This window comes from Paramormyrops kingsleyae, chromosome 23 (genome assembly GCF_048594095.1).
Source record: "Paramormyrops kingsleyae isolate MSU_618 chromosome 23, PKINGS_0.4, whole genome shotgun sequence".
NCBI classification, from domain to species: Eukaryota; Metazoa; Chordata; class Actinopteri; order Osteoglossiformes; family Mormyridae; genus Paramormyrops; species Paramormyrops kingsleyae.
This window is the reverse complement of record NC_132819.1, coordinates 13,633,724-13,777,902: the sequence shown is the minus strand read 5'-3', so window position 1 is coordinate 13,777,902 and position 144,179 is coordinate 13,633,724. Positions and strand designations below refer to the sequence as shown.

General features: G+C 39.7%; 1 protein-coding gene and 1 long non-coding RNA gene across 5 annotated transcripts in view; one reads left to right on the top strand and one right to left on the bottom strand.

Annotated features, from left to right (window-relative positions):
• LOC111843833 (uncharacterized) overlaps window positions 1–1,539 on the top strand; it is a 12,880-nt gene extending 11,341 nt beyond the window's left edge. Inside the window, exons 4-5 of the long non-coding RNA XR_002838257.1 lie at window positions 33–161; window positions 1,234–1,539. This is a non-coding gene — a long non-coding RNA (uncharacterized lncRNA). The remainder of the gene's footprint in view (window positions 1–32; window positions 162–1,233) is intronic.
• A 42,859-nt stretch (window positions 1,540–44,398) lies between these two features.
• Window positions 44,399–116,651, bottom strand: khdrbs3 (KH domain containing, RNA binding, signal transduction associated 3). 4 transcript variants are annotated; one of them, XR_002838260.2, is made up of 11 exons: window positions 116,239–116,626; window positions 85,327–85,445; window positions 75,685–75,801; window positions 72,173–72,319; window positions 71,441–71,580; window positions 68,765–68,951; window positions 62,732–62,814; window positions 53,390–53,448; window positions 49,020–49,366; window positions 46,686–46,728; window positions 44,399–45,455 (listed from the first exon to the last, which is right to left on the bottom strand). XR_002838260.2 is itself a non-coding variant. In XM_023811769.1 (10 exons), the coding sequence occupies exons 2-10, from the start codon at window positions 116,327–116,329 to the stop codon at window positions 49,275–49,277; spliced, it is 1,035 nt and encodes a 344-aa protein (XP_023667537.1). In that variant the 5' UTR covers window positions 116,330–116,340; window positions 116,611–116,651; the 3' UTR covers window positions 46,750–49,274. The 4 variants fall into 4 exon arrangements, 3 of the variants coding, with proteins under 3 accessions (XP_023667537.1, XP_023667538.1, XP_072561872.1); XM_023811769.1 differs by lacking the exons at window positions 44,399–45,455; window positions 46,686–46,728 and having other exon boundaries at window positions 46,750–49,366; window positions 116,239–116,340; window positions 116,611–116,651; XM_023811770.1 differs by lacking the exons at window positions 44,399–45,455; window positions 46,686–46,728 and having other exon boundaries at window positions 46,750–49,366; window positions 116,239–116,335; window positions 116,611–116,630.
• Window positions 116,652–144,179: the final 27,528 nt, after the last annotated feature.

Sequence of the window (144,179 nt, the reverse complement as noted above, 5' to 3'; positions counted from 1 at the left end):
CTTTTCACTAATGGCTGTTATCCTGTTCCCAGTGTGCCCTAGGAAATTTGCCAGACATTAAGGAGATTCTCGTATACGTTTCACAGATTGCTTCACATGTAAGAAGCACCTGGCTAGACATATCCTTAAACAGTGACCTTTTCCTCACCTCTCTACAGTAGGTAAGTTCAAAATGAACCAAGCATCACTTGGGGTGTTGCCTCAGCATCAATAAAACATTAAATCAGCCATATAGGAATCTGACAGTGCAGTGAAATATTTATCACGGTTTGATGTGGCATTATCAAGAAAGCAAAGTCACTGTAATGGTTTTGACTGCGTGGCCGAGAAGAATATAATGAATAGATTTTACCCCATTTTCTCTTTTTTTTGTTTCTCTTTGAGTGCTTTCTTATGTTTCATCTTCCATGTGGGGAGGGGGGTTTGAAGTTGCATGTATTTCTCCAGAACAGAAATGACCTAGACTCCAATGAATAGTTTAAGTTTTCAAACTTAGAGCTTTGAATAGTTTGCCTGAATGTGCAGCTTACTATTAATATGCAAAATGGGCTGTCGGCCAGCATTTATATTCCTTATTTTGGTGACCGGAGAAAGTTAAGGACTTTTGATGATTATTGCTGCTGTTCCGTCATACAATGCTTGATCCTTAAAGCAGTGAAAGTTGAAAGGTTTTGTATGAATGAGAATAGGAGTGAGCATTCAATTAAGATCTAAATGTAAGAAATGAGACTGCATTAAACTGTCCACCACTAGGGGGATTCAGTCTTTTTCTTCTTCAGTCAGGAATTGGAAAGGAGGGAAAGTAATCATTTAATTATGCCTTTGGATGGAATCTGGATGGCAGACATTTCCTACAAATGTTACTCGTTCTGTCTGGATATCAGGCAACAGAGGAATTGTCAAAACTGTACCAAACAGAAATCGTGTTGTTTGTGGAATAGCAAGAAAAACAAGATTTTCTGAGCATGTTTGCTGTATGACTCATGCTGATTCAATTACGATTAAAAGAAAAACATAAGTATCAAATGTAAAGGTCAGATCTTAATTTGCCCCCGAAGTCACAGCTGCCAAGCGAGTAAGTCACCTCGCCATTCAATGTTTCTCACCTCTGAGGTAAATGAGGGCTCTCTCAGCATGAATTTGAACATTATTCTCTTGTGTCAAACCGTCCTTTATGCTGTCAAAGGCTGCGCGAAGATTTGAAAATAAACTTCATTTTCTGGCTTTCCTGAGGTGCTTGGGGGCAGAAATGCATGACGAAAGCAGGCGGGGAAGGTGAAGCAACATCAGTCTTTGTACCAGCACGTAAATACCAAGAAAATGTTACAAAGCTAACATAGCTAGCTATTGTGACTATAATGAGAAGCAGTATTGTGTATAAATTTAAGCACCAAGAAACAAATAAAGAATAAAATTACACTCTTCCCTGCCTTCTGCCCTTTGTTTGCTAGAAGAGGCTACAGGGACCTGTACCACATAAGAAGCATTGAAGATGGGTGGATAGTTAGCAATTTGATTTCCAACCCATGACCATCTTGCGTGGTACTTTAAAATGACTGTGCACCAGTTTGCATCCATCCATCCATTTTCTGTGCCCGCGTATCCTATCCAGGGTTTCAGAGGTCTGCAGGGTATCCCGGAAGCTGCGGGCGCAAGGCAGGGAATAACCCAGGATGGGGTGCCAACCCATCACAAGGCACAAGGTATGAGACATGCATTAGGATTGTGGATTGTTTACATTATTGTTCATACTATACTATAGCATTTAAAAGACTAGGCAAAGGTTATCCTTTATATAAACTGTAACACTACACATAAGTGAATATGGCTGCAGTTCGTTCACGACCGAATAGGAGTTTCTCTGGGATGGCGTTTCTTATGATGACTTAAATCCCATTGGACCTCAGGATAATTCACAAAAAGACTGAAAGGTGTTTAAGTGTCTCCTGTGCTCATCCATATTCACCTCAGAAAGCACTTAGCTGCATAGCAACCCCCCCTCCCCCCGTCCCAATACAAATAACTTATTAGTTTTGAAGTTCCCTCTAACATTTACATAATTCATATCATTATCTGCTGGCTGGCTTGAATGGTACTGGCAGTTATTAGAGTAGGGTTTGAAATTGGTTTAGGGGGCCAAATGGTTGCGTTTTAATCACTGGAGATGTGCGACGATAGGACCTCTGGGAGGAGGCACTGAAGCAGCCAAAGGGACTTAATGACCAAATCAGGTTAGGTAAATCACCACCTGTGCCTCACTGAGCACAATCATTTTAGTCTAGATCAGGGATTGAATAACCATGTGATTTTTTTTTTCTTTTTTCAGTCTCTGGCTTTTAGAGTGAACACAAATGGGACAATTTTTAATCATTCCGATAATAAACTAAGCTCGCTTTCTCTGCCGTGAACAATCTGATGTACTGAAATGCTGCCAAATATCAATATTCCTTAAAGATTTTAAATCAATATGATTGTGATTTTACAAGGAAATATTCTATTGAATTCTGTTACCTGTGTGGCTGAGTTCAAAGAGCAATATCACTCCAGACAGGCTAAGCAGGTTGTATTGTAGCATTGAAATCTTGACTAATTTCTTCAGTAGTTATAGATTGTTGTATACCAGACCAAACATCATCATGCAAAAATTTTCAGTTCGGAGTTCTTCTTTGCTCCAGTATTCGTGGTTTTTAGGATTTAGTTTCCATTGTTCATTGTGTTCTCTTTTAATTTTTAATTTTTTTTTTTACTGAAAGGAATTCAAAGTAAATCAGTATTTTTATGCTTGAACCAAATGCTGCAATGATCATCATTTCTGAATTTTTCGCTTCGCCAAAAATAAAGGAGTTTTGTCATGTCAAGCTATGTAATCATTTTTTTCTTTGGGCCTTTCTTCAAAGAGGTTCTCATGCTAACTTGAGAGAAGGTGTGTGCAGTTGAATACCTTATTTAAACCTGTCACATCACTCAATAGAAATGATACTGAGTTCTTTAGTGTTCTGCCAGCGAAAAACACCACCGACGATTAATTGCCGCAGACAGCTGTCAGAATGCTAATGGGAAGTATGCTAAAGTTTTGATGCTATGGTTATATTTACACTATCACATCTCACAAAGGGATTATTGGTTTGCTACTTCAGAATGTGCCTCGGGGGCAAACAGGAATGCATTAAGATTCTCTGTCCCTGCAAGCTACACCACATTAATTACAGACCGCAAGACCGCTATTACATTTTTTTCAAAATATATTTACAAGTAAACAGGTGTTTAAGAAATCAAAATAATGATAGAGTGACAGGCTTGAGTTGTTTATTCATAGTGCTGAGATTTGCCATTGGGTAATAAATAGTATGATGTTTAACATGTAAAAAATAATAGTTATTTTCACTTGGATGCCTACGTATATTTTAGAAATTGCTGCACTGGTTGTCTCAATACTCATAGAGAAAGTGCACTATATGGTTATTAAAATAAACCATTAATAAATCCTCATGTCAGGACTAGTAATACCTAGTTTCCAAGAATCCATCCATTGCAGAAATTCTTTCATACAATTCCGCAAGGATAAATACACTATACAGACAAAAGTATTGGGGCAGACCTCTTAATCAATGAATTCAGGTGTTTCATTCAGACTCATTACCACAGGTACACTATATGGCCAAAAGTATTGGGACGCTTACCTTTACACACACATGAACTTTAACGACATCCCATTCTTAATATATAGGCTTTAATATGGAATTGCTTTATAGCTGTGACAGCTTCAACTATTCTGGGACGGCTTCCACAAGGTGTATGAGTGTGTATATGGGAATTTTTGACCATTCTTCCAGGAGAGCATTTGCGAGGTCAGGTACTGATATTGGACTAGAAGGCCTGGCTCACACTTTCCGCTCTAATTCATCCCAAAGGTGTTCTGTCGGGTTGAGGTCAGGGCTCTATGCAGGCCAGTCAAGTTCCTCCACACCAGACTTGTTCATCCATGTCCTTATGGACCTTGCTTTGTGCACTGGTGCACAGTCATGTTGGAGCAGGAAGGGGCCATCGCCAAACTGTTCCCACAAAGTTGGGAGCATGAAATTGTCTAAAATGGCTTTGAATGTTGGAACATTAAGAGTTCCTTTCACTGGAACTAAGGGGCCAAGACCAACCGCTGAAAAACAACCTCACACCATAATCCCCCTTCCAAACTTTACACTTGGCAGAATGCAGACAGGCAAGTACGGTTCTCCTGGCAACCACCAAACCCAGAATCATCCATCGGATTGCCAGATAGAAGCGTGATTCTTCACTTCAGAGTACACGTTTCTACTGCTCTAGAGTCCAGTGGCGTCGTGCTTTACACCACTGCATCCGACGCTCTGCATTGCACTTGGTGTTATAAGGCTTGGATGCAGCTGCTCGGCCATAGAAGCCCATTCCATGATGTTCTCTACAAACTGTTCTTGAGCTAATCTGAAGGCCACGTGAAGTTTGGAGCTCTGTAGCTATTGACTCTGCAGACAGTTGGCGACGTCTGCACACTGTGTGCCTCAGCATGCGTTGTCTCCACTCTGTGATTTTACATGACCTACCACTTTGTGGCTGAGTGGCTGTTGTTCCAAATTGCTTCCACTTTGTTATAATACCACAAAAAAATTCACAAACTGACTTATTGCAAAGGTGGCATCCTATGGCAGTACCATTCACTGAGCTTTTCAGAATGATCCATTCTTTCGCATATGTTTGCATACCTGACTGCAAGACTAGGTGCTTAATTTTATATGCTGTACACTATATTGTAAAAATATTGGGACACCCCTACAAATCATTGAATTCAGGTGTTCCAATCACTTCCATAGCCACAGGTGTATAAAATAAATCACCTTAGCATGCAGACTGCTTCTACAAACATTTGCGAAAAAATGGGTCTCTCTCAGGAGGACTGAATTTAAGCGTGGCACCGTGATAAGATGCCACCTGTGCAATAAGTCCATTTGTGAAATGTGCTCGCTAATAAATATTCCATGGTCAACTGTAAGTGGTATTATTGCAAAGTGGAAGTGTTTAGGAACAACAGAAACTCACCCATTAAGTGGCAGACCATGTAAAGTAACAGAACAGAGTTGCCAAGAGCTGAAGCACATAATGCATTATACTGTAGTTGCAAACGTTTTGTTGACTGAATACCTGCAGAATTCCAAACTTCTTCTGGCATTAACCCCAGCACAAAAACTGTGTAAGGAGCTTCATGAAATGGGCTTCCATGGCCGAGCAGCTGGAAACAAGCCTCATCATCATCACCAAATGCAGTGCCAAGCGTCGGATGGAGTGGTGTAAAGCACAGTGCCACTGGACTCTGGGGCAGTGGAAACTATTCTGTGTAGTGATGAATCACGCTTCTCTGTCTGCTGGATGAGTCTGGGTTTGGCAGATGAGAGGAGAACATTACCTGCCTGACAGCATTGTGCCAACTGTAAAGTTTGGTGGTGAACAGTAAATGGTATGGGGTTGTTTTACAGGGGTTGGGCTGGGCCTCTTAGTTCCAGTGAAGGAACTAAGAGCTCTAACTCTTAATGCTTCAGCATAGCATGCCATTTTGGACAATTCTGTGCTTCCAACTTTGTGGGAACACTTTGGGGAAGGCCCTTTTCTGTTATGTCATGACTGTGCCCCAGTGCACAAAGCAATGTCCATAAAGACATGGTAGAGTCAGTTCGGTGTGGAAGAACTTGACTGGCCCACACAGAGCCCTGACCTCAAACCAATCAAACACCTTTTGGGATGAACTAGAATGGAGATTGTCAGCCAGGCCTTCACGTGCAACATCAGTGCCTGATCTCACAAATCCTCTTCTGGATGAATGGGCAGAAATTCCCACAGACACACTCCAAAGTCTTGTGGAAAGTCTTCCCAGAAGAGTGGCAGCTGTTATAGCTGCTAAGGGGGGACCAACTCCATATTGATGCCTGTGGATTTAGAATGGGATGTCACAAAAGTTTCTGTAGGTGTAATGGCCAGGTGTCCCAATACTTCTGTCTATATGGTGTATATGTGTGTGTATCTTTATGATAACTACTTCTACTGTCCATTTTGAACATGCAATGGGTAGAATTCCCCAGTACTTATGCTCTTAATGAATAATAAAATGACAATAATTACTGTTGAGTCCATGATACTCTAAATAATATAGTATAGGGGGCAAACAATTTCTGAAGATTAATGTGTCAAATAAATATTTTGTTGATTATTAGTTACAATACTCAAACACTCCCTTGATACATCTTTCCCCTTTTATAGTTACCCTTCTTATCCTTCGACATGGCCTATGGCCTTTTCCCAATTTGTTTTCTTCTAAAGGGAAAGAAAGTCAGCATGTATATGTTGCATTGTGGTGACCAAATGTCTGCTCACAATGAGATATAAACCTGTCATTTTGACCTTGTACCATATTAAGAAAAAACTCAATTTTATTAAAATCTGTGAGTGCTATAAAAATAAAATAAAATGCCAACAGGCTTGTATTTTGTTTGGTTACATATGGTTAAGGTTAAGACTGGGTATGGGTTAAGGGTGTATAGAGCTATATCTATAGAATTGAATGTAGGGTCACCTCAAAGATGAATACAAATATACGGGTGTGTGTTTGAATAAATAATTATTTACCTTTCTCGAGAACAATATCAGAAAAAATATATAGCTGGTAACTTATATGGAGACTGAAAGGAAGAACGCTGACAGTAATAGACATTCAGCTGAAGTGTCCCTATATATCACAATCCAGAGGCCCTTCAAAAATAAATATCATTCCTTAGCATTGTCCAAAAATGTGTCAGGCTGCATTTTTCTTGGTAACACCAAGTTAAGGTTCACAGCAGAAGATTAAAGCAAGAACAAACCACAGGGAAAGCTGGAAGAAATGAAACAGGCTGTCTTGACAGATGAAACATATAATCATATCTCATTATATATTTTGTGTGTGTGTGTGTGTGTGTGTATAATAAATATATATATATATATATATATATATATATATATATATTACTGTGTTGTATCGGAAAATATCACTTCATTGAAACAAATAAGTAGTAATGACACATATTATTTTCTAGTCCTGTACCCTTTAGATATAAATGGCTCTTAGCATTATTGTACGGTTTTAAATCACCCCCCGTCCCCCACGACCCTGTCCAGGATAAGCAGTTGGAAGACGGATGGACAACCTTCCAGGACACAAAGGCCAAAACATGAACAGGACCCCGCCTCATCTCAGCCAGGCCGTGATGAGCCATTACCTGTCAGATCTGACCATGAGCATGTTGTTTTGTCATTTCCAAGGAGACTCACATTACTGGAATGTTATCAGCAGCCCCTGGATGAGCACATGCCACATTGAAAGCGGATATCTCTCACCTATAATTCGCTGTATCAGGACGGGTCCAGGCAAACAGTGATTGTGATATTTAAGAGATATTAAATCCCCACCCTCTGCCATTACTCAGCTTTGAAATGATTGTATGGATGGATATGTTATATTTTAGTGATCCTGGGTACTTGGTATCATCATCCTCACAGCTGTGGTTGCATAGCTACAGAGCGCTTTGACGGATCGATAAAGCAGACACTGGCTATTCTTTTCCTGTCTGACAGATCTGTCAGATACGAATTTGCCAATCAGGTGCTACCAGATACTTGACCTGACAGCGTTCGCCCACCGATGGTGTATCCTACATTTCCACCACGGGAGACTAAACAAGCTCTTAACAATGGCTACGGGGGATGCTGACACCTACAGTGTGGGGGACTTGTGCATCCAGTTAGCTTGCACCTGATAAAGCAGCCACCGCTAAACTCTGCAAGAAACGACACACGTCCTTTCGATAACTTCGAACCTCGAAGAAGGAATTAAAGGAGGGTAACTCCTTAAAGGAGGGTAACTCCTTAAAGGAGGGTAACTCCTTAAAGGAGGGTAACTCCTGCACTACATCATTTCTCCTTTAGAGCCGCAAGAAGCAGCTGAAACATCTAAGTGTCTGAAATCCACATCTTTGCAGGCAAATATTTCTTTCTTCCAATAATGCCGTCCCTACTAGTCCTGTTTGTAACTGAACAATCAGTTAAAAAGGTTTATGAAAATACTAAAGGAAATAAGAAAAACTGTGAAGATGCTTTGGATCACTGGCATGCCAGCCCAGATCATCTCACAGGTGGCTGTCTCTGCGCTTAGTGGGTAAGGTACCTACCCAATGGAGCACTTGGGGAACCACGTGCTCTTCGCTTATTGCTTACATCCAACAGCCAGTATAAGTCCATGTCAGCAGCCACAGGTTTACACCAAGCGAATGTGCCTATAACACGTAGCATCCCCTGTTTCGTAAATTGAAAAAACAAACAAAGAAGAATTATAGTAGAGCCTAGTGGACTATGAACCACGATGGTTACAAGCTGAATCACTACTGAGAACTGGAATATCCAATAATACATTTGGCATATACTGTATGTCACTTTTAATATGTGTGTGTGTGTGTGTGTGTGTCCCACAATGTTATAAAAACCTGTTATTTTGACATTGTGGGGACCATTTTTCAGGTCTCCACTAAGATCTATGAATGCAATCAATAAAGTAAAAATACGAAAAGTCTTGTATTTTGTTTGGTTACTTATGGTTAACATTAGGGCTGGGTGGGGGTTAATTAAGGTCGTCATGTTGGGATTAGAGTATTCCCCATAGAAATGAATGGAGAGTCCCCACAAAGACATGATTACAAAACACTGTGTGTGTGTGTGTGTGTGTGTGTGTGTGTGTGTGCATGCCACAAGCAAATATATGTTAAATAATTATCATATAATTTAGTCCTAGGCTTGGCCGAAATATTTAACTAGCGTAACCTATTTCCTATTGTATTTGCAGACACTTCGTAAGGTTTTCAAAGTGACTTGGAAAAAAAAAAAGAGTGCTGGCACAGTTTCCACAGGCACCGTCTAATGGGTATTATTTTTGGTATTCAGCCATTTGAGTGTAATCCCAGAATAAATCCGCTTACCATCACATTTGTGTTGTTCATAAATAAACATGAGATGTATTTTAATGGACAATCGCCAGCCAGGATTACCTAAATATTAGAAGAGCAAAACACTTACTGAGTATATAAATGAAAAAAAGGTCACAATCAATGAAAGAGAGTGATTTCAAGCAGTCGAGACTGCAGTCAGTTTGTATTACGGATGTCTTTCTTTCTTCAGTTTTTGTGTGTGTGTGTCGTTTGTGGAATTTCAATAAACAGATCCCTGCTGGTAAAAGGTTGTCCCCTTTGGCCAAAAGAAAATGGCTATTGAGTGGTTTCTAGGTGAGTGCTTCCATCAAAAATCCCCATCCATGGAGAAAAAGAAAAAACAATGAATAATAATATTTTTAAATTGAATGGGCTTCACACATATGTTATATATAGGACCTTCTGATGATTCTGACCTAAATAGAGAATCACAGGTCAAAGAACAATGTCGAGATTTCCACCTCTGGTGAAAAAAAAATGTATATGTGTACACTGATGAGGCAGAACATTATGACCGCTCCCACATGATGCTACTAACATTGACAATCTCGTATAAACAGCACATCTCCGGTCTGAGATGTATTACACAGTAACTCAACATTCGGTACTCATAGTTGACATGTTGAATGCAGAAGAAATGGGCAGGGATAAAGACACAAGTGGTCAAATCGCTATGGCCAGACGACTGGGTCAGAGCATCTCTAAAACCGCAGGGCTTGCGGGCTGCTCTCGGTCAGCTGTGAACAGGACGACAACAAATTGGCCCTTGTCAAAATCACTAGATCTTTACCCCCAATCATTTCTTCTGCATTCAACTATGAGCCAACCAAATGTTGACTTACTGTGCGATACATCCCAGACGTTGACATGCACCATTTTAGCGATATAGTCAACATCATTCTCTTCACATGGGGTGGTTACAATGTTTCAGCTCATTGGTGTATATTTACATGCGTGTAAATTATTTCTTGTAACAAACATCCGTATATTTGTTTGCTTTGTTGCTGTTGCATTCGTTATTATACATTATATTGTACTGAATTTGAAGTCTAGAAAAACAAACAAGGTGTTCTAAATAGGCTTCTATAGTTATTTTTGTTTGAGCCAAATTGCATCTTGCTCATTTACGTGCAAATGAAAGGAAAAAGGAAACAATGGATATGGAAATATGTCTGATGGGTAACGGAGTCTGATGTGGGAGACAAGGAAGGAAGGAGAGCTGAGGATCTATCTCCAAATAACTTGTAACCTGAGTGTTGCCAGTTCAGTTGCACCATTGTGCCTTTGAGTAATATGCTATACCGCGACTGAGTTTTTTTTTTTAAAATACCCCAGATATCCCACTGATTAGCCTTTTTCAATAAAGTCTTCCTGCATTGAGTTATGTGAGTGCAATAAACATTACAGTGAAAAGAACTCTAAGATCAATCAAGGTTCAAGATTCAAGATTCTTTATTTGGCTTTTGTACAGAATGACAGCACAAAACACTCACAGCATCAAGTATACATATCCAATTACTGTGTATCATATACCTACTAAAATTAAGAATGAATTTGGAACTATAGCAGGTCTCTTTCAAAAATAACCTTAGCTCCTCTCGAAAACAGCCCTGCGGTATAAACTCATTACAATTAAGCAGGAGGATTTTAAAGGCCTAGAGGACCACAGTTTGTGAATAGATCTGTTCTCTCTGTGGTTTCTTTGACAGAAGAGTTATTTTTTTCTGAATCAACCCATCTGTTCACGTAATGCAACAAGTGAAACAATGGGATTTGGTGAATGGAACCTACAACACAGAGATAATGTGAAATAGGAAGAGACACTTTGACCAGAGGTTAGGCTTAATTGGAACAGCCCTCATTTTGCAAGACATTAAGCACAGCTGGACACCATGAAAAGGAAACAACAGTAAATCTTACTTCATTAAAAATGATTGCATTGCACCCTCCAGGCTTGAATCCAATCATGACACCAACTGTAAATTAAAAAAAAAATATATCTCACTGCTCTTTCAGATGTTGCGTGTTTTGCAGTGGGCTTTCCTCTTCCTCTGTAACTAGTCAACATTTAAGATATGACTTTAGGACCGACATTTGCTATGATTTCATGTATCTTTCATGAATTTTCTTACTGATAGAGAAACAGCTAGGGATGATCAGTTGCATCGATAAGATCAAAGGCGATTAATCGCAAGCCTCTGGCCAATGAGCACTTCAGGCAATGAAAACCAACTGTCCTTGAACAAGTGATTGGCCTTGTTAGGATGCAAACAGAGTGACCTTTAAGGCCATGGAGAGAAACCCTGCGAGAGTGAGAGGTGCAGAAGCATGTTTTTGTCCTTTTTGTTTTAGCACTTTTTTTAAAAGGACCTTATCCTTTTTTCATAAATAGTCCATTGTTCAATTAAATCCATTCCTATTACCCTGACCTTGTGACATGTAAGTCACACAACATCTAGCGATGTGACAGAGCTCAAGTGAGAGGGGGCTGAGTGCCTTCTGATGATGACGATGATTCCAAAGAACAGACAAGGAGGCCAGCTTACTATCAGTGATGAAAAGGTGTTGAAGGAATGCCTGAAGTGCTGCTGGCCCCCCAGGAATATGTGATGCAGGATCCATTTGGATCTGTGCTGTTTTTCACCCCTTGGGGGGCTTCCCAGAGGGATACCAAAGCCAAGATGTCCTCAACCCCTATGACCTAAGCGGCTTCCATTTAAGCTTGGTCAAATATGTACTCCCGAGCAATTCCTGAACCTGGCCATCCCAGATTAGGCCTGTCGACCACAGGGTTCCACCACCCAGATTCCACCCCCAGATAATCTCAGCCCCCTGACTCTCCAAGTGTGGCCTGGATTCAGGTTAATCCCATGTCCTTTTGATGAGCAGAAGGCACTACCATCCATTTTGAAAAATTCTTTCGCCTTATGAGTCTTATATAAGTATTCTAAATTTTGCAACCTATCGGATATAGTTTACTGCAGCTAGTGCTCAAATGGCTTCTAGCCGAATCATTTAATTGATGAGTTGAAGAGACAGTTATTTCAGTAAGCCCAATACTGTAAGGAATCATATATATAGCACTATATATATACTTCATTGTCCAAGCACATTAAACAATTTCGCATATTTGATATCTAGCTAGAGTTAACGTAAATCACCACGGGTAATTTCTATAAAGCACTGCAGGCTTATAAAATATGACATATTCATCAGTATGTCTGACTATAGGCTTTTAAATACCCCCTTTGTTATTTATAGGCATATGACTGAATATTTTAATATGAAGCAGGTTTTGGTAGTTGGCTCAAAGTCACTTTAGTGGAAAAAGTTCTGGTGAACAATATATGAGGTATCAAAGGGTGTGCACAATGAAGATAGTGAGCTCTTCATTGCAGGGGAACACAACATGCTACTACCTTTATTTAACTGTCCCTTAAGAACGCAATTCCTTCCATAGAACACTGTGGAGCTCTTCATTGATCTCCGATGTTATGCCCAAAAACTTCAAAGCAAGTAACACAACTGCCCTACGATTCTCACTACTGGGAAGCATTATGTAACCTCTCAGAAGCCTCAGCAGCCGCATTACGCATTCTCTGCCCTCACTACAGGGTCCTTGAACTTACATGCAGAGAACGGGCAAGATTTCGATATAAGGCCACCTGGCAATAAACAGGCACAAAAGAATTCAATCACAGAACGCAGAAATCTCTGTATAAGAATTAGGTCTTTTCAGTGTTTGCTAGCTAGTCAAATTTGCTTCCATTAGAGTGTTTCTTTACCTCAGATACTATCAGTGTGCTACAGCGTTGGTCGGCAGGCTCTTGCCTCATCATGAGTATCAAGAGGTTTAGCACTATACAGAGGTGGGAATTTCAGGTACAGAAAATGAAAATCCAAACCAAAATTTTGTTTCAACCAGCCAGTTGAGTACTCTCTGATTGAAATTCTTTATACTGAATTGGTTGGTTGAAAAAATGAAATCTTGGTCTGGATTTTTACTTTCTGGACCTGAAATGTCCACCTCTGGTGCTATAAAACATACAGCTGTGCCCCTGACTCATCTTTAGTGTTTATTTACTGCACGGTTGGGCTGCAACGCTATACTGGGAAGCAGTTATGAAAGATAGGCGAGTGGGTGTATGGTTCCAAAACTATGCAGTGTTCCTTTATATCAAAAATGAGGAAAAAAACATACTGTATTATACCCATAAGGCAACCTCAAGTACTGCAATTAAGTTCAAGAATTATGGCACAGAGACGCATGCCCTTGAGACACAGTGGTTACTAATTCAATTGGAATAACAGTACACCGTCTAATTTAACATACATCATACTCATCCTCCAAATGTGGAAATAGTAATCAGATGATTGATTAAAGTTTGTGTCGGTTCTGACAGCAACCAACAGATACAGTTGGCTGCTCCGGCGAAGTGACGGCTGAATGATACAGGAGAGTTTCAAAATGCACCATAACACATACTGTGTTTTCAAATTGCATTGAGCATTTGGGAACACAAAAGCCTTTACAGGAAAAATAAAATGATGTTTTTAAATCGAAATATGCAAAAAGAAATAAAAAAATCAGATCACATTCCAATTGCAAATTTTTGTTACCTTTCAGAGGAAAAGGCAGAAACTGGCTCAAATGTTTAAGAAGTTGAATTCCATTGTGTATTTAAGTTATGATGATCTTAACAAGTAAGTGTTTGGGGGAACATCAGAACAGGTTTATGGTCTACAAACATCTTTAATGACCCAAGTTCTAGTTTCGTAGATGGTTTTTATGGATCAAGAAATTGACACCCTAATTGGCTAAAGCTGAGATGCTGAGAATGGGAGTCAGTATGCATGTACAGGCTCTATAGTTAACTGAGGGCCCCAGAATCCCTACATTTAGGCCATTTTCTCACTGAAACATGGCTGCTGTGACATTGTTTTGTTTGACAGTATACTGTATAATACAAACTGAATGCTCTGATTTCATTATTGGTACTCACCCAATGCCATAGTATAATTTCAATAATAGAATGCATCAAAAATGGTAATAATGTGAAATTATGCTATACACACACATACACACATATACTTACGAAGAAAGTGTTTCAGATTTTCTAAATCCCAATCTAAAAGGCCTTGTTACTGTTTAATTTATATTCAATTTAAATTTGCATCTACATTGCTTCTGATGATTGCAGCACCAATTTGAATTAACTAGATATTGAGAGACCAACAAAAAAAGTCCCTAGATATTTTTTTTTTTAAATGAGGAATGGAAAGTCGCAGCTGATTTTTTAGGGGCCAATTAAACCGTTCCCAGCTGGTTTCAGCCGAGGTCGCTCGCCAGCTACCCTTGTACTGTGAACGGTAGTGCTCAAAATTGCTGTATTGTGAGGACACACTATGGTTGAAGGTTTAGGACCAGTCTGACCACACGTGATGGTATCTGACAGACCCTTTCACGAGATATGACAACATCTGAATCAAATTACCATCTGAAAAATAAAATAATTCTTCACAAAGATCCTTTTTCAGTTTAATTAATCCATGGCTAATAGAGGGGAAGGCCTGTTTGCTAAATGGTTCGTTAAGTCTCTTGTTGGTCATCAGTAAGAAATCACAAACAGTAAAAAAGCACATACAGTAAGCTCTCCCTTCACACTAGATCATCTCACACATACTATCATAAAAGTGAATCTTCCCTTAATGGAGAAGATCTGAACTGACCGAGCAGAGCATATAAATTCAGTTTTTGGTGTTGGAAAAATTAGACGAGTATTGAATGAGTGGATTGCAGAGCAAGGCAAAACAAAGAAGATCCTTTTAATGCACAGGTCTTAGGGTCAAACTAGTTTACTCCCCAAGCGGCCAATATTGACTAAGGACCACACTGGAAGATGCCATGCTGAATTATTCCTGGAATATTTCATGTAATAGCACTGGACCAGATATACCTATACCAGATAAATGATTTGGAAAAATTGCGTGTCATGTATTATTCTTAGAAAAAAAAATCAATAACCAATCTACAAAGAAAAAGGTTCACTTTCAGCATGGTGAGAGGTTATCAAAAAAAAAAAAAAAACATAGCACACACAATGAAGGGTGCTTTCGAGGGTGCAGTGTGATGGTCTGAAATTCAGATCCATAAAATGATTGTAAACCCTGCTTATTTCAACAACAAAACATATATGCAAGTATAAATGGTCATAATTGACTTTATCTGAGCAACAAAACACTTTACTATAGTTCTTACATTTATCGCATTATTGTGCAACATTTAAAAACTGTTTTTGATTAATAAAAGGAAATACCTCATAACTATAGTCATTTCATAATTAACATCATTCGGGTTATTAGTGGTGGCAGGGTTGATGCCATAATATGTTATGCAAAAGTACAAAAAAGACCAGGTTATAATAACTCTTTTATCTGTATATGTTGCTATGACTACTTGGTTTACATAATTGGTGAAACAGATCAATTACGATAAAATAGTGTGATTTATTACTATGCAATAATAGGCATAATATCCACTCAGTTTTGCCCTTTAGCATAATTTTGATATAATAATGATTAATTTGCAATGTAATACAAGTATTAATATACATGTTAAATAACAATTACAATTAAAAGTGGAGGTGTAAAAAAGCCACTTTTCTATTTAATGCCATGGAATATATAATGATGAGCGAGAAACAGAGATAGAGAGAGAGAGCAATGGTTTTCGGGAAAGGTAGAACCATAGCATTAAATCATTGTTTATTGCATTGAAAAAAAAAAAAAAAATTGAAAAAAGTTAACTCTTGATATAACCCTTTGAATCTCGACTACAGGTTGAGTCTCAAGTACAGTTAACACCATAACTATCAATTAATTTTAATTATAAATGATACCTAAAGTATTAACATAACTGAAAGAGTCATGACTACAGGTAACACCAGCTATCAACTCAAAAACCACAAAAAGAATCACTCAAAGATGCTAAAAAACATCTGCTCATTAGTCCAGTTCCTGCTAGGGGTCTGACTATGAATCGGCCAACCTGACTGACACAGTGTAACACCTAACCTCTGAGTTTCACCTATAAACAGCCCTGGACTTAAAATATTGTAAACCTTGTCAAGGAGGGTTGTGGGGGGGGAGGGGGGTCACAATAAATTTTGCCAGCCCACATATCCGTCAGTCCACTGGGGAAATGCCTGATATGCTAGATGGCCAATAAATGATATCAAAGATCAATACAGCTGACTGTGTCTTGTCTACAAGTAACAAACACGAAAGCAATCAACAGAAACCTAGGAGTATAACAGTTTTACACCAAAGATATTCATAAAACAATGCAGGTAAACATTGTATTTCTTTGAGGCTCAGCTACAAATAATGTCTCTTATCAATAGCACCTGGTAGCTATCAACTACAGATACAACTGCAGATCTTCCAAGTATATATCCGAGACTCTTCACTATAAATACACCAAAATTATCAATGTACAGTATTTTCCAATCCATCAGACACTGCTACTAAAGTAAAGATAAGAGCATTTTGGAAGCATTTTCTTCTGTCTGTAAACCAAGTTAACTACAACTAAGTGCTTTGAGATCAATTTTCCTTTTTTTTTAACAAGGAAAATTTCAAATGGAGGTTAAAGAAAAGCAATGAAAATGTCAGGGATTTTTTTTAGAGGTTCTCAGTCTCTCTGTCCTACATTTTAAACTCAGAATGTTAAGAGAAAATGTCATAAATTTAAAATGTCACACTGGAAATTAGAAGTGGAAAACCTTTGGGTGCATGTCCCTCACTTTATTAGAATCAAAAACTCCTTTATTTAATTTCCACTTGAGTCCAGGAAAACTGTGGTCCTCCGACTCTCCCATTGCCTGCTAAGCATGTTGGGATTGGCTCTGCCAGTGACCTTGGTCTAAAAGATCAAGATGACTTTGGTTCACCTACCATCAAAGGTCACATCAGCCATCTCGACAAAGCAGAAGCACTAGCGAAAACTAAACATGAAAGTACAGCTGAAAAATTATAGCTACCCCAGGCAATACCTGCTGTCTGGGGATGTGTAACGGGAAAGTAATGAGTTTTTTTTTTTTGTATTGGTAAAGTATTGTATCAACAATCTTTTAAAAAAATGGAGTGAAAATGAAAAGGGATGTGTGTTTCGGAGAAATATCAGCAAAAAAACACTGCTCACGATGAAAATGTCAGATTTAAATTGGTCTTTTATCCTTCTTAAAGCATCTACAAGCAGTGGAAGTAAGATCTGGTGGCATTTCCTGCACTTACTTCGTACAAGGATATTTTATCCGTGAATCTTTTTTAGTTACCTATGCACACATTCTCATTTTGCTGCAATTTGTGATACAATCTGGACTGTTACTGGTGAAATTTTCAACCCTTAGACGAGGTCCTTTCAAGTTAAAAAAACTGAAAATTGTCTCCTTTGGTGTGGAGTAAGACTGCAGTTCACAGACAGGTGGTAATTATCACTATCATAATGGCATTTCAACATGAGAAAAGTATGATGTTAAAGGGCACCACAGCACACCATTTCTGATTAAAATGTGCATTGCCAAGTTGACTGGAAACTTCCTCATTCCTTCATGTGAAACGGCTGAGAATCCGAAAAGTCACAATGGGGAGAATGTCAGTCTAAGAAGAATGTGTTGGGGATGTGCATAGAGAGAGGCGTGTCGATGATGCCTTTGTAGCCAACAAAGCACAACCAGTAAAGAATAACAAAGTCATGCTGTATCCTTCAAGTTCTTCCAAGTTCACCTTTGTGTTCTGTCCTAGTGGGAGATCATCAATATCCTGGCATACCAACTAACTTTATCAGCAGCACCAGCGCTAAACCTCCCATTGTGGAGAAATGTCGGTAATGTCCCTGTTGTATAAAACAGAAAGTGAAGCTTCAAAGGTGTGACTTTCATTTATTCTTTCCTAGTATCATCATCGTACATAGCATTCTGGGTAATTTGTATGTGTACGCATGTGTTTGTTTATTTTTGGCCCCTGTCTAATCAAATTGAGCAAGTTCATTGTCTGCAGATAGTGCACTATAACTGCATTTTGAAAGTAGCTAGCAGCTTGGACCTTCAGCTCTTCCTTTGTATATCCCCAGCTCTTCGCTCTTCGTGACGGAGCTCCATCACTGCCGGCAATACAGATTACTGCCCTGAATGGGGACTTCGCATCGCATATGCATGGTTCCCTGCCCTAATCTCATTTGATCGCTCTCTCTTGCACGTGTCATTGCACGCTGATGCCATACCCGCTGGGCCTCAAAGATGGCAATTCAGTTAAGAACCAAATAATCTACCTTTTAAGCATTTGGTGACAACTGGAAATCAATCATTCCTGGGAAACGGTTTGTGTCCCCAGCTCCTTTTCATGCACATGATTAAAAGATCGAGACCGACCATTGATGTAGGGAATTCCACTAATCCCACAGTGAAAGGTGTGGTAATAGATTACTATGATAAGTTGCTGTTATGGACATTTCTGTTTCCCGATGACGCATCATAATTTCCAGGATTGATATATCGAAAACCTCTGTAATCCTTGATTTGGATTTGATTATTTTTTTTTTGCCCCGGAACTTAAATGCACACCACACACAAACTATTGTTTACAGCTGTCGTGCCGTCTGAAAGGTTTCGGCTCGCTCCCGCGATTCCACGTGAAGGGTAACTGCCCACTCTCTAGCGCTAAATGACAGCCTTTCAGCTGAACTTGGATCATGACGTTGCCGCGCTGCCGCCGGCGTCCAGGCCCATTTAGATCTGCTCCTGATAATGGGAAGTTTCTTTCAAGGAAGGATGCAGCAATGTGGCATGAAGAGAGGCGTTTCCAGACCATTTCCTCCTCTGATTACCCCACCACATATAGCTTCCTAATAGCTTGTTGTGTCTCATAAATCTCTTTTACAACTCCTGCACCACAGACATCGGTGTATATGTGTTACATATTAAACTTAAGGTGCTTTCCGGGCCATGTGGGGAGCTGGATGAACGTGACAGCATTTCAAATTTCTATTAACCAACGACAACGTCTCCTGCGCAATTTATACCATAAATGTGTCAGTCTGGTGTACTGTATAATACACTCTCTATTACAGACACGCCGTGCTAACAATGCAGGTGAGTATTTATTGAATTTAAGAGCAGATTCAGTGAACTACTAACCTAATTTTATTACTGAAAGGAAAAAAAAATAAATGATGTTAGTTTGGAGTTAATTAAATCATTCTTTCATCGGATCGGACAGAGAGCCTGATTAATCGTTCTCTTAATAGCAGGTACTGATGATCCCTTCTGGCCAAAAGCGTGGAACCCTGTGGCTCATGCCGCGGAGCAGAAACACTGTGCCAACAGCATCCAGGAAAGGAGGCAAGCGTACAAGAGTCTGGGATTTTAGAAAAACTGATGCACTGTGGGACATAGAACAAAACTCTGAATTTCACTTTAGGTTTAAGGTGTGTAGACTCTCACTAGGTAAAAGCTTAACAAACAAAAGAGTTGTGTAGGAGACCAATGTAATTATGAATTTGGCTTAGCATCAGGATTCAGTGGGTAGGTGTGTTACCTCAGACTTCCAGGGTTGTGCGTTTAAATCCAGCCTGTGCTGCATGTCAGGAATTTGCATGTTCTTCCCATGTCTCCTGGGCATCCCTAAATAGGAGTGTATGTGCCCTGTGATGGGCTGGTATCCAGCAGGATGTACACTAGCCTCGTACAGTACGTCATGCTGCCTGGGATTGGCTCCAGGGCCATGATACATGGCTGGATGGATGGATGAAGGCCTGATGAGATATACATGCCATCCAAGCTGCTGAGTTTCTTCTTTCTGAATACTGAAGAGAAATTCAGGCTTTTAATATGTCCACACACACACACACACACACATATATATATATACACACACCCAAACAACAGTAACACCTAAAAGAATAAAACCCGATAAATGATATATAGAGGCTGAAAGAAAGAGCACTGGAAGGAATAGACATATTCAATTGAAGTGTCCCTATATATCACAATCCAGAGGCCCTTCAAAAATAAATATCATTCCTTAGCATTGTCCAAAAATGTGTCAGGCTGCATTTTTCTTGGTAACACCAAGTTAAGGTTCACAGCAGAAGATTAAAGCAAGAACAAACCACAGGGAAAGCTGGAAGACCAAATGAAATGGGCCGTCTTGACAGATGAAATGTAAGCTTAATATGACTGCAATTGTTTTGCCCCGTTACTAAAATAAATTTTTAAAAAATCAAGGAGGAAATATTTTCTGTAGTGTAACATATTAACACATATATTTATTTATATGAACTATTGATTTGTACACCTGCTTCATCTTATTATTAAATGTGTGGTCTGGGAAAATAAAACGTATTCACCAATAATATCAAAGCAAAATAAACATATGTATTATTTTCTGTTTGTGTGTGTGTGTCTGTGTGTCTGCATGTGCGCGCCTCTTCATTATTGAACAGTCTTAGATAACTGTTTCTGAATTTCATGATTCTAATTCTGCATTCCGCATTTTCAGCCCCTTTTCAACATAACTATACATTTTACAGAAGAAAGTACAGTAGATGTTTCAGACAGCTAAAGAGGTACAGGTATCAAAAAAACATTTTAATCCAAGTGATAAGGCCAACTAGGATTTCCATTATGGAAATTTTACTATGCATAACATTTTTGTTTCATTAAAATGGCTTCCTCTTTTTTTTGGTTGGTTGTTGGCCACTTAGTCTCAAACCTGCTGGAAGCATTACAGCCAAAAGACATTGATGGTGGAACATCAATGGAAAAGGCAGAGGGAATTTTAAACGTCACTTAACAGCAGTTTAACATCAAGAGCAATCCAGATATAATTCAGGCTTTCTCTCTCATATAGCTGATGTCTTTTTTTTTATTATTTTTACATTTTTGTTCTTCATTTTTATGCCACATCATTTGTTCTCGGTTAATTTGATTATTTTGGCAACAGTCCAAACACTTTCCCTAACCAGAAAGCCTTTTATTTGTGTATTAGCTACTTATGGGAAATATTATTTTTAATATAAGTCGTAAGCAACCGGCCGTTCCATGAATGTTATTTATGAAGGTGAATGTCTGCTACTCTGCCACTATGTCTGCTTGTTCAAAGGAAATTATGCTTTCAATAATGACAGAAAAAAACTCATTGTTCTATAAATAGTCCCTACTGTAGTGTGGCCGGTAACACTCACTGAGCCTGCTTGTTCTTTCTGCAAGTAAAGTAAAGCAAATTCATGAACAAATAAGTCTTTCTCAAATTTGCCGCAATGCATCAATGCATGTAAATGTGTAAGTGACCAAAATGAAGACAGCCCTTTGAAGTACTGATGTTATGAGGTAGTCCTGTGCTTTCCAACATTCTCCTTCAGAATCTCTAGCCTAAAGTGGGCAAACAGACCAGGATATGGATTGATGGAGGCTGTTAATTCAGCAATGGATAACTATCTGTGCGCACTAAGAGAATTATATCTTCTGGCAGAAGGATATTTGTTACAGCAAATTAACAACATTTTTCACGTAGTATGGCGCTTGTAATACATTGGGAAATAGCATCTCTTTTATAAAAGTGGTAAGTCATGTCGGGCTTGGATGCCTCGTGAGTGTTTTGTAACTCCCCTGCATGTCTAACAGCCTTTTCCTGCTGTCACTGCATTCTCCAATAACACCTTTTCCTCTCTTGCCCTGTTATTTTCCTAACGAGGATGGAGCTAAGCGGCACGACTTCCGAGAACGATTTCACGATGAAATGCATTAAGACGAACATTCAACCGGCGCATTGAAAAATGGGTGAAACTGCATTTTAGAAAACAAATTTGCCATAATTACACATCAAGATTACATTTGTAATATCTGAAGCAGTTTTTTGTGTATTAGAATGTGCGTGACCACATGACAAAGAATTTCACATTACATTTTAATAGATAAATAAATGAGTAACACTGCCATGAGCCTAGTTCCAGATATTAAATCAAATTCTATTTATTTCTTTATGTTTCTTTTAAAAATGTGCAAGACATTTATTACCAAGTAATTCACTCAGGCCATAAAAATATCCTGAAATCTCCCATAAATGGTTCCTGTAGTTCCCAGTATACCCCAAGCGTTATTATTTCATTAGCTTCACATTCTTGAAATACTTCTTGTACATATAGTTCAGGGAGTTTCCAGGTTCTGTCATATATCTGTGTATATGAAATGTCCCTGAAATATCTGTGCATGTGAAATGTCCCTCACACACTCTAGCAGCAAAGAGCTTCTAGCAGTGTTAAATATTCCCATTTGTTATAAATTGGAGTCAAAGCAAAGCAATAATAAGACCTAATAGGTAAACCTTCAGAGGACTGTCACTTTATTCAGTTATTAAAATTTGAGGACCTTTACTGTATTGTGGCATCTGCTGTATCAGGTTATAGCAGGTGCTCTTTGACAGCACTGAGACGCACAACATACAGGACCCTGCATAAAAACTTTGATGTCTGAAGTTCCTACATACATAAAAATATAAATTTTCCAAAGCAACTGAATAATAATAAAAATGAATGTCTTCATAAAATAAAAATTTAAATCTCTGCAAACAGAACCATCTGTCTGAAATTCCCTGGGGAATATTGCATAGTTTATAATTGAGACTTGAACTTTCTTTGCATTAATGCTGTTAACTTTTATTCCTTTAATTTTTAAATCTAGGTAGGGTGAAAAATAATTCTTAATACCGCGAACATTTTCTTCCTCACTATGTTGCTGGTTCACATTTCAGTTAAAAATACAACGTGCTGAAACATATAGTTTAAGCAAAATGGTAGCATTTCCATTCTTGACTTACGATATAAGCATCTAACTGGCTATCATTTTCAAACATCCACTGTGCCCTTCGGAAAGAGGATCCTGCACATAACAGAATTAGGGGAAATCTGAGACGATGTCTCCTTTTTAGTCCTTCAGGATGTATCTAATTGCGCGGCGTATCGAGACCTACCATGCTTATGGAATGACTGCACATTTCTCATAGCTAAATAGAGCACAAACTGTTACGAGTTTGTATCTCAAGCTGTTCTGGAGTTTCAGTCATTCCTATTAAGCTTTTTATCCTCAGCACACAAAAAATAGGAAATTTGAAACATCACATTTTTGTCATTTCTTAACTGAAGTTTCTTTGTAATAACATAATTGCAATTAATGTGAACTGTTTTCATTCTTAAACATCTGCACAGATTTGTGTTGAAGAACATAGTTAATGCTTCTCTACTACTGTGCATGAGCATAAATTGAAACGAATCCTTTCTAGAAAATAAATATTGAACTGTTGATGAAAATTTAATTGGTGAAAACTCAGAATGCTGTGTGATGGTTAATTAAATGCTACAGAATCCTCCAATAGGTCCACAGGGTTTCAATATCTCAGCTTCCATTTCAGGCCTCTATAAATAAACATGACTCTCTATAACTGCTGTTTACGTCGTTATCACATGAAGAATTGCATTTTCTAAGCTGAAATCGACAATTTGATATGATTTTTGAATTAAGTGTTTTTTTTGGGTTACTGATTCATTTTTTAAGGTATCCAAACCATGGTCAATGATTTGTCAAACCAAGATTTTTGTCACTTCACAATTACATTAAATTCAGCTGTATTTCTTGTATTGTTAATTTGGAATGAAGATAAAAAAAACAAGGTATTGCACCTGTGAGTCTGTTTTAAATGGATATATGCATTAAGGAGTGGTGCATGCACTGTATTGTCTGTATGCACTGCAAGTTCTTTTGTTTGCACTGTAAAGATTGTATGTACCGTATTATCTGTATGCGCTGTAGGTGTCTCTTATGGTTGCATTGGCCAGTTGTTCTTCATTGCAGTTGCACTGTGTCTTGTCAATTGTAGTTGTCTCTGTGCTTACAGTTTGCACTGAACCACAACCAATTCTGGTATGTTCATATACTGGCGATATAGTGTTCTGAGTTTTGATAAGAGGAGGAGGGGTTAGGTTGGTGCTCTTTGGAGCTACTTATGATGCTTTTGGGCGATGCTGCTTTCCTTTTGATTACAGTCTTTTTATTTATTGGGAGGAGGCCCCAGGAGACCCAGGACACGCTGGAGGGACTACTGTATGTCTCTCGGCTGGCCTGGGAACGCCTCGGGATTCCCCCAGAGGAGCTGGAAGAAGTGGCCGGGGAGAGGGAAGTCTGGGTTTCCCTGCTGAGACTGCTGCCCCGCGACCCGACCTCGGATAAGCGGAAGCTAATGGATGGATGGATGGATGTTTGTCCATTTTATTTCTTTATTTGTTTGTTTGTCTGTCTAAGCTCTTGTTGTGATACATTTTTCTTTATTGTGTTCTATGCTTTACATTGAGCCATTATTGAATGATGGTGTGGTATCCAAGTTAAAAATCTTTTTAAAATGGCTTTTGTCATGTAGCAAGCTTAGAATTATAGTGCATGACATTTATATTTATTCTTAACAAGTACATTTAAAAAAAAAAGGCAGATAGGTAATGAAAATGGTAACACACTCATTGTAATGGAATTTACAATATACCTGCAATATATTTACAATATACCAATTTCACTTAATATACCTTAAGTGAAAATAAGAATTTTGCATTATTACACACACATAGCATGTGATTTATTGTGTTAAATGTGGTTTATTTTATGTAAACTAGCATTGTAGAAATGCTTGTCTTTAATCGTACGGCATCCAGTTCAGAGGAAAGAAAATTCACATAATCCCTGCGGCTCCTGGGGCACTAATAGCCTGATGTGGGTCTCTCCTCCACTTCACTTCTGCCTGATCAAAAACATTTTACTTTTAAACTGTAGGTCAATGGATGACCCATCGTGGGACTCTGCTATTAAGTAGGACAATGGCTGAACTCAAGTAGGGTGATTATCAGCTATCTGGCTGAAGCAACAAAGATCCTTGCTGCACTTGTCAGCTATACAGTTTAGTTTATTGCCATATGTTGGGGTTGAGGCCTCAAGATAGGTCAACAGGCAGACATGTTCACAGCTAATGCAGAGAGATATGAATTGTGGGCTCTTGCTCCTCTTTTTCACTTCCTTGCTTTCATATCCTCTGTCATGGACTGAGTGGTGACGGAGTACCGCGGATGCTGTGGAAGCCATCATACACCATCATTGAAAGAACACTGATTGTTTTTCTGCTATTCTGCAGCTTACTGTATATCACTTTAGTATATGGTTAATAGTTTCATTGTAGATAATTAATCAATACAACTAACTCTCTCTGCTTGTACTAGGTTGGGGATGTTGGGAAAGGCCTACTGGCATCTCCAAGAGTCTGTAATAATACGAACTACACCTGTTTATATGGAAATATGACAATGCATCCTTTCAGCTGTTTTACATTTAATGAAGTTTTAACCAAATGATATTGTGTTTTAGTTTTGTGCTTAATGGTTGTAATAATTATTTTTGTAGGAAGGTTATTACTATATTATTATTATTATTAGTAGTAGTAGTAGTAGTAGTAGTAGTATGGAATATTATTTAGCACTTCATAACACATAGAGAATGTAATCATTAGGACACTATTAAGAACCATGTAGAGAGTGACTTTGTAACCTTTAGAAAATGCAGGCCAATTACTGCTGTGCACAATGTGATGAAAAACAAGTATGAATTAGCACATTGTGTTGGCGTAGAAGTTTCTGTATCTGTTAGCTATCTTATGTTAGCCTTTGGTGTATGAATATGTACTTTATTAGTGCTGCAGCTTATCATGTTGAAGGACAAATGTATTATTAACCCTCTAGCCAGACAATGTGCAACAAGTTAAAGTTGCCAAGGTTCGCTAATGAAGGAAGGGATTCGCCTGGGTTCATCAAAAGTTCACGGCTGGGTATTTAAAAAACCGAGTAGAGATGGTCTTGCCACAATTATGTTCAGCCAAGGGACCAAACAGTAAAAGGAATGATTGACAAACTTATTACCTAGGGGTGTGGATCAAGGGAGAAAACAACGATGGTGAATGGTTGAGGGAATGATGATGCTTAAGGGACGAGATATTGTCACACGATAAGAAAATGTATAAAAATTAGTGTTAAACAGTATTGGACACACTCCTGTAGGGTGTCCAGCCTTGGTTGTTGCAAGAGAGACTGAATCTGAACATCTACACAAGCGACTCCTGACTCCTGATTGGCGGGGAAAGAAAAGAAACCACAACAGTAGTATTATGGTTTGCTTTTGGAAGGTGATTGGTGTGAGCTGAGGGGCGGCGCTACAGTTCCCGGATGGCTGTAGTAGGCTGCTGGTTATAGTAGCCCTTAGTTTATGGGGGGGGGGGGGGGGGGGGGAGGGGCACAATGACACAGGGAGAACATGCAAACTCCACAAACATGGAACCATGGCAGAGACTCGAATGCTGGTCCCAGAGGTGTGAGGCGACAGTGATAAGCACTGCACCATCCCATTTACCAAATCCTCTTTCTATATGTCTTGCATTCCTAACTATAGTATAGCTACATTAACTCAGCTACTATGTTATTAAATTCTATTCTGTTAGCATCATTTCTCATGTTGTTGCTTCATACTGTACCTGTCCTTTGTAATTGCAACTCTTGCTTTTGTTTTATTAAATTGAGTCAACTTAAATAACTTTAGCATTACCCCTGTTTCCATGTATCTTCCTAATGAATATTATTGTACTATGCAAAAAATAGACAAGCTGAACATGCTGCACCTCTAGGCATTGATATATTTACGTAGTAGTCAGCTAGTTATATTTTAATCATATGTGTGCAAATGATTTCACATTGGCCTGAATTAAATTTCACCTTCTAATGGAATTACAAGGTAAAGAAAAATGACCTGAAAATACAGGAAAAACTGTTCTGGAACCATCATACTCAAACACTGAGGGTAAGGGCTGGTGTCTTGAGTCGTTGTCAGTTGTGTATTTATCTATTTACCAAGATCCTGTTGAAGGGCAGGACAGCCCTGTACAACGCTACTTATCAGTGTCATAGAACATTCAGGAAACTTTACTTAAAGCGCTCATTTATAATGCACTATAGATATCTTCATAATGCATTCATAATGTGCGTCAGGTGTCCAACCCTATCCTGTGTCCCTGGACCTGCCCTGTGTCCTGGCCCCTTGTGCCCGTCCTCTCATCCGATCTTTTGAGTCCCCTGCCTGGTTTGCTTGGTGTGCCCAAAGTGTACGCATTTGGGGGGGGGGGGGGTGTACTGTTACGTCCAGCCCCCCCTGCATGTCTGCTCCCTGCCTTTCCCTTGGGCATGGCTGCTAATCAGCCGCACCAGAAGCTTGTTAGTCTTACCTCTTGGTTCCTGCCCTCTTGTCCAGCCACAATGGCCTTGCATTTACTCCTCTGTTAGTCATGTATATCAGTGTCTCTGTCCTGTGCTCCCTGTTCAGTCATTGTCCTCTGTCTGCGTGTGCTTCCCTTTCCCTCAATAAACTCCCCCGCCAGGGGTTCACTTGCTGACAGCCTGCATTCGGGTCCCCCTTCTCCGGCCGCAACATGACAGAATGACTGAAACCTCAAAGACGACCCCGCGGCTCTCCTCCAGTCCACCCAGAGGAAATGTCTACCTTTGTTCCTCAGCTGATCCTGGAAAAAATCCACCTTTGCGACTGACAGAGTTACTGGGCCGACGCTAGAGTGGAATCTGTGGCCACTCCCTTGCCGGCTCCCACGAACTGCTCCAGAACGGGACAAAATGGAAGACGCTTCTCACTCCGTCCAAGAATCGCCTGATGTTACTCCCCAGTTGGACCGTACTCCCTCTCCTGCCTCTGGCTTTGCCCTTCTCTCCTGTCTGGTTGTGGTTCTTTCCTGGTTTTCACCCTGTCCTGTCGTCCTGTCCTAGTCCATTCCCACTGTGGTCCGCACTGTTGTCTCTGTCCCTATCCTGGTGTCCTTCCATGTATCAGTCCTGCCCCTGTCCTTTTGTCTGTCCAACCAGTTGTCCCTGTAGTCCCTCACCCTACTTCTGTCCATCCCCTGGTTTAAGTAACATCTTGTCTTTCCCGATGATGTCACCTGTTGGGTGTCCTCTATGTTGTCTTCTGTCATCTCTTTGGTGTAGTCTGCCCATTACTCTTCCTGCTTCTGTTTTGTTTCCCCAGGTCTTCATTCCTAAGAGTCTGCCTAACAATTTACTTAAAGCACTCATCTATAATGCACTATAGATATCTTTACAATGCATTATACGGCTTGCTTGGTGCACCCGGAGTGTGCACATTTGGGAGGAGGTTCTGTCACGTCCAGCCCCCCCCTGCATGTCTGCTCCCTGCCTTTCCCTTGGGCATGGCTGCTAATCAGCCGCACCTGAAGCTTGTTAGTATCACCTCGTGTTCCTGCCCTCTTGTAACCAGCCACAATGGCCTTGCATTTACTCCTCTGTTAGTCATGTAGATTAGCGTCTCTTAATCCTGTGCTCCCTGTTCAGTCATTGTTCTCTGTCTGCTTTGCTGCCTGTTTCCCTAAATAAACTCCCCCGCGAGGGGTTCACTTTACTGACAGCCTGCATTCGGGTCGCCCTTCTCCTACTACGGTGTGATATAATAAAGCATCTTCTATTGACAGTTATAAGGCATTATAATGTTGATTATAATACTTCATAAGTTACAATGAAGCTGTAATTTATAATGCACTATAGAAAACCTTCATAATGCATTTTAATGGGGGGCAGCAGGTGGTTCAGTGGGCTAACCCTCTGTGCTTGTGATCAGAAGGTCACTGCTTCAAGCCCAGACTCGGCACATCTGCAGGTCCTTGAGGAAGACGCTTAACCCCCTCCCAGCTCCCTGGGCACTGCTGTGGGTAACTGCCCTTTACAGTCTTCTTGCTCTCACCTACATAGAGCACGTAGGGGGAAGCATAAAGAGAATTTCCTCACAGGATCAATAATTATTATTATAATAACATATTACAGGATCTTCCATTGACAGTCATAAGACATTATGGTGCTGATTATAATACTCCATAAGCTCCAATGAAGCTCTAATCTATAATGCACTATAGATACCTTCATAATAAACTATAGTGGTTGGTATAAAAATTAAGGATGCTTTGTACTGCATTATGAAGGTATGTATAGTGCTTTATAAATGAGCACTACATAAAGCATGCATAATGCATAATAAACATAACTATAATGTGTTATGCCTTTTTATGAGTATTTTTAGTCATGTTTAAAATGCTTTATGAATGTATTAATCAATTCTTATAGAAATGTCATTCACAGAAAGTGTTACTGAACATACTATTTATATCTGGTGATGAACATATGTTCATTGCACTATGGATCCAGCTAATAGCTATTGTCAAGTGTTGCATTAGTGCCCTGTTAAATACCCTTATAACTCATTCCATTGATATAGTTCTGCTGTATGGCACAATGACCTCAGTACAACACTGTCCACTGCTGCTTGCCGTTCGACCCCATACTTCCTATCCCTGCACCTCTTCTGTGATGTCATCAGTCCTCATTTCCCATCTTGCTTAACACATGTGGACATCTTCCCAAATTTTTACGGATGTCAACCGCGCATCAACAAAAGACATTGAGTGTGAAGCTACTGAAACGTCCCCTTTAGCAGACAGGCTGCCTGAGAACGCTACTCTTGGCTGGAACTACTTCTAAAGAACACACAGCATGTGATTTACACTATTACTTATATGTAATGACAGTTATTATGGTGCATAAAATGCAGTGATTGCTGATTCCGTACAGAGGCCAACAGCTAGCTATCAGAGAAAGTACAATGTAAAGATCGCTGCCAAACTGTCACACAACCCTACCAATTACTTACTTTATTGAGAAACACATTAGGTGCCTCAAAGATGTGCCTGAAAGAATATAGGAAAATAAATTATAAGTGGGTAGGAAAATAAATTAAGTTATACTTAATATGTGTATTCACATTCTCATTTAATTAAATTTTATAGGTTGTCATAAAACAAAGACAAAGGTGAGGTTTACTAATATAGCTCACAACCATTTGGCGAAAAGGAACAATAAGAGAAGGAATTCATACAGGGGCCATCGCTTGAGCTGAAATCTGATTGGCCCCGGAGTGCCCCCTACCTAACTACATTATAGTCCCCTCTTTATGAATTATGGTTCCTCCTATGCCCCCCACGTTGAAAAATCCTAGATTTTCCCATAGATAAGGGGAGGGCCACTGTCTTAATTGTCACACCTGCAGCTGTTTCCCGACACCACTGGTTGTCCCACTGTCACCTTGCAGTTGCACAGCTGTGCTACAGAAGAGACAAGGCCCCTCAGGCCCCAGCTATGGCAGACCCAAACTGCACATGTGACTTACTCTGGGGACGGCGGCGTGACACTAATACAGCCGTACAGCTGCTATGGGGGAGGGCAGCAGGGGTGCAACCTTTGAGGTGATGCCAATAAGTGTTTTCAAGCTGAATGCCTCTTTCGTCCTGTCAACGTTTCCTGGCAGAGGAGCAGAGACTCCCAGCATGCTTAGAGGCGATCATGCAGGGCCACATATTAATCACTGGCTCCTCAACCTCTCTTTGCCTGTCAGTTCCCTCATTTTTTCCTTGTTTGAAGAAAAAACACGAAACTCGTGTTTGTGGTAATTGATGCATTGTAGCCCAGAAAAAAATAGGTACAACCCATGATTAATATTAAACAAAAAAAATATATTTGTGTAGCAGTTATATAAGGACAATATGACGTCCTTAAAGGGAATGCATGATCTCAAAATTTATATGAAGATAAATCGCATTTAACAATGGATGGATGGATGGATGGATGGACTGACAGAAGGATGGATGGGTGGATGGAATCCTGCCATACATATTGATAAATCTACTTCTATTTTTAATTGCCCATGAATTCAGATATTGATAATTCATCCCCTTTTCTTTGATGTGTTGGAATAGTGGAAAGTCAGTGCTGAATAATGATCTCTGATTTAAGATTGGAATTGGAGGTGAGTGTTTATACTCTGAAAAAAATCAAAATTAAATGAATTTGCGGGAGTGCTTTTTGAGTGGTGTTGAAATGAACCACACACAGCAACATCTTTGTAATTTATGTCACACACAATTACTTACGTATTTCAGTACAAATTATTAAATTTGCCACAGTCTTCCAAAACCAAGATCTTCCCATGGCCCACAGGACTGAAATCTGTCTGTCTGTCTGTCTGTCTGTCTGTCTGTCTGTCTACCTGTCTGTCTGTCTATCTACAGTATCTATCTATCTACCTACCAATCTATCATCTGGCTCAATATTACAAAGTTTGTATTTATGTCTGTATTATGGTTTCATGTTTACTTCTGAGTTGTCAGTCAAGCTGGTTCATGTATTTCAATTATTAAATACACAAAAAGTACATTAAGAGAATGATATGCTAATTTGGTCATTCTAATTGGATGTCATTGTTCTTGAAAGTTTAGGATACAATTGTGTATTACACAGCTCAGACAGGTTACATCTCCCAAGCGATTTTTTAACGAGGATCTCAATTTCTGTTTGACTGACAGGCAGGATGGTGCGTTAATGCTTCCCTGAGGGATCACAGCACACGGCTTCACGACAATTGAACTGAATAAAGGTCAGTATAGCTGTGCTGACCTAGTGTGTCTCACACTTGCAGACTCTTATCATGCTCTTAAACAATAAAACAATTAAACAGCATTATGTTATGGGTTTGTTTCCATTCCCATTTGAATGAAACAGAACTGGGACATTCACGTACCCCAAACTCTGCACCGTTTCAGACAATTTGTGACAGTATTTCTGTAGCCTGTAGCTGATAACTCTGACTGGCCGGCCCAGTGTTAGAGGAATGGAAATGGATGCGTGGTTACATGCATCACTGATGTTATGATCGGCAAAATGGGGCAAGGTGTCTGACTTTGATATGCTTTTAAGAAATAGCACCAAGAACAGGACTGTAGCACTTGGATAAAATGGTGCCTTAAATTATATTCAGGACCTTTGGAGATCCCTCGTGTACAGAACAAGGGAGCAGGCAATTACCTGAGCTGAACATTGTTATATCACTACACTGGGACCAAGGTGTTCTGCTCAATCCATTTTTCATGCAGCTAGCATTAGGGGCTATTTTACACCTATGATTTGAACATTGCATAGTGGCAGTGCATTAAGATAATCATAAATAAACAATAGAGTGAAAACCGGAATTTTAATTTAATTAGAGTTGCTAACATTTGACCTGGTGAGTAGAAATGCCAGTATGTGGCCAACTAATGAGGAACAAGTATCTGTGAATTTTACCATTTTTACGGACTCCTTGTGTATTTAAATTCGAAACGACAGTTCTGACTGACCTCAGCAGCAATGCGTCATGAAAGCAGGAAGTGTCCCGCAGTTGGACGTGGGCAGTTCCGCGCTGCCCAGATACGCAGAGATGCTGTTCCAGAGGGTGAGAGGTTTCATAGGCTGAGCCAGACGCCTGGGTGCCTTTCCTTCTCACCTCTGCAGCGGAGTACGCGGTCAGCCGGGCACCTGCAGGGCTGTAGGCGGTACCGAGAGAGTAGAGCTCTCAGCTAAAGCCCCAGAAAATGGAGGGGAATTAAGCCGGTATTTGGCAGCAGAGTTATTGATGGAGGTGTTGTGTACTTGGGCAGGGCCATTGAGATGTGGAGTAGCTGGACATTACAGAAAAGAAAGGCAAATGGGGTTATCTGGACCCTCCGAAAAATGGGAAAGTTTTTTATAGATTTTATGGTTTATTTAAGTTGACTAGACAAGCGCACGCCCATGGGAGTATCACGAGTCAGCATCTTTGACCTGAAAAAGATTAAGATTTGCAGGTGTTTCTAGTGAAATTCCATCATTTATGACTCTTTATGGAAGCCCGTCTAGCTAAGCTTCTGCCTCGCGAACGATTGATCCGTCCCCGGAACACAGATTTAGTGGCTCAAAAGTACAAAATCCGCCTTTTTCACCCACATACGGATGAAAGGCCACCCATAAAATACTATTTTACTAGGAAGGTAAAACTTCAAATGTCAAATACCAAATGTCAAATTTGAGAGTGAAAATCTAGAAAAAAAGCTTTTTTTTTTGTAAACTTAAACTTTAATAAGCTAAGGACAGCAACACTATGTTAAATATTGCATAGCTACGTAATTATAATGACTAATCTTTTTTGTTCTGCTGCTTCACTTTATATACTGAACCAGAAGCAGTGGGTTATATAAACTACACAAAGTACATTCAGTGGCCATTTTATTAGGTACACCTGCTTGTTGCTACAACTGAATACACCCAGCACATATAAACAGAGAGGGACAATGGGTTCCATTAATGTTTCACTATGCATTAGAAAGTCTATGATATTTAATCTAAGCAATTTTAAATGTGGTGTGATCGTTGGTGCCAGACCTGGCCGTTCTATCATCCTAGAAACAGCCGCCCACGTGGGATTTTTAACAAGAGCATCTATTCGGGTGCTGTTCTGTGGCTGAAAATGCTACTAACACTTTCATTTAAGGTCTGTAACTATTAATAAACTATATATGATAATATATTTATAGACAGAAAGATTTGTAAACAAAATATTCAGAAATGTGAGGTTGTGATCAAGTTTACATACACTTTTCACAAACACATTTGACAAATCTTGGGCTTCCAATGATTTCTAGAACTGTTCTTTTTCCTGTGGCAGAATGATGAGACAACACACAACTTTAATTTAATGTGGGTTTTCTGAAACCAGCACACAGTCAAAATGATAAATTATAAATTATACATACAGGGTATAAAATATACATACAGCACACATTATATTTGGTTAAATGTCTCTTAGCATGTTTCACCTCCATCAAACGCTTTTGGTATCCATTAACAAACTTTTGGCAGAATTCTGGTTAGATATTTGATCACCCTTATTGGCAGAATTGACAAAATTGACCAAATTCGTTGGGTGCCTGGCATGGACCTGACCCGACATATTTTCAGTGGCTTTGAGGTTAGGACTTTGGGAAAAACATTCCAAGCATTTAATTATTGCCTGATATAGCCATTGCAAAACCAGCTTTGTCATATGTTAAGGGTCATTGTCCTTTTGGAACACCCAGTTGTGTCCACGTTTCAACCCTCTAGCTAATGATTTGAGGTTATGTTGAAGAATTATGATGTGATCCTCCTTCTTCATTATCCCATCGACTTTGTGCAAAACACCCGTTCCACTGTCAGCAAAACAGCCAAATAACTCATTTTTTTCTCTCATCTAACCATAAGATTTTCCTCCAGAAGGCTGTATCTTTGTGCATGTGATCAGTCACAAACTTTACTTGATCTGGAGCAGGGCCTTCTCTCTTGGATGGCAGTTTCTCAACTCATGGTGATATACAATTCTTTGACTGTGGAGAATGACACTGGTGTTTCAGCAGCTGCCCTGGTGGGTCTTGGGTTGCATCTGACCATCCGAACTACTTTCCTATCAGCTGAGGGTGACAGTTTGGACCATCCTGATCTTGACAAAGTGACTACAACTCCAAATGACCTACGATCAACTGTCTGAACTGATGTTCTTGGGATCTGAAGTTGTTTAGAAATTATTTCAAGAGACATTCCTGACTTGTTTAAGACTACAATCCTCTTTTTCAGGTCAGCACTGAGCTACTTGGACTCCCCATTCTAACATGTGTTGGTCAGTCCAATAAGTGATATCAAATGAGCCCTTTTTATGTTGGCATAGAAAACTACCAGCTGTAGTTAATCATGATCACTCACAGGCAGTTAGGAGTCCTTGGAACCAAGTGAAAAGACTGTCGGCATCACAAAAATGAATTATCTAAGTAGATTTATCTACACTATATGGACAAAAGTATTGTGATACCTGTCTATTACACCTACAGGAACGTCTAAGACATCTATAGGTATTAATATGGAGTTGGTCCCCCCTTTGCAGCCATAACAGCTGTCGCTTTTCTGGACTGGCTTTCCACAAGATTGTAGAGTCTATCTTTGGGAATTTTTGCCCATTCATTCAGAAGTGAAGCATTTGTTAAGTCAGACAGTGATGTTGGACGTGAAGACCTGGCTCGCAATCTCCATTCTAGGTCATCCAAAAGGTGTTTGATGGGGTTGAGGTCAAAGCTCTGTGTTTGCCAGTCAAGTTGGCCAGTCAAGTTCTTCCACACCAAACTCACCCAACCATGTCTTTATGGACCTTGCTTTGTGCACTGGGGCACAGTCATGACGTAACAGAAAAGGGCCTTCCCCAAAGTATTCCCACAAAGTTGCCATGCTATGCTGAAGCATTAAGAGTTCCCTTCACTGGAACTAAGGTGCCTTGCCCAGATCAAAAACAACCCCATACCATTATCCCTCCTCCACCAAACTTTACAGTTGGCACAATGCAGTCAGGCAGGTAACGTTCTCCTGGCATCCGCCAAACCCAGACTCATCCATCAGACTGCCAGACAGAGAAGCATGATTCCAGAGTACAGTGGTGGTGTGCTTTGCACCATTCCGTCTGACACTTGGCATTGTGCTTGATGATGTGAGGCTTGCATACAGCTGCTCAGCCATGGAAGCCCATTCCATGAAGCTCCCAGCACACAGTTTTTGTGCTGTAGTTAATGCCAGAGGAAGTCTGGAACTTATTGAGTTAACCAATCATTGGCGACTCATGTCAATTAGCGACTCATTATGTGCCACAGCACTCAGCAACCCCGCTCTGTTACTTTACATGGTCTGCTACTTCATGGCTGAGTTTCTGTTGTTCCTAAACACTTCCACTTTGCAATAATACCACTTACAGTTGATCGTGGAATATCCAGCAGAGAAAAAAAAATCACAAACTGACTTATTGCAAAGGTGGCATTCTATGACATTACTACACTTGAATTCACTGAGCTCTTCAGAACGACCCATTCTTTTACCAATGTTTGTAAACATGACTGCATGGCAAGGTCCTGCATTTTATACACCTGTGGAAATGAGTTTGAATGAAACACCTGAATTGAATGATTAAGATGTGCGTCCCAATATTTTTGTCCATGTACTGTATACTGCTGATTTTGTATGTATGATTTTGACTGAGTTGGTATCAGAAAACCCACAATAAATTAAAACTTGTGCATCAAATTAGTGATTTTTATTATGAAATTGTGTGTTGTATAATCATTCTGCCACAAAAAAGAACAGAAACTTTAGACCATACTGTAGCTGCAATACAATCATATTTTGCTCCTGGGATTCACAAAGCAGCTTGTAAATCACATGCAAATAATAAACAATGGGTTACTAAGCACTCAGTACTCAGCAATGAATAATGAGTATATAATGAGAAATAATAGCGTTTACTGGTTCTTTAGTAAATGCTTAGTGATAAAGGTGTAAGACATCTTTGTAATAAATTTCTAAATGTAATTGTAAGTGAATATTTTAACTTATTATCAACTGATTAGTAACAGTCTGTTAATTGCTATTGACCATTGAGGATCAGGTGTAACTCATTTCTAAGTATGCTTAATAATTTGTTACTGGGTGTTCCAAAAGGACAATGACCCTTAACATATGGCAACGCTGGTTTTGCAATGGCTATATCAGGCAATAATGAAATGCTTGGAATGTTTTTCCCAAAGTCCTAACCTCAAAGCCACTGAAAATATGTCGGGTCAGGTCCATGCCAGGCACCCAACGAATTTGGTCAATTTAGTCAATTCTGCCAATAAGGGTGGTCAAATATCCAACCAGAATTCTGCCAAAAGTTTGTTAATGGATACCAAAAGCGTTTGATGGAGGTGAAACATGCTAAGAGACATGTACAGAAGGTCATGTGTGAACTGATTTGCCCTTGAAGTGTCTGTGGAGACCAAAAGGGGGCCCTGTTAGGTATTATATAGGGGTGCCTAATAAAGTGGCCACTGTATATTACATTATTTCATTTGGCAGTTAAAGTGTGATATATCTACTAAGCTACTCATCTCGCAAAGTTAAACATAACACACCTGCTGGGAATAACTGTTTGTTATCTGAGCCAGGTGCAAGGGGTATAGCCCAAATTAAGTACAAGAGAATGACGGATTCAGGCTATTAACTGTATGTGCTGTTTGGAATTGATGAAATCAGGAGAACTAGGAAAGTTTCACACAGAACCTCAATACATTGCTCTGCATTCTTTTGCACATTTTTATTTCAACTGGGAAATATTTATAGTCATTTTCAGCTCACTGTTATAATAAAACACCTATGGTATATTATGTAATTTGCATTAGTTTCAACCACAGGAGTTTTTGTGCCCTAAATTCATGAAAGTCTGTTTTTCTCCTTATGCTATGTCACCAATTTGTTACAGAGTCACTGTCGAGATTGCTGTATTTGTATGGCCCTGTCTACTGCAGCTATATATTCTAAAATAGCTAGCAGGAAATTGCCTGTTTTGCTTTTTCCAAGTATATTTTTAGGAACTCATTTTTTTCAACGTAAAGACCATTTCACACCCAGGCCATTTTTTTTTGCACAAAAAATACGAATAACATCTTTATGATACAAAGAAATGTATTTTTATGAAGGCTTTCATATACCAAGTCCAACAAATTTGCATTGTTGTGATCCGTCAATTTTTTACTGACTGCTCAATTTCTTAAGTTTTTAGATGTGTTAAAAACTGAACAACCAATAGCATATCAGTGTTTACATACGTGACCATATGCTTTTTTTGAACAGGAAGAACACTTTTCATTTGGTTTTAAAAAAATAGTACTAGTGCATATAACCATTGCAATTGTGCATTTTGTGATAGAAGCAAATAATTTGTTACACTTATCAAAGACATTAGATATTGAGCCATCATGGCATCCGTTTTTCAAAATGACTCCCAGTGACAAATGTTTGACAGCAGTGTACCAAGGAGACGATGTATGGGGTCAGATGCTGGTGTCCACACAAGAACTACCTTCACCATGTAGATGGTAGTTCTGGTACATAGTTGATACATAGTTCTTAGAAATTTTCCATTTGCATAATACTGTACATGCAAGTTGTCGAAAATTCATGATGGTCACAATTTTTTAAGATGGTGACCATTACTGGTATGAAAATTGTAATTGCAAAAAAAATTGACTAGTTTGATATGGATGATCTCAGTGTCAAATCATTGCTTCTTATGATGCCAAATTTGAATTTTGAACTTTAGAATTGCTCAGAAGCTTCCTTCTATCTGATTATTCAGTACTCAACATAAATGATGATATCTGCCCCATACTAGATTCTGTCTGGGAAACCTGACTCAACACTCCCCTTCACGGTTCATAGTATTCCTCAGAGGTCTTTCATCAGCCCCATCTACCCAGTGAAGGTAGTTCTGGTGAATATCCCGAGCATATTGTATAATTATGACTTATAATGCAAAAGATGGAGATACAACTTGGTTCATTGCCTGGTCTTTATTCCACTTCTCTTTGATTCCAACTCCTGCACATTATTGTCATAGCTTCAAGAATTATGGGGACTGTAGTACCACCTTGCACAGTACACCTCCCCTTTTACTGTAGTTAAACAATGCCATAAAATATAAAGATTTTTTTTTTTGTTCTTTCGCGTGATTCTGGATGTGCTGAATTAACAATAAATAAAACACGTGCAGCATGTGAACTTCATTTCATATATAAACCGAAAATATACTAAGGTTCGATTCAGTTGCATAACAGAGAAAACCATCAATTAAACATTGCATAAATGGCAAGAGTAAAGGCTATGTATGTCACTTTCTACTAAACTAATAATTCCTTTCTTGTAGTACTTTTTCTTCATTAGTACTGTGATCTCAGGCCATGAATGCCTCCATTCTTTGGTCCTTCCTTCTGAACTCTTATTTTCAAGAATCATCAAAAATTATCATTGGAAGAAAAGGCAACCCAAAGCATTGTGAAGTCCACACTCAGTATATAAGTCACCTGCTGGGGCCACTGTCGAAAGACATTGTTTGAAAGGCCGACTAAATAATGAAATTGTGACAGAAATCTTAAGTGAAGGTCAAAGACATAAGACAGAGTTTGTCTTTTGGGGTGTGAAATTCAGCCACACTTCCCTGAGTCCCTCATAGTGCCCCATCCCTGAATATCTGAATCCCTTCTTCTTGTTGTACTTTTCGATTATCAAAAATATTTGAAAAGGTTGCCGAAATGTCTGCTCATTTTCCTCTGTTGGAAACCACAAGCCAGAAATAACACTGCCAAGTGCTTTAAGATACAAGTCATTTAGAGCATTTCAGTATTATGTAGTTAGTCCTGCCATTTTTAAGGTTAATTAAATACCTAGCTCACTTCACTATGGCTCTACAGTACCCTCGCCTATGCTATTCATTTGATAGATATGACAGCCAGAATTAAAGTTAGCAATGTCATTGTTTTTAATTGCTCTTTAAGGCTTTGAGAAAATGAATAATTTCAGTGTAAGAGAAATCATTAGAAACGTAGAATGGAACTATGTGTACTGGGATTTTGCAGTATAAGAAACTGGTACTTTATAAAAAGAAGCGAGTGAGCCATTTGGAATTACTGGGATCTCTGCATGAATATAGCAGTTGATTAGATCAAATCAGGGGTTAGGAAGTATTTGGTCCATTCCTCTGTAAAAAATCTTTCAGTTTTATTTTTTGGTATTTCTTGTTTGAACAGTCTGCTTCAGATCATATCAGCATTTTGATAGGACTGGATTTACTTCTGTGTTTGGATCATTGTAATATGGTATGACCCAACTTCTTTCGAGTATTTTTATTACAGAAAGATGCCTTGACATTCTGCTGTAGAATTTCCTGATACGAATTGGAATTCATTGGTCCCAGAATGATTGCAAGCTGTCCAGGCCCTGAGGCAGCAAAGCAGCCTATCTCCATCATATCGTCTCCACCACTCCCCCCACAACACTGTATAATTACTAAAAAGTCTTGACTCGTGTACAGGACACTGTTTCAGTCGTGCTATAGAACATCCAAGTCGTCATTAGCCATCCCAAGATGCACAGCAGTTTTTTTTTAGTCTATGATAACCTTCCTTAAAAACTACTTTTGTTCAGACATTATCAAACGCAGGAGATGACTTCAGATCCGTAGCTGTCAGCCAAAGGTTCTGTGGTGCTGGTGTGCCCTCGCATATTAGCTGGACTCTGACCCCTAGGCAGAGCAGCAACAGTCCAATCTGCTTGACTGTGGACAGATGGAAGTCCATGTCTTTATAAATCCTTTTGTAACCCTTTCTAGTCTTATTAGACTCAAAAGCTCTTCTTTTGAGGTCCTCTGTAATCTTCTTTGATCTGCCCGTATTACACTTGAACAAAATTCTGTTGTGAAGAGCATGTAACAAGACCTGTGTGTTTTTATATGGCAGGACAGAGGAAACCCACAGCTAAATTGATTGGAACACCTGTGTCTAATTGCCCTCTTCTCGAGTTGTATTTACCCTAGAGATTTACAAAGGTTTTCATCAGTGATCTTGATGGGAGTTTAAACTATTTCTTCAATAAATATAGCAGCACTTGTTAAATCTGATCTTCTTTATTATTATTTAAGGCTGGACCACATATCAATAAAATATCTCATCTTATTATGAACATTCATAGCATCATGAATTTGAACATAGTGACTATTGTGATAGAGCCTTAACAGTTATAATGCACAAATTCCATCAAGCTATGGGTCTGTTTTTGGCTTAATTTTGTTCAGACCTGTCATATGTTCCATAACTATTATTAAAAAAAACCTGGTCATCACAATCAGAAAAAACTAAAAACCACCTGTCATTATTTACTGTTTTCTACATGAAATTTTAGAATAATGTGATATTTATATTGTGAGAATCTCGGAAAATATTGTAAACTCATTTTTAGCACATATCGCCCAGCCCTAGTCAATCCTGTTCTCTAAGACGAGCAGTGGCAGTCAGAGGAAAAACCTGACAACTAAACTGTCAGTGTTTTCTAGTATTTTGCCCTACGACAGAAAAGTTTATTTTCATATGATTTATCTATTAAAGTTAGATTTTGTTTTGCAGTCCATTCAATTTCTCATATTTTATCATGATCTGATTCTGGGGCAATTCTAAAAGAATTTTAAGCAAAAATGGAGCCTTGAAGTACTGAAATAAATCTTGAATTATATCATGATAATTACAGTTTTTACATGAAAATAATTATCTTTATAAAATATTTTGCCATGGCATTTTAGGATTTATTTATGCAGAAATCTAGATTATTCCAAAGAGCTCACAGACTATTCTTTAAGTGAATATTCTCTGTATAATATTGATCACTCATAAATTGAGAATGAAATGCTTACCCATAGTTTTTAGTCACATGACTGGCTAGGAGACCTGGAGGGCCTATACTGGTCACTCCATTGACCTGCTGTACAGGTCGGTTGACTCTCCATCTGTTTCAAGCAACAAATACTTAGTTCGCCTATCAACAGAAAAAGCAAAGATATAAGAAAATACTGCAAGTTTTGGGCACTTGTGACCCCTATATACTGTAGCACCTGCGGCAATATTTCCGTCCGTGTCAGATCTGTACTTTGGTGATGTCTAAGTATATCCAGTGAAGAATCCCTCCTCGAATAATGCCAGGGAGAATGTTTACAAAACTACAGACAGCTGTATGTCTGATTATGTCCAGCCTATTACATTAAATGCATTTATGACGACCTTTTTTGCTTGCTTCTCCATACTGTATATCTGCATCAGAAAATTCAATAACTTATATCCTTTCGTCGAATATCACCAGTGCTGGTGGTGAAATTTGCCAGCACTTATTAGCAGAATAATGTTGTTTTTTGTTCTGTAGAAAACAAAAGATTGATCTGCTGGCCAGATTTGATAACATTATAAACCTGTCACGGGTCAAATCAATTAAATAATAATAAAAGGCTGTGTCACAATTTGTTCTCAATCAATCCCCATGATAACTAACAAATAACTAACGACAAAAGGACTTGTTCAGTCTCCATGGTTTTGGAGTGGCAGTGAAGCTTTGTACGAAATGATGTGTGAAGTTTAACCTACGGCTTTTGTGTCTCCCATGCTTACTTAGAATAAAGGTCCCCGTTCTTGTTGTGCAGTGGGAAAGCGACACATAAGTGGTTAAGAGCTCCCAAATGTTTCCGGTCGAGACTGACCAAGAACTAGGTTCCTGAACTTCAGTGTGAAAGTGCCCATTGATGGTTCACATTCTTTCATTTCCACTCCAGGGATGGATGCAAGTCTAACAGCACAAATCCACAATGTTCTCTTCTTTTCTTTCTTGGATGGCATTCTGCAGAATCATAACCTAGGCTTAACTTTTTGTCAGCTAGTTCATACTGTTGAAAAACAACTAGCTATTATTTTGGCTAAACCAACGTGGCAAAATTAAGTGGCGGGCACTGGAATGGAGCCTTGCTTTGCCCTCCGGGTGGGCAGTCCTATAAAGATGTGACGTCACAGTAGTTGGACTCTACAGAGGGCAAAGTATTAAGTTATATGTTTTAAATTCTGTTGAAAGCAGCCATTTTCTGACGGAGCAGTATAGAGATCGATGTTGGCAGATCTTCTGTAAGCTGTAACCTTGTACCACCAAAACACTATGATCTAAGCTTTAAGTTGATGGGTAATATAAATATAAAATAGTGTGATTTATCATAAAGAACAATAGTTTAGCAGAGCTATTTTGTGCTCTATTGTTAATCTGTTCTATGGAAATATGCCCAGGTCGGTATGGCACTCAGAGGATTAATATGAGTTGTTGATAATGGTGACTAACAAACAGCAATCATATAATGATCATGTGACACACATGTGACTAAAGTGAAAAATGTTTAATGACTTACTGCATGTCTTCTTCATTAATAAGCAATTTTAGTTGCGGTCATTGCGCCTAAATGAGGTCGAAACTGGCATTTGCCATCCACCTTTTTCTACTACTTATACAGAGGTTAACAACAGTTGCAGACTGCCATATGGGTTATGGAGCAAACCTTCACTGTGCTGGATTAAATCACTGGTTTTCTGTATGCTAACACCTCATAACACTTGGCAACCTGCAGAGATGACTTGCTTACAAGAGTAATACATTTAGGCAGTTCAGTGTTGGTTTGGGAAAATTTTCCATTAGAGTTTAGATGATTTGTAGCTCATAGATATTTTTTATAAATACTACAAAGCCATATGCATATGATCCACAGTTCTTTCCATGCTGGGGCACGGTCTCTTAGAAGAAGACATTCATATAATCCATAGGCAATATACTGTCAGTGCATGGCTTCGGAAACATGAATGTTATCTTCCATCAATCTTTTACACCTGGGGCTCTCATCTCTCCTGAACTGGGATGTGAAATGCCTTCTTTTGCCTATTGAACATTTTATAAATCAAACAATGCATTGCTTTTCTGACAGAGACTTTTATTATGAAATCTGCTCAACGATTTCAGGAATGAAATATGCAGAAGATTGAGTACCCCTGCTCTAGACCCATTCCATCACCTCCATTTATAGATGTGATTTACTGTGCAACAATGGTGAAAATATTTATGTTGCAAAGTTACAGAGTCTATATCACATGTCATCTTGGAAAAGGTTCAGATATTGACCTAAAAAAAAGCCAAGGATTTGTGTGTTTGTCCGTTTTAACCAAGATCTAATACAGAGCAAATTAATTTGTAATTATCTAAGACCTTTAATGAACATTTCAGAAGCCTGATTTAACTTGATTTGAAGTTTTATATTATTACAATGAATTGATAAATAGGATCATATTAATTCAAAGACACCAAAATATCCAAAAATATCCTCGTGACTCAGAGTGAAAAAACATTAAATAAGGGTTACTTGGATAATCAATAAATGCCATCGAAATTCACCCAATATACTTGTGTAGGGGAGTCTGGGGTCCCACAAATACTCCTTGCATTACTTTGTTCAATTTAATTTCCACATAAAAATGTGACATCATATCAGTCTTCTCTTATACTGCCCCCCCCCCTCCTTGCTTTAAGGAGCCATTAAAAATATGGGGCTTCCATTCATGTTTTGGGGTGCTCCAAATGGCAGGATCAGATCAACAAAGTTCTGTTTTTCATGAAGGACATATTCCCCCTCCCTTGCTATTTATCGTCCTGTGACACTCTGTGGTGCACAATTTACTCTACTCCAGAGGGTGTGTTACATTTGAGACAATATATAAAAAACTTTTTTTCCTTTAAGCAAACAAAACACTCAGTTGGCAAACAGGCAGTTTTATTTTAAATGTAACAAAATAAATTACATATTTTATTTGTTTTACAGAAAAAAACTACTCAAGTTACATCCCTCATTGAAGAAAACACTTCCTGAAAAATGTTTACATTTTTTTTCAGCTTTATTTTATCACTTACATATATTTCCAGACAGCCATTATCCCGCTTTTAGAATGTCTGAATCAGCAATGGGCCAATACAAATATTTTCATCTTCCTGTGGTCTGTGGAAGAAAATGTGTCATCTCTAAAAAAAAAAAATCAACTGTGATTTAATACTGGGACATGTCTTCAAAGCCATTAGGGACTGGCATGTCCTCAAAAACTGACGTTCATTGTGCACAGTCGAGACACCCTAAATAAGAGAAAAATAATAAAAAAATTTATTTAATCTAATTTTTATAGATCACTTTCAATTAAATGAATCTTCACAGGGCGTCTGAAGATAGATAAAACCATATTACTAATAGGTAAAATAGACCATTATAGACCTGCTTATAAGATAAACATTCAGTTAAAATCACTAGATCAGATGTGATTAAACTGATACATTTTGTTTTATCAGTAAATAATCATACGCTGAATCCCAATAGACATTCATTCATTACATTTTAAATTGGTTCAAACTAGTCAGCTATTAAGCAGTTCAAGTAATTTAATTTCCTGTGCCTACACAAAACAGCAAGGGGGGGTGCAAAGCAGGCCAGGGGGGCTCAGTATGAGGCTGGCAGCAGAGCTGACACATGCCCTGTCACATGCCCTGTCACATGACACATGTCACATGACACATGTCACATGACACATGTCACATGACACATGCCACATGACACATGTCACATGACAGGGGCCCGTCTGCTCCCCCTGAATGCGTCAGAAGGCCATTGGCAAACAGTGCATTGCAAAACAATGCTTATTACTGAATAACACAAATGATTGTTGGACATTTATCTCCCTGTGAAAATTTAATTCAAAGTAATAATCCTCAAAATGAAGTACATTAAGTAACGCTTTACATGCCTAAGATTGGTTCCAGCATCCTTCTGCAACCCTGACCAGAATATGTGCTTAGAAGGATAGATGAGTTTTAAATCACAAAATTCATTCATCTTCCATAATGCTTGTCCTGTGCTGGGTCGCAGGGGTCCAGAGCCTATCCTGGAAAAAACAAACACAAGGCAGGGAGTGACCCTGTTTGCCACTGTATGTATGCTCATCTGTGCACCGTGTTCTTGCTGTTGTATGCACCAGAATTTCCCCCTGGGATCAATAAAGTTAATGATGGGCTCCAAACCCATTGTACGGCACACACACATACACGCACACATTGTATCTTTGTGGGGACTCTCCATTCACTTCTATGGGGAAAACTCTAATCCCAGCATGATGACCCTAACCCCTACCCAGCCCTAAACTTAACCATAAATAACAAAACTAAATACAAGACTTTTGGCATTTTTAGTTTTTTGATTGCGTTCACAGATTTTTGTGGGGACCCGGAAAATGGTCCCCATAAAGTCAAAATAACGAATTTGTATCACGTTCTGGGTACATTTGGTCCCCACAATGCATTATAAACCTAATCCACTTACACACACACACACACACAGACAGACGATTTGGCAAATCCAATTCAACTTAGCATGTTTTGGACTGTGGGGGAAGGCAGAGAACCTGGAGGAAGCCCCATGAGGAGAACATTAGGGGAACAGAAGCAGAACATGCAAACTCCGCACACAGGGAGCTGGAGAACATTAGGGGAACAGAAGCAGAACATGCAAACTCCGCACACATGGAGCTGGAGCGGGGAGTCAAACCCTGCCTTCCAGAGGTGTGAGGTGACCACACCAGCCACGTGACCATGCCGCCCCCCCAAGCCTGGGGATATTTTTTAAATAAATCTGAAATATTCTATATTAAGACTTTGACATTATTATTTCTTGTAAGCACCTTTGGCAGTAACTACAGTTTCAAGTCTTTTTGGGAAGTGTCTACTAGCTTTTGACACTGGTTTCATGTGATGTTTGCCCATTCTTGTCAGCAAATCTGTTCAAGTTCTCTGAAGCTGCTCAGAAATTGCTTGTGGACAGCCGTTTTCAACTCTCACCACAGATTGCAAGGCATGTAGCTGACATTACAAACCGTGACTTTGACAGGATTGTATCTGTCTTAATACACAGCATCTGTTCTGAGCTTCCTGTTACATTTCAGTAAATTTCATGCTAAATGTTGCCTATATCACTGTCAGCTTTGGAAATGGCGCATTAACAATAATGATAAACTGAATTTACACTTAAACTCCATTATCGTCATTCTGGTTTTATGAAAATACAGTAATAGAATCAAGGTCAGCCCTCCCGAGCCCATTTAATAAGGACATTTACTCACCTTTCAAATGAAATTCAGCCTTTTGGTGTCTTTTTGGGGCATCCTGCAATGAAAGGCAACACAGTTTAACCTTTGACCTACAATTAAAAATTCAAATAATGTCAGAATTTGCAAAACGACAGCATGCTGGCACTTTATTTAAACGACAACATGTTATCAATGTCTTGAAATTATTGTGTATAAAATACTAAAGTGTTATAGTTATTTATCATGTATTTTTTATGGCAACACTATTTTTAATAGCGTAAATCTAATAAGCAATAATACTACTTATCTACCTATTTTAAATCTTCATACATTTAACAGTGTTTAAGAAAACATTTTTAAGCATGTTATTAGACTATTAGGTATGATTAAAATGCCCATTTTTGTTTATTCCTTTTGGGGGGGGTCAAGGTATATTAGGTATGATTAAAATGCCCATTTGGTTTATTTACCTTGTCAGCTGGAGAGCATAAATTAGCTCCTCCCATCCACTTTCAGGCAAGGTGAACATCATTTAGATTCTCTTTAACTCTGTTTAGACACTGAAAAAGTCTTGCTTGACCAAAAGGAAAAAAAGTAAGAACAGAAACAGTGAAGAAAAAAAATACTACAAAGATCTACAAACGGAATGAAGCTTTTATTTTACTCCAAATCTTAACTGTTCTAAGAATTCTATTCTGTGCAGATATATTTTCTGACACACACAGAACACACATAGAAATTTAAAAACAAATGCTCCATCTAATTCGTTACATTCAGTAAGTCGCCAAACAGCCTCTAATGATAGAGGCCAAAGATGGGAACATTTGTAAATGTACCAGTTATGCCGATTAGCTAATCAATTACAATATGCTGAACAGGCCTTCCAGTCATTCAACTGGCTTATTATATACAAAGGCTAATACTAGAATTAAAAGGGTTCTGAGAAGTATTGTGATAAAACTGAATGCTATATTGTGATATTGCTTGAAAATAGAGGCACACAGGATTAGTAATTACCTGTTTGGATAAAATGCATTATAAATGATGAAAATTATATTTGACATGTTTTTTTATTTTAATAATTGTAACAGTATTTAGTTATTAAGGAAGAATCTATGGATATTTAGTACATTTGATAGTATAGGCAATTTTATAGGTATACTGTAGCACAGAGGCCTGTCAGCTACACACTTAAAAATATCTCTTGAACACTATTACCATTGGAACTGCTGACGTAAATTAGACAGGGTGTCTTGAATCATTCACATCTATGTAATACATATCAGAAGCTTGACAGGTTCAAGTTGATAGAATGTTATTTTTAACTTCAATTTTTTTTTTTTTATTATTTTAACAAAAAGTTTTGTGCCGTCACCATGAAATTTATATTTTAAGGGTTTAAACTTGGAATTTGGCCTAGATAGGAATTGCAGATGTTAAAACTGCCTGATATTATATTTTCAGCTGTTTGTTAATGTTGTTTTTATACAAAAAATACAACTACGTTCTCACACAAGGATTTTTTTTTCAAAAAGTTTATTTATTATCAACCAAGATGAAAATATTAATTAAAGGGCTTACAAAAGCTCATTATTTTAATAATACAAACCTCCCTTTAAAGAATGCCACCGGCTTATCTTTATTACTGTGGTTATTTTTATATCCCAATGTAAACATTTGCATTATTGTCTTATTAATATTATTCATATTATTATAATAATAATTATTATTATTAATTATTATTATTATTATATGTCTTTTTCTATTAATTTCCTTTAAACAGAGTTGTAGTGTCCTGTATTGAAGTTTTGGTAAGTTTTAGTAAATTGGCTTTTCGTTACGAGAATTCTTTTAGTCTCTGGAGGTAATGAGAACACATGATCAATATATCCATCATATTCAACAAGCATCTCAATGCTTTTAGAAGCATGTATTACTGTCAGAAACGATGAGGTTCGATTATTAAGGAAATGCTTATGAAATGAAAAGAAACACTGCTGCGATTAAATACAATGTCGGGTATGTCAGATCGGGCCAGACGAGTACGTAAGAAGAAAAAAAAGGATCCTACAAGATTTCACAACATGCTTCTATAAGCCCTTTAACACTAAAATACTCTCAGTTACAAAAAGGAACAATACAACAATATTTGCAACATGATCTCCTGTCTTTGTTGTTCAAAGGTAGATTTACAAGGAACATTGCTGATACCAGTCAAAACACTACTTATGCTACCCCAACCCTCTATTATAAATAGAAATAAACTATTAAACAAAGCAACTAACATGTTAAAGAAATAAAACCTTCTATTTAACATAACAAGCTCAGTGGCTTCAAATTCTAATTTATAAAGAATGGATAGTTTACCTATTTTACAGTTGTGTTTTCCAGAAGAAGCTGTCATTACATACTGTATGTTATTGGTCTCTGTTATAGTGTCCACAGCATTTTAAACAGGCATTACAACTATATAATGGTCTTTTCACCATCTCCTTTTTCCACCTCTGTTAGTTTTTTTTCTTTTCTTTGTTTTTGTTCATTTTATTCCAAAAGGAGGAAAGGGTGTCCTCGATAGAAAATCCATCATTTGGAACAACACAGGACATGTTGTGATGTAGCAGTTCAGTATCTGGGGTACGGCTGGTCCCTGTATGCTCCCTTGGAAGTTCTGGATGGTATGGCTTTGTGTCTGCTGCTGGTCCATTCCTCTTGTCCTGGTGGAAGAAGAATGGAGGGGCTATGGGAGAATGCATTGTTCTTTTGTTTGGTTTCTAGCTGAGAGAGCACTGCATCAAGAGCTCATGGCACCTTTGAAGCACTCCTTCTAAGTTTGCCACGTTGATAATTTGTTTGGATTTCGAATGACATTAGCACAAAACCAATTATCACTAGTTCAAGATCAAAAACTCCAACCAAGCTGCACTATCCGTCTTCCACCTGGAAAGGTTTATTTATTTAATTGAAAAAGAACATCAAAGGGTACTTGAAAAGAGTCTGTTTAGTGTCTCCCAGCGAAAAGGTCACAATCACCATTAACCAAAATCAGCATTCATTCAAGCCCATCACTGTCAATGTGCAAGTGCCTGCATTGATTGTTTCCTTTGTCTGATCTTCAGCCAACCAAGATACATCCCCGGAGCAGGAACTTGCATCTGGCTGTTTGAGTAGTAGTATATCTTTTATTGTTTCTAGACAGGCTTTTTTGTTGCAAGCCCATAACCAATAGTTTTTAATTAAGGCTGTCACCCTTTCACTTAATGTCACTTGAATAGCAGATTTGAACAAGATAACCTTGTCTTTTCATGCAGGACTATACATCAACTTCTACAGGCAGCTCCGGGGTTACGAATGAGTTCTGTTCTCTATGTTTGTCTTTCAGTGAAATTTGTAGGTTAGTCAAATCTTTGCCTTAATATATAGTATATATCCTCAAGCTGATGAACCATTGAAGCTGCACAATGGTTTCATGAGTATCACAAAGTGGGGTGTCTTTAAGTTGTCTTTAAGGCGTTCTTAGCCTGGGAACTGCCTGTACACCACAGGGCTCTTTTGAACTACTAACACAAGTGTTGACTTGAGGGAAGGAGATGTTCCACTGTCCATTTGCAAACCAGTCCTCATCCTCCCATTCAATGTCGACAACAAGAATGTACACACACTTGGTGCAAGATGTTTGAAAAAAGCTGGTGCTAAATTACTTCTAGTTTCTGGTAATGCTAACCTTCTCACAGCTTTCGTGTAACAATCACTTCGGTTCCGTTCTCCATTTCTGCTTACAGCTACCTAGGCTAATACAGCTCTCGGTATTAGTTCCTATGAGGAAAAGCATAACTTTTTATGCAGTTTGAGCAGCTGTTTAGTTTATACTAATTATGATTATTTATCAATGCAGCATTTTGTTGCTGCAAACTACCCTGTTTCCTACAGCGCACTCTGATAATGGCAACGCGGAAGCTCAATGCATTAAAGCGAAAGGATAAATTAGAGGCACCTGTTCTGATGCTCCCTGGGGTTAGACCTCCCTTACCATAGAACATCAGTGCAGGCTTGTCACTTCAAAAAATGAAGCGCCCTATTTATTCAGCGACAAACTTAGAAAGTGAAATAAGAAAGCAGCAACTGGCTTTCAAGTTTTTGTCATGAAGCATTTTCCTGGAAGACTGCTAGCTGCTTGTGCTGGTGTGGATCATTCCATAAATAATTAGCTACAAAGTTGCGAGAAAAGCGCAGAGGTTTCCTGGGGTGGCAGGCAAAAACGAAAATAAAACAAGAAACAAGACATTCGTTTGTACAGTGGCTTTGGAGATCACACTTCAATAAGATTTCAAGCTATCTGACATATTTTATTGATGCTATTTTAATGCTAATGACTTCCCATGGTGAGACTTAGCTACAAACATGAAACAAAGAAGAAATATTTGGTTTGTCTCTTTCATAATAGAGAGTGTGCCAAATACTGAAGCAAATGTCTTTTAGCACATGCCATCTCAATGAGTAGTAGGGACAGGGAAACTTAATTCAGCCATTTATCACTAAAGGCGAGTCTTAAGAAAGATTGACGAAATAAGCAGCTGAATAAAGTGTAAAGGAACCAAGACAGTTTCATGACTACTCATGCACTGCCCAAAACTGACTTCTCTCTGGAAGGAAAAATATGTGCTGTGAAGTCTAATACAGCCTTTATGAAAATGATAGGCTCTCTATATTTTAAGATATCAGTAATAATGATACGCATGACTGTTGTAATCCATCCCCTAACTGCTATTCCTGGTTAGGGTCCAGGCATGTCCTGATTTTCTAGAATATGACACTTCGTTAATCAATGACAGTCTTCATTGTATGACATCACCACATTAACTAAAACCTGTGTTCTTTGTTTAGTGGCAAGGTGCGTGGATTTGTAAAATACCTATTTTATTGTGTATGCCTTTTGTAAAGATACAAAAAATAGGAACATGCTCACAATGTAAAGGCTTGTCTTTCTTTAAGTATAATAATAATAACAAGGCTTGACCAGCAACCTTCCAATCACAGACACACACACATGTAGCCTGCTGAGACACATGCGCCCCCCCAGAGCCTGGAAGCCTTGAGTTTGAAAATGAGAAATAAAACAGACCAAAGTGGTGATGTCATACAAAGAAGACTGTGATTGGTTAAAAAGGTCAAATGCAACCCCATCCCTTGTTGACCCAGGGGCACACCAAATCAGGTTGTGGTAGGGTCTGGGACCCCGTGAACAGGACTCCAGTCAATCACATGTCTCAAGCCTTCATATCATGCTTATATAGTGAATAAGGTTTGCCTTTTCTGAAACCATATACAGATTCAAAGACAGAAACATAAATAGGAGACAGCTTATCACTCACTGTGTCTCCCTATTAGGCGTGCTATGTTTTAAATTCTCCTTCCCCATTAACGAGCCTACTCTATCCCCCAGCCCCTGTTGAACAATGATTCGCCAACTGTTTGTTTGACGTGTTCACCTTTCTAAAGTGTGCACATGTTGAGATAATTTTCAGGTCAAGGGCAATCTCATGTTATGGCTGAAAATTCCATAGAGTAGATGCCAGACGACTGTTCAGCACCCAATGGAATAAACAGACCACAGTATTAAGGGCCAATGGGCAACTGATGACCCCTACAGCTGTGCTTGTACTGATGACAACGTGCTAATATAAATATTTATTTCATTTAAGTTCCTGTTTTATTGGGGTTTTTTTCTATTCTTCAGTGGAAAAATGGTAAAATGAATTTCTAACACTAGGACATTTGACATGTATTTTGAATTAACTGAACTAGGCCGACTTTTCAAAATGAGTACTTTCTAATCCTGCACTTCTGCAACATTCCGGGTGTGATGAAGTCAAGAGACGATAGCAGAGCTTAATTGCATGTCATTTTCTGTTTAATGCCACATGAATGAACAAACACTCGACTCTCAGAAATTGTCAACATTTTAAACGTCTTACTTCTCACCGTCTTTCTCAAAACATATAAAAGTCCCCCAGCAACCCATATCCAATAATTACATATACAAGAGGACCACTACAGTCTATACTGATTGTTAAAAGCTCATAATTTCTAGAGTTTATGTAATTGTTTCTTAGAACCCAACTAGACTAGCTCATTAGCTTCACTTCATTTCCTTAGATTAGCACATATGTGCCCTGCTAATATGCGGCATGCACTAGCACAGAACTGCTACAGACGGCTCCACACTGTTGTCATATGCCCTGAGCAGAGACGTGTCCATAAAACAAGGAACCGTGAGCATCATGGCAGATACCACTTAGTGTGGCTTTACTGTAAGTGCAGCCACAAACTGTGCAAAGCAGCCTGACGCGCTGAGCCAAGCACGTTAGCCGTGGGCTCCAGGGAAAATGAAGAAAATGAAGAAGCCCGAACGGATTGGTCTGTCAAGTGAACAAAGACCATCCCTAAAGGAGCAAGAGCAGAAGTAGATTGAAACTGCTCTAAAGGCTGTATCGACAATCTTATCTTCAGACAAGGTGAGTGGCTGCATCATTAAAATAAATACAAAGCGAAACAGCCCTGCAGTCTTTGATGCACTTAGAATAAAGGCACCACTCCTTGCAAAATATTACAGTAAAATGTAGCGTGGGCTCTGTGATGACGGTGTTAATAGAAGCACTGCTGAATTAATGAGCTGCAAATGTGCATTAAACATGAAATGAGTTACAGCATTATTTCATGAAAATGTACATTGAACTCACCATATGAATCATAGGATTCGTCGCTTATGCCGTGGCCATACTCATAATACTCTTCTGAGCTGTGGAGAGATGAAAGGATGCCTTTTTTAATATTCTCAATATCCACGATGAAGCCAAATTTAATGTATGTGCAATAAATTAGTATCCATAATTATGAATGCATTAATGAATGCATTAATTATAGGAATGTATGCTCGATGACAGACGTGCATCTCCAGTCTCAGTGCTGCCATGGCTACACTGTAACCTGTGAAATGCATCAGCAATGAGTATTAGGTACTATGTCATTATATGCGACATATCCTAACTGTTACAATTGACAACTTACAGCAGTAACAGGAAGTTATAAAGAAAATGCCAATTATTACACAAAAAAAGAAATTCAAAGTTGCGTAATAGGGTGGGATTATGAGGTAGCATTCCATTTCCCATAATTATAATTTTATAGTTGGATATTTGATGACATGTACATTAGGGCTTCTGAACCTTTTGATGTCTGTGGACTGGTTTACAGTACGTCATATATAATGGGGGTGGGGTGGGGGGGGGTTCTCTGGCAGATTGATCGGCACAGGATTTTACATGATTTTTTAAAAAATATCCTGATTACCAAATAATGTTCTGTAGCTAGTATTTTATTACTTGGTGACAGTGAATAGCTAAGCGGGCAAAATCAAATATGAACGAACAAACAAAAAATATATGAATAAAAAACAAAAAACAGTAACAATTGCTGAATGGCTTGCATTTAAGATGGGGAGGTCAACCATGATGCTGTATTGCCGTGAATGAACACTACAGCAACTATGGGGCCAACACTTAAGGTCCACTTTCACTGCAGAAACATGCTAGTGTGAATAGAGGTTCCCCTGGCTTCCCGCTGGACACTTCCTATATAAGTTATATTTTCCTATAATTCCACAATATTGCATCTCTATCTCACTATTCCACATATGGAGATATGAGTGATTCCAGTCCTCATCAAAAATAAAGGAGGCTATTCAGCATTTTGGCCTGGGTCGCTAGTCGCATGCCGAAAAAACAATTCTACCCTGGCATCATTCAGCATTACTGCTATCATTCAAGCCCGAGTGGTAATTTATTGTAAGGCTGTCATCAATCCCGCACAGCCGATCACAGCTGAGCCCCCGCTTCCTGTACCTGTCAGTCTTCCTTGCGACAGCGCTGTGTTTTCCCTCTCCCGGCTTTTAAGGCTGGCAGAAAACACATTTAAAGGCTTGCTGCTAATTTAGTTCCAGGGCAACCCACAGAGCGCCGGCAACTAGCAGGGCATGTGCCTCACCGACTGACCGCTTCCATTTCCAGAGGAGATAGCAACGGAATTCTCAGTTCGGCGACCAGCACTCGGCTGTTATTTTTTAAATAGAGCATCGTGTCTCCCATTACTTGACATGCTACTATCAGCATAGTTCATTCAATTTGATTTTTCCTTAAATGCCTGTTGTGTCAAAAATGATATTCTTTCAGTTTATTTGTGATATGAAAAGGAACTTGAACAAGTTGAAGGTTGTGTTCTTCTTGTTTTTCTCTGCTTTCTACCATATCTTATACTACTCCTGTTTCATATACCTGTGTTATTCCAGATTGAAGTATCTATCCTCAACTGACCAGTTTTCACTGTCAGTATTGGGAGAACAATGTAGCTGATGGAAGCTCAAATATAAATATCCGTCACATATGATGAAGCACTGCAGTCTTTTTTGGTAACTATATGAATATCAAAAAGGACATAAATGCTGCTTCGTGCCCTGTGCCTTATCCCTCCTGGGACAAACTGTGTTGCTGCACCATTACGCTGGAGAAGCACTTGTGAAAATTGGAATGGCAATATGGAATTTTTTATTTGAATTTCCTTGACCTTGTATTAGTGAACTGAAAAGCCCACATTCCAGATGTCCTCACTTTTGAACCATGCTATGGAAAATGTTCCCAGAGCTAGCAACCAGGACGAAAACAAATGACCGACGATAAAGTAGAGATCAGGACCTTTGAGAGCTGATAAATCCATGTATCCAAGTGGATGAGAGACCTCCAAATGCTGTTAGAAACTTCTAATTTCTACCGTGGCACTTTGTCAATATTCCTGTTCAGCTCCTCACCCTGTGTCCTTTTCTACTCAATTACCCTTGTCAGAGGCTTCTTGGGAGCGTCCAGGAGGACGAGATTCCAGGTGAGACCAACTGCAAACGAGCTCCCCGCTCAAACAGATCTACTGCCGTCCTAATTACTGCTAACTAGCCAAAGAAACACAGATGACCACCAATGCAAGCGCAGGACCTACCCGTGAAAGGACCCATAGGAGATCTTCCAGCAGTACATTCAATGGCTAATGATGAGGAAGAATTGATGATTACACTCTGTATTTTTACTGCTGACTTCAAAGGCAAAGCCTGCTCACACCTTTTAAAAATTCCAGCTTTCTAAAAATAGACGCTTTAAATATGCATCAGCCAGTCATATTTAAACATTGCAAGTAATAGCTTTTTCATCATTTATGAGGAAATAATAAAAGAGACTCCTCTGTGCAATGGATATCAGTGTTATCTACAGCTACAGTGCATGCACCAAACAATAGGAGCACTGCCCTTGTGCTCCAGCGGTCCATTAGACGGCTGGGCGTGTTTTAAATCCCATTAGAAGAGCGGCCCTGACATAATTGCCAAACCGCTCTGACTTTCTAAATAGGTCAAGCTTTGATTTGACATTCATTAGCCAGACATGTCCCAGTCCGGTGCCTCCCTCGCCTCACGGCTGGTGAAGACAAAGAGGATAATCATCTGCCTTAACAGTCGGCCTGGACCTTGAAAAATAAACATAAGCACTATTGGTAACCTTGCCTCGCGATCTGGAGTTGAATTCCGATCCCACATCCCAAGGATTGGCAGGTCTCCGCAACATCTGTCATAACCATGAATGGCTGATTTTAAGTATGCGCGTCGTTATCCCAGTGCCGTTAAACAGATGGCAATGTTAAGTCTGAATGATGCGCTACACATCCCTGGCGGACAGTGTTTTCTTATATTACTGTGGCTCCTCAATCCCTTAGTGGTATATCCTCAGAAATGAGGAGAAGAAGAAGGCTGCAGAGACAAACGGTATTGTTGGCCTCAACTTTCAACAATTCGCACATCAATTCCAACTTCGGGCCCTGGTAAATTTTGTAAATTGTTTTATTGTTCCCCGTCATGTAAATGCCCAGACAAAAAAAAATAAAAAATTGAATTGCAGGTTGCAACAATGGACTCCCTGAGAAAGGACGACATATAGTTGTGTGTGTGTGTGTGTATATATATATATATATATATATATATATATATATATATGTATATATATACACACACACACACAGTAAAACCTCGGATTGCGAGCATAATTTGTTCCGGAAACGTGCTCATAATCCAAAGCACTCGTATATCAAAGCGAATTTTCCCATTAGAAATAATGAAACTCTCGACTTTAACAAGGAACCTATCCAATGACAGCTGCTTTTGCCTCCTTTTTGATTTTGCGAAAACGTGACATCGCATTGTCGTTAAACAGATTCATCGCTTGCACTGCTACGCCCTTATTCGCGTGGTGTTTTTCTACTAAATTTTGATGATATGGGTGAGGGACACTGACTGAGACCGAGCATGGGAGATGATTACCCACAATCCCACAGTGAGAGAGAGAGAGAGAGAAGAACCAACGGCTCAGCTGTGATCACGTGACGCTCGGCAGACAACGTGTATACATAATACACGTATTGCAAGACCTCGCTCGTTTATCAAGTTAAAATTTATTTAAAAATTTTGCTCATCTTGCAAAACACTCGCAAACCAAGTTACTCGCAATCCGAGGTTTGACTGTGTGTGTGTCTATATATATATATATATATATATATATATATATATATATATATATTGCCCTTCTTCTGTGACTGTCCCTTCTGAAGCCGCTTTGATTCCAAGATGAATGGTGCACTTTATTCGAACTGGGATGCTAGAAAGAGGGTAGATGAGCACAACTTGGAAAATATATGCAGCTTTCCAAAATGTCCCATTTTCACTGTACAAACGCATGTGGGAATAAAAAAAAATGCATTTTGACAGCACTTGCAGTATTTGTTGCAGTATTTGGATTATACTGAAGGCATATCATAAGGATGCTGATTAATCCAGTACACGGCAAAGCCAGAATTTATGTTCTTACCACAGACTAGTGGTGTATGCCATGATATGATTCGATTTCGATTTTATAAGGCAGAGATTTGATATCTGACGATATTTGAAATGTTACTGCTATACGATACAATTCAATTTGACTCAGTAATACATGATCAATATTTTCTATAAAGTGAAACTTCAGCTAATTTTAGTGGAGTTTATTTGAATTCAAAATACTTTAAAATAAATGTTTGATTTTTTATTTTGACAAGAGAATATGTTAAAAAAAACAGCCATAAATGTCTCATATGCAAAAAAATGTCTGTACAAGAAACACTTTGTCTTGTATTTATAATTTAACAACAAAAAATCTATTTCTGGATATGCATAGCTTTCTTTCTAAAAGTGTAGGAACAAGGTGTGCTAAACTGCATTAAATGTACCGTAACGTTTTGGTCTCTACTCTTTACTAAGGTGAGTCTCTAGATTGCTTTCTGTGAGAGATTTTTGCACAGATTTTTTTGGCACCATTTTGGCAAATCATCATGGTATAATGATATGAATCGATATTTGTTTATTGAGTCAGTTAAATTATTAGTATTGTATAAAGTATTGTGGTCTTAACAATCGATATATCAATTAGAATCAATGAATTTTTACACTGCAGGCTATTACATTACTAACTTCCCAAGTCAACTCAATATTTTTAAAGCATATAAGAGGTAAACAATATATATAAAAGTAAACATTATATATGGTTAGTAAAACTACTTTAAACATAAATAATTCATGAATTATAAAGGGACTATTTAAACAACACCGTAACTAAGGGCAGGAGTGACAAGTGGTATAATTTCAATCATTTATGCATTTATAATTGCACCCCTTTGTGTTGGATGTATACATCTCATGCTATATGACATGTAACATGTATTATATTATGTGTACCAGATATCCCAGTAATTATCTGGAAGCCTTCCCACCTTTACTTTTTAATTAATTTTTCCAGTTTATTTCCCGCAGGGCATTTTACATTTCTAAAATAAGCTGTTGGCCATGCTATCTACCTGTTTTAGGGCTGTTAGGCCTAACATGAACAGATGCCACAAGAATATTAGGTGAAGTTTTATTTTCAAGGAGTTTCTGTAAAAAGATAATTATACTGACATTTGAAAATATTTTAGTGCTGTTTTCACAACTGTTGAGAATGATGGTTTAAAAATAGCACATTTCCAAATTCCGAGCATGAGCTTGTTTATTTCCTTAATCTGTTCTTTTTTTATTGAGGAAAGGTCACTTTGTGTTGAGCTTAAATGTTTTCTTCTGATAAGCACACAGGCCCATTTCAGGCGGATGCCCTTTTGAAAACTCGACATCAGAAGACAGCTGTACACATATTAAAGATACATTGGGAGTCGGATGAGGAGCAAACTGCAGAAAAGAGACACGGACATCAGAAGCCTGCAGTCTCCCAGGTGTCAGGATGAAATAATACTTGGATCACAAAGAAGTGTGAACGCTGACCAGAGTGTGGCCTTTCCAGGGACCCACGAGGAACAGGATTCACTTCCCGTCTTCTCCATTTATCTTCCGAGTCTTACCACTTTCCCACATAAAAATGTCAGTAATATATAATAAATCAGTTTTTTTTCTCAAACCCGGTCCTCAGTGACTCTCAGACAGTCCATGTTTTTGTTCCCTCCCAACCAGGGCTGAATTTAGGGGGGTTAAAGTCATTGTTGGGGCCCAACATACAGAACAAAATGCTGCTGTAAGAACTAGACAAAAATAAATTGGGTTCCCCCACACCGCAGGTTAGCAGATGCATAAGGCCAGGCTTGCACAGCTCCCTGCCAGACAGTCCACACCTGGGAGGGAGCAAAAACCTGGATTGTCTGGGAGTTCCTGAGGACCGGGTTTGAGAATCAATGTAAGAGATCAGGAGGAATTCTCCTCCATTTTTGTTTTAAGCGTTAGCCAGTCTGTCATTTTTTTCGTCAGAAATTACTGTACATAATTCCACCAATATCAAAATTAAGGCTTCATCATTTACTCTTTCTTTTCTCTTAGCTATATACCTTAACGATTTTTAAACAGACCGTTGCTGCTTCTTGCCGTACATGAATGCGTCCACCTACTGTGGAGGTTCCACTGGCCTGGATTGCACATAGGGCAGCGATCGCAGAGTTGACAGTGAGTCTCCATTATAGGGCACCTGATCAGTCAAAGGCGGAGATGGAGAGATAGACGTAGCATGGATTTTGTGAGGTATGTGCACTGTTAAAGGGCTTGAATTTGAACTCCCCCCTTAAACATCCATTGCAAACAACATGATGCCAGGAGTTGGCAAGGTCATGGTGTTATGTGGGTGTTATTGCGCTCCACAGTGGTTGGCCCTGCCTCCATGGACGAATGAAATGGGAGATTTCCCTGCCTACTTTCCGCTTGACAGCTCTGCCGCCCATCGTGCTGCCGCCGTGCGTAGCTCTCAGGGAAAAGGGTTCCATGAACCACTAGATCTGTAGATTCTGACGATGTAAACAGGGGAAAATAAACAACATGACAGTAATTTCATGTTCCAGAAATGACATATTGCTGTGCATGTTATGCCCAAGCTATGAGTCACGTCATTCTCGGGGAACTCTCGGAGTTTGTTTCGCTCTGCTTTCCGTAGACTTCGTTAGACATCGTCTTACATTCCCCTGGATCATGGATGGACAAATGATGCTTGAGACAAAAAAAAGTTCCCTCTTTGACCAAGTGAATTAAATTGATGACCATAACATGATCTCTCAAAGTTCGTATCCACAGCAGAGCTGTAGAAATCATGCATCCTTTGTACTGCTTTCAAACGGTTTCCCAATGATCAGATTTTTGCCAAAGCTGAACCTGGTTTAATCTTCTGTGGATTGATGGAGACCAAACAAGCCTTGTCTTCTGATCCTCTTGTGGTGGTCCTAATTCTGTTGTGTTCTAATTCTTTTATGACATTCAAGGTGTAATTTTTTTGGTTACTGTGCAGCTAGAGCTTACGGCAGCACTATGGTTCCAGTATGTATCAGTGTTTCTCAACCTGGCCGTCAGGGGACCCCCTAGACAGTCCCTGTTTTTCTCCTACCATGGGCTGAGAGGGAGCAAAAACGGGGACCGTCTGGGGGGGTCCAAGAGGACCAGGGAAACACAGATCTATATCAATGCATCTGTTCAATCTGCCTTCATATATTGACTATCACTGGAGGTTTAACCTCATGCTGCCTACAAAGAATAATTGATGTATTTAAATATATAGCACAGTTTGAACAATCAGAAATAAAACAAGCAAAAGAAACAACCAAAAAATCAAAGTCAAAATTCATGAATTAACCACAAACATTCTCTGAAGGAACAACCATGTAGACTTTCCCCATTAGTTGCAAAGTCCCCAGATACAGATAACAGCTACAGATCTGAGACCTCTTTGAATCTACAAGGCCTCTGGGTATCTCTAATGCACAACGGAGTACACTTTTCTTGCGCCTTAAGCCGCTGCTTATTTGAGATGCTACTTTTAAAGCACAGGCAGCCACTCCGGGCTTGAGCTCCACGACATGGTTTGCACATCTAACAGCCAATACTGCAGGAGGCAGCCCTTGGTGTGTACGGGCAGAGTGCAGCTTTTCAGATAGGCCGAAACACAATGCACCATCGTGGAGACATAATCCCTCACAGGTCCCCCGCCACCGGATTCTGACATCGCCAACAAAAGAATACATCAAGCGTCACTTCCAAAAAAGAGGACAGAATGGGCTAATACATTCATCTGGGCGTGTGCAGTTGCCGCTAATGCAATTTTTTTTTGACATCTTAAGTGCAGTAACAATCACAGCCCTGCTCTGAAAGAAGCTGTGCAGGCAAAAACCAGGTCATTGCAAAAGCACGCTAAATCGAAGGCGGAGAGCCAGCCAGCGGTAGGCTAAAGTGTAGCCTTTGACCTGATGTGACCAGGGGAGGACGATAGCTCTCTGCACCAGATCAATATTCTGTATTTGGCTTCAAATGGGTCTTCGGTTGCATCATGACCTGAGATGCTGACGCCATTTAAGCCAGAGACATCATGGTCATACATTCAAACATTACAGTGACTTATCCCTCACATCTTGTGGTTTGAACTGCTTAGCTAAATCTGTGAGCACGCTCATTATAAATGATTAGAAAAGTTCGTAAAATGATGAAAGATTATTAAAAAAAATTGGTATTATGTGCTCAGGCGTGGCAAGGTTACCATTGTTTCCTTGAGATACCAACTGGCTTTGAGTTGATGTGATAGTTATCAAAAGGGATTCAATTAAATTTCCTTTTCTTTTGGTTCTCTATTCAAACAACTGACTTGTGATTAAGGCACATGTTTCATATTACAACCCCAACTGATACCCCATGCTATTTTTTCCATTAGAAGTTCAATTACTATGATTCAGAATACGTCTTAATTATTTCACCGACTTCCTAATGGTTTTCACATAAAAATGGCTATTGTTCCTAGTATAATTATAAGAAAGTACTCAAAGTCTATACGTACCACATTTCGCTGAAAGGAAATTGTATACCTAACCTGACAATTAATTAAAGCAACACCAAGAACATGCAAGTCATGCCTTTCATCTTAGAAGAAAGTCTTAATAATTAAAACCCCTCAAATTAAGGATAGAGCTCTCAAACCTCAGGAAAAGCTTCTGAGTGTATGTGCACTATACAGTCTTGTGTCGAGTTATGTCTGAGGTTCGTAGTAAATATTATACATGGATCGAGTTGACGCCTGGATGCGACATAGTAGGACGTTACCGGATGTGTCACTTATTGTAACAGGTGCAGGAGAATAGGCAGCGCTGCCAGAGGTATAATGACCATCCATATCTAAGCTGTAATACTGCACGTATACAGTAACGCATAGGCCTTTGTGATGGGCAGCTACAATATCGAGATACGGCCAGATTCACTTGTGTCCCAAATGCGAACAAAAGTTGACACAAAGCTGGACATATAATTTATAAAAATGTGACACATAACTGTATATAAAATAGTAAAAAAAAACTTCTGATTTGCTATTAAATAACTACTTACATTGAACATTAAATCGAAAATGCTACATGACTGAGATACATTGAATCTTCAAGTATGTAGATTTGTGAACAGAACTTACTTCTGTCCTTGGCTGCTGTAGTTGTTGTCATAAGCATCGTAACCCTGGTCATCGTATGCAGTTCCATAGCCGTCATCATATTCCTAGAAGACAAGGTGGTGGTTGGGGGCTTAATTAGTCAGGAGAAAACAACTTAGACTTTGAAAATTAAAAACATGGACGACACTTTACTCAAGGGGGCACAAATAAATGAAAAACTACTCAAGTACAAATCATGAACAAATAGAGAAACTGAACCTTTACGACTGATTAATGATGAACGAAAATGTGATCAATATGCAAGTAACACTTCGCTTCTAGTTAATTAATACAATAATTAATTCATAATTAATTAATTAATACAATAAGTAAGGCTGTACTACTAGGTGCCTACTCCAATGAAATGTTACTAAAATACACATTACGATTAAGAAGAGGAAAGGTTAGTTGAGCTAAATCTGTTCAGCCTCAAGCAAAGGAGGCTGAGGGGGGACATGATCCAGGTCTATAAGATTCTAACAGGTTTGGATGCTGTTCAACCGAATAGTTACTTTAGCATTAGTTCAAATACAAGAACTCGTGGCCATAGGTGGAAATCAGCGGGAAAACATTTCAAACTGGATTTAAGGAAGCACTTCATTCTTTACACAGCGTGTAGTCAGAGTATGGAATAGTCTTCCTGATAATGTAGTGCAAGCTGAATCCTTGGATTCCTTTAAATCAGAGCTAGATAAGATTTTAACAACTCTGAGCTATTAGTTAAGTTCTCCCCAAGCGAGCTCGATGGGCCGAATGGCCTCCTCTCGTTTGTATAGTTCTTATGTTCTTATGTTCTTAAAGCAGTTATATATGAGCTCGTTTGCAGTTAATATATCCAGCCCTTATGTGCATTGTCAACAAGAGTGTAAAAACTGTTACTGTTTGACATGTGGGTCAATGTGTTGATCTCATCATGTCGTTTACATGCTTCATTGCCTGACAGACCGGTATCTCCCATGCAATGCTTGGGCATTATTACATATGTCTACAGGAATGAGCATCTGCTTGCTCTTCAGCTTAACCCCTTAGGTCAGGCGTCAAAGGCATGCCATTCTGCGTCCGACCTCATTTAGGCGAAATGAGACGTCTGTTCGTAGTTCCGTTGCAACACTGTGCATATATTTATCCAGTAATTCCATCTGCTAGGTTTGAAACGTGTTAATGTGATGTTTGTGACATGTATCATTAAAAAATACACCTGTCCTACATAGCAGGGGCTTTTCTCATTAGGAGAGCTTAGGGTATAGCTAGGAAACTGCAAAATGGCAGGGTCTACAATATATGTGCATCACATAGAGTGACATGGTGATTAGGAGGTTAGTACTCATGGATCCAGGGTAGGGAGGTTCTCCCGGTGTCACGTGGGTTTTTCAGGTCCTGCCAGTACTTATGCACCCTGCATTAGACTGGCATCCCGTCCAGGCTGTACCCCAAACTTGTACCCTGTGCTGCCTGGTATAGACTTCTAGGCAACTCTGACCATGTTATGTGGATGGAAGGATGGCTGGATTTATTTAGAAGGAACGAGGAGAAAACCACAAAACAACTGCAAAATGTATCGCTGAATATTCTAAAGGGTACAGTAGCCCTTTGAGGTCGTGTTTTTCACAGCCTCGTGTGTTTTGTTGCTTAGCTGATTATTACCCATTCATATATTATTATTTTCCATTTATAAAAGCCAATATTTTCACTGGAGTAATTTAGGATAAGTATCTTGCTCCTGGATTCTGCTCCTACTATTAAGACTCCTGGTCCAGCAATTTCTGAGCTAAAGTCCATGCCCTAAATGGCTAGTATTTTTGCAAGGACACAAACAAGGAAGGTGAGGGTTCATAATATGAAGACAAAGATAAGCTGTAAAAATACATGCAAATGACTCTAGTGAATCATATGTTACAGAACTGAATTGGGTCTACAATTCACAAAATGTCATCCATCCATCCATACAAATTCTAATTGCTTATGCAGTACAAGGTTATGGGACAAAACGCCATCTGATAATCAAAATAAAGATTTAATAAGATTTTGTTTTTAATCGATTAAAACCAATTTTAATTTATTTGATTGCTTCAGATAAACCCTAATTAAATGCGTATGCACAGAATGACAAGTAAAAGAACGAAACTTCAATGATACATCAAATGTTACCACAGCCCCGCATGTACAGACTGTAGTGTCTTTAAACTGGTTTCTGAAAATACTGCTGGACATTTGAATTTATCAGGTGCGTGTTTGAACCCGTATTCAGCAAAGAGTCAGTTAATCCTTTTCACTATCCGACAAATCACCGGAGATGCTACATTAGCAGGAGAAACGGACATCTCTGCCCCCTGAAACGCTCACTGCGGAGGGCCCAGTGTCAGTCCCAGGCTGCCCTCCGCACAGCCCCTGCTCATAACACAAAAAAATAAAGTCAGCTTTACTGGTGTGCTGTCTTTCTGGCAAATCGCTTCTGTGTGAAAACCGTGCTTTCATTACAGGCCTGAATCAAGGCGTTCTCTTGGCACAGTTTTCTTGTCTGAAATTCACATTAACAAGCTGTTATATAATCCTGCTTTGGACAAATCTTACTGCTTGTATATACAGTATTCCTGAACATATATACAAGACATTTTTGGTGAACTTGAATGAAAATTATTATTATAATCAGTAAAATATAATTATATGTGGGGTATTATAGGGTATTTAATCTATCTTAATGTTCTCCTTGCCTTCATGTCATGTCACTTCATGGGAATATAATTACTTATACTATTTAAAGTCATTAAAATGTAGAAATAAAAGCTAATAAATGAGGACAGATCTCACTGTCCGCTCGGACACGTCTGAAGCACTGAGGCGTAATCTGCATGCCTTGATATGTCTGAGACCCTGGCAGTTAAAAAAACTCTGATGTTCTCTGGCGGGCAGTGAGTATTAGCAGAGGCGACTGATTCACGGCATGTTCAGATGACAATAGTAACATTAAGGGGTAATTTCATGCAAAGATACTGTGGCCCAACACGTCATTTCAATGTTCTCCGGCATTGATAAAACTTCATTTACACCAATCTAAGGACTGTGCCCCCCTCCCACTTTGAGGATTGTGTTTTATTTGTTCTGATGTAAACTGGTCTCGGAGTCGAGTTCATTCTTTGACCACACGTTGCTGAACCAGTTGTTGCTGAACCTGTTGATTTCCCTCAAAAGTCAGTGTTTCCCACACTGACCATAAAACGCTGGTGCTTTGGTTATTTCCCTCTGCCCCATAGTGTGGGAAAACTTAAAACCCCCTTAAAAATGTCAACACCTTTGTGTGTTTGGCTGCTGCAATACCATTATGGTTCAAAGCTTTTTTTTTTTTTGAAAGAAATGCATTGCAAATATTATCTGATAGATTTTGTTTCTGTGGAGCAGATAAGAGAATCAAGCTACTAAACTACAATAATGGATAAACTGTTATTATTTTTAAACCACAGTGCTTGGGGGCATCCCTGACTTTCAGACATCCTCTCGTCATATTTGATATGGCACTTTGAGTGCCATAGCATGTAGCATAGAGGTCTGCAATATGACTAATCTTACTCACAGAAGTAGTTCATTCTTTTGGTAATTTAATGAAAAACCAACATTCCGTCAGCTGCTCATGTCTTCAACAGAAAGGAACCTGTCGGGTACAATACATCAAAACAGATCTGAATCCAATTACGCTGCGAGCAGATTAAAACACTCAGTCAATTACCCTATATAATCACATTTCGGTTTGTTATAAATTTTCATCCTAGTAATTTTCAGCAATCAGATATGGCTACTCTTATAATCTATTTCAGATATGACTGTGACTGAATTTGCCACTTACAAGCACAACACTAACATTTATTTATTGAGAATGCCAACCATAAAAATGTCATGTTCCATCCATCCATCCGTCCACCCATCTATCTATCTACAGTATCTATCTATCTATGCATCACATTTCCAAAAGGCCACAATAAACACACAAGCACTGAAAGATATTCATTACTTATACATCCCAGTGTTGCTTCCTGCCTGACCCTTGACTTGCACACTTGCTGCAGGTCTAACCCCATGCAGCTCTGCACCCCAGCTGCTGGGAGTTCCTTGCACCACTCGCTCTCCCAGCACCAGAGGGCCCGCGGCACAGCGCAGGCACGATCCGGATGCCTGCTCACAGCTTTAGTCTTAAAGAGCCAGTCTGCGCATATCTCACTGCCATCATTACACCCCTCCTATGCGTTCCTGAGCACGTAATTAAGGTGGGAGCCGTTTGTGCTGCTCAGTGAAGGATCTTTGGTGAAAAGCACCGCTTCTCTCTCAAGGGGAGGGCTAGTAGTGAAAAATGGGGGGTGGGGGAATGAAACCAATCACATCCACAAACAAGGAAATGAATTGGTCTGCGACGGAAGGATTAAAATGCTTTTATTCCTTGGCATCGCCTAGTGACAAACTGATTTGGTGTGACGTTTTTTTTTCGGCAATAATATCGGGGCGGGAATTAAGAGTGTCCTGAGGGAGGAAGCATCTCGATTCTCGGTGAGGGCTCGCCCCCGCCGCAGATTTATGGCTCGCCAGACGCCGCCGTCTCCGGTGATGTGCAGGTGTCCAGGGAGCAGTTTACAGCCGTGACAATGATGGGCAACAGCTGGTCTAGGAGGCATTAGCTATGACCTCTTCACGTTCAAATCGCCACCTTTGAATAAATCCGTCAAATGCTGTTAGCTATGGGCTGGCATGCCAATTTCCAGGTGGGGTGAACCTCTTCACCCCTACGTCCGTAATGCATGCAGTGTTCCTGCCAACTGTCTAGCTGGCACCTGCTTCGATATTGAGGTACATGCCATTTATCAGACTTCATACTTATACTGTATATTAGCATCATATGTAAGATTCCATATATATAGTTTCTTATAAATATACAGGTGCTTGAGGAGCCAAATGTGTTTTTTTAAGCTGGTGATGTTATATTCTTTGGCAGTATTTATATTTACTGCTTTCAATTGGGGCAACGGATTGAACAGATGTACGAAAAATGCCCTTTGTTAGCCTTGCCACTGGATGATAGCTTAAAACACACATAATATCTGATTTCGAAATAACGCAAATATAAAACGTGATGCTTCAGCAGACATTTGCTCGCACCACTTCATCTGCATCTCTCCTTTACGCCTCAGAAATACCGAAGAAATATATTGTAATTATGAGTGATATAATTATGCACCTGTGTTGTGCGGCAGATGACTGCTTACTGCACAGTGAATTGCTCACTGTGTACAGAGATCGGGCCAAAGTCGCTGCCCCTAGACGGAATTGCAAGCTTTATTTCAAATCATGGGATGCTTCAGTGAACTCGTCTGAGAAGAAAACAAAATCAGTTAAGCTCCACCCTCCGCCCCCATATTTTTAATAGTCGGTGGGACCTCATTTTTCCGACCAAGTTATCTAAGACTGCTTATGACGGGAGCGGGGAACATCTGTAATGCAAGAGCGGTCAAGTTATCCCGCTGAGTTAAATAATACGCTTAGCCTGACAGGATGATGACAGGGATCAGAGAGCATTCTGGGGGGAGGGGGGGGGGGGCACCAGGCACGGCATGCCCCTGTTGATAATGGAAATACACGGAATGTCACGGGAATGGGCTGAAGGACAATTGCTTGGGATTACCTGAAATCCTCTTATAGTGTAAATAAACACATATTGTTGTTATTGCAGTTTGACTTTACAGCCAAGTCAAAGCAAGCCAATATATATCACAAGGTATAGTTCAAATGTACCGAAAAATGAGAGTCCCCAGGCCAGAGTCCCATGAGGTGGGTGGGGCTGCGGAGAGGACACTTGAGTTAAGTATTTAACCTGGATCGCTTCAATAAAATAATACTTAACTGCGTACGTGGGTGAAGTGTCATACTGCGCATTGCTCGGCTCGAGGTCAAACCGCCTGTTACTCTGATTAAATAAGTATTGCATGATTTGGAGCTATGTAAGAATGACCATGAATCGTAAGTACGGTTACTCACATATTCTCCGTATGTTTCCTGTACAATTGACGGTGGGGGGCGGTACCCAGCCGTGGGGGGTGCCCCTCGGGCCCTCTGCGTCGGCACTCCTCGGCCCCTGGCGGTTGGTGGGCGGCTCAATGGCGCCCCCCTGGGTGCTGCCCCACGCGGCACTGCGGCCTGCGGAGGGGGCACTCCTCCGCGACTCCTGAGACACAGTAATGGTCAACAAACAGAAAGCCAAATCTATTTTGCTTGTAATTCAATCTCAGGAGAAGTAATTGCATTATATTTGCATTGTACTTGTTTATATGACTTAATTGGATAATATTTGCCTGCTTAATCTATGTATTTCCTGCAGATAAATAAATTTAAAACATAGGGAATTAAATCAATTTGTGTTGAAGGACTTGGCTTATTAGAAGTCTAGCTACTTTCGAAAGAGCAATTTTGGGCTTGTGTATTTTGATGCAGTCTCCCCGTAGACGAAACACAGAGTCAATGTAAATCACACAATGGTCTTAAAACTCAGCTGAAATACACAGCAGAGTTTAATTTCGGGAGAGATCACAGATTAGCTGGCAAGGCTTCCCGAAAACAAAGGGGGCTGGTAACTCAGGGTTGAATTGCCAAACTAGAGGATGGAATATGTGTGTTTAGCAGCAGCTCTGTTTAGGACTATCTCATTATTTTATTTAAATTGTGAATGCCAACCTATTAAAAACAAATAACACATAAACCATATTTAACTATAGAGTTTACATGAAAAGGCATCATCCCACAATTTTCTTATAAATCCCATAATTATAAAATCTCGCACATAAAACTTCCAATTATGCAATTTTCTGCATTATGTGTGCCCCATTAACCAATATTAATGAGATTATCGCCGACAGTCAGCTGTGGAAATTCTTCAGATGTTCTGGAACAAAAATCTAGGCTTGCACTGTTTGCTTGCATTGTTTAAATCTGATCAGATGTAAATTTGCATTGCCACTGACTGGAGAAATCTCTCCAAATGCGAAGACTGTCATTAATTAGCGTGTTTTTTCTTTCCAGTCAGTATAATCTACAACCTGCCAGTCTTCTAATAAGAGCAAAATACATGCTGCAAATGCAATTTACAAAGGAGAGCAGTGCAGCAATTTACTCAGACTATATATCTCAGACAAATGTGTATTGCTGTTGTACAACAAAAAACCAAAGTATCTTGTATGGCACAAATCATATAAGCTGAAAGAGTCCTGTATGTATAGGACAAATCATATGAATTAAAAGCACCCTGAAGCTGTGACACAAATCATATAAACTGAGAGTTCAACAAGTATTTAAATACATACTTGTTTCCCCATCATCAGAACGCATTAAATTAAATCAGTGATAGACAATACTGTAAACGGTAAAGTTAAACATGCATATTCTGGTAATTAAATTAAGTTTTAATTAATCTGTTCATACCAGCTTATATATGGTGTCATTTGAAGTATACAGCTAGCTACTCCTTGTGTGCATAAAATATTTTTTATGTACTTGCATTTCCTTTAAAATGTTTCATGAATTGTAATGTTGCCTCGTGAATTGTAACGTTACCTCTCAGCGTTCACCCTCGCCTAACTTTTCTAGAAACTTTAACAACTGGAAATTTGTGACCACAGCTATTTCCATCACTGTGTAAAATACACAGGTTTTGATGACTGTGTTGGTCAGTTTAATATTATGTATATGTTTGTACACTGAGAAATGTAGTTTTAACTGGACACTGTAATCTAAAGGTATATAATTGTAAGACAGTAAATATCTTCAATAAGAGCCCTATTTATACTGGACTCAGAAACCTGCTCATTTTAATATCATGTAACCAGAAATATGAAACCCAAAATAAGAAAGCTGACATATCTCTTCTTAACTGCACTAGACGTATTGTACTAAAGATAATTTAGCTTCATGAGCTGAACTTAAAGGTAAATTAAGGATTAAATAACATTTCTGTGTTGGTCTATGCAAGCGGGAGATTTTAATACCATGACAATATGCAAATTTAATACAGAAAAACCCTGCTTCTCTACTCACATTTTCTTTTTCAGTCAATTTAAGAAGCCAAAAATTTTCATTTTCAGTTATATAAATGCACATGTCAGTGTCCTATTTTTCCACGGTACTGAATCTTAGAGGACATCAAGGGTGATACTGATTTCTTTTCTTATTGCTTTAATATTCATGGACCTTGATGCCTCAAAACTGCGGTACTTAGTGCTTTGAAGTTTAATAATACTAAATAAGAAACTCAAGCGTTCCACCCCCCATAGGCCCCCGCCCCCGCCCCTGCCCCTGCGGCACCTTCTGGCAGAAACTTTTGTGTCAGCAGGGACCGTATCCATAAATATGTTTCAGAGAGCTCAGGTAACTGTACCGATAGGTCGCTCTCGGTAGATTTCGTCGCCTCAGTAGACTTCATAGACCGGGGGGTTTCCCTCAGCAGATTTTGCCAATCAGAGACAATTCAAACTTGAAATTTTACTACCAGGCTACATGTTTGGTCAGGGGCAAACAAATTTTGGGGGGAATTCAAACTAGTAATTTTGTTTTGTGGCTTGGTGCCTGTGCGTCAGGCTGGGGGACAGCCGTGCCACTCTGAGGGCAATGCCTTCTGCCCACTGTACCTGTGTAGTCCTCCCCCCCTACAGTGTTCCCGGGTACCTGGGCTGGCCCGGAGCGGGCGTCCCTCTTCCTCTGGCTACTGGCTTTCCCCTCACGGCGGGCACCTTGGCGTCCTCAGAGGCCCCGTTCAGATACGTCAGCTCCTGCAGCTGTGCCTGTCTGATCTCATCATTGTAATCCTACAGACGAGGCATACCACACAGCACCCCATTCAATTACACCATATTAAATTACCTCCTTTATCTCTAGGTTACCGCCGGGGAATATATAATTAATGTACTCAGAGTGCTGTAACCTGCTCTCCTTAGGCAAACCATCTTTCAGATTCCATGCCGATATGCAACATCGTTTGGTGGGGTTACTATGTATATTGATGCAATATACAATTAAGAAAAGAAAGACACTTCTAATGAGGATTTTATATTTTATCATACTTTATAGAAATCTTGGTTAATTAATTATACCTTTACTAATGGAAAAGGGAACTGTAATTTCAGGTGTATAAATATACCATAAGTTAATCAAATGCCAGTTAATTTTCATTATGATGACAATTCATATGGTCGTGGGCAAACAAGGCTAGTGATTGTAAAGGTAATTGTTGTATGAGACGAAAATGATTGTACCTGGGAGAGTGTTCTGGCGATCTGATGACTGTAAGAGTCATCATTAATTAATGCTGACTGCGCATTCATGTGCACCTCAGACCACAATTGAGTTATGAATGGGGACATTAATAATAGGAACGATATGAGCTGCTTGCACACGTACTGGGATAAGGAACTTCTTGATCTCCTCCAGCGCATGGCCCATCCTGGCGTAGGCCTCGGCTGGAGGGGCAAACACCTCGATGAGAACGTGGAGGTCCTCGTTGAGGTGCTGGAATTTGGCCTCACCACTCTTCCTCAGCTCCTCCTCCTGAAACACGCCACAGCTTCTACGTAAAACCACGTAAGCCATCGCCGCGTTTACTTTAACAGTACACACATATAAAGCTGTTGCTTCAACACATGATAGCATTTCAGTAGCATGCAATGACTGGAACAGTTGAGTGAAAAATGAATATTACAAAAAAAATATGAAGCTATTTGTCATGCAACAATGTGTTGTCCCCTTTACTCCTGCTAAAAGAGAATGTTGTGGTCACTAATTGAACTTCACAGGTCTGACCCTCAGCTAACACGCTTCATCGGGCTATTAGTGCCTTTGTTATGGCCGCTGTGTTTACTGCAAAATGACAACATAGGACTTCTGTGCTTATGGTAAAATCCAATTTTAGAGAATGAGTCAGGGCTGAGTTCATCTAATAAAGGCTTTCTTTAAGGCTCATGCTCCCCGGTTTACCCTTAGAACCATACTCAAGTGAGATAAACAATGAGTAATAAAGAAAAAACACTCAGACGGCTTTGGTTTTTTTGTACATTATGACAGTATTTCTGACAGTATAATAAAACATATTTTATAGGCTTGGAATTTAAACCTAAGGGACCTGCTACGAGAATGATTAGGCAAAAAGACAAAAAAAAACAACAAAGAGAAACAGCTAAAGGACTGTAACGTAATGTAAGTAACTTAAAATATACCCATCAGCTCGTTCATCTTTTTGGGAAACTGGCATTTCTGGCAGAATATACCGGATTTTAGAGTATCCCAGGAAACAGAGGCTGAGCATAAAAATGCTAGTGAGAAGCTAATATGCAACTTTAAATGATTATAACGCTCTTCCCAACCAAACAGACAAATGATAAAGTTAAGCGCAATGACAAAGTGAAATTCGCTAAGGGGAGGCCTGGGCCTAAATGGGAGTGTTAGGAAGCATGAGCCAGCGCGTTGGGAGGGCCCCTTAGCGCCTGGACATGCCACATCGCCGTGAGTGACCGTCCTCTCAGACACGCCGGCGAGCTAACAGGCTAGCGGGGCCCCTGTGGGCCTGCCTCTGTGAGAGGACATCTCCTCTGCGAGCAGCTCGTTGCTGCTGAGAATTCCGCCTTTTATGAAGGCCCTGAAAACTGGGCCCTTTGTGTATTAGAGATAACAGACATCAATAATCCAGAGGCTGCGTGGAGAGTCTCTGGAGCCAATGGCAAAAGATTAGAGGTGTCTAGTCTGTTTATCTATTGGCAGAATCTTCCCGTTATTTTTTTTGTAACAGAAAATCTGATTATGAAGGCAATTCTTTCTAGAAAAAGAAACACAATGCTTTAAATTAATGACTTCCACAGGAAAAACAGCAATGGGGACAAACACAGTCCGTATGTGGCCTAACATACAGCATGTAACACATAATACGGCCCACTGATTAACTTCAGATAGCATTACAATGAAGTGAAGATCTAATACTATAATAATAATAGCCAAATAAAACTTTTAAATGCTATTTCAACGTCTTTATGCTGCATATATACATATTGCACTAAAACAAATCTTTTAAGTGAGCTTTTAGCAGTTAGGCTAAATTTAGGTTCATTACTTCTTTTTCACATCGATGGATCCTATTTCATCTCACACAGGCTAATATTGTTTGGACTGATGCCTATTGCTGCTAGAAGGAAATGAACGAAGAGCTGAACTGTGGGATGCACTTCTTAGTATAGCTCGAGACATGAATCAGGTGCAATTACATCATATATATATATATATACAGTATATATATATATATATATATATATATATATATATATAGAGAGAGAGAGAGAGAGAGAGAGAGCTTTTATGTAATAAAATATTAAGGGTGGACTGACATATGGACCAACAAGTACAATCGAAAGACGGCTCATAATGCAAAAGCTATAAGAAAATAATAACAACAGTGAAGCCATTAGCTCTTTGTGTTACTCTCCAGAGTCCATAAATACGCTATGACAAGTGGCCACAGTGCTCAGGGGAAACAGGCATGACCAGCTGACTCAATTCACATACAGTATATGGCAATAAGCACTGAATGTACAATCTCCTCTCCATCCGCACATTACCTTCTCATTGCCAAACGTCTCATATCATTCATGTACTGTATACAAGCAAAGGTAACACCAGGGCTTGCAATACCAATACCGTAAACCCCCTAATATGAAGACATCCTGCTGTTGTTGTGTAATTTATGGGGGGAGGGTCAGGAGTCAAATTTCAGATAATAATGAGGTACAGTAGGTTTATTAACTTCCCTGGTACGGTTTACACTGTCTGAATGCAATTACTCACAGGCTGTAATTTGCACTGATTAATGCCTCTCTGTCAGGATCTGCATTTGTGGTACATTCATTTGTAGCATTTTTACATTGCATGTCGAGGTATGTAATTACAGACTTGAAAATTTATTTCCTGCACTTACCCTGCAGTCTGCAATAACAGCTCTCCTCTCGTCTTATAGGGATCTTTAAAAAAGTCCCTCCAAACTTCACTTTCATTGTTTTTAGTTGATTGCTGCTATGCATCACAAGCCAAGCATGCTTCACGCTGATTTACAGATATATGGGCTTTTTTATGGAGATTTTTAATATTTTAATGAATCTGGCGCTCTTTAACTTGAGCAGCACAGTTAAAATCTACACCCAGATGGTAAATAATTTCATTGTGCCTCTCATCCATGAGAACTTGCTGAAATTTTCCCAAATCAGCTCCTTTGGGGATGCAGTGGCTAATGTTTGGACTGATCCCTCTGGTCACAGTACAATGCTGTCTCTTCAACAGACAGGTGACTCCACATTATAATTATACCTCTGGGCTCTTCTTCCTCTGTTATTCTACAACATACCACTCATTGTCCTCTAAAGCATCATAATAATAGTAGTAATAATAATAATAAAAGTAATTATTATTGTTATTGTATATATATTAATTCTTGGATAAGCTAATAATAAAAGGTGCCTATATTTTACAGAGTGTATTACATCAAATAAGCTATATTGCACTAATTTTCTAAGACCAAGGAAGCAGAAAGAATAAGGATTGCAGTGAAGAGTCTGAGTCATGAGTTTTGGTCAGTAGGAAGAGTGTTCATCTGAGCATGTTTAGTATAGGCAAGCATGAGTATTTTCTGACAGACCTTCTCATCCCTGATGTTACAGCGCATGTCAGCCAAGTCTATCGATTGTGACTATCAAAGGGGACAAAGAGTGTGAGACAGAAAATCACTGAACCTACAAATCATCAGCGACAAACCCCAGGAAAGACAATCAAAGGGAATCTCCCATATGGCATTGCCGATGAGGCCAGCGACGATGCTTCCGCTGACGGCAAGAGACTAGCTTCAGAATTATGGACGTCAACAATAAAGAGGGTCCTACCTTCTCTTTGTCTCTCATGGAGCCTTTTCCCAGAATGGACATCTTTGTCAGTGTGTCCTCTTGTAGCCTTTTTAATGAGTTTCCCCTTGGTCCAAGCAGTTTGCCAACAAAGTTAAACTAAAAAAAAAGAAAAAAAAAACAGTTATCACAGTATATTAGCAGTATACATGGGGAAAATGGGCAGAAAGTGGCATGAAAATTGGATTATATTTCTAGCTAGGTATGCACCAGCTTTCTGTTTTTATAGCATCTGCGGGAGGCAAAATGGTTCATAACCCAAGTAAGATACTGACTGGTTATCTAATCAGGGTCACACAAGACTTTTTCCACTGCAGCACAAAATGTTGCTGGAATAAAAATACATTGACCGATCTCGTTACTTCCCCCTTGGCCATCTCCACGATGCAAGGTAGCCGAGCTCTTAGTTTTTTTACCTCTGTGTTCAGTATTCTGCATACCCAAGGAGGCTGGCCAGAATCAGCTAAAACACGGCCAATAGCACAATGCCGCCCACCCAGCCAGTCTGACTCACAGTATGCCACCCTTGGTTCAGCTCGGATGGCATGTCATTGGCATGCCAGATGTAACTATAGGATGATACAGTTCCTAGCAAAGAGAATGATGTTTTCCAGTATCGGCAGTTCCTTCAAGGCATGTTTCATTTTTCATTCCTTGTACGTCATTAAAATGAATCCTAATCCCATGTCTAGTCATAAATGCCATATCGGACATACCCTTTGTGTAATGAGACAAAAACACTCCTGAATTTGGTACACTGAGCACACTTGAAACATTTAAATGTGGAGTTAAATCAATATTTTAAAGACATAATCTAAATTCTTTAGTCCAAAGCAGTGAGCTATGACCAATACGACAGATAAAGACCAAAGGAAAGCGTTTTGTCTCGTTTTGGGCTCCGCCCAACCGTGACTTATTCTCCTGTCTTGACGAATATTCCTGGCCATTAATTAACAGGAACAAAACACACAGCAGTCTTTGTTCTCCACCTCACCTATATCTTCTAACCCTTTGTTTCTTCTCAGTTTACTTATTAGTGGATTCCAGTAGAGCTTTCTGTAGATGAGATCTCCATGGCGGGGAAGCCTCTGAGGCTCTTTTGCAGGCCTGCGCGTGAGTGTCTGGGCTGGTTTTTGGGATACAGATGGGAGCCGTCTGTAATTAGGACATGTCTTCGCTTTTACTGTTTCTCTTTAGCTTTTACAAGTGAGCTTCATGGTGCATCTACAAAGGGTATGGCCCTGCGTGCAGCTCTTCTGATGAGCGGATCCTAGACAGGATGTGGATTTTTAAAACATCCAGAAAGGAGAAAAAGAAAATCCCACTGGCAACAACATGGGTAACGATGGGTGACAAATGTGGGAGGTCTGTCATTAATATCTGATCATTTAGCCAACTGTATTCTGCGATCGCTTACCATTATCTCCCATGCGTGTCAAAGACATTCAGAATCCATCATGCTCCTTTCTGCATCACACATGACATCCACTAAACCAGAAATGTATTAACAATGAGAATTGCTTTTAAAATCTAGCTAAACGTCTGGGTTGATAATGATTTTTGCAACCATGTAGCTATGGAATATGACATGTTACACGTGGGCTGTTCAGAGTCAAGCCGAAGCTTCAAAATATGCTGCATACAGTCACCTTAAGAAAAAAAGGGCAAATCGATAACCACAAACTCTCAATGCAGTTAAGAAAAAAAGGAAAATAAATATTATATCATTTTAACACATTGTTCCTCATATACAGATCCCACTTCATGTTATTATAATTTTTCATATGTTGTCATAATGATTTTAATATTCATTGCATTACTGGATAAACTCTGCAATGTCTGTGAACTGCATTGTAGTTTATTTAACAAAAATACAGATGCAAAGCAAACTAGCATTTAAAAATAAGCATCTTGGCATAAGTATGAATAGTCTGTTGTAAATTAAAAGGTCAAAATCACCTGTAATTAACTGCAGCTACTTATTAATGGGGATGCAGAGATTTATAAGCTCATTATTGTAGCTGTGTCTCACTGAGACCTTCCTTGGGTTCCTCGCCGCGGTGAAGACGCCGTGCTGCGCGTCTCTGCTGAGGACGGAGGGCCGGAGCAGATTAGTGAAAGATGAAACACGACGACCATTTCAGGAGGAGGCATAACCTTCGCTGAAACGCGCCAGCAGGCCTCCCTGCACCCCGGTAATTTCCCATAGTACACCGGGACTCCTCCCAGTACTCTGCAAAGCAGCACCATAAATCACAATAAATTACCATATTTAAGAGCACGGCTTCCAATCCTCTTTTACTCAGTGCCCTCTGAATAACCCACATTTAACAAAGCAGGTGTTATTTCGGCGAACATCTGTATGCACTGTGTGTGTAAAAGTATATCATTTTTTAATGTCCCCGTTTGTTTATTTACATAAATATGTGTAATTAGAATGAACAACTCTATTTGCCAGAATCTGAACTGGCATCTGTGACGATTTATTTGATTATTGATTACTAGTAAGTATTACTGCAAATGATCGGCCACGTAAAACACAATATGCAACACGCATTGCAGTACGGATTACTGACCAAAATGGTTAGTGAAGCAAACTCTCAACTGACCCAACAACCCCCCCTCCCCCACTATAATGTCTGCCCTGATCATATATTAGTCAATTAGTCATTACTATAAATATTATACTAAATATTAAAATATTCAGAACACAGTACAAAACATTCACAATGGTTGCTAATTTCAATCTCTACTTAGCCGTGCATCCAGAACCTTCAACTGTGTAACTATTAGCCTAGTGATGCTTAGAAAGCAATGTTGACAAAAACTGGTTTTAACAGTTTTCACCAGGTGCACCCTGTTCTGAAATACAATAAATAAATAGAAAGTAAAGCTAACAAAGTGCCATGATTAAAATATGAGTAGGGTACTCAGCATTGCATTACTGCTTTGTGTTACATTACATGTGCAATACAAACGCACCAACAAAAGCCAGAACATCCTCATAGCAGGAAAGCACATCTATAAACTCCCTACAGTTTCCTTTGTTGTCAGTTTTCACTCTCATCATATCTTCTAAATGCCAGCTCCTGCTGGATAAAATCAAAATAAAATTGATCAGCTTTTTCAGAATCTCATGGTTTTTCCTCACCATGCCGTTGTATTTAGCTAACTGTAAATGCACGCCTACGTCAATCAAATTATCAGCCCTCACTTGGGCTGCTACTCTCAATCTGAAAAAATAAGGTGAGATCACCCCCTTCCCCATCTCCCCAGATACACAACAATAATATTTGTAGCGGGATCGATTGCGCAGTCCAAAAATAAGAGACAACTTGTATCCTATGTCATTTTGAAACAGCATTTTATTTCATCACATAATAAACAGGATAGGTGCAAACTCTAATGCTCACATTTCCCAAAAGACTTAATTGCATGACTGTACGGACGTGTTTCTTTTGCACAATAAAAAATCTGAATTTAACAATGAAAATTCTTTTTGACAGTATACACTGTATTACCTACAATAAACCAGAGCAGTATTTACAAACTTAAGTAAGTTTAAACTCTTTCCTCTTTAACTTAGGGTATACCAATTCTTTGTCCACAAACCAACAAGGTATAATGTGACGTGGGCTGTATGTCTGAATGGATGAGACAGTAGGAAACAGGACTCGGATGACATACTGTATGACATTCTTCGAAATTCCAGAGTGTGCAACCGATGGACACTACGGTATCCCACAAGGCCACTGCATCAGCAAACAGAGATGAAGGGTGTGTCCAAAATGGCATACCTACACAATAGGCACTGAATTTTGACATAAGCCATGTGAAGCATGCTTCACTGGCTGGGTTTAAAAATGCGTTATATATTATAACAATCCAATCAGTTACTAAATTGATGGTGATGAGAAATACATTGAAGTCAATGATCTCAGTGAGACAGCAAATGTTTTGCTTCACTGAAGTTCCTCTTATCAAGCTAAGAGCGATGTTGCTTTGCACAATACTTTGTCAGACATTTTTTGAAGAGCCACACTTTGTTGGTTTCACATGAAAATGGTCATTGTGACTATACACTGGTATTAAAATGATATTTAATGTGATATGAATGTTACTGTTTCTTTGGTGAAACCCTGCTTCACTAATTATCTTAAAAATGGCATTAGCCTACATGTGTATAATATTTTTATTATTAATATTCATAAATGCCTAATGGGTAATGAGCAGAAAGCTTATTGTTAAGGACTTTTAACTTTGAACTAGTACCATCCACTCAGGGTCGCGGTGATCTTGGAGTCTATCCCATGCAGAACAGGGAACGACCTTAGATACATTCCTTAGAGCAATGTTTCCCAGTCCGGTGTTTCCCAGTCCGGTCCTCGGGGACCCACAGCCAGTCCACACTTTTGCTCTCTCTGAGCTCCCTGTCAGACAGTCCACATTTTTGGAAAAACGTGGACTGTCGGTGGGTCCCCAAGGACCGGAGTGGGGAACACTGCCTTACAGAATCAACTCTCTGAAATTGATCGATATTGTGTCTACTACAATACAAACATTGACGAGTCAGGACTTACACTGCTGTCTCATTAGAATATGTGCATCTGAACCTATGTCTGTCTGTGTGTGTGTGTGTGTAGGTGTGCGTTTGTGTGTGTAGGTGTGTACTCATGTATATGTTTGTTCCTCCAAGACAGAAGTCAAGCTTGAGAATCTTACATCATCCAACATCATGTTATTTTTCCTGTGGGGTGTACCATGAAGTAAGTATTACATAGCCAGGTTAACTAACCCTTATCACCTCTCGGCAATCCTTATCGTCCCCCCACCCCATCCCATCCCCGCCGGCAAATTCCATCCAATCCTGGCAAGGGGCTGCAAAGGGGATAAAAAAGAGGGATGAAACAGATCAAAAAGAAAATCTGCGGTATTACCCATCCCTACTATTTTGTAAAGGGGCAACTCTTATATACAGTATGTTTTTTTTTTTGGTTAAAAAGCAGAACTTATGCCTCTTTTAATCCGATTTCCTGCTCTTAAACCTGCTGAAGCTGTTTAGGTGTGCAGCGCAAATTCTCATGGCAATATACCCCGTTTAAAATTGAGCTACGATTCGTAATACCGAAAACTCGGGAATGAGCCTCAAGAAACCTCAGTAAGCCAGTAAACTCTCTTTGTAGTAGCCTACACTCCGCTGGTGTAACTTTTAAAAATAAAGGAAGTGTGTACTTGTTAACAGGGTGTTAGAACTGAAGAGTAACATAAAGATTCTCTGTACGTGTTCCATATTCTGGGATGGCCTCCTTACAGCTGGTGTTAAATTATTGAGGAACATCTGCCACAGACTAGTTGATGTAGTATGAGCAGTACTCAGTGTGCTGAGCTGCTATAAGACAGTACGGAGTCAACACCAAATGTTTTATGCACATCTTATTTTCAAAACTTGGCCTTATTTTGCGGAGCAGATCACTGCTTTTCTAACAATGGCCTTTGATCACTGTGAGTGACTATCGGGATGAAGTGTTAAGGCCGAATATAAAAGAAAATGATTAGCACAGGGGAAAATAAGAATTTCATTAAACATATACTATGCTAATTAAATTTCAAATTTGTGGGGTCATTTTCAATGTGATTTGTCCATCATATATTCCCTATCAGGGGGAAATTTTATTATAGTGATTCAGACTGTAAAGTTTTCCAGTGTTGCGTGTGAATCACACACACCGCTTCTACACAACTCAACAGCTGACTTACCAAATTATCCACGTGCCATTGCCTGTGAAAACGAACGCAGGCAATCCTATAATTGTTCACATTTTTTCTTAGAAACATCTCTAAATGGGTATTTCTCCGTTCAGGGGTGTAGAGTATTTAATTTGGCTTCATTCAGGCCCCCAAAAAAACACACCGTTGTATTTTAATTATTAAGTTGTGTATCTCCCAATCACAAACTCTCTCCTACGCCATTGTTGTCTTTGTTTAGTTTTAGTAAAGACGGCAAAAAAAAAAACAGGAAAACAATGAGCCTGTAATCCGATTGCATTATCCGGATTTTGAAAAAGAAGTTGAGATTAAACTGCACTCAATCATATAGCCTGTTTTCTAAAGAAAACATAATATGAAGGCTCAAGTACACATCTGGGTACATGAATGTTATCCGTTTTATATCCATGTTTGAATATCTTGCATAAATCCGACTGAATGACCTAACTGGCCGATAGTTATCTAAATACGCAGGACTTGTTTAACATTCAGTGCAGGATTACCAAGGGAAAACCTCCCTGCAATGTTGCCCTGTCTATCAAAGCCCCCCCTCCGCCCGCTGTGTTTATTGTATTCCATGGCATCAGCATGGTTCCGTTCAGATGCATCCGCACACACTCGCCGCACGCCTCTGCCCAAAGGTAATGTCTTCCTCCCAGGAGGCAAGGTACCGGAGCTGGAGCGCAAGCCAGCGAGCAGAGCGGTTGCTGCACCCTGTCAGATCCCACAAATCAAATCTGTCCCCTCTCTGAGCCACGTGTCGGACCTATAAACAGTATATTAGTCGGTCCACTTATCACGCGCGTCAATGTGGGCCGTAAATCTGCTTAGCTCTGCAAGGTCCGGCGGCTTCCTGCTGACATTACTTACAGTTCAATATGCATTTTACTTTGCGGTATCACACGTGTCGACGAGCAATTAATCCTCAGACACGTTTTATTTAGATGTGACAGCGTCGACCGTGAGGCGTGGGCGTAACTGGACAAATAAGCAAAGAAGCCCCATCTGACGGAATAACGCAGAAGTCGAAGATGCCTGTTTATAATGAAATATGTCGCAATGACAGGTATGCTCTGGTGCCGAAGTTACATTTGTGCAGGTTTTAGTGTTTAGTTTCCTCATGCAATAAAATACTTACAATTCTAAAAAAATAATGGAGGTAGGTTGATTGGTGTCTGTAAATTGTAAATTGTGTCCCCTGTGATGAACTGGCCAGTCTTCCTATGTATGTCCCACCCTGGGGGAGACACCTGACCAGGATAAATGAATGAATAATAGATGGATTGTTATTAATGTGATTAATACTATAATCTATGCACTGCTGACACATGGGGGGGGGGGGGGGTGCTGGAGCCTGTCCAAGACAACATGGGGCACAAGGCATGAGGACACCCAATACAGAATGGGCTACACACCCAAATTGCAGATGTTTGGGCTGGGGGAGGAAACTCCCCACATGCGTAGATGGAGCAATAATCCAACCCCCTGTCCTGGCATTGTGAGAGAACAGAATCAAGCCTCTTTGTGACAATACGTAATTTCACAGTCATGGGCTAGATTTTGAATAGGATGGGAGGTTGTGTAAGTGCCCCAGCGATGGTGCTTTTGGCTTTTTTTATTTTATGTGAAAATACAAAAAATACAATCAGGGAAGCAAAACATACTCCTGTGGTTCACTGGTTTCAGAGGCGGGATTAGATAACATGAACATATTCGACATGTTCAGTAGGTCCACTTCTTCAATAAGTATATGAATAATTATTAACACATATTACTCTTTAAAATTATTGTCGTCAGGGACAGATGGTAAGAAAGTGTATGTCAGTAGGACTGCTCGAATGCTTTAGTAACACAAAAGAAACATTGAGTGGTGCTTAGAGAATGGCCCGACTCAGGATCCCAAAAAGCCGGTTTTCCACTCAGTACGACCTCCTGAAAACCGCTCGTGAAACTGCAGTACCTATTTTGAAAGGCAAAGCCAATGGCAGCACCGCCGGGGGACTCAAATTACACAGCTGGGTCCAGGAGACGTCTTCAGGAGGGCGCAGCTATCAAAAGTGAGCCTGTGTTCCCACTGAGCTGCACTTTCTGCCGCGTTCAACCTTTCTCACAGCTGTGAGGAAGTTGTAGGGAAACTTCTCAAATTGCTAATCGCACGGATCATTTAGCACAACCTTATAAAGGATAATGTCAAATACGTTTTAATATCAGTACTGAGAATTTATTCAGTTATATGTAAGATTCTCAATATATATATATATGGTGATTGCTTGCATTTTATATACAGTATATGTACAGTGCATGTACAGCCTTCTTCTGGATGCCTGTATGTTTACACAATAACGTGGCCAAGATCCCAGATCTCCTCAGGTGACCTCATGTCCCACCCCACCCCCCAGGCGAAGGCCAGGCACAGGTCACCTGAGGGTGATGTGGATTTTAGCTAGGGAACCACAGTTGGCCTGCAGGAAGCTGAGCGGAAATGTGGTAAACAGAGAAAGTGCTTTGTCACTTTTAAAAGTGTTGTCGGGTCATCTTGGTACACTTGACAAATTGTCAAAGGACGGAGGTTACAGTATGTGCCATTTCACAGCATACCTAGGTGTTTAGGTATTTTAGGCAATAAAATATTATAATATTTAATATGTTTATATAGTACATGCAGGCATGATTCGCCTTATTTTCAAACTTTTCCACAGTAAAAATAACATTTCTCCTCCTGTCAACAGCCATGTGTTAAACATAATCAAGAAAAACAGGCCGCAGGAATCATAACTTACAAAAACAAGAGCAATATTTCATGTCCCTGGGCTGGTTTGTTATCATGCCCATACATCCAGCAGAGACTACTATTATATAGCCAAACTATTGTTATTTTTGGTGAGATCCACCACACGGATTTATGCTCACAAACAATGTCCTAATGCCTGCTCAGAATCCCTTCACATCAGCCGAAACATCAATGGCAAGTCTTATATCTCCGTAGGATCTTGTGGCCCTGCTGATTCTGCTGCATTAATTGGCACCGGTGAAGCTGGAAGGTGAGAGGTTCACAGTGTCACCTGCTGAACCGCATAGCTTTGTGTCTGCCTTCCTGCCTTCCCTCCCAACGGGACGCCCGGTCACATGTTTCCACAATTTGGCACAGTAGCCGCAAGATTGGGAGTTTTTGCCTTGGCAGGGCTGGAGTTGCGACATCTCATATCTAAACATCAAGTCTGGCATTCCTTCTCGGTCCCATGTCGGTGGTGATCTCAAACAAACATGTCAGTCAGTACTTGTTATTCCAGTGACAAGAGGGAGGGTTATTAAAGATGTTGTCACTTAGTCAGACAGACACATTAGCCGGCGTGAGCAGGGATCAGACTCTCGCTTCACAAAGCATACATTAATTCCCCGTCCCTGAGCTGGGAAATGCTTTTCCACAGGGAGTTTCCTTTGTATTCCAATAATTATCACTGCTTGCATTCACAAGTACAACAACAAATAATTTAGAATAATCATAAACAACCTCAAAATGTCTTATTTTTTGGTAGGGGTTGTGGTGGAGAATGCCTGCTGTTAAACATTAGATAAATATGCCAATGTACCCTTATAAAAATATATTTATTTTCTGCTGAAAATGATTTCAGTGGTCATATGCTGACAATCTTATTGGAATTGATACGTCTGGCAAGGTCAGAGCAACACACAAACGCGAAAGACAAAATGTTCAGTAAAATGTAAAACTAAATCTATTTTACTATCTAATTTAAGAGCAGTATAACCTTTTTCTAAACTGTGGTATGTTAGATCATTGAACCTATGTAAGCATTTGTAGTACTGTACCATATCAACCCATTATTCTTTAACACTTACTTTCGGGAACTGTTTGACGGGTATTAGGACTTTCTGTCCCAGTTTCATGTTCTTATTGATGACAACGTCGATGAACTTCTCGTCTTCTTTCCCTTCGTCCTTCTGAATTTTTTCGATTTCTAAAAAGGAAGACATTATTATTATTATTATTATTATTATTATTATTATTATTATTATTATTATTACATCCCCAAGTGCGAAGATCTTAACTTGGCGGAGAGACGGGATGCCAAAGAATAGTTACGGGTCTCGCCGCTTGTCACTCTCGCGCGCACCTTCCTGCCGCTCAGCCGACTGTGAAATTACCTCTTTTGGTCACGCTATAATTTAATTGGATACAGCTATAAATATAGGAGACCCATTTGTTTTATTCATCATGCTTTTTTTATCTATTACAAATCCTACAATTACACCGCTGGCTACAGTGTATGTTTTTTTTTCCATTCGTTGTAAATGGTTTATTTATTTATTTTTTTAACCAAGTACATTAGCGGTACAGATCAGGCAGAAGGGAATCTTGCAATTAAGTGCAATGCAAAGGATTTACGCATGTATAAGATATCCCGTCAACATTATATGCCAGCAATACAATGCAAGGCAATAAGATATGAAATAGATATCAAATAAACACGATGACAACTACATTGTTTCACTGCTCGCGAGTGGGCATGAGTACACTCAATTATGCCCCTAATTCCTGTTCAGAAGCCGGTGAGCCAAATCCCAGCTGATCTAGCTCTGACATAAATCTTTCAGTGTATATACATATAGTATAGTATCTCCTCTGTCACCTGCAGGCTCATCCAGGAAGGCCTTTAGGGTAGCCAATAAAAACTCCATGGGCATCCTAGTTAAATATAGTATTGAAAGCGCTTGCCTCTGTTGGAATATTTACTGAGAGGATTTGAGTCCAATCCTCAGTCCTCTTCACAAAGAGGGGACTGTTGAGGACCATTGCATCATTGCGTCCAGCAACTGTTCATATGAAGGCCATTCTTCATTCTCTGTGATAGCAAACATAGAGTATTTGGTTGCTTGCAGCCTTGTTTAGAGCTTTTATTCATCCATGCACCACATAGCCCCTCCTGTGTGTGTGTGTGTGTGGTGGGGGGATTGCCACTGCGCATATGCGAACGGCAAAACGGGGGCAAGAGGCTTGGAGAAAAACTAACAGCGACACAGCCCCCCTGTCATCAAGGTCACGAGACTGCCAGTGGATTGCCGCAAAGCTCACCTCCAACACAAACTTTGCAATTTGTGCCCTTAGAACAAACTGTGCCAATTTCGCATCACAATTCCCTGAAAAAGGCCCCTTAATTTAGTCTGGAAATTGACAGGAGTAGCTGATGACCTGAGTCAACGGAGGCCTTCCCACAGGCAGGTTTAGGGCGGCACATCGCTAACTGCTCTAGACAATACAGCTCGCACAAGAAACATACATCACCCTGCTACCTACATAAATAAATGTACATAAATTACCTACAGGCTTTCAAGGAGAATGTCTCACTTAAAACTTCTGAAAGTGGCCTTTAAGAGAAAAAAGAAGGAAATTTAACAGATGTATACGCACTGTGAGATGGCACATCTGCCAAGCCAAGCGGATCCCAAAGGGGAATATGTCCCCTTACCTTCTAAAAAAAGCCAGGAATAACATTTAAGCTCGACCACATGAAATGGTAAAGGACCCATTTATAATTTGAGTCCCTTCTGCTGCTGGAGCAGCGCACGTAACAGCTACCCCCCCCAACCCCCCCCCCCCCGCAGACGGCAATGGATCGCTAAGGACCCCTTTGTAGGATATAATTTCACAGTCCTGTGATCCAGACAAGAACAGCACACGGTAACGCAGTAATATCTGGGCCGAATGAACCGGCAGGCCGCACGACTGGGAAAGCATGGGTGGGACGGTATGAAAGCCGCCGGTGCTGCGGCCCTTCGCGTGGAACACGCATGACGGCGCATGTGATACCGTGGAGGCGGCCATCTTGCCAGCTCAAATGTCAGATGCATGCAAATTATAGCCCAGTGTAAGATCATGTAATACCAGGCGAGATGCCGGACCTCCGCCTGTGTTACCTACTGATAATAACACATCGTTGTATGACGCCTCTGGGTCAGCTGGCCCAGAGCTTTTAGCTGTCTATCTGACTGTGATGGGGCCATCAAAGGCTTGCTTTCATCCATTAATGACCACAATTAAGATTTCACTTAGTATAATTTAGATCTCAACTTAACGCGGGCAGTCTTGTGTCATCATTCAGCGATGTGGGATGGGACACGAGTCACCCCAAGAGTCGTCTTCAGGAACAAGCAGCGTGGGCACAGAGTCCATAACACCTATTTAAATTGATTTTAATTGAAGGGAGACACTACGGGACAATGACCGCAAGCAGAGTATGGGGAATTACCAGAAATAATTGACAATGCAAAGCCAAAACAAACAGCATGGAACAGAACTTGCATGGTCATCATCATTAATTCAAATTTACAAGTTCTTGGTCAAGTAATTCCTGATGTTATCATGCTGCACTGTACATCTATAAAATATCATATTCTCTTACTGCTTTTAATCAGCCTTTGGGTAATATGTAATATAATGTATGTAGGCTTGGGTATAGAAAATAAGATGAAACGTTGTATTTAAGATGATAAATTACTAAATGTTTATTGGCTAGTCTTAAACTTTGGCTGTACTGGATAAGATTCATCTGGTTACAGGCCAACATGCACTAGGTATTCATCCTCAGCTGCTAATAAGAGTAACGGTGGCACAAAGACGCACTGTGTCCCCCATGAGAGCAGTACAATTCAGTCCACGTCACATGGCAGGTGAGCCCGAGACTTTCAAATAAAACATAAGGAGGACACAGCTGACATCTCACAGGCTTTGAGGGGAATCGTGAGTTCAAGGCAAAGCAAAAATGCATTAAAATTGTATTTAAACCTGCAGGATGTGTGTGTGTGCGTGTGTGTGTGCGAGCGCGTTTACCTATCCTTATGGGGACACAATGTCCCCATAACGTGATAAATATCCGTTTTTTTTCCCTTATGGGAACCGGTTTCCTGGTCCCCATAAGGGAAAACTCTAATTTTATAAAAATCGGTGACTGCTATGAAAAAACTGAAAATGCAAAAACTCTTGTATTTTGTCAGGTTACCTATGGTTATGGTTAGGGCAGGGTAGGGGTTAAGGTTGTCATACTGTAGTTAGCGTTAGCATTTTTCCCATTGAAATGAATGAGCGGTCCCCATAAGGATATGTTTACCCTACATGTGTGTGTGTGTGTGTTCGCGTGCCTCGGTTTCAGCTGCGTCCAGCAGGTGGTCTCCTCCATGTCTCCTCTTGCATTAAAAATGGATCGGCTCGCAAACAGGAAAAGCTGAGCGCCGCTATTTACAATTTATAAGCAGGAGTCTTCTGAAAGCTCGCGCACGCTTGACTCATCAACCTCTCGTCGAGGAGCCGAAAAGAGAGAAACAGTGCGTTTAATTCCCCTAATATTAGATCTTTTTTTGCTTTTCTTTTAAGCTCTAAAGGATTATCCCACACAAACATAAAGCAGCACAATAATGTCTAGCAAAATATTTTCGGGAAAAATTGTCACCCCTTTTCCGTTGACTCTGACAATATTCTATGAATGTAACTATAAGATGGGATGGGGGGGCATGGATGCTGTAAGGCCGGGTGAGACAATCCGTTCCCTTCACTGGTGCTTGATCACCAATCACTCCATGGGACTAACCTCTGTCTTCTCTGGCCACTCCTGACTCCTCCAGTCATGCCCCATCACTGACCGTCACCCTGCACTGCTTTTCGTTCACACAACTGTTTTAGCTTTTCATTTCCCCTCCACCACCTTCATTAAGTCCATTTTCACTCCCACCTCCAAATAAAGTTCCTGTTTCTTCCACACATCCAGGTACAGTAGTTCTCTTCCTCATTCAACCAAGATCAGATGTAAGATTCAAGCTTGTTTTATCTGAATTGTTACATTTTCCCATTACTAATTCATAATGGTTTTTATATTAGACTAATGCAACTTAAAATCTTTTTTTAAGCAAACATATTATTATCTGAGACACAAGTTTTCTAATTCATATCCATGGTCCTGCTGTTTGCAAAGAACCTAGTGTAAAATTAACCAGTAAAAACATACACCTGCAGAAATGGCAAAGTGTAAAACTGTGGAAAAAAAACAGACTGAATGGTAAACGCAACAATTATAATGTTTCATGCGTCTGTTAATGCATGGAAAAGCGAGTGTTATGTGCAGTTATGTCAATCCCCTCCTCCCATGAACCCTGTTGAGCAGGCAGAGAGAAGCTGAACTGAACATGTATGGGACACCAATATAATTACCAAAGCAAACCTAGTGTATATACATTTTTTGTACTTTTAGACACTCAGGTGTTAATAGAGACTGTCTTGTATTTGATTTCTAGAGTTCATGAGTGTGATATAAACAGCGCATCCCTGCTGGTTGCTCTGTCCTCCCCATCAGCGTGGTCCTGCTTTGCCGGGTCAGAACTGATGTATATTCCGAGTTGCATTGAAAGGCCTCGGGTCAAAGGGGACCCCAGCCAGGGCAGAGCTTGTGCGTCCATATCGACCCGACCGCTAATGCATAACAGGGCTTCACCGGCCGCGGCCTCGCAGTCGCTCCCCTCCAGTGTCTGCTCTAACAAATAGGCCATCCTACCCCGCCCTGATGTCCGCAGGCACGTATGGATTTTTTTACAGCGACTGTCCGTCCCGATGAGAACAGACGTTTATAGGATGCTCTGTGGACTGTGCTATTATATACCGGTTTCCACAGAACTCCACTGGAGTGGAAAGAGTAAGCAAATATGAAGGGGCTGGTCTTTTATTTATTTGGATACACTTCAGAGTGTGGCATGCGCGTTCGATGGAAAACCATGACGTGGCATATTTTATACATTTGCCAGGTTCTCATAAAGGCTGCCGGAAAGACGGAGGGCAGAGATCATACGTAAATCTGAAGAAATAAACAAGCCTCTAGATAGACTGATAGATAGACTGATGTATAGATAGACAGACAGACAGACAGAGAGATGTCCCTCTGAACCCACTCATATTTGGCTGAAAACCCTCTTCTTGAGTAAGATTCCCTGACTCGCTGTCAAGGTTGGATGCTGGACAGGCATCTGTTTGCCCTGATCCCGATCCGCAGCTTGTCCCGGCTTCAGTGTCTGCCAGCGGAGCAATGGGCCGACACACAATTAAATCCGGAGATTAAAATGACAGGCTGGCCCTGACAGAGCCTCTTTCATTTCAACAACCTTACAGATACTAGTTAATTCACACAAACCAGTTCCGTCTGGTCCTGTTTTCCGCTTCTTTTTTCTTCTTTTATTGTGCTGTGCAAATGATCTGAGAAACAAAACTGGCTGTGGACAAGTGCAATGCCTCATGGTAATGCGGAGATGAAAATTACAGAAATTAAAAAGTGTTGCTTGAGTATTTGATTTTTATATAAAGCAATGCTTTTTTTTTTACTTCGCATTGTCAAAGGGTTGTCTCGACTTCATTGAAGCTGCCTTTTAACGAAGAATAATTGAATGAGAATGACTGCTCTCTACTTACCTGACTTGAAATGAGATCCTCCAGTAATATTTATTAATTTAATATTCTAATTATAATTTCCATGAATTTTTTAGAACTCGAAAGATATTTCTGGGAGAGCTGAGAGAAAAATGAACAGCTTTTCATTTTACATCTTACAAATAAGTTTTTTTTTTTCTTTTTAACTTCCCAGAAAATATCCGTGTGTGAAATGGGATGTGTCCTGGCACAGAACGGCCTCAGGGACTACAAGAAGACGTGCAATCCCAGAGAAGAGGGAAAATTTCTGCGTATCGGAAGAGACACTGCAAAGACAAATAGCAGGCACTTTCATTTTCAGTGTATGTTTAATTACTTTTAAAAATTACTGTGTAATGACTCATCTTGCTATATAGTTGTCTGGAGACTCATATGTCAGATTTATTTTATTTGCCAATGCACTTACATCTCAGAACAAAATAAATTAATAATTTACTAGTAGGCAAACTCAGCCTTGACTCTCCTTTTTAAATGGACTTTCAGAAATTGTCTTCTGGGTTACCATAATTTTAATTACAGCACACATCCCATTGTACAATTCTGTCATGTGACCCTGGCATATTTTTTTTTTAAATAATAATTTTAAAATGATGATAATAGAATTATTCCTGCCTGAGTTGTTTATTTATTCATTTATTTGTTTTTTGCTGAACTCGTTTTACATAAAGGCATATGCTGCACATAACACTATAAATAGATTATCAGAGGTACAAGTGTTACAATCTGCCATATGTGTGACAAAAGCAGATGAATCCAACCAAACGTTGACACCGTATTTCCTGTAGCCCACAAAGTAGTATGAAGCTCGGTACTAATTTGACTAGAGTGATTTCACTAAGTATCAGCTTCACAGACAATTCTAAACTGGAAAATATGGCAGCACTCTCTGACAGACATAACAAGGTCACCGAAGTGAACTGAGGAGAACTTTTCACTTTGCAGCACCATGCAAAAGCCCGAAAACTCCGAGAGATACTCGCACATAAATGGGAACATTTTCCCTACAGAACGCTGCCTGAACTGCAGACATGTTGCAGACATTATGTAATCACTTGGTTTACCAACACATTTGAGACGCTTTTAGAATTACTGGCAGGATATAATTAGAACATATTTAAAAGAATATAATATCAAGGGAGGTCCAGAGCTGACAGTGATGTTCCACAACTTTGTAGTCTGAACCCTCTCGCTGCGTTTTGGATCCTTTCGAGTGCCTGTGCCTCATAGGACTATTTCAAGCCTCCGCCTCAAACCTGTTATATAGGTTAATAGGATTCCCTGTGCATAATTTAAAATATTCAGCTATAAAATATTCAGTTTCGCAACAAAACAATAGATAAGCCGCGCAGGAGCAGTACAGTCATAACCTCGGAGGGGGAATGGTTATTTTCTGGGGGGGGGGCTCCAAACGCGCATGGGGGGGCCAGGTCCCTTCCCCTTTGTGAGCCGTGAAAAGTGGCGTCTTGCAACTCTCCGGCGGCACCTGGTCTACTACCAATTTGTGACATTTGAAACAGGTGGTTAGCGGCGGTCTGGAACAGCCTTCACCGGTGCTGAAAAATGTCTTCGATTAGCAGAAGGGAAAAACCTACAATGATTCATGGGGGCAAATAAAATTCTCCAATAAAAAGAGCACTTTCATATACCTCTGAAGCCATCTTTAATTATTGCCCAGTTGGGTCCCATGTCGTTTGTGTTTATATGGTATATATAAATATTTTTTCCCTCATGATATTGCTATACAAATAGTGAGGTTTACTTCAGCTTACATTGTCTAAAAGAGCATTCCAAAATACTCATCTCTCCGTTCTTTTAGCCTCTTAGCCAATCAGGATGGTGATCTGCCCATCTCAAGAGGCCCACTCTGAACAAAGCACTTATATACACACATGCGCATTTAAGGAGATGCAGGTCCAGCAAAACCTGTAAACCTCCTGACCTTGGGCCATGACTGGGGGGGGGGGGGGCGGAGTTTCCCTGAAGAGACCAGGGCAGAATGTTCAGATACAGAGCTGGGCATCAGGTTCGAGCCACACTGGAAGACTGATGCTCACTGATTCACCAATTAACACCATTAGAGTATATTGTTTATATCAACAGTAGCAAAAGTAGAGATTACGGTATCACTTTACCGTTTTATAGCTGTGGTCTATAACGCACTATAAATAATGCATTAAAATGGTTGGTATAAGAATTTATAGCAGTACAATATCTTCTATTGACATTCATAAGGCTGATTATAATACTTCACAAACAGTAATGAAGCTCTCATCTACAATGCACTATACTGTAGATACTGTCATAATGCATTACAATGGTCTTTATAAGAATTAAGGATGCTTTGTAGTGCATTATGAAGGTTTTTATAAAGGAATCCATAAATGAGAACTTCAAAAAGTATTCATAATGTATAATAAAGCTGGCTGTGTTATTCCTTTTTATAAATACTTATAACCATGTTTATGATGCTTTACACGTGCATTATAACATGTTATGAATGTTCATAAGTGTTCATCGATTCTTATAGACATGACATTAATAGAAAGTGTTACTGAGATCACTAGCTCAAAGCTGGCAGACACATTGATATTAGAGTCACTAGGGGTACCTGACAGACAAGAACATTCTGGAGCCCATCGTTATTTTACAGTTAAATGCATTTCAGTTGGTGGCTCTGAACAACCAGCTTGAATGACAGCATTCTCTGAGCTTGTTCTGCTCTAGCGGGTTTCAGACATTGTGGGACTAAAGATATGCCCTGACAAGTAGGCGCACTATTACTGCTAAACAATACATATTCAAAACATTCATATATACATACGCACACACAGCAGACACACACACAGATTGGGTTTCTATGTCTTTGTGGGGACTCTCCATTCATTTCTATGGGCATAACCCTAATCCCACCCATGGATATGTTAGGGCCAATTACTCGGTGCTATAGCACTGAGTATTTTAAGCCTAGCCCTGAGTATTTTAAACCTAGCCCCGAATATTTTAGTCCCGATGCCAGTCCTCCTTCAAAAAAATAAAATAAAATAAAATAAAAGTCAAGCCCCAGGTAAACTTGACTTAGCCCTTGATCTTTTCAATAGCTAGAAACTCCCCTGATCTCAGTTTTGACAACCCCCACCCAGCCCTCATCTTATCCATAAGTAACCAAACAAAATACAAGACTTTCGGCATTTTTAGTTTTTTTGGTTGCATTCAGATTTTCATAAAATTGACTTTCCCCGTGGAAAAAAACTGGTTTGTAATATATATGCACACACACACACAAACACACACTTCATATATACGTCATGACAAAACTGCAAAATAATGAACTAAAACGGGAATAATTCTGTTTAATGTCTATTATATCCTATAACACATCTCAAGTCATACTAAATCAGTTTAAACTGTGACTTAATTTCTTTAATTAGATTTTTATAGATTTTGCATGTTGAAATCAAATGGCTTCCTAACTGGGTTTTCATTATTCCCACTTTCATGTCAATCACGGGATTTTTCAGCTTTGGCATCCAAATCAGATCTGAGCAAAACAATTCGCCTAATCAGCAGCACCAAGCAAACTAAGCACGCTAACTTCCTTTCCCCTGCTGCAAACGAGACATGTATCCAAGTCTGTTTGCATTATTGATACCCTTTAAAAACGTGGGCATGCCGAACACCGTTTTTAGGAATTCTGCTCACAGGAGAACGGGATGTGTGCGTGGTACCGGCGTGTGAACCCCAAAAGCTGAAAGACATCTTCAGGACCTCAGCCTCACCTCTCATGTTGACCAAGGTTACAAGCACTGTACCTTATCTGTTTGAAAGCAGCATTATGCCATTGAAACGGGGGACATTTCAGCGTACTGCTTCCAGTGACTTTTCGGCAATCGATTGCAAAATGAAAGGATGTTCTCTGAAATTTCTAGATGTGAGAGCAGAACGAAAAGAGTAAAGTATTTTTTGTTCCACAGCCAGTTTTCTACGTTAAATACCAAATATTCCTAAATAAATTTCTTTGAGAAACTTGCCACATGACTGGTATCTTTACATCAAAAAAGGCTTACTTTCATTCATATTTTCACAAGTATGTAAAAACCAATGCAACATTTCCTTTTATGTGCAAACTCACAGTGAAAACTGTTTCACAAATTGGATACACAATGTCCTTTCACCTTTAATACACAAAGTCAGAGAATACAAACCTGTATCAATAGCAATATCTATTCATTTGAATGCCTGTGCATATAAAGTCTTTCCTACAATGTGTGATAAATAATTCAGTGTTCCTAATAGACCGAGACTCTGCATTGTCCTTTAAAGACTCCTGGCATGAATCTATTAGATTACACTGAGCGTTGTTCATGGCATTAGGCGTCAAACAAAGTATCAGAAAATAATCCGATATCCTAAATGAAAGCATGCATTTTGTGTTGCTCTCAATAGAACATTAATGTAGATTCAGAGATAGAGAAATTTTTGAAGGGGAAAAAAAAATACTGGGATGATATCCCTAATAATGAAAAGGAGTAATCATCTCCTGTAGTGCTGAGAAACAGGGTTCATTTTTATTTTTAAAGGTTAATAGGAATCTCATTCCATTGTGATATTCTTTACTATAATCACTAAAAACAATTTACCGCCTGTATCTAGCTTGTTTTGTGATTTTTTTTCTGTTTTTCAAAGAAGTACGTTGCCACTGTTTCGACCTGCCGCTCTTTCCATTAATCAAAAGCCATTCAGCTTTTAACAAGGGGAAGATCAAGGGGCCAGTTTAACTGCCCTCTTCAGTCATGGATTATTTCAATGCAACAATCCATCCAGTTGCCTGAGTTCAGAAGATGTCGAAAATATTAGTGCGCTACACTTAAATTGATCATTGTCATATTTGCCATACATTTTTTTTATTAAGCAAACGCTTTTGTCTGAAGCAACGCACAAGGGCAGAAAGTTTGGGGTCAGACAGCAGGTTCACTCAGAGCCCCTGGGCAGTGTTTGGGGTTAAGGGCCTTGCCTTAGGGCTCAGCAGTAATGTGATTACTTTGATAGCCACTAAGCCACGCACTGACCCACATGTATGTTTTGAAGTGAATGGCTTTTTTAAAGAATGTTTTCAGTAAAGAGAAAACCCAAACAGATTCAATTAGTGATGCGGACTCAGTGTGGGTGACAGAAACATTAAGCTGGAGGTGAAGCGGTGCTTAAATGCTGCTTCTCTGGCCTGTGTGTGAAAGCATGCAGTGTCTTTAGATAATTGTTTAGGGAATAACTGTCACCCCGTGGCAGTTTATTACAGTATTACACCAGAGCAGAATGACTGAAGGGATCAAATACTGAGCTGCTAATTGGTAGCGTCAGCCACAGGGGAACTGTTGCTTAGGGATAAGAGATAAGCATGGCATCATGAACACAGGCATTATATATATATATATATATATATATACATTTATATATGTGTGTGTGTGTGTGTGTATATATATATATATATATATATATATATACATATATATATATAATTGTTTAGGGTGATTAAATCCTATACTGTTCCACTGTCATAAATCCTGAAATTCTGCAGCAATGATATATATTTTTTCCATGATTAATGTATTATTTTCATTTTATATATATATATATATATATATATATATATATATATATATATTAAATACATACATACTGTACATACACTGAAACAACGTATTTCTATGAAAGGAAGGGAGTATTCCTCACAACCAGAATAAGCAGCTAGAAGATGGATGGATGGATAGATAGATGGATGGAAAGGAGTACTGTCAGGTGATAGAAAGATGTAGCTCTTCTTTTGCGTCAATGTCAATAAACCGGGTGTGAAGCCACTTATTACATGTTAGCAAGGTAGCTAATCTTTGCAATTTGTGAATCTAATAGCTAGCAGCACACAGCACCGGTGTGACAAGAAATATGTGCACAGATGACATTTAAAAGACGTGAAGAGGAAACAGTTAGAATGGGACTGCGAGGGAGTGAACCAAATGCAATACTGACAGAACCTCGTGCGAGGTAGAGCACCATACTGTTCTCTTACAATATACAGAGGAATCTTGGCTGATATACAGTAACAATTAGCTAAATAGCCAGCTGACAGTGTTTAGTTTCTTAGGCATGAGGACTGAGATGCTTTACGGAAACAATTCTTGCACACGTAATCTTCAACTTTAAGCCTTTTGCTTTCCTAGAATCATTTTGTTTTGTTAATTGAAGAAAATGTGAATGTATTTGCACAAAACACATTAAGACCGAGAGAGCAATTCTGTAGAGTTTCAGGCTACGTAACAGAAGGCACCATTATCTAAGGGCAGACAACATTTTCAAGCGACAGCCTGTCTGCGTTTCAAGGTTATCGTGTTATATTAAAGCATTTTTTTGAAAAACATGTCTGATCTTAAGAGGCATCCGCCAGAGGTGACCTTTGTCTAAGCCAGGTAAAGGTAAATGCCACATATTGTTAGGTAAATAGCCGGCCAAATATTTACAAGTATTACAGCAGTAAGTAAGTGTCACTCCAGGCTAGTATAGCATAACTTTATGTACTATCTCTGCAAATTTCTATGGTACAACTGAAGACTCCTCTGCATTTGAATACAACCCGACGTTTGACTGAATATTTGAAGTTAAAATCAAGTCACACATTATAGGTTCAATTTAAGTTCAACAAAACAGAGCTTAACACATGGACCTTTTTTGACTCTATTACTTCTATGACTTCTATGTTTTATTCATTTTTAGAATGCATAACATATCTGTAAATGAAAATAACATACATATTAGCAAACATATACTGTACTTTTTAAAATTTTGTTATGTTTAGTGTATGTTATAAATAGTCTATATGTGGACATTCAAAATGGTACTAATTTTAGTATCAACAGCAAGTCTATTCCAAACTGATTAAGTGGTTATGGAATATTTTAAGTATTTTTATCATTTTGTCATTATCTGAATGTCAAAAGTTTAATTAAAAAGGATATTAAAGTAATTTTATAATGATCAAATATTAATACAGGAAGCAAGGCAATTTGTCTGTGCTAATATTTCTTTAGCTGTGCAGCTGACGGGCATTTTATTGAGAGCCCTCCCTGTTTTTTTTTAACCACAGAAACTCACCCCGTTCAAAAACTATGACACAATCAGTCTTACAGTTCAAACATTAAGTGATCAAATTCATCTAAGTACTTCAAATACAATAAGATATTTGTAATGGATTACACATTTCTAATAGAGAAACATGAAAGGACTACTTAAAAATCCCCCTTTTGGTAAAATACATTCTTTGTAAATTAGTTTGATATTCTGACAGTTGCTGACAGTTGCCTGTTTAAATTTTTATACTAATCTCCCCCCCCAAGTCATTTACGTGAAAATGAGCATTTTGTTAAGCAGAAAATCAGATTCCACAGGGTTACAGAAAGTAAACTGATGATGCATTTACGATGCGATTTTTAATGCGAAAGGTTTTGATTATATCCACCTACCAACCAAAATCTGCTGACCATCTCATTTCAGTGCTTAAACATTAATAACTTCTGAAGACAGTCTTCAGAAATATCCCTGGCAAAAGCATTGGTGAGGGGGAAAGGAAAGACGCTGAACAGCATGTAGCTAAAGCAAACAACATGTGATACATGACCATGTTTCATTCTCATTAATCCACTGTTGCTTTCTTGTCAGTAGACTTTTGTTGACGTCAAACTTATAAATTCCAGCTTTTTCGGAAAAATAAACTGACAGCATCAGGAATTAAATCTTAAACAAGACCGACCATTGTCATTTACGTGACATTGTGTATAGATTTTATGTTTTCCTATGACGATGAAAACATTTGTGCATAATGTTGCTTCTCACTATTCCGAACATTCTCGAAAAAGCTCCGATAAAAACGTATATTCGAAATGTCAGATAGCATTTAGCTGAAAAGCTAAGCAGGGCTTCCTCCCCGCGACTCCTCCCCGCGATGCACTCGGACACCGGTCGTCTGGAGCATGCATGCGCCTTTTGTTTGACTCGCATTTGGCTTGCATTTGCAACGTGCTCAAATATGCCATTCAGTGCCTGCTGACACAGGATCCTTTCGCCCAAGTGGAACTTACTGTAAATGATATCGCTGAATGGACACGAACCTGAGACATGGGATCTCCTGTTTCTAAGAGTACCCATTCGAGACAAAGCCTACTTTTACTTTTTGTATGCCATTCAATTTCCAGAGAGGGGACAATAGGCTCTAAGTATAGCTATGCTCACAGGAGTTACTTCACGTCTAGGAAACCAATAAGATTGTACAGTCAATATTCAGGAACAGGATACTAATCCCATTCTTGCATTGCCGCATGATAAGATCTATCAGCGCGTCTGTCTCTGAGGCGTGGAGTGTCACTCAGGACTGCTGATCGACACCCCAGCTTATCAGAGTCTCACTGACAGAGTGGTATCGGCTTTTTAATAAGGACATAGTGTATCACATGCATCCTCCTCTGAGCTTCTCGCGGCTATTCCGTACCTGTATGTTCTGATTAATGTGTTTCTCTGCACTGTACATCCTTGAAATATACAGCTATTGAGCGTTGGTGTATCCTGGGTGCAGCTGAGACCTTCTGTCCCCTGTTTCAGGTGATTTAGTTTCTGTGGTAGGGCCAACAGATGTTGCACCTAACAAATTTGTGAATATCCCCAGAAGGCATATGAATGCCTTTAAAACACACACACAAATTGCAACACATTGTATTATTTAACTTTAAAAAAAACCTGCCAGCAGTCATTTAAGCTTGTCTGTCATTGACATTGTCAGAAATTAATAAATGGATGTCTGCTTGATAGTAAACACTGGCGAAAACAATTAAGACATGGATTCTGGTTATGACCATTTCAGAACTATAAGTGTGAGAAACACCTGTCTAATTTCCTTCTGAAGACATCTGGCTCTGCATATATAAATGTTCTCTTTATAATAAACTTGCATATAATAAATGAACTTGTCCTACATATGGGGCTCAGTTGAGCAAGTAAATATCATTGCTGTGGTGTCACTTTAACTTTTACCACTCTAATTCCCAGCGGATCTCAAACATACAGCCTCCAAGCCAATTCCTCATATTCTCCATACTGCGCAGTGGTCATACAAGACACACAAACGCCGCTTGACCGTCACGGTTGAAAAGGAAGATTTTAAATTACAGTGCTTTTCTCATGAGTAAACCGATACCAGCTGCCATCCTTTTTGCAGTATCTTAGAGTGTATTGTCATTAAAATATCTCTAATGTAGAAAACCTAATAGCCGGCCCACTTAACCTGCAAGTCTCAATTTCAGCCACAAGAAGCGAATAGAAAGATCTTGTTCAAACCCCAGAAAGAACTTTGCTAAATCAAATTTAGTATCATTTTCAGGAAGATGACCTCTCTACCAATAGCAATCACATCAAGGCCCAGAATAATGTAGAAATGAAGGCAGTCCAAAAGAGCATTGATTCAGAACGAGGTGTAATTGATGGGAAACAGATTTCTGTTATTTTTTTGGTGGTTTTCTGTGGCACAGTCTGTCTTCGTCAGGGTCGTCACATGTGTATTACAGCCCCCTTGCCTTCATCTTAAATTCACCGAATGTAGAGCAGAGCCCAGATAGTCTTTCTGCTGCAGCCTTTAACTCAATACGTGCCTTTTTATCATTCGTCCTTTCAATGCAATTTCCCCATAAAAGATAATTTCATTTACCTTTTAAATGCTACGGCAATTTGCCCGAATTAAACGTGTTACATTTGCAGGAAATATCACGTTAAGGCCGGCATCTTCATTTATACTCACACTAACACAGAAACACTGAACAATGCTTTCCCAGATCCCCTCCACCCCAGAAAACGCGATTAAATCAATCACAATCACCGTTACTTAGATTCGCTTTAAGCCAGCAGAAGGAGTGATACTGTCAGTCTGGTAATTCCATGCATGCTGAGTCACACAGTTAGCATTGCCAAGTAGCTACTAAATTGTCTGGAAATGTTTTTGTCCCCGACTGGCTGGAAGGATACAGAGGCTTGATGTAATAGTAAAGAAAGACCAATAAACACGAACGACTAAAGTGTATAGTGTGTTAATTGTGAACAGTCTTGATTTGTGGTTGTTTATCTACAGGGTCAGTCAACAGGTACAATGACTTAGAAATTGTAACTTTTAGGATTATCTGCAGTAAAGGGCGTCAAAAGGAGATTAGTCTTTTCACACAAGATCTCCCATTACCAAAGCCATTTAATTTGTTGGAAGAGCTTTTTCCCAGTATGTGTCCCCTAATGAAAAAAAAAGAGGAAATTTAATTGATCAGGGAAATTGGGGGATAAAAATGCATGGCTGCTGTAGGACCCCCACCACGTAGCAACTTCCCGAGGAGGGGGGCACCTGCAGGATGAAAGGCAGCACTGATCTGTCATTTAGGCCGGTCTAAACTGAGCAGCGGAAATCCCTACATCGATGCTCCCCCCCCACCCCCCCACTCATGCTGTCCCAAAGACATCTGCCCTCTAGCACACAGGATTTGTCAAAGGAGGACAACGACACCCCATTATATGTAAAACCAACAAAAACTAAAAGCACTGGTTAAAGAGAAGGGACTGGAAAGGAAGCTGGGAGGGAGCAAAAATGTGGACTGGCTGTGGGTCCCCAAGGATCGGATTGGCAAACACTGGTCTAAATGATCAATAAAAGCATGTGCTGCCCCAGTATATTGTAATTATGTTAGTGTTGAGTAAGCATGTGCTCTTTCTGCAGCAAGAGGGCAGTCTATTCCTGATCAGTATGACTAGACATTTACCAGTTCTTATAAAAGTTCCAGGGTTTTCTCTGGCCATGATGTAACTAAATAGAGCAGTAAGGAGCTGCCTGATTGGTGTTTCTGGTTATAAATGTTGCATTTTAACATCCCTTTAAATAAAGTGAGGCACTTCCATTGTCCTGATTTCCTGCACATGATATGTGGATGATCTTGCAATTCTGCTTACGGTCGGATCTTAATGTTGGGTTTATATGGCTCCCTTTCAACCCGCAAAGCTGTCCGGGAAATCACGGAGCCGCTCCTATTCCGGAATACAGCAAGGTCTGGGCTGTCAGAAGTGGAAATAGACCAGGCTTCATTTAATCTGTCTGGAACCCTTGGAGGGAAGTGGCATGTCCAGCTAATGGCCCAACTCAAAGCCCAGCAAGCAGCCGACTCAGCAGAGCCCGTGGCTTTGTCTTCGGGACATTCATCCATATGAAAACGCCTTCCAGGGCTGAGCAGTAGGTATCTGACCACAGGAACACTAACAAGCTATAATGTCTGGGTTTTTTTAATCTCTTCAAATCAGAAGCAGGTTTAAAAGCTCGCCAAGGTGCATCTCGATTTTGTTTTGGATAACAGCGCACTAAAATGAACAAATCGTAAGCCCTAAAATGTAACATTTAACCAGGAAAGGAATGGAAATTGAAATAGAATGGCAAGGAAAGCTGAGATGTGACTCTGATGCTAATCGGTTTTCATGGTTCCTGTGAGGCTGAATGTGAGACAGTGATACACCATGTTAATGTGGGAAATGGCTCTGAATCTAAGCATAAACGCGCCATGTTTAGTTCCACAGAGGCACCATCACTGTGCCAGATATCATCCCTGAAAAGCACTTAGCCTAAGATCCGTGCCAGCGTGGCAGCCTTGAACCTGCCCCTGTCGCATGATAGAGCTATCACCAATTCCTGCCTGGGTCTCCCTTTCTGCTCAGCATCCGCGATGACAAAGGGGAGCGGGAGCAGTGTCAAGCTGCTGCCACGCCATTGTTCTCCATAACACAGCAAAACATAACCCAGCAGGAATCATTCTGTCCGCACCGGCACTGCGTAGACGTTGGACCACAGGAGAACAGAGAGCCAACCTGGATAGCACTCAAGTTTTCACCCAGCTCTCGAAATATCTCAGGTAAAAACAGGGGGTGTTTAGAATTCATACCCCCATGACGTATCAAAAAACATATACACATACAACATATAAACAGACAGTATGCGGAAGAAAAATAAATGTTTTAAATATAAACATCAGGTTTAACATGAAGCAACTAATATTGCAGATTATATAGATTTGTGTATTTTGCTTCCCATGTGGGAAGTGGGACCTATTTTCAAGGGACTTCTGTTTTTTCGGTTCTCAGGATATCACCATGTGCAAGTTAAGTTAAGCTAAGCAGATAACGTGTTTTTCTTTCGCGGTTTAAGTTTGCGTAAACGGTCTGAGTACCCTCCGGTAAAGGCAGAAGCTCTTACGTTGGTTTCGGTATTTCCACACTCGTCTGTTTATGTGTGTATGTTTTTTAGATAATCCCAATTTTTATATGTTTGGTAAACATACCCTCTGGAAAAATACTGGCTACATGATCATTGGGTCTCTAATCTCACAAGGAACCATATCTCTAGTGAGAGTACCCTTGAACCCATGACATCAGAAAAAAGTATCTCTCCAGAATCTCCAAGATGAAATATTTTCTCTTTAGACATTCTGCAGTTGGAGTAGATTCAAAGATGACTGGTACTCTGTATTTTGCCAGTATATTCGGTTGTCATTAATCCATCTCTTTTGTTTGATGTGACGCGTGCTACTGGGAATGTGCCAGATCTGGACACTCTCCAGAGGTGCTGTGTTTTCTGTCTCCCAATTTTCAGTGCAACGCTTAGTACATTCAAGGTCAGCTGGGAATTAATATCTGCTACTAACCCAGGGGAAGACATCAAATTTTACAGTATGTGGTTCAGAAGATCAATACTGTATCTTTATAAAAACCACAGTGGTTCAATCAGTGAAAAAAATTAGAAGCATGCACTAGGCACTGTTAATAAGGATTATTCCCACAGACTACAGAATGCTACAGGACTTGCCCGGTAGGTGGAATGCTGCTTAGTTTTAGACATAAACACTGTGATGAGGGAATTTCAAAGTATTTACATACCAGAAGGGGAAATTAATCAACTACAAAAACCTTCAGCTTCAGCAAAGCATAAATAAATCATATCAAAATTAAAGCAGCATAAATATTCAAAGACTGGATGGAAAAACGCTATGTAAGTTTTTTATTATTATTATTATTATTTAGATAATCAAAAGCTGTGCGAATGAATCGCATCTACAATCACAACAATTAGAGTGAAATGGTTTGGGGTGAAATGAACATGAATTCCTAAATTTAATAATGAACATTTATAAACACCAAAGGTTGCCAAAGGTTCTAATATATTAAAAGTTTATATAAAGTACATCTACACCTAACAATAACATTAATTACTCACTAAACATTTCAGACTTTTTAAAATGTTGCGGAATTGCAGCAATTTTTTTCTTTTGCATAAACAAGATTCAAGACGATGTAAATGAATTAGTTATGACCTCACCTGCGCTATAAAATAAACACATCAAAGCAATTTGTGCTGTGTTTCTAAGGCAACATAAAAAAATGAAGAGACATATTTACTAAAGATTTAAAGTTTTTTGGTACTTTTAAATAAATATTATCATCAAACTTTAAGCTCAGTTAATCTGCATATATAAATAAATATATAAATACTCCCTTTAACAGAAATAAATAAAAAACAATTAAGGAAATTTCATATGGTACTTATTGTATTGCTAAAAGCTAATTATTATGCCTCTGTTAGATACAGATCTACTGCCTTCAGTAGGTAGCCCAGTGTTTTATTAAACTATTTTTTGTCATTTTCCTCAGATACATGATATCTAAATCAAAAAGAAGATACTGTGTGTAAACAAGACAGAACAACCCAAGCTGTGCATGCTATAGCAAAAAGACAGGAGGTGTAGAAGTTAGTGTGTAAACTTCACAGAGAAAGAATGTAGATGTCATAGAGTAACAGAAGAGCATGTACAATCAGAAGTCATCTGTTGATGTGTGCTAATGCAGAGACAAGCGTTTAGAAGGCGTTAAAATGAAAGGTGCTATATTTGCTGTGAATCAATGTGTACTGTGATGTGTTCTGAAAAATTTTATCATTGCAAATTAACTTACTGTGAATGAAATTGACACTGAAAGCTGTTTTGAGTGTTTCAAGGATTTTAAATCCTAGTTTCAGTTTATATGAGACATTATTATTATTATTATTATTAACTATTATTATTTTTGTTGTTGTCTTTATTTGGTTTACAGAACATACAGTATAAGCAAGTTTATAAGTAAGTTTCAAAATGAAAACAGACATTGCTGTGCTTTTGCTATTTTTAACATATATTTTATGTATATCATATATATATATATATATATATATATATATATATGATATATCTTATCTATATTTTATGAAATACAGCAGTATTGTGTGGCAGTGTGACAGGAATAAAGAGAATTCAAAGGAAGCCGTCACAATTCTCGGTCTAGCATCTGAGAAAGTCCCAGATAAACACCACCCCCCCCCCCCCCCCCCCCAATATAGTGAGGTAAGGGGCAGCTGAGGACAATCACCTCTTCCCCCAAAGGAAACTTGCTGCTAACACAGCATCACAGCTGTATTCTGGCAGGGGGCAGACGGGGAGGGGCACGGTGACCTGGTTGCACATCGGCCAGTGGGGGTGTAAATGGTGTGAAAATCCACAAGCTGCAAACTCCCACCTCACGAATTTAATCCTATTCATGGGTCAGCCACACACCTGCCACACTGAGCACTGACTCAGCACTCCTAGACAGTAGCTCTGCCCCACAAAGACCCCCCCCTGTCACGGAAGGGTGTCTGATGGGTGCCATGAAAGGATGAACCCCAGCTCAGCTGCACCAGCTCAGGCTTTCCAGGGCGGCTGAGATGCTTTTGCATCTGAATTCTGCACGGAGATCAGTGGAGGCCCCACCTGAGCTTACATAAGCTAAGAAGGTATGGTGATGCCACAGGGACTGCTTTCTAGAGCAACCCGAAGAAGCGGGCAAGCCTGGGCAGGAATGGTGTGACCGCCGGGGGTCTGGCACAGGCGCCAAACGGACAGGCATAGCTGCCCGCTGCGAAGCTGGAAGGTGGCGCAGCAAATCCGACCAAAGGCAAGGGGCTCAGTGGGGGCTCGATACAGGGTGGCTGGCAGGGACAATGCTAGACATAAAACTCTGCCGGGACACTGGCCCCCCACCTACCATTACCCATATGATTTCAATGTGAGATTTCACTGGGGCAAAGCACGTAAATCCTGGGGTACGTGCCACAGTAAAAAGGGTCTAGCAACGCCCATGGCGGCTGACGTGGTCCATAGGCACCAAACAGAACCGTATGCTGCGCATTTCCTATGTCAGGGATTTTCCAGGCAGAGTCACAAACACCCGGATAGCGTGCTAATGTCCAATGGACCACATTTTAGCCCAGAACCCGGAACATGGTGGGGGGAAAAACCATATGCGGTTAGCCAGCATGTCCAACGCTTTTTGGAATGCCAGTATATGTTGGAATAATGAGCAGCAGTGAGGATGCATCGCGGCACAATGGCTGTAAAGTTAGCAGGATCAGCACCCGGGGGCGAGCCAGTAATTTGGGTCGGCTCGATATGGTGAACTAAAGGGCACAGAAGATCACCACATGCTGCTGCTCACCGTAGCGGAAAACTTTCTATGTGCCCTCACATCCACAACGAGGAAGTCAGACTAATAAACTCCGCAAGGGCTGGGGTTTAAGTTCTGCCAGGGTCCTGGGGGTTAGGGGTACGATTCAGCTATCAGGCATGCCGTGTACTACAGGGCGTTCCTGTAGGTGAGACCAGTGTGCACGCAGAATGTACCAATTTTGTACTCGTCTGAAATTTCTTCTGTATCTCTCAGAAATTTGAATGGGAGCTGACTAATTCATTTTGTCCTCTGATACAGCCTTAAAATATGAATCTGTTCAATCACAGTGAGCAGGAAAATTTGAGAATGAACTGGGTCACCAGATACTTTAAATAAATATGATAATAAAGCAGGACCCCATAAATTGCCAGGAGGGCTATTTGTGCTACGTCACGAGAGCAACCTCAGACTAGTACTATAGCTGAATATAAATGAGAGTGCTGATTTATGTCACACAGCGGCTGACACTCATACAGTACCCTTTCTCATGATGTATTTCATTAATTAATGAAGCCATAATTATTCCTGGAAACAAAAACCTCAAAGAATAATAAGAAAGAAAAAACAAGCCTCGGAATTCGTTTAACTTTTTAATCTGAGCGTTTCCATTTTGCAGGTTTCATATTGCGTTTCCACTGTCCATCTATATTTTAATATCCTTTTTTATTATGACACTGAGATGGCCTGGAGCACATTTTCAGACTGGGAAAAGATGCCATTCCTCACTCTTGCCGGGTAACTTAAATACCTACATTAGCTTAGGTTTAAACTAGCTTATTATCCAAATGGTGCTTCTTAACCTGACACACGCTTCACTCACTTGTCTGACGGCTACACGGGCATCTTTACGGCTGTAGTAATGAGTAACGTGCAGCTGGGAAAGCAAGCAGGCCTGGTTTTGAAAGCTGGTGTCCAAGATCTCAAAGAAAGTGGACAGGTGACTGTGGAAAGTTTACCACCTCACTCCCACTCTAAATGTATTATTATTTTTTGCAGTTCCGTGTAAGCTTCTTTTCCAGGGTAACTCACAAATTTACCCATTTCTGCAGCTTGACTCTGAGAAATCCTGGTTAAGTACCTCGCTTAAGGGTGCCTCAGCTCAGCTTCTGCTCAGCCCTGAGTTGGCTGCCATCAAGTGAATAAACGCATCCTTTATGCACTACGCTGCCTGTCCCCCTGTCACCCCCCATGCCTAGTTTAAAAATGGTATAACCTTCAGTAATGTATAAGAGTAACTCTGTGTATTTAAAAATGCACATAACTTTCATGGTCATAAGGTTTTGAATTGTTAATTTTATGCTTAACTTTTTGGGTTTCATGCCCTGGTGTAAATAATTAAATGAAATATTGCTCTTGTAGACATTCTAGGATTATTTCTTGCTCAGTTGTAACATAATAATTTCCCATTTACAGTTTTACTGTTGCTTTTCCCCGTTGCTCGCAAACCTCACTGTGATTCTGACTGCCGCTTTCTTTCGTATCTCGATTATCCGCTCAGATTTCCCCTCCGCGGTTCTGTCAGCTCTCAGGCCTTCCATCGCTGGCCCACAGGACCTGACAGTCTACAATGGCCGGGGACGCGCGGCGCTAACGTTCCGATGCCTGAAACGTGATCTACTTCTGCTCCCTCACTCCCCGACTCCGTGTTCCTATTGTTCCTCCCGGACTGAAATTGTCAATAAAGCAACACCACAGACGTAGACCTCTACGCCATGGAGTCTTCACAAGGCTTAACCACAGGATGACGGTAATTAGATGCAGCGACACATGTGAACACACTAACCGCCAATCCATACTGTTCACTCCTTCTCTCCTACTCAATTACATTTTTATTATATGAGGTGATTGCTTCTGCGTGAAATGCTGAGTAGGATTAATACCAAGCTCTTGATCCCCGCCTTTTTGTCACATGTGACATTTTGTATTACTTCAAATCATAACTGCACACTAATTGCGCACATTTTAAGTCAAGAGGGACCAGAGAAGATATTTATGATTTTTCTAACCATATTTTATAGCACAAAATTATGAACGGTGTGGGGCTCAGCATTAAGTGAAGCAAAACAGCTGGATGAAGCTTGCCTATAAGGTCCTGACATTATCCGACGCCACTCCTCTGTCTCTATTTATACAGGAAGAGTCGGCCGCAGGTGGTGAAAAGGTACATTTTGCTAATGAGGGGAGAGCAGAGCTGTTGGTGTCTGTGAAAAGGTCAAGATCTTTATTACAGGAGCTGCCGTTAAACCGATCTGAGTGCCCTCTCTTAATCACACGCAACTCAAGTCACGGCTAAGCTGAAAGGGTTAATGGATGTCTTCTGTAGCCATTGGCTGTCCTGTATGGGAGCTGCAGTTTTTTTTATTATAATCAATCAATCTATCGATGAATTAATTAATGACTGAAGAGGGCCTGGGAAACACAACCGGATTAGTGCAGACGGCACAGGAGTGAGGACGTCACTCCAGGATGATATGCTGGGAGACTTATTCAACCTCTGCTCTATTCGGTACGTGATTGCAGACTCTGATACATACCGCTGCATTCACGTCTATTGATATTCTATGTCATAGACTTTCATCCAGTTTTTATATCGGTAATCCATCCATCCATCTTCTGTAACTGTTTATCCGGCACAGGGTCACAGAGAGCCTGAGGCCTGTGCCTCAGGTGCTAAACATGAGCCAGGGAACATTCTAGATGGAATGCCAGTAAATCACAGGAACACAGGACTTTCTGCTGCACACACTCATGCAGACAGTCACATACAATGGACAACTGATTCACTCAAGTGCATGTTTTTGGGTAGCGGGGGCTAGAGCATATACTGCTAATGGCATATGAACAAAATATGAAGTATTGTTATTTTTCCGAGTCTGCTGCTTAACAAGACAGCTTTTAACCAATGGATTTGTTAATAACTTTTTAATAATTCACAGTACATAAGAGCTGCAGCAGATTTTTTTGTTAATTTTCTTGTTAATTGCCTTCTGAAGTATAAATTGGTAGGTGCCAATTTGTGATGGTAATTGAGCCTACTAAGTACCTTAAGCAATTAAGCAATTAAGGATTTTTTTTAAAAAGTAGGTCAATCAATTGAATCATGATTCTATTCAGTGAATCAACTCTTTTTACTTTGTTAAACTAAAAGATTCATTCACTTTTTATATGAGCCCCTTGGATATTTTCCATGATCCCCTTTTATGTTTAATAATGATTCACTTAATTTTTGAGTTTTTTTTTTCAGATCATTATGTATTGAACTATAGTAGCCATATGGATTCTTTCAGATATCTATACATCATTGCACTAGTGGGTGAGGAAAGAGGCTGTGTCGGTCACGAACAGCATGATCTAGCTGGCTGAATGATAAATCGCTCATTTAATGCTGAATCACTCATTCAACAAACTGAATGAAATGAACAAACCAAGAGATTAAGCACTCATGTAACAAACTTGATGACTCATTGCACAAACTGAACGATGACGCAGAGAACCAAATGGACGACTCGCTCAGTGAACGAACTGAACAGTGACTCACTCATTGAATGAACTGAACGAATCAGCACAGTGACAGAGATCGTTTCATTCACTCAAAAGATTCATTCAAAGTGAATAAATCGTTCACGAACGACACAAGCTTGTTCTTGGAGTGAAACTAGCAACATGAAGCAGCATAGCGATTAAAATGAAAGAAAAACATAGCAGAGGGAAGGCAAGAAATGACCTTCAAGCCGGCCGGCACTGGCCAAAACAGACAGAGGTCTGGCATTTTTCACACAAGCGGGACAGTTGTGTGAAGTGTGAAATGTGCAAAAATAAATTAGCATAGCATGACAACATGAAAGAATATTTGAAACTGAAGCATTACAGTTAAGCAGCATGTTCTGTGATTCAAATTCAATAGTTTCATTGTCACAAGTACTAAATACTGTTAAATTCTTACTCATATGTTACACCTGATTGGTACACTGATTTACCTGTTTATTTCCAGCTACTAGCAAAGTACACTTGATGATAAGTGCCAGCTTCTGCCAGGATCATCTCATTGCATCCCCCCATTGTAATAATGACTTTTCAGAATCACGGACATAACCCAGAAGCTGTTTGTTAACCTTTTTCTTATATACGTTGAAGTGTATACATATTTATTCTTATCATATCATCGGAAATCAAAATATTCAACATTGATTATTAGCTGATCATAAGTTATGGATTTCTGTCAGTAACAGCTGACATCAGCTTTTGAAATGCGGCCCATATTGTTACAATCATCAATATAAGAGCGTGATTTATACACATTCATTTATTCATAAATGGCTCACTAATATGGCTGGATGAAAAATTATTTCTGATTTAACTCTGTGTTGGAAAACATTAGAAAGACTAAGCATTGAGTGTCTTTGGGGACATTTTAAATGAGTCTGCGAAAAACCTATGGCCTCATAACCACCAGAGTGGAGACTTCACCAAGCTGGAATGCAATTAAGTACAAGCACAGCTCTTAAAAATAGATACTGGAGATAAGTTCAAGTGTACTCGCTCACAGAATACTGAAAGGTCCCACGGGATGTTAGTATACAGACTCCGTCTCAGTTAGCGCAGTGAATAACTGATCAAAAACCCAGAAAATCCACTTTAGTCTGATTTACTGATATCCTGTCTCTTCCGATCTGGCATTAAGTATTCATCATTCACAGTAGCTGGTAACCGCCCTTCATGTTTTCGTGTGATTTTAGTTTGGGTCCGGCAACCTGAGAATCATACTTACCCAATGATGTTGTGACATCACCATGTTAATAATAGTCTTTTACCGACGGAATGAGTGTTGTGGACTTAAATATGTAACTTTTAACCATTATGACATCTCAGAGAAGAGTCTACATGCTCAAGAAAATCTGAATTATCGCATCTTACTCGACTTACTGAATTGCGATTTCGGTATTCGGCATAAGGTTATGCTGTAAACTGGCAATACGGTGAGAAAGGACAGTAGCAGAGCCTAAGTATGTACGATGAAGAACGGCAACAAGAACAACTGAATATGCTTAAACTTATAATCACACTGGTACAAGAATATCCAACCTTTATGTTGAGAAGTCATTTCTTTATTGACACAGACATAGCCAAAGAATTCCTCCCGGTTGAAATTTCTTTATTGATGTGTAGCCAGCGGAAATAAATGGAAGTCTTGTGTCGCTATTATTAGGTCTATATTACAAGGTTGGTCTTGCATGCTGGGATTAAGCACACAAAAGTAATAAAGAAGATTATATGCACCATGTACACTTCCAGTGTCAGGCAAGAAGATAAGCCACAAACACATCTATTCTGTTAGAGTCTTATTCTGTTCTGATGAGAAAAAGCTGCTTCAGTATGCACTCATCAGGTATTACCGCTCACAGCAAGCTAATGCAGTTAAGTTGACCATCACAGCTTCTTATTCAGTGTCCAGAATTATGAGCCATCTGAATGACACTGGATACCCAGGTTATACAGGATACAGGGCACAAAGCATGCCTTTATTGGGAGATTAACTCCACTGTGAGGCATCTAAGTAACCACTCAGGCCTTGTACAGCCAAGCTCATCATTAAAAGCTGGTTCCTGTCTAACAACAACAACCTAGTGCCTTCCCATAAAGGCGCGCTGATCGCATAGGCTTCGGCAGAGCCGGACGGTGAATAATTAAAGCAAGGTAAATTACACCAAATACTTTAACTTAGGTAGCGGAAGAGCTAATCTGTTCCAATCCCCTGAAGAGTAATAAAGGAACAACAAATGTTTCCCCAACTGAAAAAACATACCCCAGTGTTTTCAGCTAGTCTACCTTCTGGCAAATAAACATGAGCATATAATAGGTGCCCTGTTATTGAGTATAATCATTAATGGCAGCTTTAAAGTAGCTCGCAGTGCACAGTTTGGAGCAGCAAGCAGCCGGACAGGTTGTTTATTTTGCCCGAAGCCCTTGGGAAATCAGATGCTCAAGACCTGTTGGCGTATCTGCTGCCATGCCCATATTTCTGTAGCACTTCCCCACAGAAATCTCTTCGGGGTTCTGATCACCGGCTTGCTGCTCCCAGTTAACGTCTCCGAATCTTGTCTTGACATCCAGGCAGACGTATGAAGTCAGCGAGACTGACCCGAAAGCAGTGTCTAGTCTCCTGTCACACACAGCATACCACGACGCATGTGTTGGACTGACGTCTATTTTTAGGGGAAGCTGCAGTGTAGGAATTGCACATTTTGCAGGTATGTTGGATTTCCTGGCTGTTCACTTCTTTGTCAGGCTGGTAGATGTCAAGCCAGAGTTGGTCCTTTGCTTTGGTTTGGCTCGCCTGCAACCACTACAGCCTGACACATGGGTGATACGACACTATCCTGACATTTCTCAGCCATTATATTCTTCATCATGCTACACATAAATACTACATTCTTATTCATGTATGCATGATTTTATCAAGTCTATTTATACTTATATAAAGATATGACATTTAAACATCTTTATAAATGCATATTTTAAAAATACAATGTTTCTCTTTTATGTGAAATGCATTTGCTTCCACTGTGTAACGAGACGATTGCCGACAAATTCCTGCAGTTGAGTGTATGTATCAAGGGGAAAAAAATGATTAAAACATACAGAGGTGTTATGTATCCCGACTGTTTACACACTGTAACATAAACAGTTATTGTTCCCTGATAGAGCACTCACTCCTGCGGATGAATGTATCATCCGTGTTAGGCAGAGAACATCGAGTTATGTCACCTGATGCATTGCCGCTGGCATGAAAACCACTGTAGACCAGCCAGTAACAGTAAAATCAATGGTACCATGTTAATAAATACCACTGGAAGTAACCTGCCATTAAACTTCACGGGTAGGCAAATCCGTATTTTTCATGGCCCTCGTTTCACCCAAGCAAACGCCCGGAAGAGCAGAGCACGACACGCAACATTTGCCAGATCCTCCAAAATCTTGGTGCCTTGCCGGATCACCGAAGGCTACCAAATGTTCAAAGGACACATCACTGATCAGTTTACCGAATGACCACATCTCCAAATCATATGCGTACTACAATGGTGAATTGCAGGTGATGAAACTGCTTGCAAAGCAACGGAGTGCAATATTCAGCATTCAGAACACCACAGTACACAGCTCAGTTGACATTTACAGTTGGGCTGCATTTAGGCCAAATTCATACATATTGCAAGTCATGTTTGTTTTTTTTCAATACTTTAATGCCACTGGCAATATGTATGTGTCAAAGCATTAAGAAAATCTCTGTGGGATATCATCCTGTATCTTTCATTCCACTCACAACACAAGTACGCCTATCTACGATGTTCTGCAGCACTCCAGATAAAAATATGATTTCTGGCATAAGTCATCTTGCGCATTCGAGTTTCACTGCCAAGCATTTTTAACTAAGAGGCTTTCACTGACTACAACTTGTGAATTAAACTGAAATATCACTGCAAGTGATCGCATGAGTAGAATGTATCCAGAAATCTAATTTTAAACATACTGCTCAACATGAAATTGGTTTAAATGAAAATGTAACCCCAATATATTATACCGTGATATTTAAGAGTTTGTGTTTCCTCGATGACATTTATTTATGTAGAAATTTTGGCTTGCAGAAGAGAATTGAATTCTGCACTGAACAGTCTGTTACATGCACAAATTTTGCCTTTAAGCAATTTAATAATGGAATATGGAGGAGTGTACCAGTTACTGTACCCGTGTGATCACTTAAATTGCATCTGCAATCGTTTTTTTGTTTTTTAAAGAAAGACAGTAGCCAACGTTGATTTTGTTGCCTACACCTTCTACTTCATGCTTTTTGAGTATTATCATTTGCTCGTGTTCCCTTTAAGACTAAGTTACAAAAGTGAAGTCAGTTTCTTGGAAAGGATGCCCAGTTGTACTATGACAGAGCAAAATTCTTAGTAAAATGTTAACGACTAGAAATGAAGTGAAATGGAATGTTTTATATTGCAATGATCTGAAATATGGCAAATCTAGCCAAAGAACACCGTGAGACCTGCTCAATCAAACTTTGTGTCTTAAAATGTTGCAAGGCTTCATATTATCGAAGAGTTTTATTTGATGGAATATGAGTCACTAAGCATCAGGTTAAGCCACTAAACACACTGAGCTAGAGCCCAAGACCATGAAAGAAATGCAAGCAGAATGTTGCACTGGAAATGTAAATGATCATCTGCCTTCTGCTGCTCTTTCCTCCTCACCAGTCTCACTTCTGGCTCTGCAGGGCCTTTTATTATTTATTTTGCAGCCTTAATTCCTTATTACATAATTGCTTCATTTTAACCCCCTGTGGGAGAGACACAGCACTTTGAGATGTCAGATGGCAGAGCTGAAACAATTCCAGCCACTTGTTAGGCACCAAACAACATAGACGTAAAATAATGAGTACATGCATGTTGACACATAGGCAAACGATAGATAGATAGATAGATAGATAGATAGATAGATAGATAGATAGATAGATAGATAGATCTGCACGTTTAATAGGTGTCAAAAGTGAAGGTATCCACTTCTCTTAATATTTAAACGTCTCTTTTAATATAGCCAACTATCATAACTCGCAACGCTTCACTTGCACAGTGAAAGTGTATAAGTCTGCTATTCCTTGTACACTGCAAGAATACAGTAATTACCCCTTTGGTCATATTTCTGCTTACTACTAATGCTACTAATGTTTAAGTTTTTAGTCCCGGTCGTGCAGACAGAAATGTTACTTAAGCCGTGATGGTTTTACGGGCGGCTCAGGGCGCAAAGGAAACGACGGAGACTTTCGATTATGCGGCACTCTTAGTTCTGTAGCACTTACAAGGGAACGCCTGCCCTAAGTAGCAGTACACTCAAAAAAAAAAAAATCAATAAGCAGTTTCGCAATCAATATGGACAGTACTTACATATGTTTTTTTTTTTTTCAAACTGCATTTAAAACCGCTGAAATTTCACCGGGCAGAAAGTTCATTCACCCTAAGGATTGACCATGTTTTGCCTTGTAAATGCATAACGATTCCCAAAGGTCGCTTGAATTTCGGCATTATTGTTTTGCCTGTGCAGGTCTTCGCAATGGCATGCGAGGAAAACTACTGTGGATTACTATAGCGTATAGGTACTATGTATCTATATGTATAATACAAATCATTTATCTGGCATCTCTAATTAGTTATTGCGAATTACTGGATTATGACATCTATATCCCGCATAGTACGAAGCACTTTCAATAAAGAGGTGGGATTGGTGTACAGTATATGTCAGTAACGAGACACTTTCCACCAGTTTGCGATCTCTGTCACTTAACCTAAAGGTTTTGAGACTCAGTTACCGGTATAATTTACATGGCACGAGGGAAAATTCAGTATTTTTATACTGCATGAAAAAATGATAGCATTATATATGCAAATATTTTGAACAAGTATCCGCGTACATTTTTGCCTATATTTAAACGAGCAAACTTGGTGTGTTTGTCCTGATGAGTATCTTTCGCCTATAAATTACAATATCAACATCACATAAATCGTACTGGCAGTGACATATACTAACGTCATACTAGTGGAACTCCTCACGCGGTTCTGAAAGGCAATATAATAACAAAATAATTAAATTAATATGTGTGTGTTAAATATATTTACCTTGGTCTAACAGACGTAAGGAATGATGGAAAGAGGGATCGAGCGAATCCTTCTCTGCCATCAGCTCCGGTAAGTACTTTTCGCTATCCATCTTCGCCTGTGCTTTCGGTCCAGACAAAAGAGAACGGGTGAAAATAATATTCTGAAGTAACAAAAAATATATATATTCCGCCTAATCCCGTCAGCTACCCCACCAAAAATATTAACAATATATATTCGTAATAAAAAATAACAGCAACAATGGTATTGAGATCCAAGATCACAGCATAACAAGTACTTGTTATGCTGCACGGAGAGTGAAGATTGTCCTTGTTAAAGTAAAAATTCCTTTATCCCATCGGAGGTGTGTTCACCATGCGGCGCTTTACTTACAACAGGGGCAACCTGGAGATCCCTCTCCGCTGTAAACAGGCTTCGTGGCTCCGCCTCTTGTTACCACTAGCAACGGAGAACCACCCCCTGCCCCACGCCATTGGCTGCTATTTGTAATGGCACTCTATTGATTTCCCGATTATTTTAACGTCAATCATCCGGTGAGGCGGGGCTAAAGTGTGGACGGGCTTCGAGCGCATCTGGCGTTGTCCATGGTGCTGGCACGAGATGCTCATATCCGAGCACAGATATAAGGCGTTAAATATGCACACATTTTAAAAGCAGTGTGAAATGTACGCAGTGCAATAGATGAAACCACCATCGCTTTGCTTTGTTTAGGCTTACATGATTTGCACCGGAACATAACTGTTCGTGAAACTTTTAGTAAGTTGAAAATGTTAGATGTAAACCCCACTGACGTGTTCATTTCTGTAAAAGTTTAATTTGTCAGTATATAAGAATATATAAAAATGATTAGAACAACACTCTAGTTATATGCTTATTTGTTTCTAATGTGGAAATTGTCTGGCGTCACGCGGGGACACAGGTCTGATACAAGGCTAACACTGATGAAAACTCATTTTAAAGATCTCGGTAAACTAAATATATATGCAATGCACCAACAACGTTACTAGTAGACACGTTTAACTTCTATATATTGATACTTGATTTTTTTTTTGATGATGATGTTGGCCAAAGCATATTTAAATGTGCTACATTTGCGAGAAGTAAACGCTGAGAAATAGAATTATGTGAGTAAAACTACTTTAAGTGACCCCAAACCTACCTGACTTGTATACTGTATACTAAAGAAAGAAACGAAAGAAGGTTTTAACCAAAGCATTTCCGACATGACTGATGCATATGGTTTTATGATGAAATTGAATATCTGCCTATTGCTTGAGACCTACTTTGACCTCAGTGTCCTCATTAGTTTGGTGAACATAGCTATAATTATGTCCGCAGTCGACTAAATAAATGCAACGTGAACATTATTGATTATGATGGATTAGAAACCTGCCCATTTAAAATCTGAATTTTAATCAGTGCACTGATATTAATGCTACGATGATAAATGCTGGCTTTGACTACTTAGAAAAGTCATTATTGTGTTCATTGTAGAGAGAGAAAGTTCGTCAGACTGAATTCTCTGAATTGAATTGAATTCTCTGTCTATACTGCTATATGAATATTCTATAGATTATAGACACATCTGTCCATTTGGTCAGTGCAATGCATATCAAGACACAAAACGATTACATCTGTTTAAGAATTTTCCACTTTTTGCCGTAACATACGCTTAAATCCTAAGAGAACATAAATAAGTTATTCTCAGGACGTGAATATGTGGAGGGGTGGACTGAAGGGGAAAAAACGTATCAGAGCTCAAGCAAAAAAAAAAATCATTATTTTGTGGGAGACACAGGAAACAAAATAAGGTTTTCACCGAGCCTGGGTGGGCGATTGCCGGCTGGTAGGCAGTGGTTATGTAATTCAGAGAACCAGAGGTTGCGCAAAGTATTTTCATTTCAAGAACAATGATGAGTGACCAGAGGGTAGAATTCGAAACCTGTTATATATAGTTATCTGCTTGATGCATATTCTTCAACAAAGTTAGAGGAGCCACTGTTCGTCAGCTTTTATCCTTTCTTCTCCAAAATAACCACGGGCGGTAATCAACACAAGGTGCACAAATGAGCATCAGATAAGATGCGTAATGCTATCCTGTTCAGAATTTATAATAATGTACCTTTCTTGCAGAATACGAATAAGCCTATAACTTAAAACCACCCGATATATGTTTTACATTTGTATACAGTAGAAGCTGAAATGTTCAGGTGTTATTTAGTTACAAGTCACAAAAATGAAAGGAAGATCACATCTTGTGTAAAAATAACCCTTGATGCTGGTATCTCTGAGGAAAGCGCCCCATTCCATTGGCAGGTTCTGCTTTGCTTGCTCGTTCCAACCACACATACATATTTCCAACATCAGGACCCTTGTCAAGTAATTGTCTCGACACCTGTTTACTAATGTTTTGCTGTAAGGAAAAAAATAACCTGTTATGAAACAGCTTACAGTTTAATCTGAATCATGTAGTGATAAAAACAGGCTCAAATGCAGTAATCTCCTTTTCAAAGAAGGAATTATTTATATATTTGCCGGCCATCTGCTACTGTTCACAGTCTTCTTAGAGCACATCCTTGTTCTATATGAATTGACTTAAAGTAAAATTTTAAATAACAACACTGTAACAGTGCATAATCGCACAGCTGCAAACCATGGAATTAAAGATGTTAATGTTTCCAATAGACTTATAGTCATTCACTTAGACCGGGCATCATCTTTGACATAGGAACAGCCTTAGTTATGTGCTATGATGAAAAATTTAAAAGGCACAGTCTGGGGATGTCAGAACAAGTAAGTTGACACATTGACATTGCCTCGTTATCAGACTACCATCACCTGTTCTGCACAGGGGTCTCAAAAGTAACACCTGTCCTATAAATATAATATCGATTGCACTCATTTTTATCCTACTAAAAGATTCCTATGCGTCATATTATGATAGCAGATCAGCCTTAAAGGGAATTCCTTGTAAACAGCCCATGATATTTATGATGATTGCGAAAAGAAAAAACTAACCAAATACAACTGTTAATTTCAGGTACCGGTAGTTTATGCAAGTCGTTAGTATTTGATTAAATAATTTCAAGCCATTTAAAAAATGTATGCAGAGAAAAGCAAAAATTACACACTTTGTGTTTAAGTTTGCGCAATTACCAGATACCTAACAACATTATAGTTTGTAGAACTATTTTTATAACCGGAGACTTTTATACGCTTTGTTCCCAGGCAATAAACCATACAACAGCAGACAGTGAAATGCAGCCACCAACAAATAAAATAACTATCTACCCAGAGGTATCCTCAGGAGTCATTACTGCAGGATGGGTCTGGCAAGAAGATCGCGTTTTTAGCTTATTTATCATGTTTCCAATTACAGCAGCAATCTAATGCTCATATTCTCCCTGTCAGAAATGTAGGAGTTCAGTGCTAAAGTTTTGAGTATTGATCTAAAGTCAGATTCCTCCTGTATTTAAATTAGAGGGTGGGGCTTTCAGGTGCAAAACACTAAAGCCTGCGGTATTGTGTGGCACTGATTACCATGTTTGAAGTAACAATACTGCCTCCTAGCGTTTACATGAACGACATAGACTAGAATAATATCAGCAATTTTCCTGCCTATCATTTCAAACTATCCGTGATCTGTACTTTTTCGCTGTTGTTTTTATTTAAGGCGCAAATATTATATAAGATATATTATAATAAATGTATAGATAATTAATGATAACATCTAATAAGTTTAGCTTGTATAATGCTTACGTAGTTTTCTTTTCGTGACAATCCAGTTGCTTTGTAGAAGACGACTGTGAAATATAGGCAGGAATTCACAAATGTAAAGTTGTGAGTTTTCACAACGCCTGTTGTCTTTTCACATATAAAAATACATTAAAAACATTGTGCAATCTACTGCAAATCTTACCGCAGATTAAAAACACATTTAGCAACTGCTCTTAGAAACAAAATGGGCACACTGGTAGGATTTGCAGATATCCTGCAATACTACCCCAAACCTCTCCAACTCTTAATGCCCCGAAAACTAGGGCTACACTGCAGGCTGATAAATTACAGTGAGCCTTAAAGGTACATAATCACTCCAGTGAACACAAACACACTGTGCCTTCCAGATTATTATATGAACTGGTCGAAGAATATCGCCACCATGATTATTTTGAGTTTGTAAAATTGCTCCTTTTCCCTCCTGACAATGAAGCTTCTCTTCCAGCGAGGCGCAGTGAAGGTGATTAATTGGGGGGGGGGGGGGGGGTTGCTGGAGCACTCTGTCAATGAGGTGAACACGCACACACGCTAAATAGATATTCAGGGGAATTATGCTGCCACCCAGATCCATCAGGGGCATTGATCAGACATCCTGCTGCCACGTATGCAGTCCCATCTCTCGTCCTGGAAGTGTGTGTAAAAGAAACCTAATGAGAACCTGTCAGCCAGGCCTGGGCAAACAAATCAATGGCCCTGGAAAAAGTGCTCCCAAGGTCAACGTCTGTCACCTGCCAGCAGTCACACACTCAAACGCCGCCAGAGAAATCCGGGGTCCCCTTCGTCCGGCACGAGAGGAACACGACTGATTCCTGGGAGACAAAACAGGCCACATTCCTTCCATTCACTTCACTTACTGAATAGCGAACTGATTTGCAAAGAAAACTAATTTCTAGAATATTCTACATTTAAAAGTAATGTTAGTGTTTTGTGTGAAAATAGAACTGAAATGGGTGTGTTTCATCCTGTAGACACAGCCATGCACTTGAAGAAGACGGAGTGTGGGGCTGCAGTGCTGATCTTCGATCCACAACCCGGCTCCTCCGTCTATGGAAAGGCACCTTGGCCCCCAGAACCCCGACCAGCTCACCATCCCCGCCTCTCCGGCAGTGGCGTCCCATTAAAATGACAGCAAAATTGCTACTATTTGCTATTTTCCGAAAGCAATTATCAGCATAAACCCAAAATGGCATCATTAAAGAATCACAGATGTTATATAACATCAAGTACTGGAACGAGATCGAAAGCGTGTGTTTTCTGGGTACCATGAAAGAAGTGAAACATAGAAAAGCTTCTTCAAATAAAAGTCACGGGGGGGAAAGCTGTACAATGAAATGACAAACGATGATGAAAAATATATAGTCCGTGGCATTAGGATGACTGAATCATGGCATCATCTTTAGTAATGATAATATACAGTATACTGCCCTGTGATGGATTACCCAGTGCCCCCTGCTGTCTGCAATGGGCCTGCTATGAACCTCTGGCGAGCGGTTATGGAGTATGGATGGATCATGCAGAATATGCAAACAGACAATAGTCAACAACACTTCTCAAATGTAATAAGCTTGTAATAAGCAAACTGATAAGCAAATTATTAAGTATTTAGAGCTGTAGTGTGGTGTTCAGCACTGTTGCCTCACACCTCTGGGACCTGGGTTCAAGTCTCCAGCATGGTTCCCTGTGTGGAGTTTGCATGTTCTCCACGTGTTGTCTTGGGGTTTTCTCCAGGTACTCCAGTTAATTGGCATTACTTAATTGCCTGTAGCTGTGAGTGTGCCCTGTAATGGGTTGGCACCTCCCTCCTTTTGGCTTACAAACCTGTGTGTGTGTGTTTGCGTGTGTGTGTGCGTGTGTACGTGCGTGTGTGTGTGTGCTCTTCCCCCCAGCTTTTATAATACTTGCGAGTTAGGCCTACATGAATTCTTAATGTACCCTGATTGCTTATTTGCTAACGATGCCCACTCAGCATTTGTCTTGACTTCTAGATTATTCCAAAACAATAGTTGTGGGTGATGGCAGAGCAATGAATTAAAAACAATATTTAATGGTTTTGGGAAGTTATGACAGCTCTGCTGATGTCATCACATCTGCAGCAGCCTTTGAAGGCCTGTCACCATAGAGGCCTCGATCTGTATAAAAAGATGATGATCATGATGAAGATGATGATGATGATGATGATGATTATTATTATTGGCCATCCATTTACCAACCCAACGTCTAGTAGGGTCATGAGGAATCGATAATCTGTGATTATTGAGGATAGATCATGTTCAGCAAAGCATTATCAAAACATTTTTACATCAGTACTGTTCTTGTCACTTTTGTTATGGCTGATATTAAGACTATCGGGGTTGTTGTTATCCATCCCATAATTCCAAATATCAATAAAGAGCTCCAGTCTCACTAAATGGTAACACGCGTGTCTTTTAAAGATCACCGCACCAGCGTTAAAGAGAATACCCAGCGACGATTTGGGAGCTCAATCCCCGAGCGTTACGTGATCACATCGCACAGCTGAGGCAGAGTAACTAGTGCTATTTACAGCTGTGCGGTTGCTGTGCAGAGCTGTCCCTGTCCTCCCACCTAGCAGGAGTAAGCGGCGGTGTGGGTGAGCAATGGGTGGGCGGACCCTGATCTCAGGACAGGGGTGATGTCACTTCCCTACAAGTATGGACTCCCACAGACTCCTCCGCTTGGAGACATTGGAGACTTAAGGGTAGGCGCCAAGCGCGTGTGGCGTTTTTTTTATTTTTTTTTTCAAATTTAAATAATTTTGGTGAATAACAGCAGTTATCAAACTCCTCTCAATGTGCATATCTATTTTCAAAAAAACTAATGATGAAGTATTGGCTGTGCTTTCAAAATGCCTCTCAAATACTTGAGACGCAATCATTTTAAAATTACAGCATGATCCAAAATATTGTGATCTCCCCCAAAAGCTAGCTAGTATGTTCACAGTTGTAGCTAACTGTTGCAGTTAGCTTTGCTATAAGAATCCTCAGGACTTTCCAAATAACTATCAAGGTCATTCCTAAGTAGAATGCTGACTGCCATTTCAACAGTTTGAATGCACCAATGATATCAGTTTTTCAAACGGAAACAAGATGATTATTAAAATACTGGTTAATAGTATAAATGACCATATCATTCAGTAGATAGCGAAAAATTAATTGTTGCCTTGAATAGCAGGTTTGTTGTCACAGCAACAGAGCCACGTAATATCAGACCCAGGATGCGTGTAGGGGACAGAGGGGAAGACCATTTCCCGATCTAACCACAGCCGGCCACTGACCCAGGGCACAAGGACAGCTCAGGCTGGTTGGCTCATCTGTCTCCATCTAAGACAGGCTTCTCCAGTTCTGGTCCTGAAGGGCCAGATTCCAATAAAGTCTGCAGATCGCACCTTAATCAGCTAATTACCTGGTTTAGTAGGTAGGTCTGAGTAAGGAAACCTGCACTGTGTTGCAAACTGGCACTCGAGGACCGGAATTGGGGAACTCTGCTCTGAGCCATTAGCCTTGTCCATATGATGACATCACCAGGACCTCTGGGCTCCCCAGCTGTGAGGCGAAATGGAAAACCGACACAGGTCTGTGTGATGCACTGAGGGGCCGGGGGGGGGGGGATGGTGTAAGGATGGGTGTGGAATGAGGCTGAGGTCCAGGCGCTGTGGGTAAAACCAAGGGGCTCGAAACAGTAGCATTACACATAGGGTGCTGAAAGCTCTCCCTGCCCATAAGAACATGTTTTGTAGGAAGCAGCACCGACAGATGGTGGTCACCATGAATCTTCCTTCACCCAGCCGAGCAACGTCTGACACGCAGCTTAAATGAAAGAGAGAAAGAAGCACAGGGAACAGTCTGCGGTCCCCAGGAAAAATAATCCCATGCATGTTCCGTGTCTTTTCATAAAATTAAAAATGCTGATATGGAGACTGGGTAGGAATTTCAGCCTGCCCCCCCTGTTTGCACGTGCAGTTTGCTCGCTCCCCTCAAACTGCATGGCCTTCCATCTGTTGTCCAAAGACATGCAATTAAGCAAACTGGTCTCTGTGTATTGCCTATTGTGTATGTGTGCCTTACGATGGACTGTCACTGCATACAGAGTGCCTTCTTGCCTCATCTCCTTACTTCCTAAGATAGACTCCTTTTCATGTTGGAAAAGATAGATGGATAAATATGCCTGGAATATATATTTCTCCTGAAATTTTTTTTTAATATATATATATATAATATATATATATATATATATATATGTCTACGCGGATTTTGTGCCACATTAATTGTTGCATGTCAAATGAAAATCTGCCACCCTACTGGTTTAATGATCCCTGCTGGTCCCAGCAGAGCAGCCAGAAAAGACGTACATTTTACAGGAAGAGAACTAAGATATTCATTGTGACTCAGGTCTTCAGAAATGGAAACAGCAAAAGATGTGGGAGACCGCTGAACCTTTCAGTGCCACGGGCTGCCTAGTCTTCTGTGCTGACCCCTGTGTTCTCTCGCTCCCCCGCTGGTCTTTGGTGGGGGACGCTCTACCTCCCCGTTATGACCGCATTCATCAGCACCAGGAAGTCTGAGGGCATTTGTGATCCACGAGATGACACTCCAAGACTCAAATGCAACAGCAGCTTCTGTGACATGAACAGATGTACGATAAACAACATGTAGCATATCGGCATACTATGGTTCATGCACTTTTCTTGTGAGATTTTCCGGGAGACCACAAGATATACCACAAGAAATGTAACTGCTCTGGTTTTACATTTCGCAGTATAAAACAGCAGTATAATATCACATTTTTGTAATGAGACAATGCTGGGAATTCAAGACTGGAATTCATCATGGAAAGTTTGAAAACTCTAACCCGCTATAATATTTTATCTTTGACCTTAATGTGCCAGTGTTTTATATTTATTCTCATATTTAGAATCTTAATTTCTGATTTGAAGGTCTTCAGACTTATTTCAAGGACTGTTGGGGAAATGAGGGGATATCTAATTTATAATATGATGCAGTAGTACTTCATAATGCATTTTTTTTTATTTAGTGTAATTACAGTAGGTGCTGCTTATATAAGCTATATACATGAACACTAGCAATAAATGCCATGTTCATAAGAATTTATGAACACATTCATAGCACATCGTAATGTATTTGTAAATATTATAAACATGGCTATGAATATTTATAAAAAGGCATAACACATTATAGCCATATTTATTTTGCATTATGAATGCTTTATGAACTTGTCATCTTTAATGCTTTATAGATACCTTCATAAAGCAGTAGAATGCATCCTTAACTCTTATTCCAAAGATTTTAATGCATTATGAAAGGTATCTATATTGCATTATAGACAAGAGCTTCATTGGTGCTTATGAAGCATTATAATCAACACTATAATGTTTTATGACTATCAGTAGCCTGTAATGCTTTATCAATTGCTATACTGACTGTTATAATGTATTATGAAGGTATGTATAGTGTATTATAGACGAGAACTTCATTGGAGCTTATGAAGCATTATAATCAGCACTGTAATGTCTTATGACAGTCAAAAGAAGATGCTGTAATGTTTTATTAATTATTTTACTGATCCTAATTAAGTTAAGTGCTACCCTATATACTTTTTACACGTAATATATTGCTAATGTATTCCCATGTATTCTGCATAGATATCAGTAGTCTTGATAAGACCAGCGATCATCAGATTTGCTGTTAGACTTTCCAGGACAGTGTGGCCACTAGCCACTGAGTGAATTTGTTTTTCTCCAATTAATCTTACTCCCTTTGTGGGAGATTTGATTGGACGACACCTGCCTCCAGTGTCCATGAGGCAACGATGACTTTTGATTGCATTTGACAGCTGGATCGCCCCAGAGGGGGGTCAGAGCCAGAATTATGTGCATTTTATGTTTACACCAAAACCATTAAAAAATCATCTCTACTCACAAAATGTGTGTCAGACTCCTTGTATATGATCTATTTTGTTTTTCAGTTTTTTTTTATCACCACTATTAATTACTGTTATCAATTGCTGCTATATTTTGTTGCATGTTTCAAATCAATTACAATTAAATTTCAAAATCTAAAAGCATTCAGAGGAACACTAAATCACTGCATGTAATAACTCCGGCTTAAGTGTTACTTAGAGCATTTATATTTACAACAAATGCAACAAATGATAACAAATGCCGTGCAAATCCCGTGTCGCACATAAATTTGGCAGCAAGCAGAGCTCCTCCAATTCCAAGTCTTCTCACCTTATGGGTTGCTAGGAAGAGGGAAATGAAGGTAATCACTGGAGATGTCTTCTGGTAATTGCAGGAAAATATCTCATTGCAAATGTGCAGGTGACAGAAGGGTTAGTGTCAGCTTGATAAAGATCTTTAAAGCTCGCCTGTCTCTTGCTGGATATCTTGCAGCGAGATTAAGGGGCTTTTCATGCCTCTGGGTTTTCAGAAATACAAAAAAACAAGACGGAATGTCTAGTTAGGGGTGAAATGAAGAGAGAAGCATTAAAGGTAATATGCACCGATTGTTCTGTATAATTTAATGTTCTACACCCCTATGATCTTCTGAAGTTAAGATTTCGCTGCTACACATTCATGGTTTTTAAAGTGCATGGAAATAAGGGGGAAAAAAACCCTCATTAGCCAATGATTTCTTTTTTGAACTGCCTCATATATTTTACTATTTTCCATTTTATAAGACAAATATTTTACCAAAGCAGCTCAGGGAAAGCATTCAGTTGAAGCATACAGCAGCTGGGGTCCTCAGATCCTGGGAGGAAGCATCCCCATTACAAGATTATTTTTCCGATACACTTCCTGCTTCACCAGGAAACCTGCAGCTGTAACTGAGCTCTCCCATTCCTCCTTTATGCCCTGTGTAGTGACGTGGACATAAAATCATTTCAGAGGTGTGGGATGAAAGAGCACGGCGCACCTCCTGAATTACTGGTAAAATAATCCAAGCCTTCCCCTGTATGGCATTGACCCTAAGTAAACCTTGAATAAAACCAGAAGTCATTGTTGGTCAGCGATGCTGGGTATTTTTCTTAAAATCATACACTTGATTGTTGTAAAATTTGTGCAAATAGCATAAAATAGCTGCATTCTGGTTGCCTAGTCTAAAAATGCATTTAGATAACACTCTCTATGACTGCATTGTCTAAAAGAACCTATGAACTCATTCATAACACATTATAATGCATTTGAAAAGCATTATAAATATGCCTATATTTATAAAATAGCATAATACATTATAGTCATGTTTATTATTCATTATGAATGCTTTATCAAGCTCTCATCTATAATGCACTATAGATACTTTCATAATGCAGTACAAAGCATCTTTAATTTTTAAACTAAACCATTATAATGTGTTAAAGAAGGTTTTCTATAGTGCATTATAGATGAGAGCTTCATTGAACTTATGAAGCAATATAATCAGCTCTATAATGCCTTATGGCTGTCAGTAGAAGATGGTGTAATGCTTCATTAATTCTTATAACAACGATTATAATGCCATGCATTATGAAAAGTGTTACCATTAAGAGAAGTGTTACCAGAATTTCTGTCATTTCACTGTATTTTTGTGTTGGGGACAGGGGTTATTTGAATTAGCATTTCACTTTATTCAGTTAATGCACGCCCTCTAAAAATGACATTTGCCATCCAGGGCTTGGTAAACTATTACATGACAGCAAAAAAAATAAAATAAAAAAGCAGCTCTAGAGATTATGTCATTATTCTCATTTCACACAAGTCCAGGGAATATACCTTCCTGCTATAGCTGTCCATTAATGTATTTTTTTCCACAAGGGGAAGTCGAAATGATGAAAAGCGACCGCGTTCGGATGTGGCTGATGTTAATACTTCCCAAGAAGAACGCCGCTGCTCTCAATTCGGTGGATTCCATAATTTCGCCAGCTGTCAAGACTCATTGTTGTACCTGTTAAGCTTCATGATCAGCCAGTGCACTCAATTACCGCCGACATACCGAGCTCTAGGGTACTTCAAATAAGTGGAAATGTCGTTTAGCAGGAGGAATTCTAATCCTGTCAGTGCAGCAGGGAAGACTAAGACCCACCCTTTAATATCTGATAACCCATATCGGACCTGAATACATATTTTTTTAGTTTTTTTTTTTTTTTTTAAATCAATGGTAGGATGATGCAAGGATAGAACATGGAAGCGAAGATCTGAACCGGTAATAATACATTCATCAAAGGGGCTCTGTAGGGGTCTGCGCCGTTGTATCATTCACAGGAAGAGACGCTAGTCTGCTGCCCCAAGGCCGTCTTTGCCCTCTGTACACTGGCACCAGTGTTTTGAGAATGAACTAATGAAATCTCAAAAACACCACACACTTTGTCAACATGGCCTTCAGGGGAATTTTAAGAAATCTGCATCATCTGGGGGCCGTTAGCAAAAAAATGGGGACGCCCTTTTTATCGGAAAGGGAACTTTTTGAGGTCTGATGGAACATTCTTAGCAATAATTAAAATAAAAAATATAAACAGAGCAACAATTAAATTAAAGACTTTTAACTCAAATTTAATATCAAATAACCAAAAATGACAAACTGCAAATAAGAAACATTTTCTTTGTGTTTTAATCAACATTCTCTTCATCTTCTTCTACTACTTATTATATATGAATGCAATGCAATGGAACCAACAAACAAATTAAATGTGCAAAGATCTTATTCTACAGACGGTTTTCTGCCTCTGATAATCCAAACCGCAGTGTGTACGCTGCTTAAAGGTCCCAGATGTTAATCTGTAATGTATTCCTGTGATGTGCAGAAGGGTTCCCTTGGCATGACGTTAAAGCTGACATCTCATAATCCCCTCTAACAGCAACGCGGGTCGAAGGTGATTAAAGGAGGTGATTAAGCCCAACCTCCAAGCCTGAAACGGAAGTACTCAGGGCAGCTGATGTTACCACAAACTGCATTTAATTTTTGAGAGAAAATATTATTGGGTCCAAAGAATGCTCTAACCATTTAATGTGAGAACCTTCGAGTAATAAAAACAAAGTGTGCAGTAACTGACTTAATAGAGGAAGCATGCTACTGAACAAACATGAGATCAGTATTTCACTTGTGTTTTTCATTACCTCTTCCTTCAGTAGTTCCTTAAGTGGTTCATTCAGTAGTTCCTACAGTAGTTCATAAAGGTCTACAAAATTAACGTAGTAAAAAAATATAGTTGGTTTACAACAAAACATTATAATTCATTAATCATGAATTAACATGAGATCAGTATGTAATTAACTCTTAGTTTGTGGTTAATTAATACATAAGTAATAGCATACTATTTTATTTTTGATGGGGAATAAATAATATAGTTTATACTATACAGTTTTATGCTACACAGTTTTATACCTAACAATAAGATTATAAGATAATAAGATCTGTAAAATTGACCAGTGGAACGCAGCCTCATTCATGTGGGAGCCCTGTGGCATATGGGGCTATGTAGCCAGAGGCCAACATGTGTCAGATTGCCCATGCTGACCCCTATCAACCATCCAAAGCACCTACAATGGGCCTGAAAGTATTGGTACTGGATCTTGGCAATATGGAAGAAGGCCACCTGGGCCACCAAGTCCTGCTTTCAGTTGCATCACGTGGACAGCCAGGTATATGTTAAGCATACGTGGAATGCATAACCATCATCAAAATTATCTGAGACTTGTGACATTGTAGCCCTTCTGTTGGTACCAGACAGGGCAACCAACGCTCACATCTCACTTTGAGAATTCCTGGCCACCAGATCATGGTTTTTCCCTCCTCAGACCACTCTCCACAGCTGACCATGAGCACCCCAAAGGCCCAGCCTTTTTGGAGATGCTCTGACTGAGTCATCTGGCCATATCAATATAACCCTTATCAGAGTTATTCAGGTCTTTACCCTTGACCATTTCTACTGCATTCAACATGTTGACTATTAGTACCAAAAGTTGGATTACCAACTAATATATCCCAGACCTTGATATGTGATATTTTTAGACAACATGATGTCCCTTGGGGCTGGTAAATGTTCTGGCTCATCGCTGTATATGTATATATGTACATACATTTGCACAGAGCTGTATATATATTTATATATATTGTAATTCAACACATTGAAATGCTACAGATCTTCCATGCTTTGCTATCAATAGCAACACTTCCCTTTATGTCACATTTGGGACGATGCAACAATTTGCTTCAATTTGAAGATAGTATCGATATACCACCAAAAACGATTCATAGAGGTTGAGGAGGCATTTCATCTCCAGTGAATGTAATAGAATATGTTCAAATGAGCTGCCTACCATTAATAATGTGTTTATAAAAAGCATCAGTTTTCATTAAAGTGCCGTGCAATCCACAGGGAGAAGGTACAATACGCTACCTAATTGATAATGATATATTGATATATTTTAGTCTTTTGTAATATCATAAACACATAACGATTGGAAATGTAACCTCTCAGATTCTACAGATTCCCAGCGGTGAGCCAAATCTGTATTTTCTTATATACCTAACTTACCAGTATGATTAAACCATAATCATTTAAAGTAGCTATATAATTAAGAGTTTCATTATTTTCACGCTGTTTTAAAACAACAATGCTAAAATGATTGTCTGTTTTCCATGTGCCCTCATTTTCAGATGTGTGAATGAAATGCATCATTCTGATTTGTAGAAACAAATGATAGTGCATCCATTGATATAAATATTAATAATCAGAGTGTTTACCTCCCATTTCATTTCATGGCTAATGCAATAATGTTCAGACCATGTATTAATAAATGGAGTTTTGAACTGTGATGTCATATTTTGAGGTTTCCTGTAGGGTAAATGATAACACACCCTCAATACATTACAAGAGATTCATATTTCCTAATCTACAGAAGACCCACTACGGTATTAAAGGACTTTTACCAAACCAAAGGAAGATCTAGAATAAAGAAACTGTGTTTTACTCCACTTATCTGAGACAGATCATTTGGATGCTTTTGCCATCATTTTAAACAGAAATTCTTAGGTTTTATCTCAGTACAAAGTGACAAGGAATGTTGCTACTGTAAAAAGTACAGTATAGTGTGACTTTCTACCTGTGCAAATCACCAGGAAGAGTCATTTGCAACGTCTCATTATAAATAATATTATCAGATGAAGGGAGGCAAAGTGAGATACTTCTCACTTGTAATGTCTATTAGAGTAGCTTGCAGCAGCAGCCTGACTGTACTCCTAACACACTGCATATCAGGAATGACTTGAAGAGCATGTCTCCTCTGGGCTGACCGCACAGCTGAAGCTCCAGCCAGATGGTGGCTGTCATTGGGCAGCTATGGCCAACCAATTGGCATCTCGGGGTACATTTAAGGTTTGATGTTACACTGCAGGACGAAACAGCATATTTGAGATGACGATCATCAGCCATCATTGGAACACGCTTCTTAGTCTTGTCACATGTCATTCCAGCCATTAACTGTTGACACTGCCATCTTGAAGCACTTGTGAAAATTCATGAGTTTCACACCACTGTGTTCAGCCTTCAGCCCTAAGCATTCTGCCCGAAGCTCTGGTGCAGAGCTGTATGCGCATCTGTCACCGATGGCTGTGGGTTATCTAGTTTGAAGGTGTGATGTTGACCAGGGCCAAAGGAGCATTCGGTGGCACTTTCTATGTACTGTATACCCTTTCTGTAAGAATCTATGAACAAATTCATAGCCCATTATAAAGCATTATAAACATGGCTATAAATACAGACCCTCCTCTACTTGCAGACTTTCAACTTACAAACTTTCAGACATAAGAACCAAGAGGACTGTAAGTCCAAATTGTGTTCACTGGGCTCCCGTTTCCTGTCCGCAACATCAATTTTATTTTCTGCACACCAGTTCCGCCTAGTACAACTTCTGGCCATTACTCCTGCCACGCAGCAGCGCAGCGTGCGTACTCCCAGCATCCTAGTTCTTAGTACTTGCGTATACCCTTAAAATGATGTTGAATAATGATTCACAAACATTTCAAGTTACGAACGCCCGTTTCGAACGTATCTCGTTTGTAAGTAGAGGAACGTCTGTATTTATAAAAAGGCCTGACACATTATAGTCATGTTTATTATGCGTTATGAATGCTTTCATACATCTTGAATACATCTGTTATGTACTATGGATACCTTCATAATGGAGTACAAAGCATCCTTAATTCTTATACCAACCATTATAATGCATTATGAAGATATCTCCAGTACATTCGAGATGACAGCTTAAAGTAAAGTGTTAGTGAACATTCATAAGAAGAGTCCAGAATACTCATAAGTACCATCATAGGTATTATAGGAAATACTGCATTAACATTATATGTTAAGGCGAAAAAAATTTTGTGATCATTTATTTTTATTGATTTATTATTATCAATCTAACAAAGCATGTTATTATGCATAATATTTAATGCTTATTTCAGACTTAATTATATGTGCCCATAAATGCTATTCGTGGAACAATGTGTGATAATGTGATTTAGGGCGTTAAAGATGAGGAGTTAACATGCTTCTGAGAAGCATCCATTTGGAATCCAGTGTCGATAATAAAAGCCTGATGCAAGCAAATAGGCTCAAGTTGGCCAATTACTGCATGCATACAAAGTGATTGTTTGCCCATTGTTTGGGCGGCAGGGGAATGCGCCCAGGGGAGTGACGCGGCAGTCCAGCCGAAGGAGCGCGTCACTTATGTGCTGACGGCTGTCAGCAGCAGAAAATGCATTTTTATTTCAGGCAGCAGAACTTCAAAGCACCTGTCAAGTGTGGTCATAAATCACACCTGTCCACTTCTGCAATGTGATAAGAAGGACTTGTGACAGAATAAATCGTAGGCTGTTTTTTTTTCAGTATTGTTACAAGAACCAGCATGTTTCTGCCTAATCAGGTCCAGCGATTAAACAGTCTTGCTTTATTATTTATCTGTCCTATACGTTGTTTGTGTGCCCCAGACACAGAATGAATGGCATCTAAATAATTCCTTCTCTTTATCATTTCATTTTCATATCTTGACACTGTAGAGAGAATGCATCTGTGAATCGCTCCTCATACATTTGTGCTTAGACACCAGTCTGCACTTGCAGCTATGGTGTCCTTGGGGGCTTTTACACCTCACTGGTGCGGCGCTAACTACGGAGATGCCCCCCAAAATGCCCGTGGAGAACTTGGGCATTGTTCTCCACGGGCATTTTGGGGGGCATCTCCGTAGTTAGCAAGACCATTTCCAGATGACATCATTTGTTTCTCAGTCTCAAAGCTGCTTTACCGTTGCAAGATGATTTGTCTAGTATACCCCAGATCTTGACATGCACCACCTTGACTTTGTGTGAGTTTGGTCATCCTGTTTTGGTTCATCGGTGTATATGTATTATTTGACATCGTAACGTAATAACAAGAATTCAACAATCTTCACAATAAAGCTCAGCTTTGCAGGTGATTTGTCAGGCAGCTCTCTGTGTCTCTGTGGGGTCCACAGCACACCCTGATGTATAATATAGAGGAACATACCATCACTGAATGTTCATTCTTGGGAAGTGTGAGCTGCAGCCTTCCTCCTGAGACTGCTTTGTAGTGCTACAAAGACATACTGTAGGGATATATATATAAAAAAAAAAAAAAAACACCTGCATTCAAAAGCTGAGGACATTTGGACCCGCAGTCACAGGTCCTCCAATCACAGTCCCGTCACCCAGAAATTGTCATTGCAAACTTGTTGCAGTTTTATATTACACCTCCATTGCTATACAGTATATTCCCCCTACCAGTTACATGACAAAAAAGCAGATCAGTTGTCTCAAACCTTCAAAACAGTCTCAGCTCTGTCATGTTTTCAAATCTAAACTCATCATCTGAGGCCACACAGCAAACATCTCCACGTCAGCCACAGACAAGCTCTCGGCGAGCCGCCTGCGTCAAGGGAAATCTGAGAGTTAGAGATAATGTCATGAAAATGACAACAGATGCTCGGCGTGTGCTATGATGCATAACCAACACACTTACAGTACAGCAGTTATATATCGCCCATGAATACATAGGAATGAGTACAGTTAGGAGTGAGTTTCAGGACAATATTATACACCTCAGTTAAATAATGCAGCTGTTTGTAGGAGAGAGCATGTACATCACCTCAGCAATGTAAACTCACCCTGAACCCACTTGGTGCTTGGGGGGTTATTGAGTTACAGTTGAGATAGCGTTAAGCATGTAATAACCTGCGGACTTCCAGATGTGTGTCCCCATCCTAATTATTACATCCCCCAATGTAAATTGGGCAAACTTTAAATTGTTTTTGGCATTTAAAAGTCTCCACACATTAATACCCCTCAAAATTTAGACTGCAATTATTCTAAAGGAGTGTAAAGCAGACGCAAGCAAAAAAATGACCTTGCAGCTATCGCAAGAATGGCAGAAATATATCTATCCAAATACCTGATGTAAGGGGTGCATACGGGTGTTAGGCGAACTTCACACTATGCGGACATCGTACAGTATACTCTGTATACAAACTTACATGCTACTACAGTGTACTACACCTGTACTGTACCTGTGTAGCTTAAATAACCAAGATATTTTATATGAGAGAGTACACATTAAAATAACAAGAAAAATACATTAAAGTAATACATAAATGTGTCACATAGATGTTTACAACCAATGTAAAGTTTTATGAGTATTATAAGTTAGGTACTGTACCAGTATACGCTGTGTAGTGGCTTTTTTTCCACCAGCAACACGTGGTGCATTATGGTCGCTTATGTCTGCCATGTCCCATTAGCCGATCAGGATTTTTCAACTCTGCTTTAACCTCATGGGACCTGGGCGGTAGAAGTGGTCGGACGTTGTGGACATTAAGCGAAACATAACTGTATTTAAATGAATGAAACTCCGCAAACATGCGCAGAATATATACCTTCGCCTTTGCCATTGGATTGAGTTAGGGGACTCTTGCAGTACATCGAAATGGTCAGCAAGAAATAAAAGACAAGCTGACAGTTATTTAAAGCCAATCCTGAGATGACAGCGATAGGCAGAGCGAATGCGGGCTTGACGAATATGATTTGGAGACTGCGAGACAGATTTGTGCATGTATTTAATAGGGATGGAGGTTGGTGAGATACTTATTTACATATCATATGGGGACCAAGTGAACTGCATGTTTCAGCAGAATGTTGCCCAAATCCCGCTGCAGCTTCTCGTCTCTGACAAGCAGCCACCCGAACTGTACATCGGCGCACCAACGAAAATCTGCCTCCAGAATGACCCTGTCAGTCATTGCCAAAATGGGCTCGCGTCTCGTATGAAAGACTCATTAGAAAATATTACCGATAGCCTCCCAATTATGCTGAATATGTGCATCTGTTTTGGAAGCTTCCAGTGAGGCTTTGAAGATGTGTCACAGAAGCCCTTGCTTTGACAGACAGGGCTCATTCGAGTGACATTAAAAGGTCCAAGTCACCTATATACCTTTTTGCTAAGTGGCCAAAAGGAGATACTTCTTGAAGGGTTGGAGGAGGAGTATTGACAAGAGGTCCCGACAGATGACTACCAGCCTTTAAGCAGAGTGGAGATTGATCATGACATCTACGGGAGGGTTGGCCAACTCAGCAGGTTCAATACTCGCTCTTTCTCTAAAGAGCGTTCCGAGTCCTTCGGATGTCTGCCAGAGGCATGGTATCCCATCATGCCATTGTGCATGGAATCTCGCGGGATACACATCACTCACTGTTATTAACTCCCCTTTAAATTCCCGTAAATGAGCCACATAATGCATCGATCTGGAGCATCGGACAGCAGTCTCCTTCATTCAAAGCCCGTGAAAACGTTGCTTTGTAATTCATGGACAAACGGGGCTCCAGTGGATATTGTAATGGACATCATTTATAGGACAGGAGCTGAGATTGAGCTCAACCTCCTTCATTTTAATGTTACTTCGCTGTCGCTTTCATCCAAAATACCTTAAAACATTTTTAGGGCAAGTATCCCATTCAAGGGTAAAATAGGAGATAGATGACATTTTAGCAAGGATCCCTAAACCCAGAGCACCATGTCTTTCCTCACCTTCTTACATGTTGCCCTGAAGCACGTCTTTCACCAAGCTGCACTTTTGTCCCCTTTAACCTTTGAGAGGCAGCCCACAGCCAATAAAAATGCGACTTCTGCAGCTAGCAGCACGTCTGTCTCCACGGAGTCTGCCCAGGCTTCTTGGGTGGCAGCGTCACCCGAGCCTCAAAGAGGGGGCTTCTTCCTGACTGGCTGCCTCCCTTCCTCTGCCTCGATTAGCATCGATTCCCCAGCAGCGACATGGTGTCCCAAGGAGGGGAAATGGATACACCTTGTTGGTTCCAACAATCCCTCTCCCTCTGTTGGAATGGGCCCCGGTAAATTAATAGTGTGCTTGCAGCCACTAGATATTGTTAATGTATTTGCTATTGATGGAGTGAGATAACATGAGTAGCTTCAACCTTACTTAACACAAAACATAAATCCTCCCAGGCCAGGCTGATGTATGAATCAACAGGGTGCGCTGAAAGCAGCACAGGCTTTTAAGCAAGTGTACGTTTCGACAGGACTGCTTATTAACCTCCTCTGCTTGCCCCGTTTACTTTTGATCCTTCCAGCGATATTCCACAGGGCACGTTCAGCCGGGGCACCATCCTCCGCAGGATGACATTCACATTTGGTTTTTCGACGTCTTTCAGCCACATTCCGATTCTCTGAGTCCATGTCTGTTCATGAGGACTGTCTGTCTGTCTGCTCTTGACTGGGCAACTGCGAGGCAGAGACCACATCCCTGCAACCTTCGTCAGCTCATCCAGCATGTAAAGATTTTCTTAAAGACTGAATATAAATTGGATATACTTGTATTTGCCCAGTGCAATTTGCCAGGCAAGAGTAAGAGCATTGGCATTTGACAATATCCAAAAAAAAAAAACACAATTTATTTTATTGAATAAAGCAAAATGAATACATAAGACATGTTTTGTAAGATGATTCACTGTGTAATGAAATCCTCCCACAATGCTTTTAGTGTTATCAGTATATAACAATGCACTTTGCTGAACCTGGTGCGCTGTGTCCCTACAGTAACACTACAATCTGTCGTGTACAGTGGGTCACCAAAGGAAGTCACATTTCATATTCTGCCAGACTAATTGAACCGATGATTTAGCAAGGTAACAAAAATGTACCAATTTCAGATCACTTGTTCCTGTTACGGGTTTTTTAATATTCATTACGTGATATCATACATAAATCTATTTGTTTATAGATATAGGTTTATAGGAAGTTTAATGTTATCTAACATTGTGACATTATGATAAAAATACTCTTTTGACATTATCTGCAGTATGATCTGCCAAGTTTATCAGGATTCTTTTTTGTTCTCCAATATATCATCAAGCATCATTTTTTTGAAGTAGCAGAAGGTGTCCTTTTAAAATTTAGGTCGTGAGTTTATCAAAGTACTAAAAAAAAGAGCAGAGTAAAATGAAAGAGATTGAGACATCTCTCATGAAACTCTTGAAACTCATATGGGATGTTCACTCATGCCAGTGTTGATAAGTGACTGTCCTCTTGTTTGGACATGTAACGATCTATAACCATGCAGTGTTCTGCACCATTGCACCAGCAAAACACTGCCAATGACTGAAAGCAATCACTGGCCATGCCAATTGGCAAAGAAGCCAATAGCCCATTCACCCCGTTGCATTTAAAGCCAACATTTCTTAAGCCATTTATTTTAAGATTATGCCCAATTTTTGGAAGGGAAGACAAGTTTCTTTATTGGTTATAGTCTATATATTACTAGACTGTTGTGCTCATACCACATTTGAGGTCTTTATTCCAAAGCAGCAATGTAACATTTTTGCAGATGTTTAAAAATAGTGCATTGAATAAAATGACAGCAATCATCCAGTTTGGTGCAGAAACACAGATCGGTGGAACGACAATTCTAACTTTAGTGTAATTGAAACTCGCATTGTATCCTTCAGGGACAAGCCAACACTTCAAAAGCAGGGAACTAACAATGGACCGACATAAGCAGTGAGACTTAGCATGAATCATGGGATAATTAACTCATTTCCCCCACAGAGACTTGTTTGATATCAATGTGTTTTAATAAGCACACCTGAAGCGCTGATGGCACTCAGTTAACCAGGGATTCTTTTAATGCGAAATGGCAACTGCAGAGGGAAAAATACATCATAGAATATATATAGGAAGAGAGTATTGGCTATATTGGGAATATATGAAACAGGTAAACAAGTTTGTTGAAAAAAACAGTTATACGAGATCCTGTGCATCATGTACACAGCTAGAAATGTCATATGAGCAATTGGGCTGTCATGTGACAAAGAACAATAGTGCCACCTATCAATATTAAATATAATGTAATGTAATATGATATATTCCCAGTTCGTAAATAAATTATATTATAAATTTATTTTTGTCAAATGCATGTAAGAAAAATACATGTAAAGGAACCTTTGAATGCCGTTCTAGTCATACTAGTCACAGTTTACACTACAAAAAAAAAAAAACGATTTATTTGTGCAGATACTCTGAGGTATAATAGCCTGCATTCTGCCAAAATAACTCCAAGTCTCAAGAGGCATGGTTCAATAAAAGCAGTGGTCGGCGTTGTTGCAAAAAAATCAAATTTAATATTCAATGTAACTAAAATAGCATTGAATTTTACTGTGACTTACGCGCTTGCACTTATGCTACATTATTTTGATGGAGAATGATTCTGTTACACTGTGGAAGCGAGTAGATCATAAACTCAACAAACAGAAATAAATACCCTTAAGCACTACCTTACTTCCTAGTAAATTATGCAAACTCGGCCACTGGGGAGGGCAACACATTGTGCATTGCTGACATCAGGTCGTTTTTGACATGGAATTCTTTTCCAATACACCACGGAAATGAAAAACTGGTTTTATGCGGTGATCTCAGAATATTTCTGGACGTCACAGTACTCAGTTTGCGGTGGTTCAAGGAGCAGACAGTCCAGGAACAGATTGATTCCACCACCTAGAGGTCATTTGCTCTTTTGATTGACCTCTCTCAAGGTCAAGGTCTCTCACTGCTTTCTAAGAGACTGTTCATTGATCATTTATTAATATTTCTTTTTTTTTGGTTTCATTAATATAAAAATTTAACTTGAAAATCAATCAGCCTATGTGTAATAAAAGTGTGTGTTTTATTATTCCAGTAAAAGATGAACAAATATATATATACAAGATCATATCCTTCACATTTTTCAATCAAGAAAATAAACATCCTCAATAAAACATCAATATTTTGAATTTCTTTCATGTCACCATAATAGACCTGGCAGGTCATGTGGCAAAAGATTACCTGATTACATCAGATACTGTAGCTTTATTAGTCTGACCTCACCTTACATTACTTTTTAAGCCACCTCCCCATCACTAATATGTCCTATAAAAGCACACCACACTATCCAGTGACCTTATTAGCTGAGAATTGTTCGAGCCTTAATATTTCTGTTTTCTGCTATATCAAAAACTGAGGTCTTTGTTTTGCAAGAGCGACTTGGGTCTGTGCCGGTTCAGCATGTGCAAGATTGACTAACTGCTATTAGTGCTGCAGTTTCCATATACCCTTAATAAATGGACACATTGTGCACATTGCATGCAGCTTCAGTGAGTCATATAGCTGTTGCTGAGCAACATGACTTGGTCTGTAGGAGTCCTCAACCTGCCAAATATTGAATTTCTTCCTAGACTAACAATCACCACATATATTAACGTTTCTGTTCATATTTTAAAAGTATATATTCAACAAGCTGAACATAACATAGGGGGACATGCTGGCTCAGTGGGAAACACTGTTACTTCACCCCCCCCCCAGCTGGGGGCTCGAGTTCCTGCCTCCGTTCTGTGCTCCTCGTGTGCTGTGTGGGTTTCCTGTACTCTGTCTTCCTTCTCCAGTCTAAAGACATGCAGCCCGGTTAACTGGCATTTCTAAATTGCTTGTGTTTGTGAGTATGTGCATATAGGGGTCATGTGATGCACTGGCATTGCCATTTGGGTATACCCCCCCCTCCCCCAATGATGGATGTTTAAACGATTGACAGTTTGAGGTGAAAGTCCAGTGGGAAGCACCTATAAAATATTCAAAAACCTTGTCCATAAACCATCCATCCACTTTCTGAGACCGCTTGTCCTATTCAGGGTCACGGGGCATCCAGAGAAACTCTGAAGGAAACCCCACACCAACAAATGGAACCATGAGAGAGACTCGAACCTTGGTCCCAGCAATCTGAAACAGTACCACCCCACCATCCATTGTTCCTGAACCAAAAGGGTTTCTCTTTAAATAAAAACAGGAACAAACGAAGAACAACTGTTATAGGACTAATATTATTAATATTATATCGCTTTATTGTAATTAAATCATACCATCTCTTTATGTGGGTTGGCTATAATAAGTTCACATTAGTGGTGCTCATCACCTTTCATTGATATACAGTACCAGTCAAACGTCTGGACACGCCAAGCCGCCTACAAAGGAGGGTGATGGAATGCCGCATCATGACCTGGCCACCTGACCTAAACACAGTAGAAATGTCTTTGGAGGAGTTTGGCCAGGGAGTGAAGGGAAAGCGGCCAATGAGTGCTCAGCATATATGGAACCTCCTTCAGGACAGCTGGCAGAGCATCCCAGGAGGCCACCTCATGGAACTGTCATATAGGAGAAAGTAGGGCCAGTCAGTCCCTGGACCAATTGGGTTTAAGGGCCTTGCTCAAGGGCCCAATGGTGGGATCACTCTGCTGACCGTGGGATTTTAACCAGCAACCTTCTGAGTTCCAACCCACAGAGCTACACCACCACCACCCTCCACAGAAAATTAATTTTATTATGTTTAATACTTTTTTGGTCAGTGCATAATTCCATCGATGTTATTTTACAGTTTTGATGTCTTTATAATGATTCTAAAATGTAGAGCATAGTACAAACAAACCTTTCGAGGGATAGGTGTGTCCAAACTTTTAACAGGCACCATATTTTAAATCTAGGAAAACTCCCCCAATGTGTTTTAGGATGAACTGTTGGAAGATTGTTGGACCAGTGTAGGACTTCGCTTTCATAATGTACTGTATGTTATACTTCATCGCCCTCTATGGGTCATGTGGAGTAAGACACCTCTAATGGTAGCATTTGGATATTTTGATCATTTTTAGATATATTAATATAATTTTAAAATATCTATATTTACTGTGTATGTTTATTTATATATTTGTTTTACTAAATATTTTAATCTTAGGTTTTCCTGATCATGCCTAAGTATCATAAAATGTATGCTGTGGTGATTTACATACATCTTGTCACATCCCGATTGGTCCAATCCTCCTGTGTGCCATGCCCCCTCATTTACCTCATGTGGAATCCTCTTGTTATCAGCTTTTTCTAGATGTGTTTAATTAGTCCAATGTATTTAAGTACTTTTCTGTGAATGTTTCCCGAAGTCCGGTCATTAACGTCGTAACATCGATCCTGTTTGCTAGTCCACAGTCCTGAGTGTGGTCTCCCCCCCCGAATAAACCCTGAGTTCACCCGACTCCCTGGACTGCTGTGCCTGATTCCCTGCTCCATACCTGCATGTCGTGACACATCTATGCTTGTCATTTATTTTTGCAATTAACCCACTGACTGTGAAAATTTTTACAGGTCAGGCCAGGTTGGGGAGCATGCACTGGTGCAGCGCATTTCTGCACCCATCACATGATGAAAAACCTCCGGATGCCAGTTGGTGACCCCCCCAGGCTGACACGTGGTCCTGTCCCACCCTCGAGAAGTGCCCATCTATCTGCCGCAGCCAGGTGTTACGTGGGGGTCCCCTTGGCCTGGTCCAGCCGCTCACGTCCTCAGTACTGAGGATCTTGCGAGCCGGATCACCCTCAGGGAAATGTGCCACATGGCCGTAGTGCCGTAACTGATGCTCCCTCACAATGCAGGTAATGTTCCTCATTCGGGACTCCCTGAGCAACCGCTCATTCGACACAGTCAAACCAATAGTACCCAAGGACTCTCCAAATAGACACACTACCGAAGGAGCCCAGTCTTCGTCTCAGCTCACCTTCGTCCTCTTACAAAGACATTGGGAGTGCCACATACCCCTTTCCAGCGGCCTCATGACCCTCCATGCTCTCCCAAAAACTTTTGTTGGAATAATATTTATACCAACTGAGAAATGATAGGAAACTCTGGGATGGATGGATGGATGGAAAGTCTCTGTATTACTTAGTCCAATGTTTCTCAGCCCAGTTCTCAGGGCCCCCCAGACAGTCCACGTTTTTGCTCCCTCCCAGCTCCCTACCATTCTCCCAATATCTCCTTCACTTCCAGCCAAAGGAGAACCGGTGTCTCTAAATTCCCCATGGAGTGTGAATGTGTGTGCATGTGTGCCGCGATGGCACCCTGTGCTGATCCTTATGTCCTATGCTGTCTGGGATACGCTCCAGGTTCCCCCAAGACAAATGCTCAGAAGATGAATGGATGGATATTTTGTGAGAATATATTTCTACTGGATTGTCATGGACAAATTTGCATATAAACTTCAATGTCATTCCTTGGTTTGTCTGCTTTGTACAGTATCATACAATGCGGGATTGGTGACTGATACAACAGAGACTGAATTTAGACACCACAATAACTATTTAGGTGAAACACAGTGGACACTTGTGCTTAAAAGAGGACTACCCCTTATCTTAGAATGGAATTCACATTTATACTCGAATGTTTTGATTGGGGCCATTAACAGAGAAACTTTGTGTTAAATAATATAAATTGACATAAATTGACTAACATACAGAACTGAATTAGTGTTCAAATTAAATACAAAAAGTTTGAAATACATAAAATATTGCTAGGGATCACCAATTACACAAAGAAATGTGCTTATTTCAAAGTATAAAGCCTGTTTTCTCTCAAAAGAGAGGTTTAAGCCTTTTTGATGCATCGATGAAAACATTTAATTCATTAAATCATTTCCTAGAGTAATTTATGCCTTAAAAAAGGTAAATGATATTTGATACACTGTTGTGGTATTAAGCCTATTATACTTAATCAAAAACAATCAGAATGGCATGTGACATGATAGAACAATAAATTAGCACTACTGGTGTTTTATCACACTTCACAGATTGGTATAACGTGGTTTCATTAAAATTAATTATACTTAACCATTGTCATGATCCGATTGTCTGCTCCTCTCGTGTGCTACGCCCCCTCATCTACCCTGTGTGGATTCCCCGTGTTTACCAGCTTCTTATTGCTGTTATTAGTCCTATGTCTTTAACTCTGCGTTAGGTATGTTTTCCCTTGTCCGGTCATTGACGTCGCTTAACGTTGTGTTGAGTCCTGAGTGTCTTCGCCTTCATTAAATCCCGTGTTTACATGACTTCCCAACTCCTGCGCCTGTTTCCCCGGTCCGTGAGCAATTGTACATGACAATCATGAATGCCCTGGCTGCGTTTGATCCTATTGAGGACTCTATAAATGGTGGTTGCTTAATGGAAGTAAATCGATATCTTCGCAAAAGGTACTGCAAGTTACAGAATTGTCTTATGGAAAAAATGAGTATCAAGTAAGCACCTGAGTACTGAATCTCACAGAAATAAAAACAAAGGATGTTTCCAGCTGTGGCACAAGGTCTCCATCTGGTGGGAGTGATGAGAAATTGCATTATTAACAAAACGTATTTTATTGTACAAATATGCTTTACAGTTTCACGTTTTTTTGTACACATACATATCTACATATCCTGCATCCTTTTACGAAGTCGGAACAACGTATATTCCCATTTTCGTTTTTTTTTTTTTTTGTTCAACTGAACTTCACTTTTAACAGTTGGGTTTGTAATTATGGTCGTTTGGCACTTGAAACTCGCTGTCATATGACGCCGGTCTGTTTCTGAATTTATCATTACCTTACTTAAACTAAAGTTGTCATTCTGACACGATGCATTCAGTCAATTCCCCTGTTGCGCAGAACAGTTTTATTTACAAGCTCCATTTCTTTCATTCTTTTTCCCAGTTTCTGTTTATTGTTTAACAAAAAAACATGAAATTACATAAAGTCTTGAG

Bases quoted from the DNA above. Each gene is read 5' to 3' on its own strand.
- khdrbs3 (XM_023811769.1), bottom strand. From the start codon at position 116,329: ATGGATAGCGAAAAGTACTTACCGGAGCTGATGGCAGAGAAGGATTCG. The intron at 72,320-75,684 runs GTAGGACCCTCT...GGCGTGTTTCAG, and splicing joins CCATGAGAGACAAAGAGAAG to GAGGAGGAGCTGAGGAAGAG. The intron at 62,815-68,764 runs GTGAGTAACCGT...CTTGTCTTCTAG, and splicing joins AGGAAACATACGGAGAATAT to GAATATGATGACGGCTATGG.